Below are 103,786 nucleotides of genomic sequence, written 5' to 3'. Positions count from 1 at the left end.
GATGTGAAATTAAATTGAGACCTGAAAGAAGGAGCCATGTGAGAAGCCAGGGTGGAAGTGTTCCATGCAGAGGGAACAGTAACCGAAAACATCTATGGAGGGAACGGTCTCGATGGGCTTTACCGGTTCCAAGAATTGACACATGGCTGGCATGGCTGAAGACAAGGAAAAAAGGACACGAGATGTGGTTGAACCCAAGACTCTTGTAGACAGGGGCTACAAAGTATGGATTTTATTCTTGGTGCCATGAGAAGAATTCAAAGGTTTTGAGCAGGAGTGCAGCATAATCTGACTTAAGTTTTAATTAGGTTGTCCAGGTTGCTGAGTGAAGAATGGATGGAGAGACAAGCCAAATACTAGGGACACTATTTAGAATCCCCTCACTGTGTTTCAGGCAAAAGAGCATGGTGGCTAGGACTTAAATGGAACTGGGAAGATCAAAAGAAGTGAATGGATTCAAGGGATACTTTGAAATGAGAGCTTCTGGGAACTTCTGATGGATCAGATGTGAGGTGTCGGGGGGAAAAGGAGTTGAAGGATGATGCCTGATTCCTGGCTTGACTGAGTGGAAAGAGAACCAGGCTGGCTTGACTTGACCTTTCCCAGCCTCACTGGTCCCTCTACCCCCTTCCTTGGAGCCCCTGTAGCAAATCTTCAGAAGCTCAGAGCTTGAGAAGCAAGAGCCATTCGAAAACCACTGGGTTGACGAATCTTTATGGTTCCTTCCAGTTTGGATTTCTTTAAATTCTAAACTGAAAACCCTATCTGGATGAGGGAATTATTTCTATTTCTTTCGACTTCTCCTGTAGTTACATTGCTAAAGCTCTGTACCCAGGGAGCATTCAGTAAGTGCTAGTTGACTGTTCATTGTAGCACAGACCTTCTATAATTGAATTTTAGATTAAATTCTTTTTTTAAAAAATAGGATTCTAACATAGAGTAAACTTCCAGTTGAAATCAATTCACCTTGATAAAGGAGAGCCATGGCAAGAATAATCTAAAATTATAAAATCCAAAGTAATTTCTACTTGAGTTGAGGCAGAGGAAAAAAATGTGTTTTTGCTAACCTAATAATCTACATTTAGGTATATGTTATTTTAGGGCAAATGTCAACAGGTTGTGGATCAATTCCATTCAGAATAGGACCAAAAAAACCCCATTGAAAATAATTCATAACAGTATATAATCTCCATTTGCTAATACATTCTTTGTTGAAAATGACTATCGGCCCTCTAAAACTTATTTGGAAGCGAGGACTTCAAGGTATTTTTAGACCTAGTTAAAGATGCACGAGACAACTGTGCTGCCAGTCCAAGGCAAAAATCAGAGGAACGCTAGGACTCAAAGTTGCCATTTCCTCTCTGCTCTTTCCCACAGCTGCTTCTTTGCCTGGTGCTCCACTCCTCAGACATCATGTTTGCCAGCCATTTTTCTGGGTTAAAAACAAACTCAGAACTTCAATTGATCTGCAAGCACATGGGTCAAATCCTCAGATAACCACACCATTATAATCCTTTCGTGTTATTTTTTTTAAAGAGTATTTACTTATTTATTTGACAGACAGAAATCACAAGTAGGCAGAGAGGCAGGCAGAGGGAGGAGGAAGCAGGCTCCCTGCTGAGCCGAGAGCCCGATGTGGGGCTCGATCCCAGGACCCTGGGATCATGACCTGAGCCGAAGGCAGAGGCTTTAACCCACTGAGCCACCCAGGTGCCCCTCCTTTCGTGTTATTAAAGAAGGAAGTAAAGTATCCTAATGCCTTCGAATGCCAAGCCCTTATGAACAAACATCACGTCATTTGATGCCACTTATTACCCTACGATGGATGCCCCCACGTCGCAGATAAGGTGGGAGAACTGGTCGCCGGCATCTGCTCTGCGAGCCCTCTGCTGTGGATAACATCAGGAAGAAGGAGTGCTAAACATTTCACCATGGGTACTGTAGCAGCATGGCGGTCAGGGCCCAGGATGTTGACCAAGACAGGTCAACTGGGTGCTGCTGCCTGCGTTTGGGGTTTGCAGCACGAGGCACAAAGATGGAAGAAGTTTAGACATCTTTTGCCTCGGTAGCAGTGGAAGCCACGTGTCCGGCGGTGGCACTCTGTGGCAATGTCCAGCCATGGGACCTCCCGGCCACGGTGTCCTGCTGAAGAAGGCTGGTCTTCCTCCGTGAACCTCTGATTTTCAGCCAGATTTCAGAATCTGATTCTTGAGGTTCTGTCAGTTCTGGAGGCCAGAGGTATTTCTTTAGTAAATTCCGGTTTGGGTTGAGAGAGCTAGAAGCTGGTGTGGTTCTCGCGACCAGAGAGCCTGACCCATCTGTGAGGAAACAGACTCCAAGTCTTGTTCATGGACCCCAGCTAGCAAGTGGCCATGTTCTGGCTGAGAAGCTTGTGCAGTTTCTTTGATTTCCTGCTTCCCAAAGAATTTGAACGAATTCGAGAAAAGGAAGGAGCATGGTGTACAGATGAAGGCAGGGCTTGGAGACTAGCAGCTCTATGAACACTTACCCCTAAACCCACATTCAGTAACACACCTTAAATAAGCGGGTTCTCCTCTGTGCCAGGGACTCTGCTAAGTTCAAATATCATCTCAGTTGACCCACGCAACAATATGATAGGGTGGACATTATTTTCTCCATTGTTCAGGTGGGAAAACTGAGGCTCGCAGAGGTTTTGTCCAAGTTTATATTATAATAAGTGTTCGTGTTGAACTTGGGTCTCCTGACAAAGAAGCTGGAATTCATTCATTAAGCCATAGCTACCTCGCTATGAAATTTAATCGATCGATAGTTCTCCACTGCCAATTTTCCATTAACCCCTTTGTGGCCTCCGCACCACCTACATGCTTGCTTGTTGGCATGCTTCCTTGCGTATGGTTTTACAATTGTGTCCCAGAGAATGTCACCTGTCTCTGTTCTTTTAGACTGAGAACCTCCAGAGCACAGGACCAGGCCTCCCCAGTGAGAATATTCCTTCCTGCATACACATCTCTGATGTCCCTGCAAGGCTCCACCATGGCAGGCCTGGGGCTGAGGTTCATTGCCTGGCCAACTGAGAGAGAGGAGAGGACCGTATCTTGCTACAGTGCTTACAACTGGATGGGAGCCTGGACTCCTCTTCGGTTCAGCCCTGCCTGCCTCTACCTCCCCTACAGCTTCAAGGGAAATCACGCCTTTGCTTACTAGACTGTACAGTGGTGTCGAAGATCTTCATTAGCAGCATAAAGACCAGATGTCTTGCGGTCTTTTGAGACGGAGCCCTTGCCCAGACCTGGCTCACACTGGCCAATGAATACTTTGTCATTTGTGTTTTGGAATTAAGAAAACACAGTTCGGCACGTTTCCTACCACCACAGGAGCAGTGAATTGAATTGGTGCCATTGTAAGCTTGATTGTTGTTGCATAGATAAAACCCTCATTAAGTCCCTCAAGAGAAAAAAAGAATTTTATTTTGAAGGGTGGGGGCCTTCTTGCTTGTCGACAGTTACAACAACCAAACAGTAAATGGAGGAAATAATGAAGTAACCACACGTTCCCCCCCAAACCTTGCGAAGAGGCTGGGTGAGTTTTTAATTAGTGCTTCGTTTTCAATAAATCCGTATCTGTACGTGGCGCTGATGCTTTCCTGGATAAGGGAAAGATAATAATGAGAATCCTATTTTTCAGTCCCACACTAAAGGGATGCCTCGTATATTTAATCATGCTGTAGAAATCCTGGCAGCTTTCTCTGAGCCCAGCCTCTGCTCTAATTACATTTCTAGATTTTAGTAAATTGAAAGGGAAAATGTAGGAACAAAATAATTAAAACCGAAGAGGAAGTGCATATTAAAAAGGAGAAGCTGTTTAAAATTCTTCCACACAGTGTTTCCAAGGACATCTACAGGCATTTAATCAGATCCACACCAAATCAAAGCCCTTTGTACAGAGGCTGGTGGATCACATCTCGGGTGGGCGGGATGGTCCTCACAGCAGAACGGGAGCCTCATTGCACCAGGCTACAGATGGGGTAGGACTCATGTCCTTCCAGAGCTCTGGAGGTTCAGGGCAGGCGTGGACAAGCTGCTAGCACAGACTCACTAGCCCTGAGGAGTTCCTTCCCGGGTGCCAGGCAGAATCTGACTACACCAGATTGATTAGCCCCAAGTGTGAGGTGGCTAAACTATGCGGTTCCTGCCTCCAATTTCCTTTTTCTGCACCCCTTCCCCTTCTCTATGCTCCTCCCTCCAAGGGGTACCCTTTTTCTTTCTTCCTTGCCAACCTGTAAACTCTGAAGTGAAGAGAACAGGAAATGAACAGCCTCAGTGACACCAGGAGTCAATTACTTGAACTGGGTTACCTGGTTACCCACGGGGCACTCTGAAGATTTTCATAAGAACCAAAAACCTTGCTGGCTTCAGCTAAAGGAATGAATTGTTTACTGAGGATGAGGATGAGCAGAACCTCACTGGAAAGTTTCAAGCATCAGCCTACTAGGTGACAAAAGCTCTTTTTGTTTTAATCAAGGTAGGCCCAGCACTCACATCATGGTGGAAGTTAGGATCTCCATTTTTGATCATGTTGTCTGAAATACGGTTGGAGCAAGCTCTAGGAGCTTAGAGGGCTTTCCTAGGACATTCTAAATTGCGGGATTGTAGGGCATGCTCGTGTACTTGAAAGTGGAAGGCAGCCTGGCTCCATCAGGGGTTTCTTTCCAAACCCCTGTGGCGTTGCTCATGGGCGCTCAGCCTTCCCTAATGAACAGATTCACCGGCCACCTGGCGCCAGGACGCATGTGGCAGGAGACAAGTGAGCACAGTCTCCTGGAGACAGTCCCATGACAGCAAAGCTTCCGGAAGCTGTTCCCAAAGCAGGACCCAGCCTTCATCACCCCATGACCTGCAGGTTCACCTGGCTGCTCTTTTGGGTCCAATGCCTCTGACATTTGAGTGTGTGTATCTGTGTAATGATACTATCTCAGTGTGGAAAAGAGACAAAACCTGCTCTGGATTATTTGGCTTGACCCTGTAGGAACAATTTTTGAAAGTTTAAGCTAAAGGAAAGGATCATAGAAATAATAAATATCCCATCGGGGCCCCTGGGTGGCTCAGTGGGTTAAAGCCTCTGCCTTTGGCTCAGGTCATGATCCCAGGGTCCTGGGATAGAGCCCTGCATGGGGTTCTCTGCTCAGTGGGGAGCCTGCTCCCCCCCCCCCCTGCCTGCCTCTCTATTTGTGATCTCTTTCTGTCAAATAAATAAATAAAATCTTAAAAAAAAAAAAACAAAACAAATATCCCACCACTGACATTATCACTCTAACATGGGGATGACTTTTTTTTTTTCCCCCTCCAAGGGCCAAGATGCTGGAGGCTTTTTTTCTTTTACTCAACCCAGGAGTCACTGATGGCCTTTGGGAGCCGGGATGTGAGGCCAGCTGGGGACCTGGGTGTCCAAGACAACAAGTTGTCACTGAATAAAGTCCCTTTCAGTTAAGCCACCCACATGCCCGTCTTCCCCCAAGAGGATGATCCTTGGTTTTGTTTTCAAATGCCAAAATCTAGGTGACTTAAAAGTCTTTAGAATTATCATGAAGTCCAAAAAATAGTTTACTGACACAAAGCTTTCAGAAAAAGTGAGGGAATGCGACTTAAAAGTGCCGGTAATCCATACACTTCTTGCAAATATAAACTGCTATTGTTCAATGCCCTTATTGTTACGCTGCCCACCCCGACTCCCCTAACCCCCCACCCCCACCCTTGGTAGGCCTCTTTTGGTCCTCGCACCTCCGCATAGCCTGCCGCGCCGGGCGTGCAACCCCCTCCGTGTTCCCGCCTCTTTCTAGTCAAGCCCCTCCTTCCCCTCAAATCCCTCGGCCCAGTGGAGCCGGCGGGACGCACGCGCAGTAAGGGAGGTAGGCAGAGTCTTGAGAAAGAGGGAGGAGGGGCAGGAGAACTCAGGGAGGGGAGAAGAGGGGCGGAGGCCGCGCGGGGTGGGGCCCGGCGGGTACGCGCTCGACGCGTCTACGTGCTGACGCCATGACGCCCCGGCCAGTGTGTGTCGGTGTGTGTGTGTGTGTGTGAGTGTGCGCGCTCCGAGTGTGTGTGTATTTGTGTATCGGCGGTCCCGCAGGTCCCGGATGTTGCGGACAGTATGAAGCGAGCGCAGGGGGACGGGGACCAGCAGCTGTCGCCGCCGTTCTCAGGTGAGTGGGGGGAGGAGAGTCAAGGGAGAGGGTTGTCCTGTGGGAGTGTGGGGGGGCGCCTCCCTTAAGAGGTGACTGACCCCCAACTCCCCCCGCCCCCCCCCCCCCCCGCCACTCACATACTCTTCTCTGTTCCATATCCCACATCCTGGGTTACGTGGCCTGGGAATGTCAGAGCCTAATCAGCCGTTCCTTCCCCAATCCTAAGCATTCAGGAGACACAAATGCGCCCCCTGCCTTCAGCCCCCCCATCATTTTCCCAGCCCCATCCCCCTTGCCAAATAGTGAGCTGTCGCCTGCGGCGAGATGGGTGACTGCGCATGCGCGAGTGTGAAAGAACTAGGGGTGCTTGTTCGCTGCCCCCGGGGCGCATGCGCATCGCAGTGTTGCAGGGACCTGCGGGATAAAGAGCCCCTTGACCACGCGCCCGCCTTCTTCGCAGACAGTGGGCTGCCAGATAGTGCGCCTGTTGCTCCTATCCTAAAGGGAGCGTTTAAATTATTTGACGGACCTTCTGACAAAGCAGTATTTGCATCTGATGTTGCCCTAGAGACTCCCAGGCTACTAAATAAAGCCTTCCAGATCCAACGTACCCCACGCTGACCCTTCTTTTGAAACTGTCACTGCAACTTCTAGTTCCAGGATTACTTTTCTTTCCTCCCACAGTCATGGTGTACTTTTTTAATACAAGCATTCCTAAACTTAGGAGTAGGTGCCCCAACCCATTCAATTATTCTGGCAGGGGATTTTGGTGGCTTTTCTAAGGAGGACTAAGGGTCACAAAAAAGAAAGTAAGGACTACCTTTTAGTAAAATTCTTAACTGTCTTTGTAGAACTAGATATGGTAGAGATAGAGAACACAGTGTAAGGCTTAGAGCAGTAACTGTAAATCAAGACATCAGGGTTCTCTCCTCTCTAGCCCTCCTACTTTGTGTGACATATTTGCCTCTTGTTTTGTGAAAGATCTTCCTTTTAAAAAAACAAAACAAAACTTCCTTAGCACTTTCGTTTTAGCTGTACATTATTGATGCTCTGTGAATATCACACGAAAACAAAAGCAATCTGAAACTACTAGTGGGGGATAACTTACCCCGTGGAGTTTTTAACTTTAAGCAGTGGGAGTGATGTTTCTTGCCCATTTGCAAATAATGAAGATCAGTATAAAATAAGGAACTCTAAAGTACAGTATTATTTCAGTGATGCAGGACGTAGGTTTTCAGCTGGCAGATTTTTCATGGTCCTTAATTTGCTGCTATATGGCCACTCTTAGATACTTGGATGCTTCTTCCCTCTGACATCAGAACAGGGTGAGGAGATGATAAATTCTTACAGGCAGAAGGTTTACTGAATAGCAATGAAATGAATAACTGAATTGTTGGGGGCGGGGGCAGCTTTTTGTTTGTTTTTCAGTTATCTTTGACAAACCGGTTTCCTATCTGGATAAGTGGGGATGGGTGATATTTTATTTTCTATTTTCTTCCCTTTGTGTTCTTTCTTTGTCTAGCAAGGCTTTTTTGGGTGCCATTCTTTTTTTTTTTTTTTAAGATTTTATTTATTTATTTGACAGAGATCACAAGTAGGCAGAGAGGCAGGCAGAGAGAGAGGAGGAAGCAGGCTCCCTGCTGAGCTGAGAGCCCGATGCGGGGCTCGATCCCAGGACACTGAGATCATGACCTGAGCTGAAGGCAGAGGCTTTAACCCACTGAGCCATCCAGGCACCCCTTGGCTGCCATTCTTAACTGTAGGACCTTATGTTTTGGGGCCTTAAAGTATATATATATATATATATATATATATGTATTTTTTTCACTTCCCCTTTTAACCCTGGCCTTTGCATGTTTCAGCTGTCTTTTGTGCTGTTTTCTGTTGCCATGGTTACAGTGGGACCCAAGAGATGACACAGAAGCAGCACAGGAATTTGGGGGGGGCATAGATCATCCCGTTTCCTGGAAAGAGCTGGAGACTTATCTTGTTTTCCTTGTGTGAAGACTGAGGAGTATAAAGTTATTGGGACAGCTCCACACTTAGGGTGGGGATGGTTTGTTGGTGTCTGTTGGCGCTTTGGTGACTTCTGGTAGAGCTCTTCATAGTGGTTAGTGAACTGGAAGATGTTCAGTGTTGCCTGTGTCCAGACTTGCATCAGGTTCTGATAAAAATTTTGAAAGAAATAAGTAGCCATTTCTCAGGAGGTTTCTGTCATGTGTGGTGCTTTGTTTCTAGAAGTGTTTCATTTGGTTGAATTTACTGAAGCCTTATTCAAAAATTGTTATGGTGTGAACGCATGACTGCTTTTAGGATTAGGAGGAGTATCATTAATTTGTATTGGTGCAAAGCCATGTTTAAAAAGACTCTTTAAAATGGGTAACACATGGGGCACATGGGTGGTGCAGTTGGTTAAGCTTCCCACTCTAGGTTTTGGCTCAGGTCAGTTGTCTCAGGGTTCTGAGATCTCCCCCGTGGGGCCCCGCACTCAGCTCAGAGTCTGCTGAAGACTCTCTCCCTTTCTCTCTCTCCACCTTGCACTCACAGTCTCTCACTCTCTAAAATAAATAAATATTTTAAAAAATAAGATGGGTAACACACACGAAACAAAATTCAAAAGGTACACAGGAAGAGAAAAATCTCCTTCTCTGTCCTCTTTTTGTCCATCTAGTTAAACCCTCCTAAACCCTCTGCAAAGTAAACTGTTGTGACCCTTATATTGTTTACCCTTCCAGAGATAGTGCTTTTATAAGCATATACAACTTTTAAGTTTTTGTTTTTATTTACTGTTTTACACAAATGGTAAGATACTATAGCCATTATTCTGCACTTTGCTCTTGTCACTTAGTAACTCTTGGCTATCATTCCATACAGTTATAGAAAACCTCTTCCTTTTTGAAAGATGACAGATACTGCCTTGTACAGATGTACCATCATTCAGCCAGCTCTTATCATTGGATACTTAGGTTGTTTCCAGCGCTACAACTAATTCCTTGTATGCGCTTTTTAGGTACATGGGTATCTTTTGGGTAAATTCCTAGCAGAAGTGCGGGATCAGAGGATGTATGCATTTTTAATGTTGTTAGATACTGCTGAATTGCTTGTCATAGAGGTTGTATGCATTTATGTTCCTGCCAGAAGTTGTGTGAGTCTGCCTTTTTCCTCACCAGCACTGTATTATCAAAGTGTTTTTTTTTTCCTTTGTACAGTCTTTTATCTAAGATTTTAAGTTCATTATGTAGCTCATTAAGTTTCATTATACCCAAGAGTTGTGGATAAATACTGTCTGTCTGCAGATGGGAGTGGTGGTGGAAGGTAGTGTTCACTAAAGAATATGTCGTGAGAATAAAGTCACAGGTCTGAATAACACAGTAAATCCATGACACTTCTCAGAAGACATGTAAAACTTAAGCTTCCTTTAACTCCTAGATGCTATTTTCTCTGCAAAATTCTGTAAGCCCATAAGCGATGTTTTAGGATCTCCTTTTGATAGCTTTGACTCAAAGTTGTTTGTACAAGCAAACTGCCATTCTGTTGAGGAGCTGAAAAAGCTAACCCAGTTAGTTAGAGGTGCTTTACTGAGAGCTTTCATAAGGTATTGGTACTAGTGCTTTTTAAAAGTCTCCTAAATTGTAGACTGTTTCACTGTGAGTTGTGAGGAAATGGAAAATAACTTAAAAATGCCTGGGCCTGAAGGAGCTCACTGTCTTGTTAGAAAACCAAATCTACTGCATATGTGAAATAGTGAATACTTAGAATGGGAACGCAATACACTGTGTTTCATGTTGAGAGGACTTTGTAAGAGAGTGATAAGGTTTAGAGGAGAGTTCCTTTCGGAAGCCTTCCTGGAGGAAGTGCATTTTGATCCCTTCCCCACCCCGCCTTTTACAACTGTTTGTGTAAAAAATTTTAAACATACAGCAAAATTCAAAGAATAGAACAGTTATCACCTTTATACCAATTATCCCTTAGATTCCATAGTTTCCATTTTGCTGTATTTACTTTACATATATATGTGCACTTGTGTTTATATATATAATGTGTAAATTTTTATATTGTAGACATCGTGACATCTTAATACTTTCATACTTTAAATACTTTAGATGCATCTTTTTAAAGAGATTGTTTTGCTTAATTGTTCTTAGAATACATTGTCTTAGTTAAGGCAATTAACAGTAATTTCCTAAAACTATCTTATATCCAGATTAGATAATTATGTTCAGATTAATGTTCAGATTTTCTCCAGACATGTATCTTTAGTCTTTTTAAATTTAGAGCAGTTTATTTAGAAGCCACAAGAAATTGCCTTTATGAAAAGACCAAGCCAAGTGATACCAAGAGACCAAGTGATATATTCTAGAATTTTCTGATTGTCTCTTCACGGTTTCATTTAATTGGTTTCTTTATGCTTGTATTTCCTATAAACTGGCATTTAAGTCTATGATCTGATTAGATTCAGGTTAAATACTTTTGGTAAGATTTTGGTAAGAATTCTTCATAGGTATTGCTCTGTACCTCCCATTGGGTCACAATAAGAGAAATAATGTCATAATATCCCATTATTAATGATGTTTGTTTGTTTGATCATTTGTTTAAAATACCAAATCTCCAGTGTAGACATTTTTTTCCCTTTGTAGTTAGTAAGTAATCTGTAGAGTGGTGACACTTTGGAACTTTTTCATTCCACTTTTTCAGCAGTCTGTCACCTAATGATAGGGATCCTTGTCTGAACCAGTTTCTTTGGTCATTGCAAAGTGCTAATTTTCCAATTCTGCTGTCCCTTTTACATTGATTAGCCTTTAGTCTTTTGTAGAGATTTCCCTTATCAGTTAGGAATAATTATAATTTCTATCAAAAGTTAGATAAATTCTTAATTTTCCTTTTAACAATTTCCTGAGTAAGTGGATGGTATAATAATCACTTCTAATGGTGGCAAATGAATTGTTTCTTTTTCTCACTTTCTTTGTTTTAGTATCATTGTAGATTCAGGACCTTAATTTATTCTACATGTTACCAACAATTATAGACATTTTTTGAAGCCCAAAATATTTCATATTTGGCATGTGCAGAACTTTTTTTTTTTTTATATGTGCAGACCTTTTAAGCTTGATGTATGAGTGCTTCCTTGCCCTCTGGTACAAGCAGTTCCTGCCTCACTTTGTGTTTTTCCTGTTCTAGTTGTGGAACCATCTGTGTGTATGTGTGTGTGTGTGTGTGTGTGTGAGAGAGAGAGAGAGAGAGAGAGATACATACACGTCTGTGTGTATATACCCATATGTAGCATTTATATGTATATCACATCTTCCCTTTTATTATGTTGTTCATCACGGAACTTCTGGAGCCAACATTTAAAAACTGAAGGTGCCTTTATTCTAACACAATGCACCTAGTGTTTGACTCACCTCTGTGCCACTGACATTGTTGGATTCTGGATCTTAGACCTCACGGATTCCTTGTTTTGAATACTCTTTGTGAAAGACAGGTAGTACCTCTGAAGACAGCATTGCTTCCTCCCACCTCCCCAATGTAAGGTTAGCTGTAGAAGAGACTGGGAATTTCTTCTCTCATGAGCAGCCTGGCTTTTTTTCCAAGATGAAAGGTACACAAAATGGAATTTAGAGATGGAAATTGTGTTTATGAGCTTTCTTGGAGATGTGGGGTTTGAGTGTTCTGTAAAAGCATCTTAGTGTGTTCGTGCACAAGTGTGTGTTTCTTTCCTCCCTTTTCCTCGTTTCTACACAGTTCTCCACACAATTAGAGCGTTACGTAAAATTATGCTGTGATAGCATATTTTTTTCATTATCACTAGATTTTCATCGTAAAAAAAAGGAATGAGACAAATTGTTCTTAATTAGAGAAATTTTTCAGATAGGCCATGAACTCTGATATCTAGTTATCTTAACTCAGGGTCTGGAATAGTGCTGAATCCTGTGGATTTTTGTCATGTACTGTAGACTCAGGAGAAATGTTGGCACATCTACCGTGTTTTCTTAAAAATCCATCACACTAGTGAAGGTTAATACAAACAAAAGGTGCAGTAGAACTGCATTCTAAAGCTAGTTTTAGGGATTGGACTAATTCCTGTCTTAGTAGAAAATGTTTTATTAGACTCTCACTGTGTAGTGGTGTTTTGAGTAATCTTACTGATTTGAAGTTACTTGAGGCCTGATAATAACAGTATTGTAATATGTATCTGAAATTCTGTTTATTTTTATTTTTTTACTATCTTGTCATATTTACTTCCAGGCTTGAGGAGGTTATTCTCAACCTGGTTTCAGGACAATACTGGCTCCATATTAAATTCTGGTTGTGTATTCAGGGTGGTTTTTGCGTGTTTGTTTGCAGGCCTGGTGAATCACTCTGAAAGGCTATGCTGACACATTTGCCACTAAGATCCAATAGCTTCTTTTGTTTTTGACAAGCTCCCATTATAGGATAAAAGATTCCGAAGTTTAATCTCTCCGGGAAATGCCTGGGCCTTCATTCTTACAACTGTAGTCACGTTTTAATAGAATTGGCAGGAGTTGCCTAGCTGCTCTGTGTGGCAAAGCTGGTCATGCCGCTTGGGGAGAGCTGGAAGCAGACCTCAGAGTGGGAGTTAAACATTCAGACAGTAACCCTTACTTGACTGTGAAGACCTTTCTTCTTAACTGTTTGTTTCTAAGAAGCTCTTGGCACAAATTTTCCTACTGAGGCACTAACTACATTAGAGAAGGGCTTGCAGTAGTTCTCTGAAAAGCCTCTAATTCTCTTCTCTAGTATATCTGTCTGTAAGAAAAATGTATGTAATCATTCAGCTCCTTAATTTAAGGTTTACACATTTGTTGGTATGTAGAAACAGGTACTGTTTTCTGTTTTTCTCGTTTTGATTACTTTAGTTACTTAATATGAGTGGAGTCATGTGGTATTTGTCCTTTTGTATCTGGCTTATATCCCGTAGCATCCTGTGTTTGAGGTTCATCTGTGTTCTAGCACGTGTCAGAATTTCCTTCCTTTTTAAGACTGAATAATATTCCGCTGTGCGCATACACCCCATTTAGCTTGTTCATCTGTTCATCGGTGTTCACTTGCGTCGCTTCCACCTTTTGGCCACTGTGACTCCTGCCGCTCTGAGCATGGGTTCTCGGCTAGCTTTTTGAGATCCTGCTTTCAGTTCTTCTGGATCTATACCCAGAAGTGGAATTGCTGAATCATATGGTATTTCTATTTTTAATTTCGTTGAGGAACTGCCTTACCATTGGATGTAATGGCTGCATCATTTTACATTTGTACCAGCAGTGCACGGGGGCTCCAGCTGCTCTACATCCTTACCGACTCTTATTATTTTCTGGAGGTTTTTTTGATAGTAGCCAGCCTAAGAGTGTATTTAAAATTTTTTTTAACTCTATCTTTTTTTTTTTTTAAGATTTTATTTATTTGACGGAGAGAAATCACAAGTAGGCAGAGAGGCAGGCAGAGAGAGAGGGAGAAGCAGGCTTCCCGCCGTGCAGGGCTCTATCCCAGGACCCTGAGATCATGACCTGAGCTGAAGACAGAGGCTTAACGCAATGGGCCACCCAGGCGCCCCTGACTTTATCTTTTATTGACACTAAGTTTTAAACTTTAACAGAGTCAGATTTATTACATTTTTCCATTATCATGTGTGTTTTTGTGTCTTAATGAAGAAATCCTCCCCTATACTGAGGTAACAGTTACGTCTTATGTTCCCCAGCATCATGTACCTAACGGTCATGTCTGCCCCTTACGACTTTATAATGCCATTTACATGTTTCTGTGCTTCCTGTTCTGTAATGTTGGTCTGTTTGCCTATCTCCTACTGGTACGACACTGCCTTAATTATCTTAGCTTTGTAATTGTTCATATGTAGTAGGGCAAGTCTCTACTTTGTTCTTTTTCTGTTCATCAGCCTCCGTGAAAAACTGTGTCAGGCTAGTATATTTTAATGAAGCCATTTGCTGTCTAAAGTGTATTGACATGATATATAATGGCCTTCTCTAGAACAAAACGAAACAAAAAACAACAAACCAAGCCTCCTTTAATCTAACAGCTGACCATTAAGCTTGTCTCTTGTTCTGAATAAGGCTCTAATTTCCATTCAGATTTTAGTTTTGTTGGAGTGATTTTCATTTTAAGTGGGGATATGATCTTCAAATGGAGGAGAACTTCTGTTATAATACGGTGTCTCAGATAAGGACATGGAATAAAACACTCATGGTAACAGTATTGAAGTTCTGTGGTGTTAAGGCTTTCTTGATCATAAGGAAAAGAAACCTATTTAAAGTAACATATGAAAGATTTTCCCAAAAGAAATAGTTGTAGTAGAATCCAAGGAGAAGCTGAACAACAAGACCTTAGAAAGGGCTGGAATCAAAACAGTTCCAAGAACGTCAGCAGTAAGACTTCATGGACTCTAGTGTTCTGCCATAAATAGCCCTCAGTATCCATGAGGCTTAATTCAGATTCCCAAATGATATCTGATTTGGCCAGTCTAAGGCATGATTTTCCCTGGATCAGATGTCTGCCCTAGGTTCAACTCTGGTTGAGGATGGGGAAAGGAAGATTTGCTACAAACAGCAATCTTGGCAGTGGCTGGAATTAGAGACAGATTCTCTTAGAGCAGTGATTCTCAAACTTTCTCGTCTCATGGCTCTATACTTTTAAAAATTATTGAGGACCATAAGAGCTTTTGTTTATGTGGTTTATATATATTGATATTTACCACACTAGAAATTAAAGTAAAAAACAGTTTAAGGGGCGCCTGGGTGGCTCAGTGGGTTAAAGCCCCTGCCTTTGGCTCAGGTCATGATCCCAGGGTCCTGGGATTGAGCCCTGCATTGGGCTCTCTGCTCAGTGGGGAGCCTGCTTCCCCCTCTCTGCCTGCCTCTCTGCCTACTTGTGATTTCTGTCTGTCAAATAAATAAAAAAATCTTAAAAAAAAAAAAACGGTTTCAAAAAGTTAATTACCTAGGGGTGCCTTGGTGGCTAAGTTGGTTAAGCACGCAACTCTTGGTTTCGGCTCAGGTCATGATCTCAGGTCATGGGTTGGAGCTTCCCTTCGAGCTCTGCACTCAATGGGGAGTCTGCTTGAGATTCTCTCCCTCGGCTTCCGCCCACTTGCGAGCATGCGCTCTTTCACTCTCTCGGTCTCTCCAAAATAAATAAATAATTACCTAAAAAACCTTTCACGTGTTAACATAAATATCTTTATGAAAAATAACTTTTCAAAAACTTAGAGGAATATGGCTATTTTTTTTACACTTTTGCAAATTTCCTAAATATCTGGCTTAAGAGAAGATGGATTTTCAGATCTACTTGTGGATTCAGTCTGATGTGATTGATAGTTTTGCTTGAAGTATTTGAAGAAAATATAACCACAAGGTATATGTAGTTGGAAAAGGGAGGAGTATTTTCAGACAGTTGTGCGTATTCTCTGATACTACACCAAAACTTGACAAAAGTTAAGTTGCAGTGTGGGAACTGAAATCATTGATGTTACTGTTATATTAAAATCCATTCGTCTGTCTTGCACTTTGAATGGGTTTTTTACCCATTCGTGATTTGATAGCATGTATTTGGTGTTTGGGAAATATTGGTTCATTGAGTTAAGCAAATTTTGCAAATGGCACATTTCATAATGCAATATAAAAAAACCACGTTAGGGGCTTCCAGGTGGCTCAGTCAGTTAAGACTGACTCTTGATGTCAGCTCAACTTTTGATCTCGGGGTCATGATTCAAGCCCTGAATTGGACTCCATACTGGACATGGAGAATGCTTTAAAAACAAAACAAAACAAAACAAAAAACCGCAAAAAACCACATTAGTTAATATCATCACTCATCTCATCAGAAAAGTCTGTGAGTATTGGGAATCTGTCAGGCAGCTACAAGATTTTCAGAATTCTAATTTTTTATTAAAAGCTTCAATTTTATCAAGAAAATTTATTGCTTTATCAAAAACATTCTTAAGTGAAACTGACTTAAAAAAATCACCAGGATATGATAGTGAAGGACACTGGACTCTAGTACAGTTTGATGTCATTACCTTGATTTATGCTAAAGCACCAGTAGTTTTACCCATTGTTGATTTTGTACCACTAGTGCAAATGTCAATGTAGTGAAAAAGGCAGAAGATTTCTTAGTATTATGAAAATAGTTTCAACTTTATGGACTCCTTGAGACGGACCTCCAGGGATCTGTGGAATACATTTTGGGAACCACAGCCTTATGAGAGGGTGTGGGTAGGGAAACAAAGGCCTATTACTTGAAATACAAGTGTTTTGTGGTAGGATTTTATAGCATTGCTACTACTCTTCGTCACCATCTTTTTTTTTTTTAAAGATTTTATTTATTTATTTGACAGAGAGAAATCACAAGTAGGCAGAGAGGCAGGCAGAGAGAGAGGAGGAAGCAGGCTCCCTGCTGAGCAGAAAGCCCGACATGGGGCTCGAACCCAGGACCTGGGATCATGACCTGAGCTAAAGGCAGCGGCCTAACCCACTGAGCCACCCAGGCGCCCCTCGTCACCATCTTTTAACATGATGTGGAAATGAATGGAATACTTTAAAAGTTTCAGATTTCTTGTTGAACAGAAACGTTTTCCTAGTCATGATCATTTTCAAACAGCAGAGTTTAAGGTATCCAGATTTTTCAGTCAGATACTCTTTCAAGTATGTAATAATCTTAAGATAACCCATTTTAATATATTTTATGGGATTTCTGTCCTGGTGGTAGCATGTGCAGCTTAACATATTTTTTCAAGCAGTTGAATACATTAAAAAATTTGAGATCCAAAAATTTGGGAAGATCTTTTCTCTCCAGAAAAGCCAGAGAAGGGGAGGTTAAGGCTGGGAATCTGCTGTTCCAGCCTTAATATCTTTTGGTTATTAAAGGTCTTGCTAGGGGCGCCTGGGTGGCTCAGTGGGTTAAGCCGCTGCCTTCGGCTCAGGTCATGATCCCAGGTCCTGGGTTCAAGCCCCACATCGGGCTTTCTGCTCAGCAGGGAGCCTGCTTCCTCCTCTCTCTCTGCCTGCCTCTCTGCCTACTTGTGATTTCTCTCTGTCAAATAAATAAATAAAATCTTAAAAAAAAAAATAAAGGTCTTGCTAAAGAGAACCGCTATACCCCCACCTCCTATCCCCATTTAAATATGCTTTATGATAGAGATAGGAGTAGTGATATTAACTGACTTCACTTCAAGAAATACCCACTAACTACAAACGAAAGGTTTTGTGAAAGGTGAGGAAGGGGTATGTGGTGAAATGAGTGGAGAATTAAACCACTATTACATATTTTGGTGTTTATAAGAGGAAGGGGATCATTTAGTTGGGGAAGTTGGGGTGGGAGTCAGGACTGTCTTTGTGAAGGTTACCTTTGAGCTGGGGTTTGAAGGGTAGGTATTTTGAAGGCTGGAATTTTGATTGGCAGAGATGGGAAAGGGATTCAGGCAGAAGGAATGTCATGAGCAAAAATGCGGAGGTGGAGAAATACGGTGTTTGTTAGTATAGGGTGTGTCCTGGAAATAATGAACAGTGCAGTGTAGCTGAAGCAAAAGATGCCTGAGAGAATAGGAGATAAGATAGGAGAGAAATCGGCCCTGATCATGGAAGGTCTTCTATCAACACCAGACTGCTAGGCTTTAACGTGGTAAGTGATGGAGAGACTTTGAAAGATTTTGATTGGAAAAGTAACACGATCAACGTGTGCTTTCAGAAAATGTATTCAACCTCATTCATTAATTCATTTGTTGACTGTTTTTTGAAAATAGTTACTCTGTGCCACTTAAGCACGAAAAAGTGTCTAATAGCTAAACAAATAGAAAATCCCTATTTTTATGGAATTTCCAGTCTAGGAAAGGAGCATCAACAAATAGACACAAATGTAATGACAAATTATTAATGAAGGAAAGGAATAAATTCCTATTGGGGAATAATGGGATACTTCAGTTTAGTTGGAGGAATCTGGGAAGGCCTTGCTGGGGAATTTAAATACTGAGCGCCTCCCTTGGGCCAGATGCTGTTTTAGGTACTGGGGATATATAAAGGAACAAAAGAGACAAAAATCCCAGCTCTCATGAAGTGCATATTCAGGCAGTAAATAAGATAAATAAATTATATGATATGTTTGAAGTCGGTATGTCCCAAGGAGGAAAATAAAGCCCAAGAAACAGATAGGGTATGTTGGGGTGGATGTGGATTCCACAGTTTTAAGTGGAATAGCCGTGGAAAGTCTTCCTAAAGCACTATAAAGGTGGTATTTGAGTAAATATCTATAGAACCTAAGGAGTGAACCAGAGCAAAGGCAAATGCCATGAGTGATGTTCAAGGACAAGGAGGGAGGCCAGCATGGCTGGAGTTGAGGGAGCAAGGGGGAAAGTAGCTAAAGTGGGTTCAGAGAAGCTAGTGGTCCAGAACCTGCAGAGCGGTGGTTCTCGCCCAGAGCTGCATGTTTGCATTACCCGAGGAGCTTTTACAAATCCCAGTGCCTGGGCTGCCCCTCATGCCACTGGAATTAAGAATCTTTGCAGGTGGGACTCAGTGGCAGAGGCAGTGGAGAAAAGGAGATGGATTTGAGAAGTATGTTAAAGAAAGAATCCATTTAATTATAGATTGCATGTGGGGGTTGAGGAAGAAGAGTGTCAAGGCTGACTCCCGGCTTTCTGGCTCAAGCAGTTGGATGTGGAGAGGTGCCGCTTACGGAGATGGGAGTGGGAGATAAGAATGGGAGGGGGAGGTGTGGGATTTGGAGGGAAGATCAGAAATCAGGAGTTCAATTTTAGACATGTTAAATTTGAGATGCGAACATGGCTAAGTATAAATACGTTAAGTAGGCAGATCTCTGAGTGGGGCTTGAAGTGAAGTCAGAACTTGAGGTAATACATTTGTATATCATGTGCTTATGATGATCTTCAAAGCATCTAAATGACATCACATAGGATAGATTTGATGGAAAGAGCTGGAGGTGTGGAAACTGGTTCGCCTGTTCCAGCAAACTGCACAGGGATTGGTGCTAGTGTGAACTGGGATCGTGGCGGTGGGACTAGAGAAGAGAAACGAGAGTAAGTTGGAGACTTGAGGCCCCGGGGAGCCTGTAAGGAGTGGGGGGCGGACAGTAGGCCAGGAACGCAAGACAGCTTTGAGATAGCAAGCCCGGTGAATGAATGATCAGTCTGTTAGCAGATATGAAATAGGAGGAGCTGCTTTGGAAAAAAAGATAGTGTTTGGCTTTGCATGTATTGATTTTAGGAGAGGCTGCCTGGCAGGCAGGCAGTTGAATCTATTGCACTGGGTTTTCGAAGAGCAGATGAGGTTTGAAAGATAGATCTAGGTATCATTTATATAAAATTGATTCACCGTGGGAGCGGCAAACTTTATGAAAATAAACATCCAAAGTCTCTATCATAACCTGTTAGGTCCTCTGTGATGTGGTTCCTGCCTGTTTTGTGTACGGTATTTTCCTTTGTTTACCATGATCAAGCTGCCCTGGCTTTCTTTTTAGTTTTCCAATATATCCAGCTAAGTCCTCCTTCAGAGCTTTTGCACTTTTTCATCTTGACTCTTCTTTTCCCCTTGGAAGAGGGAATAGGAGTTCAGAGAAACAACTTCAGAAGTTGATATCTGGGGAGTAAAGAATATTCCAAGAGATCCTTGCTTTGGTAGAGAGCATGGATGAGAATCTGAAGTAGAATGGTGCCGGGAGCCACAGACTGTTGCAGTTCTGTCCACACAAAGACACCGAGCACCATGTTGGTCTTAGTGCTCCCCAGGACTCAAATCTGTTGACCAGAGAGGCTCAGTTAGGGATAGTCCCCCTCCAAGTTGGTGCTCTGATGATGGTGGTAGAAGTGATGGTCAACCTTTGGAATATAACTCAACTTGGTGATAACCTGACTCATAGCCCTCCTGTCACCACTTAGGGAAATGTCCTCTGCGTAGGTGAGAAGCTTCCTTTTTGAAAGCTGCTGGTAAATTATTTCAGAAACTTTTGGCTTGAAGAAACAACATGGAAACAGCAGGGAAATGAACTGCATGTTGACCCTGGTGGCTTGTTAGGGACTACTTCTCTTCACAAGCTGGTGCATCACTCCTTAAGTGGTGGTGACAGCAGTAAATGTGAGTAACGCACTATGTAGTCCTTAAAACGAGAGGTGTGTGATTGCAAAATCTATGCTGTATTTTTATTCAGAATGAAAAGATTTCCTTTTTCTGATTTTAAAAATAATAGAAAAACAGAAAAAAAAGAAAAACTTAAAACATCACATGCCACTAAAAATAATCTTTTAAAATAACTACATAAAATTCCTCTACAGAGTTTTGTTATATGAATGCATCATTATTGGTCAATTCCCTACAAATGAACTTGCTTTTTCTCCAGTTTTTGCTTGTAAATTATGCTCTGATGAGCATCCTAATACATAAATATTTATACACTGATCAGATTGATTCGTTAGGATGGATTCTCGAAATGGAAATGGGATTTCTGTGTTAAAGGGTCTGCAGTGTTCCATTTTTTGCTAATTATTCTTCAGATATTTTTATAGTTGCAAAGATATTTAAGCAGCATTAAAGAACATTTTAATGAAGGAAAGAATCTATTATTCTGTCAGCCATTTCCCCCTTTCCATCTGATATGTTGTTTTGTTTCTTAAGTACCTATCCTTAGGTCTCACTAAACCTACCTAAAGAGAATTTGGGGGTAGGGAGAGACATACACAGAATTACAGTGCTGGGCATCCTACATTAATGATCAGGTAAGGGATTCTAAGTAACCTTTGTTAACTGCCAAGAAAGTAACAATGAGTATGATAGGAATTCAGAGGGATCTGGGGTGATCAGGAAAGTGTTCAAGGCAAGGTAGAACTTTGACCTGGATCCAGAAGGGTAATATTCAAATAAGAGGTAGGAGAATATTCCTGGCTTTCAGAATCGTATGACCAGATTTGAGGAAGGCACATGACTGTGCGTATGAGCTGACACACAGGCTTACAGCCTAACCGACAGACTAATTGGCGAGAAGGCTTCGTGTGGTGGTATAGTGGAGAGGCTTGTATGGGAATTCAGTTATATTCCAGAGGACTGATTTTATTCTTAGCACATCTGAAGTTGTTCAGTATAGAACTGGAAGAGAGAGCAGATACATAGATGTGGCCCAGTTTAAACTGAATGCATTAAAGTCTCTTTTTTACAAGAAGTGTAGGAGAATGTTATTTATTTATGTAAGTGTATTATTTAAATAATGAACTTTCTATGGATCTTTAAAGTTCTCATCCCAAGGAAAAAAATCTTTGTAACATGTGTCATCATTCACATTAACTAACATTGTGGTGATCATTTTGTTGTATTACACATATATTAAATCATTATGCACCTAAAGCTAATACAATGTTATATGTCAATTATAGCATAAATAAATAAAGAGGTGAACTTCCTAGTACTTAAATATTTATTATGTGGTTTCACAGATGTGTTGTAACTTCTGTGGATCTCCTTTTCTTCTGTAGACTCAAAGAGTTTAGATAGGGTGGTTGTTGAAATACTTTCTGGTGCTGAGGTTGATATGGAACCTTTCAAGAAAACCTGGGTTTTACAACAGATTGGCCTGCAGTTAGGCTCATAGCTGCTTTTAGCTCCTCAGGCACAGTAATGCACCCCCACATCTGTGAGAGCAAAAATCTTCAGTTGGATGATTGTCTCCTGGCTCCCCAGTTCTAGAATGATTCACCTGTGGGAACTCAGTTGTTCTCACCTTTTATTTCTAAATGACATTTAGAGATTTTCATTTGGAAGAATTTTATGGCTAAGATTGAGCCTTAAGAGGATGCTGTGAGGTTGAGAGGAATTATTATATAATAATAGTCAGTTTTAAATGATCTTCCTGTTATTATCCATAGGAATTTATTTCATGCTGGCCTCCTCCTTCTATTTTGAATTCATTCCCATGATGACTTTAATGTATGGCCATGCTGTGTAAATATATTTTATTATTAGGTTAGCCCAGATACAATTTTAGATATCAATCTATAGGAAAATTACATAATACATTCCAAAGTAAAATATTAAAGATTTGTTTTTTACTCTCTGTTTTGAATTACTTGTGCCACTTTTTACCCCCTTTTGTATGGATAATTGAGAACTGACTAGTACTTTTTGTAACTCAGACTCTATTTAAAGTGCACAATTATCACAGAGTGTTGTGTGGAAGTGTTGAATCACTATGTTGTACACTTGAAACTAATATAACAGTGTGGGCTAAATTCAGTGGGATTAAAATAAAAACTTCATAAAGTGCACAGTCAGGTTCACAGCTAATCAGTGGCATACTTTAAAGTGTCTCTCACCTAGCATCATATTCTTTTCACTGAACTGTACTGCCTTTGACCAAAATGTTGTGTTTTAGAGAGAACCAAGGTAAGATGTCATAAGGTGACCAACTAGCTCTTCTGACAAGCCCTCTCAGGATGCTTTGGTTGGGGTGGGGCCTTCAGGGTTCAGGGTACATTCTAAAGTTTTGCAAGTGAACTGTTTCTTCAGTGTCACGAGAGTTGATTGGCCTCAGGGAAAAGTACTACACAAACTCACAATGGGCCGACAGATAAACCAGCACACCATTTTATCTATCTATTATCTATCTATCTATATCTATTTATTCATTCATTCATTCATTCATTCATTTATTTATTTATGGGGGTGGTGAAGTGCAGAGGGAGAAAGAGAATCTTAAGCAGACTCTATTCCCAGCGCAGAGCCCAACATGGGGCTGGATCTCAGGGCCTTGAGATCATGACCTGAGCCAAAATCAAGAGTCCCATAACGCTGAACTGACTGAGCTCCTCAGGAACTCAGTTCCCCAAGAATGCCATTTGACTAATTTTCACTGAAGGGTGGTCTAACGTACATAGAAAATGTATGTCTGCTCAGTCCATTCCCCTTCTAGTGTCAGGATATTATTAGCAAAAGCTAACAATAGCTAATGTTTACCGAGGACTTACTGTGTTCCAGGCCCTGCTCTAAGCATTTTACATGTATGTAAGTCATTTGATCTTCGTAGTAACCTTATGAGGGAAGTATTCTTAACTGTATTTTACAGGTGAGGAGTCTGAGGCACAGAGGTTTTTTTTTTTTTTTTTAATAATTTGCCCGAGATCATGCAGCTTGTAACTACTGTTTTGTATTAAGCAGAAGATCACTTGTTAAGCGTAGAATCTTAGCAAAGTAAAAATCCTTGAGGCCATTTTATCTGGATCATGATACAGTCACTCATTCCTTTTTCACTTATTAAGCACCTTCCTTTTTCACTTATTAAGCACCTACTATTTGCTGGGCACTGCCTAGACACCAGGCTTGCCAAGGTGAATATCACAGTTGAGTGCTGCCCTCTTGGGACTCAGAGTCTAGTGAGAAAGGCAGGTAATTACAGCAGCAAGAGATTTACACATTGAAAATGGGGAGGAGGAAGCATTTAAATTCAACTTGGAGAGATTAGTCGTTTACAAAGGGGAAAGAAAGGCATCCTGGATAGAGGAAATACTTTGTGCAACTATGTTGTGCCAAGCACTAGCTTACTCTGCAGGAATGAAGCAAGAAAGTGTTGTACTAGTTAAGGTAATACTGCAGTCTAATAATGTCCTGAATGAATTAAGCTGTTGGTTGTGGGGATCAAGAGAAACAGATGGGTTTGAAATATATTTCTGAGGTAAAATTGACAAGACTAATTTAGGGGTCAGGAAGTGGAGGGGCAGTGATAGTGAGTGGGGAGTTACGGCTAACTCCAGCATATCTGGTTTGAGCACTTGGGTGATTGGTAGGATCACACAAGACAATCAGGTTTTGGGGGGGGAGGATAGGATTCCATTTTGGATCTGCTGAGTTTAAGATGCCTGTGAGATAGGTGCTTGATGCCTAGTAGCAGGAAGCTGGTTTGCAGTTGAGAAGAGATAGGCACGTACATGGTGACTGAAGCTGTGGGAATTAATGAAACTGGGACAATTGTAGTGATTTGGGATTGGCTAGAAGGCAAGAGCAAAAGTGGACAGGGGCCAGTATTCCTCTGTTTTCAGTAAATCCTTGTTGAAATTTTTAGGTCCTGTTTTGTCTGCTTTTGACTTGGTAGAAATCTTGTCTTTTGAAGTAAGTGCTTTAAGTAATTCTTTTATTTATGGTTGTCTTAAAATTTACATAAAAACTGTTTTGTATTTTGATTGCAGTGGTCTTACACATGAATTTTGTTAAAACTCACAAGAGTATACACAAAAAGGTTAATTTTATTGCATATAAAAACTGTAAAAAAAGAAGTACATCCAGAGGTTGGAACCCCGCCCCCTTTTTAAAGATTTTATTTATTTATTTGTCAGAGAGAGAGCACATGCAAAAACGGGGAGCAGCAGGCAGAGGGAGAATCAGCCTCCTCGCTGAGCAAGGAGCCTGATGCAGAACTTGATCCTGGGACCTTGGGATCATGACCTGAGCTAAAGGCAGATGCTTAACCAATTGAGCCACCCAGGTGTTTTGGTTTGGATCCTTTTAATAGGATCTGATTAAAGCTTTTTATAATGCCAAAACCTCATTTTAACAAATTTTTCTAAACTTAGTCTCCAGTTCCTTAACCAAGCTCACAAGTACTAAAATGGGTGGATTTAAATTTATCTCTTCTTCTCTTACTTATCACTACTTGAAGGCAGAGAGGCAAGAAAAGATCTGAAGAGTCTACAAACTGCATAGTGAGCACTGTGCTGACACCGGTCTCCCCCTACCCTCCCTCCCTACAAATTGTGAATGATTTCACTATAAATATCTATAGTACTTTTTAAAATAATTAAACAATTTTTTTCTTTTTGAATAATTTTTCATCTCCAAGTATTATAGAGATTGAAGTAGAGATCATAATTTCATTCTAGAATAAAGAATTAGGATAACAGTATCATGTTTATTGCCAACAAGGAAGATGTTTTGAATTAGCTAAATTAACATCACTTGTGAAAAGTCAGTTTATAGACATGAGATACTTACAGAAGTGATTGAGTTAATTGTAAATTATGTGGAAGTCTCAAGGACATTGGATGTCAGATTTTCGCAATTTACTACACAACAGTAGAAAACTACGATACCTCCCTTTCCCCATAGGACTGTGCCTTGGCTGCTGTGCCTTGTATAGAGGACATATTCATTCAAAACTGATACAATGGAAAAAAATTCAGACTACTTACTTTTGGAAGTTAATTGTATTTCGTGATCTGATTGGATAAACTTTTATGGCAAGGATGGGCAGTAACCAATAAATATGTACTTGGTTTCCCAGACTGTCTGTAGCCAATCATAAGCCATTGCTTTCTTTTAGGTCATAGTAGTCTGCCATTCAACATAGCAACTCAATCCAAATACTGCTTTAGTTCGTTCTTGACAGTATGTGCAAGCTCAGTATTAAATTGAATGTCTTTGGATTTGGTTTTTGGATTAGTTTCAAGTAGTCATTTGTTTTTCTGTCCTTGATTCATTGCCACTTAATACCAATCTCAAATCCAAGAAATAGATTCTTATGTGTCTTGGAAACAGTAGATTGCAGTGAAGGACGTAATTATTTTGTCCCATTCTGAGGTCTGCTTCTTTAATTATGTGAATAGAATATTTGTTTTTGTTTGGTTTATAATTTTTATTTGAAAACTCTAATCTAGAATTTTTACCTATTAAGCTGTGGACTTCAGTCTGGTAGCTGGGACATCGAACTCCATTAGGTAGAATTTGCCAGCTCTTAGAAGATTTTAATTTTTCTACAGCTGCGGTCTTAAAGGGCCTACCCAAATCATAAGCCTTACAGGTAAGGGCTTCGTCATTAGTGGCAGAATTTGTGGACGTCTCAAGTGACTTTTTGATAATATCATAGGACCCTTGCCAGACACTCTTTCTGTTTGACTTTGCCTCCCATTTAGTTCAACTCCCCCTTTCCCATTTGATGCCTCATTGGATACCCAGAACTATCTGCTCCGAGTCCAGTGTCTGGAGTTGGGCCCCATTGATCATTTGTGGTGTAGTCAGAGCAAGGGCTGAGAAAACCACCCTCTTTTTTTTCCCCCACTCTCATTTTGAAAGAAATGCTTCTGTCTCTCAATGTAGGATGTGCTGGGCTTGGTTAGTTTTGTGTGTAGGTGTATGTAAGGTTGGCCTTGATTCTGAGGGCTTCCGATTGATGCTTAAGATTGTGAGGCTTTGTGTGTGTCTTTTTTAGTGATCCCCTGACAATATAAGAACCCGGGGGCAGTTTTCTGGAGAGATTTAGTGTTGGGTGTGGTTGGTTTACTTGGGTGAGGAGAGGAAAAATGTGTTGGGAATAATCTCATAGTAGGTGTTCCTAAATTGTATTTTCCCAGTGTTCTTACAAAATTAGAGGGAGCTCCTGCTGAAAACAAAACATACTGCATTAGATAAACTGCATTTCCGTGATACTAAAGTAAAAAAAGGCTGGTTTTTTGTTTTGTTTTGTTTTGTTTTACATATCAGTGTAACCCTAACATATTTTTTGCTTTTCCTCCAAAATGTGATAGCATACTGCCAGTGAAGATGTAATATTGATATTAAATTATAGGAAAGTAAAATAAGATCTTTTGAATATATTTATTTTGTTCTTAGAAACTCATGTGCTACCCCCATACACACACGTATATACACAAACACACTCTGAGAGTGACCTGATGTTTATATGGTCCTTTGTGAATACGTCCTATTAAACTAAGATAATTGTCAAAGTGGATAACACTTTAAAAATACATCAAGAGTTGCTTCCTATGTGCTTCATTAACAGTTTTATCACCTCTGGAATCATATACTATCCCATTTAATTTGGGGATAAATTGCTGAACTCTTCGGGATCCTTTGCCAGTGACAAAGATAAGGAACTAAATTGACTTCTGTGTTGATAAACCTCTCTGGGTGAAAATAGACAGGTTATATGTGAAGGAATTTAGCGATACATGTTATTAAATCCACATTCCGATCTAAAAACCATGTGTTCTTGGGATTCACGTAGACTCTGCAGTATAAGTTGCTTACCTTCGCTCCTTTTGCTTCCCACCTGAAATTTATTTTTCTGTCAATGTCTTTTTACACAAACATCTCAGGGGAGCAGCAGCACTTATATCTTATAAACAAGCAAGTACCACATAGTATGTTTGCTATATTTTTGGTTGAAGTTTGTCCACTTGGTTCATAAAAGATAATTCCGACTTTTTTTTTTTTTTTTTTTTTTTTGGTCTAAGTCTCACTGGTTCATTTTGTTTCTGTTTTTCTGTCTCTGGCCATCCTGGATGACTATCTGTCAAGTGGGTATATGCTCAAAGGTGCAAGGAATCTGACAGTCATTCAGGGAATATATATAAATATAACATTTGTAGGGCAATTTGGCATTATCTATCAAACAATGTCCAGGCTCTCTTGGACTTTTTTGCATGTATGTTCAGATACACCTGTTTGCTGGGCTCTTTGCCGTAGCAGACACCTGGAAACCACACATCAGGGTACATGGAATTCTTTACAACCTTTAGAAAGGATAGGTCTGTGTGTGCCTCTAGGGAATGAATGAATACACACACACACACACACACGTGTGTGTGTGTGTGTGTGTGTGTGTGTGTGTTTGCCGGTACATGCCCCTTTTTGTGTGCATTTTTGGGGTTTCTGAAGCTGCAAAACAGTGGTTGTCTTTAGGCTTTAGAAGAGGGATCTAGGTGTCTGGAAGAAAGCTTTTTACTTTTCATTTATAGCTTCCTATCACTTTTGAATTATTTGTACTGTATATATATTGCTTTTAGTTTTTAGAAAGCATATATGAAGAGCGGCAGATACATATTTTTTTTAAGATTTATTTATTTGAAAGAGGGAGAGTGAGTGTGTGTGAGTGGAGGGGGTGCAGAGGGAGAGAATCCTTAAACAGACTCTACTGAGGGCGGAGCCTGAAGTGGGCTTGATCCCTTGACCCGTGAGATCACGACCTGAGCCGAAACCAAGAGTCCAAGAGTCAGACACTCAACTGCCTGAACCACCCAGGCACCCCAAGGCAGATCTAATTTTAACATTATTTCCAGAGGGGCATAGACTTGTGCTCTGAAAGAGACCTTGGACAGTCATCCTCAATTGAAGGCTGAGAAAAGTCTGATTTAGGAAAGCATCTGCAAAGCCTGTGCTAGAATTTGGGTCCCAAGGACAGCAGAAGCTTATGAATATATTGACTTGTTCTATTCTTATTCTATTTATCTAACCGATGCCCATTTCTCATTGTGAAGAATTGATTTTGGAAGACCCAATAAAAGTTGACCTTTGTAAGATAGTTCTTAAAGGAACTACCTCTGGCAGTAAAGATAAAGGGATAGTGGTAACTTTTGCCCACGGTTTGTAACTTTGGAGGCCCAGTCCCTTAAAAGTGAATTTATTTATGAGTTCTGTAAGTTTTAATGTTTGAATGAATTTGTGTTCAGAGTCCAAAGCTTCCCTGTTTGATTTGAATACCTCGCTGACTCTTCTAGATTTCTGAAATTGATTTTACTGGGTTTTCTTTCCATTTGGTATCCAGGGGTTGAATAGTTGGAGAAATAATTTTTGTGACTTCAAAAGGGCTTGCTATTTAAAGGCAAAGTGTACTGTAAAAGATAGTAGGAAAATTTTTTAAAGGAAGAAAACTTACATATTGAGGAGAAGCTCTCAGTTCCTGAAAATAAGAGCAGTTCTTCTTTTAACTATAAGTTGAGTCTTTTCCTGGCTCTTCAGGCCAGAAACATTTTCTCTTTAGTCAAACCAACCAAGTAGGGGCGCCTGGATGGCTTAGTCAGTTAAACGTCCAACTCTTGATGTCAACTTGCAGCTCAGGGTCATGGGAATGAGCCCTGTGTAGGGTTCTGTGCTCAATGGGGAGTCTTTTAGAGATTCTCTCTTTCCCTCTCCCTCTGCCCCTCCAGCCTCCATTTGCACTTGCACTTTCTAAAATAAATAAGTCTTTTTAAAAAAAGCAAAAACAAGCAAAGAAATTGGTAGTGTTAAGGCTGATAGTTCAGCATGGGACTGGAGATATTCAATGAATATTTTGTATGGTTGATTGATTCTTTGGCTGCAGCAATATAAAAACATATTTATTAATGTTATGATTAGTTGTTGGGGGTTACCTGGGTGGCTCAGTCAGTTAAGGGTCTGCCTTCGGCTTAGGTCATACTCCTGGGTCTTGGGATCAAGCTCTGCATCAGGCCCCCTGCTAAGCGGGGTGTCAGCTTCTCTCTCTCCTGTTCCCCCATTCGTTCTCGCTTCCTCTCTCTCTCTCATGAGCACGCTCTCTCTCTCTCAAATAAATAAAATCTTTTTTTTTTTAAGATTTTATTTATTTATTTGACAGAGATCACAAATAGGCAGAGAGGCAGACAGAGAGAGAGGAAGGGAAGCAGGCTCCCCGCTGAGCAGAGAGCCCGATGCGGGACCAAATAAATAAAATCTTAAAAAAAAATAACATCTTGAGGATCAGAGTCAAATCATGTCTGTGCAGTTGTGATCAGTAAAGGTTTGGTTGAATTAAAAAGGAAAAAGGGTTCTTAGAGAGCCAAGAACAAAGAGTGGCACATTTATCTTTGTAACCCCACATCCTTAGGCAGGAATCCAGTCTGTATAGCCACTTTAGCTCTGTGACTGTGGACTGAGCAATGGAATTGGATAGTCTTGACAGTTGACTGAATTTGAACAGTCACGTTAGGTAACACTGGAAAGCTAGATTGGAGAATGCCAGTGGTAGGTGTGTTTCCTGGTTTGTTTCCAGTATCCTTTATAATAATAGAGATCAATTAGAAACCTGTTAAGGTGAGAGGAAACAGCATAGAAATGGATAAATGTGGAATGTGTTAGGAAGAAGAGTGCTGACCGGACTTGGTGATAGATGGGAACCCTAGGAAAAGAGGGTTTTTGGCTTGAGCAATTGGGTGGGGCATGGTGCTATTTAGTATTTCAGTCACGGTATATATATCTCAAATCAATATTAAGGAATGATAGAAATTGTGCTTTTTAATTCTGTGAGCTTATGGCAATAGAGAGAGAGATCTTGAGGGAAAGATGCTGGTTTCTTGGAAACTCAGGCTAGAAAATTGCTCTGGCATGTTAGAACACTAGACATTTTATTTTAAAAAATTTGATGATTAGGTGCTAAACTGTGGAAAGTCTTTCTTACAGTATTAGAACATATGATTTGTTCCCAGGGCCCAGCCTTGAAAGTAGGCATGAGCCTGTCAATGATTAACTCAGGTCCCCCTTGATAATGGTGCTCAGAATTGGTTAGAAAAAAGGTCATACTTTTCACCAGAGTTGCCACTTGAAAATGAAATGGGAATTGAAAGCTAGAGTATATAAATATATCTTCTATCAGATATTTTCCCATTTCCTACATATTGAATTGAATTGACCATGCCTGACCATACCTGATCCAAGAATCAGTCATAGGAATGATAAAGTTTTGGATTAGGAGAACTCAAAGAATTGGGTTCTGAATTTAGATCTGAATCATAGCCATGTGACCATGACCCTCGAGCTTCTCTTTCCTTATTTGTAAAATACTTGCTCCACATGCCTCACAGAGCTGTTATAAATCCCAAATAAGATCATGAATGTCAGAGCACTTTGGAGACTGAGGCAGTGACTGATGTTTGTGAGGAAATGGTTATATAGCTTAAAACATTTAACACAGGATGACCTCAGAAGTCCTTTTAACGAAGACCAGGAGGATGGGGGAGTAGTGCTTGGGTTGTACCTCTGTTGTCAATCTTGAGGCTGTGGTTTCACTAGGTTGTCATACCTAACTTTACGGACCTATTCTTAGTGGTCTTACAGTTCTTAACCGAAGTGTCTTGTGAAACAGACAGCCCCAGATACATTTCAGTCCTATAAAGATGATAAAATGTAAAAAAGGAAGTTTGGTTTTGCTGTCTTATTTGGTAGTTGTAACTGTATTCCTGGTCTTTATGCCAAAATGAAAGGCAGCAAAATATGGTTAGTATTTTTGACTTTAAGTTTTCTCCCCTTTAGTTGACCTCTGGGCTATGGCATGGGATTTTGTTTGGTTAAGAAGCGAAAAGTATAAATATGCCAGAGGCTTGCTAGCAGTTGAAAGCAGCCATTGGTCAGCAAGAGAGTGGAAGAGGAAAAAAAAAAGTTGGAGATGACAAAAAGCAAAGGAAGAGAGAAGAAAAAACATAATTGAAAGAGGAGAAAAAGCATAAATTATTTCAAAAAGTCTCAAGTTCTCTTATTAAAAAACCTGTCTTTGAGTTCAGACACTAAAAATTGAGGTGATTAAAGAAGGTGGGATTAGTCCTATGAGGGCAATGAATAAAATTACAGTAGGATGGAGGACAGGTCTTCAGAGGTTAGAAGATAGGATGGTGGAGAGGAAAGAGAAGGTCCTCTATGGAAACCTGGTTCCTTTATAAGGATTTACAGTCTCTGAAGATAGGCTGGATTACTGTGAGTATTATTTGTATGTAAAATGTGCTTTCTTGGGGGTGCCTGGGTGGCTCAGTCTGTTAGGCATCTGACTGTTGATTTTTGGCTCAGGTCATGATCTCAGGGTCATGAGACTGAGCCCCATGTGGGGCTCCATGCCTAGCACTTTCTCTCTCCCTTCTCCCTGTCTCTCTGCTCCTCTCCCCCCCAACCCCCCTTTTTAAAAAATGCTCCTCTGCCTCTCAAAATTAAATAAATAAAAATAATAAAATAAAATGTATTTTCTTGCTGAGGTATACGAAGTCAGCCTCTTCCTCCCTCTGCTTAAGTAAGCCCAGTGCTATGTGATTCCAGTCAACAGGGAAGAGTGTTTTACCAACAAGAACTAGTTTTTTCATTATTAAGAAGATATGGGTCTGAATTCATTGGCTTTATTTGGTTTGATTCAGACGATATTATTGTCTGTTTAAAATATGTCTCTGATGTTGATTTTACAAAATCATTTCTAATTTACTTTTCCTTCTGAATTCATTGTTTTTGAAACATTTTTTTTAAAAGGCAAACAAAAAGTGGAGAGATTGTGATAAACCTCTCTAGCTGAAGTCCCTCTTTACTTTCTCGGTTCTTTTTCCCACCCTCACTCCCCAGAGACCGCCTTTACCCTGAATTTAGTGTGCATCCTTGCAGTGCGGTGTGTGAGCACGTTTTTGTGAGAGAGAATGTGTGTGAATATGTAAATTCTGTAACAGTCATTTGAGGGTTTTTTTGCTTATTGTTTTTCAAGGTCTTTCCATCTGGATGCATATAAATCTAGGTCCCTCTTTTTAGCTGTTTAATTTTTATATCACTGTGAATATTTCAGTTTTTCCAAACCCTTTGATGGATCTTTAAATCGTTTCTGTTTATTTGCTGTTACAAGACAGAACTGCAGTGAACACCTCCACATGTGGATCCCTAACGCTTTCCCTGTCCTCCTTTTCCTCCTCATTACTGTTGACATTTGTTCTTGCTGCTTCCCTGGTTCGGTTTTTTTTTTTTTTTTCCCTAAGTATCTTACCTAAATTCTGCCACTTGGCCCATCACTTTGGTATTTACATCTTCATTTGGGGGATGAGGGAGGGATGAGGAAACCCTTTCATAACTCGGAATGCCAACTTCTTTTATTAGGGTCAGAGGTTCTAAAATTTTCTTTTCCTATGGATTCTTTTTGGAATCTGATAAATTTGGCAACTTTTGCATTTCAGCGTCCTGTATTTTTATTGTCTCATATCCAGTAGCTGTTTTTCATAAATGTCAGTGACTCCTCACCTCTTCCTTTTCTCCCCTCCTTTCTTACTACTTTTTAACTCCTAGGATGCTTCCCACCCACTAAGTGTAGGACTATCCACTGACCTCAGTCCAGTTCAGGGAATTCTTGTGTTACCTTCTAAATTCAGCATGACCCAGACATAGCTGATAGTTATGAGTTTCTTGGAGCATTCTTAACCCAATTAAAGCATTAAAAATGTAAACCTTCACCTTATATTAGAATTATTACTGATAAATTTTGTTCAGGGACCATATGTTTCAGTGGTCAGTAGTTTCATTTGTAATTTTTTTGTCTGGACTCTTTAATCCACTCTATTTTCTTCATTATTGCAAGGTTCAGTATATTTTTAATTTTTATGCTCCATGTCTTTTCCTCTTTAAACGTGGATGCTATTCAGAGCTTTGAGCACTTGGAATGCTGAAGTGTTACACATGAAAACTGTTACTCTTCTCTAATAATACACTCTGCCTGCTGCAAGTGTTTGAGGAGGACTTCCTTTCTTAACTAATTTGGGCCGCCACCTCCTGTACGAATATATATTCATGATATTTTCACCTCATGGGTATGTGAACTGACTTTAAGAATTTGATGAGAATTTATGTGTGAAGTGTTTTTTAAACAGTTGATAAGACCTTAATGTTGAAGCCCTAGTAATAAGTATAACTATGGAATATCAGATGCCTGTGTATTTTCTTGCAGATTTATTCACGTCTTAGGATATAGTTCAGGTCACAAGTACTGTGGCTGAAAAGTAACCTTTGGATCTAAGTTTACTCCAGTTTTAACTTGAGCAGAGTGTTCCATCAGAAGTATAAGCTCTGACTGTATGCTCGGACCGTCATGTCACTTGATAAGCAGCTTTGTTTAGTGAATTATTGCCCGTATGCCACTGTCCTCACTAAGTTTGAATGAAGTTCTTTACCTGCTCTTTATCACATCAGTCCCGCAACTTACGTTGGAGAGAAATGTTCCTACTTTAAATCTTTCTTTAGAATAAGTAAGGAGTTTTGTTTTCCCTTTCACTCTGGAAACTGCTATAACAATTTTTGGTACCTAATTCAGAAATCATTTTTTTTTTCTCTGTAGTCCCCTTCTTGGGCTATTTCATCGGGATACGTAAGAGAAGCCTTCTGCTTCTGTGGGAGTAAAAATATAAAGAACTTTCTTCTTGAAATTATCTTTTGTTTACATAAGTCTTTTTAAAGACACCTTTTTTTCCTTCTATTAAAATAAAACCTCATTTTAAAAAACAATGGACCTGGGGCATCTGGGTGGCCTAGTGGGTTAAGCCTCTGCCTTCAGCTCAGGTCATGATCTCAGGATCCTGGGATCAAGGCCCGCATGGGGCTCTCTGCTCAGCAGGGAGCCTGCTTCCCCTTCTCTCTCTGCCTGCCTCTTTGCCGAATAAAATCTTTAAAAAAAAAAAAATGGTCTTGATGAAGTCCCAAAAGTTCATTTTTGCTTTTGTTTCCTTTGCATTTGGAGACATGTCTTGAAAGAAGTTGCTATGGCTGATGTCGAAGAGGTTACTGCCTGTGTTCTCCTCTAGGATTTTGATAGATTCCTCCCTCACATTGAGGTCTTTTATCCATTTCGAGTTTATCTTTGTGTGTGGTGTAAGAGAATGGTCGAGTTTCATTCCTCTATACATAGCTGTCCAATTTTCCCAGCACCATTTACTGAAGAGACTTTTTCCCACTGTTTTTTTTTTCCCGCTTTGTCGAAGATTATTTGACCATAAGAGTTGAGGGTCCATATCTGTGCTCTCTACTCTGTTCCACTGGTCTGTGTGTTTCTGTGCCAGTACCATGCTGCCTTGGTGATCACATCTTTGTAGTAAAGCTTGAAATCAGGCAACGTGATGCCCCCAGTTTTGTTTTTCTTTTTCAACATTTCCTTAGCAATTCGGGGTCTCTTCTGGTTCCATACAAATTTTAGGATTGTTTGTTCCAGCTCTTTGAAAAATGCCGGTGGAATTTTGATTGGATGGCATTGGAAATATAGATTGCTCTAAGCAGTACAGACATTTTAACAATGTTTATTCTTCCGATCCATGAGCATGGAATGCTCTTCCATCTTTTTGTGTCTTCTTCAGTTTTTTTCATGAGTGTTCTGTAGTTCCTTGAGTACAAACCCTTTACCTCTTTGGTTAGGTTTATTCTCAGGTATTGGTGCTATAGCAAATGGAATCCATTCTCTAATTTCTCTTTCTATATTTTCATTATTAGCGTATAAACAAGCAACTGACTTCTGTACACTGATTTCGTATCCTGCTGCGTTTCTGAATTGCTGTATGAGTTCTAGTAGTTTGGGGGTGGAGTCATTTGGGTTTTCCATATAAAGTGTCATGACATCTGTGAAGAGAGAGAGAGTTTGACTTCTTTGCCAGCTTGAATACCTTTTATTTCTTTTTGTTGTCTGATTGCTGTTGCTAGGTTGAACAACAGTGGTGAGAGTGGACATCCTTGTTGTGTTCCTGATCTCAAAGGGAAGGCTGTCAGCTTGTCCCCATTGAGGATGATATTAGCTGTGGGTTTTTCATAGATAGATTTTATGAAGTTGAGGAATGTTCCCTCTGTTCCTGTACTTTGAATCATTTTAATCAGGAACAGATACTGTATCTTGTCAAATGCTTTTTCTGCATCAATTGAGAGGACCATGTAGTTCTTCTCTCTTCTCTTATTGATTTGTTCTGTCACATTGATTGATTTGTGAATGTTGAACCACTCTTGCATCCCATGTATAAATCCCACCTGGTCATGGTGGATAATCTTTTTAATGTACTGTTGGATCCTGTTAGCTAGGATCTTGTTGAGAATCTTGGCATCCATATTCATCAGGGATATTGGTCTGAAATTCTCCTTTTAAAAAAAAGAAAACTTAAAAAGCCTAAGTAAAGGAAGCAGTCAGTCTTCATGCTCCATCTTGTCAGAAAGCTCCCATAATGGGTAGACTAGTACACAGCTGCACCAGCGCACTGGAAGAGCGTTCTGGCCTCCCAGGAGTTTCCCAGGATTGTTATCACTAGCATAGGGACTGCACACTTGGTAGTGGGAAGATGCAGCTTAGTTTGCATCAGCTCTTTATAGCCTTACCTTATCCGTGACTTACTAATGCTAATAAACCTGAAACTTGTTAGTAAAACAAACTTTGTTAATAATTTTGACATAGAGGGGAAATTTTTTTTAAAAAAGATTTTATTTATTTATTTGAGAGACAGAGATCACAAGTAGGCAGAGAGGCTGGCAGAGAGAGGAGGGAGCAGGCTCCCTGCTGAGCAGGGAGCCCAATGCGGGGCTCGATCCCAGGACCTGGGATCATGACCTGGGCCGAAGGCAGAGGCTTTAACCCACTGAGCCACCCAGGTGCCCCACTTTTTTTTTTTTTTTAATGTATGGAATAACTGTCTAATCTTTCAAGAATGGAAATCCAAAAGAAAAAGAGATTAACTCAGCCATTTATTGAATAAATGTTTATTTCTGGCTTCCCTTGTGCCCAGCACAGTCTGGGGACAAGCAGACAGGCATCTGCCTTTCAGGTGTTCCAGACACGGTAGGGTAGATGATTTTATGTGCTAGAGAAAAAAATGAAATAATGAAAGAGGCATAGGATTGTGGCCTTGGGGGAGGGAGGGTGATATTTTTAAGGGTGTCAGGGAAGGCCTCACAGAGATGGTGACTATTACAGAAAGACCCAACAATGGTGAGGGAGTGTGCCAGGAGAGTATCTAGGGAAGAGTTACCCGGGTAGAGAAAAAGACAAGTACAAAGCCCTGAGGCAGGAATGGGTCTGTTCTGTATCAGGAACAACAGCAAAGACAGGCAGTTTGACTGGAACATAGTGAGCTCAGGAAAACGTAATTGGAGGTGAGGCCGGAGAGGTAATGAGGTCCTATTGTGCAGGCTTTTTTCAGCCATTACAAGGATTTTGGCTTTTACTCCAAGTGAGATGGGAAGTCACTGGAGGTTCTATGAGAGGCTGCGATTAAACTAAAAAAGGCAATACCAAAAAATACTGTATCTTGGCTTTGCTTTCAGAAGCTTTGGATTATTTTTTATAATAATTTGGGTTTTAACTGTTGGCTTCTGGTGAGTAGCCATTCGTAGATTTAAACATTTGTGTCAATATTGTAAATTTCCCTGAAATACAGATCTTGGGTATTTCATTTAAATTTAAAGAAAGAAGGTATAATAGGAAGGTCTGTCTGTAGGTGTTCATTCCTAGGTGGCCCTGCTTTATTACTGATTTCTCCTTATGAATTGCCTGGGGAAAAAAAAATAAACAAGGGAATATGCTTAGATGTAGGAGGATGGATACGTATATATGTATATGTGTGTGTATACATATGTAGCTACTCTATTTTAATGTATGTCTTGAATATTTTTATTATAAAATATAAACAGAAAAATACATAAAACATAACTGTATAGTTTAAAGATGAATTATAAAAAGCAAGTACTATATAACTACCAATTAGACCTAGAAATATATCATTCACAGCACCCAGAAGCTTGTTATATTGCGTATTTCTTCTAGATCATAACCCATACTCTTGTAGAGAATCTGACATTTATGATAATCATTTTCTGTATGATTTTACAACCTAGAATTCCTTACAAACCATTATAATTTAGTTTTGTCTGTTTTGGGGAATTTTATTTTTTTTTTTTTTTTTTTTTTTTTTTTTTTTTTTAAAGATTTTATTTATTTATTTGACAGAGATCACAAGTAGACAGAGAGGCAGGCAGAGAGAGAGAGGGAAGCAGGCTCCCTGCCGAGCAGAGAGCCCGATGTGGGACTCGATCCCAGGACCCTGAGATCATGACCTGAGCCGAAGGCAGCGGCCTAACCCACTGAGCCACCCAGGCGCCCTTGGGGAATTTTATATAAATAGAATAATACAATATGTGTTCTTCTGTGTTTTCTTTTAGAACCCAACAATATGTTTGTAACTTTCAACCGTGTTGTTATGAGGAACAGTGGTTTAATTTCACTGCCATCTAGCTTCCTATATGAGTGTGCCATAATTTATGTATCCATTCTACTGTTGATGTTTTTGGCTGTTAAGAACAATGCTGCTATGAACATTCTTATTTATGTGTGCTGATGGATGTGTAGGAATTTCTCTGGGCTGTTTTTGGGAGTGGAATTGCTGGATCTTTAGTTTTATTAGAAAATAAACTTTTTCAAAAGTAGTCATATTAATTTGCCCTCCTACCTGCAGAGTGAGAGGTGTCCCTGTTCCACTCAATCATCATCAGTATTGTCAGACTCCTTACATTTTGCCAATCCATTGGGTCTGAAAATGTTCACTGTAGCAAACTGAGAAACCAAAGCCTTAACACTTGAAAAAAAAAAGAGTGAGTGAGTAAGGAACTAAAGGTATTTGTTTTAAGATTCACCAACATTCAGCATTTATATTTCTTACGGTTGATTGGTATCTTCCACCTAGGAATTCTTACTGAGTCTTAAGAGGTAATCTGTCTGTCTACCCTCAGAGGGTCAGGAACTGTGTCTGTCTTCATCGTTGTCGTCTTCTTCTTAAACACTGTGTCTTGCACAGTTGGTGTTGAGTAAATATTTGTTAAATGAATTCACCCTGATTCTTGCTACTCTTAAGCCTTCTGATCAAGACTGGCCTGTTTTAGCATCAGTATTTGAGGACAGTTTTTGGTGAGGGCTCCTTCCATTATTGATAGTTCCTAGACTGGTTTATGAAAATAAGAGAAGCTTAGTTGTAGGTGTACCGGTAAAAGTTAGTGTTTAGATTTTCAAGAAGAGATTCTGTTTTTATGGAATCACCCAGTGTGTATACAGTACTTCGTTTTCCCACAAAAGGGAAGAGAGTGCTAGAATTTTCTGCTTATATTAGGCTTCCGGAAGCCTGGCAACCACTCTTATCCCTGTTTCTGTTTTGAGTAACTTTGTAGGCTATGGTAGATAATTAGGGTGGTGGTGATGTTTAGCCAAGACATCTCAGTCTTCACCAGGAACTTCTCTGTGGTAGCGGTTCGTTAAAATCATAGAATACATTGCTTTGCTTAAGTGTATCTTGCTTTAGTGTAACTGACCCACAGAGCATTTTTTATAAAGGACATTTTATATAAAAACAAAATAATTCTTTCAACAGTCTGTGAGGTAACTGGCAAATGTGATGATGACCCCCTCTTGTACGTGTTGATACGAAGCAATCCATTTGTTTCGTTTTTGCTGCATTCATAGGCCGGTTGATTAAAGGAATTAGCTTGGATTTTTTGGACTTTATCATATCTAAGTATAATCTTTTTGAGAGATGATTAAAAAAATAGAATATCCAGAACTAGTGATAAAATACAAGAATGATAATTTTGACTAGGAAATCCTAGCAAACGTATTACCTGCTTTTGTAAGGTTTTCCCTTTCGGAATAGCCAAAATGAGTAAAGACTTGTATGAGATTCAGAATCTGGGTAAGTCTGATTCATCGTCTCTATTTCCAACAGAGGTTTCCTGTTAGACCAGACAAATTAGAGTCTTCCTACTGACTTGACTTGGTGAGTTTTTACATAGTTTTATTTTAAACATAGTTTAAGATCATGAGGAAAAAAGCAGAATGAAATGCTCAGAAATATTTACCATGACTTTAAAAAATGCACATCTTGAGTTTCATTTCAGTGCAAATGGTGTGTAAAGTTGGAAGTCATGGAAGGTAAACATGTAAGGTTTGGGGTTTTTTTAATAATGGGCATTACAAATGATGTTAAACATTTTTCATATGTGACTTCAAAAGAAGTTTTATTCTAAATATTCTTTCCTGGAGTTAACCATAGCTGTTCGTTCAGATCTGTGGTGACTGCAGCGTATAATATAAGGCTTTACACTAATGGTGGAAGGGAGAAAAGTTGGGATTTACATTTGCAATCAGTGGTTGCTAATGCCTGATATGGAGACCTTAGAGTAAGGTGATTTTTCTCCCTAGAAAAAAGATCGTCAGGGAAATGAGGAATTACAGTTTATAAAAGGAAATAAAGTAAGTCATGGGCTTCATTTTACTCTGTTCAAGGCATTTGATTCTGAGCAGATTGCGTTTGTGTATGAATGTAGAGCTCATCTCTTTATGGGTAACTTAAAAAAAATGTTTCTGCCATTCAGGCCAGCATCTTAAAAATGTTACTTTATCCTATGAGATTCATGCCTCAAATGTTTATGTATGTTTTTATAGAGTTTTATCGGGTAAAATAGGTATTACTGCATTTTAGTTTTTTTTAAATCTGACACAAATTGTTGGGAGCCAGGAATTTCTGTTAAGACAGACATTCTGTCTAACTTTCCCCTGTTTTGTCTGCCTGTGTGGTTTTACTTTTTCCTTGTGTCATGAATTTTGGAATGAACATTTAAAAACAGAACTTCCTGCCTGCCCTTTGTTCCATTTAGCTTAGTTAGAACCTTAACATTAACATCAAAATTGGCTTATTTTTAATAACTTTAGAAGAAGAGGGAATTTATTTTCTGCAGATGGTTTCAAAGTAAGGAGCATGGACATGGCTCATGTGAACAGTCATCAGATTTTTTTCTGGTAAGACTACAGTTAAAGGAGATTAAAGCAAAAATACACTTCGATCTCTTTCATAGTTGAAGGGAGGCCCAAGTGTCTCTTATAAAGAACAGTATCTCTAGAGAATACCAAATTCTGTAATGCTAGACAGTCGTAGTTAATACTGAAGTGAATTGGTTGCCTTTGTAGTATACCAAATTTTCTGGAGTAAATGGGTCTTTTCAGCTTTGAAGTTAATGAACTTAGTCCACGTAGTTTACCCTAAGACCAGTTTAGATGATCTTCTTTGCTGTGTATTCCTTGAGCTCTTTCTGTAGCCAAATTGTGTTAATAAATATTTTTAAATGGTTCGACTAAAGTATAGATGGCCGGAGAGAATGGCATTGTTGAATTTGGCTTCTAGAAAGGCCAGAGGACCTAGTGGGGTTATGCAACCTCTGTTTGTTTCATGAAATGAGTCTTCTGTTTTTGAATTCCTTGCAGATTGGACACACTTAAATTGTATTAGGGCCAAGCCTTTCATGTGTTTACTATTCGAGTTTTATAAGGTTCTTCGTAGTTTGTAGTTGAGGGAAGAGGGTGAAAAACTGTAACCTCCCAAATCTTGAAACAGCTTTGAGAATGTAATTATATAATAAACATATCTTCTTAGCCATAAGGTTTTTCCCCCTCTTCCTCCTCCTCCTCCTTCTTTTTTTAAATTCTGTTCTAGCTCTTGTTTTAGAATGAATTTTCTCAACCTAGAGGAGAAATCTTTGATAACACGTGGGATGTGTTAAAATCTTCATCTTTCCTAAGTTTGCTCTTTGTGGCCCTAGAGATTTTTGTCCAAGTCATCAGTGGAATCAACACATTATTATAATTTGTGAAAAGAGAGAAGTTGCTGATTATTTGGTTCTGCCTATTTAACTTCATTTCTAAAGGTGTTTTGCTTTGGAACAAGATCCACTTTGAAGTGAAATAGCCCCTTTATAATAAGATTTGTTTACTGATTTGGATTCCTGTCTTTCCATTCTAGACATCTCCCAGATGATGAATTTTGAAAGTGATGTGTAGAGAAGCTTAATCTAATGAGCCCTGCCTTTTTTTTTTTTTTTTAAGCAGATGGAGGAGTTTTTTTGTTTTGTTTTGTTTTCTAGCAGGGGTTCAGTAATGAACAACAGCAACACATCACCTGATTGTATTGATTGTATTAGCCCAGAGTTTGTGAAACCTATGCTTGTTGTAGCCATGATTGGTTGTGCTGGATCCCTCATCCAGGTGGAGACAAGATGTGGATACATAGATGCATTTAACTCAGTCATTTTTACCTAAATTAAAAAGCAAAACAATTCAAAAAGTCTTTCTTTAAGGTCTGAAAAGATGCTATCCTGCAGGACTGTTGAGTGGCATCTGCCCATTTTCAGGACAGACCTTTGCTTTTGGAACAGAGAGAGCATGCATTGCATTCTCCCTGGATATATTTTTGGGGTAATGAACTATGCTAATATGTCTGTGTAACAACTTTTATAGAATTGATAGTTTTTAGGGAGAGGGAAATGATTCCCCAGCCTCTAACTTAAATTGGTGATAATTTTTTTTTTTTTGCTCTTTCATTTTTCTGGTAACTGGAAGAGTTTCATCCAAAGTGAGAATTATTCCATATTTTAACCTTTGAGCTGGCTGCAAAGGTCTCCTTGGGGACAAGGACACTTTGCAGTTATTTATAACCCGTGGAGAAGGGCAGTAAGGCTGGAAACAGCCAGTACACACTAAGGTTTGGGAGCCAGTGTTGTTTTGGTTATCCTACTGCTTTCCGTGACTTGAGATTCTTTCCTGTACCTTCTTGTTCATCTTCATCTTGGCTTTGAATGGGCCTTACTAGCCAGGCTGTTTCTGTAAATCTCCATCTTATAACACTTAGATTGAGGAGAAGAAGGCCAAGTAGCCTTTTTATGTAATGAAAGTATATCTAATCCTGACGATCATTTCAGTGTCTATGCTTGCCTAAGATAGTTGTCAGCTGGGGAATCTTAAAGGTACTGACCTGCATACATATTAGTATACCTGTTTCTGAGTTTTCCTTAAATAACAATAGTTGCAAGAATAATTCAACTCTTAACTAGATAAATATTTGGCTATGGCAGAAAATATGTTCTACATGTTAGCCTGGTATAGAAAAAACTTAGTTATGTGTCTAGGCATGTTTCAGGGATATGTCTGTCTCTCTGTATTAAACATGGACATGTTTACATGTGTATATATTTAATGTTAAATATGTTTTCTCTACATGTCAGTTTTAAGGGAATCAAACCATGTCAGATACGAAAATTTAAGGTCAAATCTAAGTAAAGATGCAAAGGATCTGCCTCAGTTTTATCAATATATTGGAATTTTATTAGATAAGCTTCAACTTGAAAGAACTCGGAAGGTCTAGCCTGAATTCCTGACAGCTATTGTGGTGGTACTTCCTATGACCAGGATTGCCCTATTCTGGAAAACGTGCTCTCTTCGCTGTTGTCTTATGGATTTAGAACTCCCCATTTAGCTGTATAGGCATATCATATCTCCCAAGTTTTCTTGGAATTTTTTTTTTAATCGAAGGAGAGTATAGTTTTGGAACATACTGAATGAGTTATTTAAAATTGGAGTGAGATGAACTGATACTTTTCTTTTTGAAAACGTTCTATTGTTTTAAAAGTGTGCCTGGATTTCTGTAGCTGTTATTCACTCAGCAACTCCTAAACTTTAACCTTCTAACTGGAGCTCATTAAGGAAAAATATGAACCCCAAAGACAATAGTCTAGTTATTCAACAATAATTTCATTGAACAAATATTTACTGAGTACCTGTTACAATACCATGTTAGGTATGGGGGATGCTGTTCTCTGATTGAGCTTAATTTCTGGGGGGGGGGGGGAAGACATTAGACAAGTAAGAAACTTGAAACAGGATCATTTCAGGTAGTGATAATGAAGAAAATAAAATAGGATAATGTAATGAGAGGGGCAACCTGGAAGTGGGGAGTCAGGGAAGGCCTCTCTGAAGATACTATACTTGATAGAACACTTAAATGACAAGGAGCCAGCTATGAAAAGATCTGAAGGCAGAAAGAGCTTTCCAGGCTCAGTAAAGAGCCTGGTGTGCTCTCTAAGTAGAATTAAAGGCCTGAGTGACTAAAGCATAGGGACTGTGAAGGGTAAGTGTTAGATGAGGTCAGGGACATAGACCAAGGTTTTGGCAGTCATGACAGAGGTAGATTTTACTCAGATAGCAATGGAAACCGATGGAGAATTCCTATCTTGTCTTCCATAAGGCTCTGGTTTATAAGCCATCACATCAGTTAGAAAAATTAATTGTAAAGCCTGCTAATGGCTTTAAATTTTTTTTTTTAATTTTATTTGAAAAAATTTATATATTTACATAGTACAAAAGGGAAATACAATGGAAAGTTCCTTCCTACCCAAGCACCCTGGTTTCCTTCCTTGGAAGTAACCAGTGTCCCTGGGGTCTTATATAACTTTACAGAGAATATTATGTATATGTTAAAATAAATAATATTTTTTCCTCTTTAAATAGAAAGAATCTCCCCATTTTTAACAGATTTGTATTATATTGTCTATTTGTATCATAATTCATTTACTCAAACCCTTGTTGGACTTTCAGGTTTTTTCCATTCTTTTGTGATTACAAATAATACCACAGTGAAAAAACCTTTTATATTTGTCATATTAAATATATCAGTAAGGTAAATTTCTAGAAGTGAAATTGCTAGATCAAAGGGTATGTGCATTTCTTATTCATTCTGATATACATTTCCCTTCATGCAGAATGTAACAATTTATACTCTAATCAGAAATGTTCTCCTTACCCTGAGCAAGTGTTATCAAACATTTTGATCTTTGCCAATTCACTGGGTGAATCAGTGTGTGATTTAATTTGCATTTATCTTATTATGAATGAGAGTTGAACATGTTTTCATATATTTCAGAGCCACAGGTATTTACATTTCTGCAAATCATGGCTGTTCTTTGCCCATTTTTCCATTAGGCTGTTGACTTTTTCTTCTTGATCTTTAGATTCCCTTAATACGAAATCCTTTTGTTAAAGAATTAAAAAAACAGAAACAAATACAGTGTTGTATGTCAGTTATATCTCAATAAAGACAAAAGCAGTCATCTTCAAGTTGTAAATTCTATAAAGCATGAATCTGATAAGAGATATAAAAGAAACCCCAGTCTTTCCTTTGTTTATTAAGGTCTCTCTTGATTGCCCCTAGTTTCATTTTAAAAGAAGTGTCTGTGAATTAAAAAGAAAAAAAAAGGTATACATTTAGTATTTTGTTAGACTAGATTGAATTGCAGTAAGTTTACCTATGACAATTTTCAAAAGTCATTCAAACCTTGCAACAGAGGAAGTCAGTATGACCTGTAATAATCTATCCTTAGGGTAATGAGAAGTTATTACCTCACAGGCTGTATATTATTGAGGACACTAAGAGGAGAAATACAAACATTACTTTGAGGTCACATTAGTTTCTCAAAAATGAATATATGCAACTCTTCCCATAGTTCTGTGATTTATTTATTTATATTTATTTATTTTTGGTCAGCAATCATTTTGGCATCTTCTGTTTGGGAAAATGCAAGAACTCTCAGGTTTAAAATAGTATGACATTGGGGGGCGCCTGGGTGGCTCAGTGGGTTAAGCCGCTGCCTTTGGCTCAGGTCATGATCTCAGAGTCCTGGGATCGAGCCCCCCCCCCCAAAATCGGGCTCTCCGCTCAGCAGGGAGCCTGCTTCCTCCTCTCTCTCTGCCTGCTTGTGATCTCTCTGTCAAATAAATAAAAAAATCTTAAAAAAATAAATAAATAAATAAAATAAAATAAAATAGTATGACATTGGGATTTTTCCTTACTTGGAAACTGCACAAGGCTTTAAACCAAAAGAAAAAAAAAATAATAGGCTTTTAAAAAGTCCCTAATAAACCATTCTTTTAAGAAGCTCTGTTCCCAGCCGTCTAGCTTGTGCATGTTTGTGTATTATGTTGAACCACATGAAATTGCCAAAGTTTGACTAGTTTTGGCTGACAAAACAATTTCATGGTTCAATCTCATATTCTCTCCTTCCTGTAATTATTATTATTATTTTTTATTCCTGTACTTTTAAGACTGATGGACCTGTATGGCTAACTTACAGATACCATGTATGTGATATGCCTGTGTTTATTGCTGATACTCTTCTTTTTTTCCCCCTCTCTGGTTGACTGGATTAGATTGAAGATGGAGGAATGCTTATGGGGAATAAAAGAAAGATAAAAAAGAACTGTAGAAGCTGTCTTTCTAACACTTTTCAGAGAGTGTTCTAGCCTAGCTGTGCATATATTGCAGGTTAAACTATTGGGACTTTTCTCTCCATTGTAAAGGGAATTCATCTTCTGTCCTCAAAGGATCCTGATTACGTAAGAGTTTAGTTCAAATTACTGATTCATGTTTTCAAAATGAAAGAAATTTTATCCGTTCTCTTTCCCCTTGTAGAACGAAGATACAGTTGGTACTGGATGAGAACCTTAGTTTTAGCAAGGCTGGTAATTGAGAGTGCCAGGCTAGGAGTTTTTGGCTTTCTGTGTAACTCATCCAAAAGAACAAATTAATGATTCTCATTACATTGCAAATCTAATATACTCAGCACTGTTCAAAGGGCTCTTTTAGAGATATGTGAGAGAAACAAGCAGAAAAGTTAATGAACTAGAATGCAACTGGGTAAGTGTTTCAGTCATCAAAGTGTTTTTGCTGAATGCCTTGTTTAGGCAAGCTGTGCTAGGTGATAAGGGGACACAAAGAAGAGTTGCAGGTTCCTTTTAAAGAGCTTCAAGTCTACTGAAGGCAACAGAAGTGTTGATAGGTATAAAAGAAGGCAGAAAAGAAGTACACTGTATAGGTTTGATTGAAAGTATCATGCATATGCATCATGACAGCATTAAAATATTTTCTTTTTTATTTTTGTCTACTCTCCAAAGTTTAATGTTCTAGTTAGAAATCATACTATATTGTTTGACTGGAGTCTCTTGGCAAAAATAATTAGCAACTTTAGGAACTCCTAGTACCTGCTAAGATAGTGATTGCTATTGGTTGCTAACTTGATACTACCTTCATTAGAATTTGACCAGTTTTACAGTTGACAGATATTTTAAAGTATATTTTTTTGTTGTGGCTCAGAAGAGGTATCACTGCATGGGTCAGGATTTAGTAAACAGGAAAATAAATGATGATATATAACAGACATGTTCAGCCTCAGAGTTGTCAGCATACTGGGAAGTTTGCTAAGCTTTGGAAAAGAAATTTCTCACTAGACAACTTGGTCTTGTCCTAACTTGTTTAAAAGCCAGGGATACTATATTTTGGTCCTAGTTATCTCAGGAAGGCTCTCAAGCTATGACCCTCAAATAGACCTCCCCTTTTCTGAAATTGTTTTTCTGCTGGGCACCTGAGCAGTTGGCATGAAGAGCTAGAGAGTTCATGTAACACTAGGCTACTTTGCTGATGAACACTTTGCCCATGGTGCCAGCTATGAGTGAAATTAATTAGACTTGTGCTATCCTAGTCAATTTCCCTCTCAGCAGGTTGTGTGGTTAGAGCTCCTCAGAGTCTAAGGCGCATCTTCCAGGGCTACTAGCTGCTGGTTAGAAATTCTTTAAAATTGGAATAAAAGTGATATTATTAAAAAAGAAAAGAAAAACCAAAAAGACTTGGCTACAAAATAAATGAGAAGCAAAAAAGATAGAAAAAATTGACCAAGACCAAAGTAGTATTTTTTTTTTCTGGTTTTTCTGTTTTTTTTTTTTTTTTAATTGTTTATTTGACAGAGAGAGATCACAAGTAGATGGAGAGGAAGGCAGAGAGAGAGAGAGGGAAGCAGGCTTCCTGCTGAGCAGAGAACCCGATGTGGGACTCGATCCCAGGACCCTGAGATCATGACCTGAGCCGAAGGCAGCGGCTTAACCCACTGAGCCACCCAGGCACCCCTGGTTTTTCTGGTTTTAATAATGGACCATGGTTCAGTAACAACAATTAAGCCATTAAAATAAAAGTTTTTAAACTTGTCTTTTTTTAGGCTTAGAGAATCCTTAAATTAATTGTTAGATAAATTTGAAGTATTTTTTTAAAACTTCAAATAAACTTAAGTTAGCATTTTATGATCCCTCAGTGTAGAGCTGTACCACACACCTCCAGAGCCAAATTTTATGCTCTTAACTAATGTGTAAAATTCACATCTTCATTGTCAATCTGCCCAAAAGATAGTTTTAAGTGGGAATTTTGAAATTTCATTCTGGCTCCTACTGGCAGTAATGGTAAGTGGGATTTGTAAAACTGCCTAAGGTGCATTTACTCATTACTAGACAAACAGTTCTTGAGAATGTGTTTTCCATCAAATGGAAGCATACCTTCATCACAGGTGATCAAGTGTAGCATTTCGTTTCTTGAGTATATCATGGAATCATGAATTGCACAAACCAAGGAGCCCCAAATGCCACTCTGTTGCTTAGTTTGCTAGCTTAAGTGAAATAGCATGTCATGTGTATAAAACTGTTAACTCCCATCTGTGATTACATGGGATGCTTTAGTTGTAAATGTCTGTAGGATAGTGTTTAAAACCAGTGGGGACTCCGGTAATACCAATGGTATTACTCTGTGGGGATACAGCTGAATCCTGTTAATCCCCTTTCATGCCTATTACTTAAGTGGCCAGCGAGTGTGTGTTAGTTGAGTGATTTTTGTTGTTGTTCATTTATACCTCTTTCTACAAAGGATTTGAGGCAGTTTCCAGAAGTATGTATCATATAAAAGAGTAAACAGTTGAGTGAATAACACTTTGCTATATATATATATGTATATATATATCAAAGTGAATATATAATTATATAGCAAAGTGAATAACTGAGCACCTGGATGGCTCAGTCGATTAAGCATCCAACTTTTTTTTTTTTAAGATTTTATTTATTCGACAGACAGAGATCACAAGTAGGCAGAGAGGCAGGCAGAGAAAGAGGGGAAACAGGCTCCCTGCTGAGCAGAGAGCCCGATGTGGGGCTCGATCCCAGGACCCTGAGATCATGACCTGAGCTGAAGGCAGAGGCTTAACCCACTGAGTCACCCAGGCGCCCCAAGCATCCAACTCTTGATTTTGACTCAGATCATAATCTCAGGGTTGTGGGATCGAGCCCTGCATCCAGCTCCGCCCTTAGCAGGGAGTCTGCTTATCCCTCTCCTGGTCCTCCCCCTGCTCGCTCTCTCTAAAATAAATGAATAAATAAAAGTAGAAAAAAGAAAAGAATAAAGCTATTGTAGAATGAGCATGTGATCCTAGAGTTTCAAGAGATGGCTTACATATACGGCTCATGGCTTCCTAGTAGCCAGGCAAAGGACCACATGATCCGTTTTATCCATATTGTCTATGCACAGCTGAAAACAAACCAGGTGTTCAAGAAAGAAATTTCTCCCTTGGATATTATAAATCGGTGTTTGATGTAATGGAATATGTCCTTCCACTATTCTTACAATACATTTTTTTTAAATAAAGCAGAACAATAGGAAAAATGGCATATTCTCAAGAGGCTATCATCCTAAACTAACAGACATATAGGTATTTCCATACTTGCTTCAGATCATCCTCATTTTCTTTGAAAAAGAAACAGGAGAGAGCAACTTTGGATGTCTTATATCCTTATCCTGGCCTCATTCTTCTCCCCGGCTCTCCCATTGTGGATCTGATTCATAGCTTGTCAGTGTGTTTTGTTACTTCTATTGAATGCATATATTATATCTGTAAATAATATATAAATCTTAAATTTGCATAAGTAACGTACTGCACATGACATTACAAAATTTGCTTTTTTTCACTAGCATTGTGTTTGATCTCATCTCCATGGTGCTGCTGATCTAGTTCATTAATTTTAAATCCTGAAATATAGTTTTCCATTATAATGGAAATAACCCAATTTAGTTTTCTGTTTTCCTCTTAATGGATTTTTGGTTTGTTTCTAGTTTTTCACTGTAACAAGCGGTGCCACACTGAGCAGCCTTCTCAGTGTCTTCTTTTGCCCACGTGCTGGGTTTCTCTAGGGCAGTGGTTCTTAAAATGTGGTGCCAGGGCCTGAACATCAAGATCACTTGGGAACTTGTTAGAAGTGCAAATTTGTGGACCTAGCTCAAATCTCTGAATCAGAAATTTGGGGGGTGGTGGCCAGCAGGTGATTCAGATGCACACTGATGTTTGAGAAACCCCTACACTAGTGCATGGACAGTAAAAGCAGAATTACCAAGTCTTGGGGGGTGTGTGGACACACTGCGTATAGGAAGTTCCTGCCCAAAATACACATCCTAGTTTACAGTCTCGCCAGCAGTGTCGGAGAGTCCCATGTCCCCACACATGGTGTGGTTGATTTTTTTTCTTGCTGGTCTGAGAGGTGTAAGACTTTAAGAGCTGTTTTATTTCCTTTTGTGTGAACAATATTTTTACAGGGTAGTTGGCCTTTTTCTTATGAATTTCGTAGAAAACTTACATATCAATTCATAAATTATCCCTTCGTCATGCATTGCAAGCTCTTTTTTTTTCCCTCCAGATTATTTTTTGGCTTTGTTTATGGTACTTAAAAAAATTGTAACCAGATTTACCAATGTTTTGAATGGCTTTGTGTTTTGAAAGGCCTTGGAGGGGAGAAGTTGGACTTGGATTTGATATACTGCTGGGACCCCTCTTGAGATGTACAGCAGTTATTTAAAAGTGGCCTGAGGCTTATGAGACAGGTCACAGAGAGATTTGGGAGTCATTTGTATAAGAGCAAAACTCTGACACTGGGGGTGGATAAAATGAGAGAATGTAGATCGAGAAAATGATGGAAAATTAAACCATGGAAGCAACACTGGAGAAGGAGACTCCAGTAAGAGAGACGGAGGAATGATCAGAAAACAGAGCAAGAAAAAAAAAAAAAAAAAGAAAACAGAGCAAGGAGAGGAATCTGGAAAATTGGGTAGTGACAGAGTATGTAAGCAAGGAGATCTCTAATGCCGTAGAGAAAGGAACACATCTAAGAAAGGGGGGAATGCTGCCCTTCAGGAGATCAGCCAGCACTGAGTTGAAGAATGGAAGACTGCTCTTAAGAAGTTTGCACTGCAGTGTAGGAGATGAGACAGTAGTTAGAGAGGTAACAAGGTCATTTCCTTTTAGGAGTGGACTGTTTGTACCCTCAGAGAAAGGAGCCAGTGGCAGAGCTGTATGTGGTGCTCACTGTGCTGTCTCCTCTTTGACAGCCTTTTCATGGATGTGCTTTATCTGCCCTTTGAGGAGATTGATTTGGTAAGAAAATATTAGGAATTGGGGGCGCCTGGGTGGCTCAGTCGTTAAGCACCTGCCTTCGGCTTGGGTCGTGATCCTTAGGGTCCTGGGATCGAGCCCCACATCAGGCTCACTGCTCAGAGGGAAGGTTGCTTCTCCCTATCTCATTCCCCCTGCTTGTGTTCCCACTCACACTGTCTCTCTCTGTCAAATAAATAAATAAAATCTTGAAGAAAAAAAAAGGAATTGAGCAGAGGATGGAAACAGGGTGATAGAATTGTGAGCAGGAGGCTGCTTCCAATTAGGTGGTCTTCTCAAGGTTAACACTGAACGCTAGAGCCATTTGAGTGATATGGTAGAGCATTCCAGGCAGGAGACACAGTTTCCAATCTGCAAGGTCAAATGGAAATAGGATAGTATACCATTAATCTAATAAAATCCTCATGCTTCTTGGGTCAACCAGGGTGAAGAGAGAACAGAAATCTTTGTGCCCTGACTTTGGAGATCTTGTTTAACCTTCAAACTGGCGATGTCAAGGGTTCCAAGTCCTCCACCTCCGGCAGAAATGTCGAGTGGCCCTGTAGCTGAGAGCTGGTGCTACACACAGGTAAGTTCATGTTATCACCCTGTAAATCATGTATCTTGGGAGGATTTGGGTGAATGAAGGGAATAAGATTTCTTTTCTTCATTAGGTTTCCTGCTTTCTCTAGGACATAACTGTCAAAGAGCGAATAGATAAAGTACTTGTCAGCTTTCCATTCCTTGGTTTTCCACATGACATCTGAATGTACTAGGCCAGTGGTTTTTCACTGGAGGTTGAAAGCAGGGGGAGTCTTTGAAACGAGATCCACTCACAGCCACCTTGATGGAAATATGTTCCTCTTTGGGCAACTCACAGGAAACCAGGTTTGAGGTTTGCAGCCCCAAGCAGTGTCATCAGCAATTGTCAAACACTGCTCTGAGCAGAGGCTTGTTTTAGGTACAGCTTTATTATCTGCTTGCCCACCCCTGTCCATGCTTTTCTCACTTGCCACCCAGTGTTTCTCAGAAGTGGAGAAATGTTATGAAAGCAGTTGGTCACTGTGAGATTTCTTAAAATGTGGGTGAGGGACAGAAAAAGCTGAGCCACCATGCCGGCCAGACAGAGCTATCTTCCTATGGGACTCATGCAGATGGAGGGAGGAAGGGAAATGATTATTTGATCTGCAGCCTGTTTTCCAGGTTGCCCACTTCCTATTTAATTTCTTGGTTTTCTGTCAACAGATCAAGGTAGTGAAATTCTCCTACATGTGGACCATCAATAACTTTAGCTTTTGCCGGGAGGAAATGGGTGAAGTCATTAAAAGTTCAACCTTTTCATCAGGAGCCAATGATAAACTGAAATGGTGAGGAAGACTATCTCTAGCTGTTAAAGTTTTTCTAAAAGTTACCTGTTTTGACTAGAACGTAAGATCCTCGAAGGCAGAGACATTGTTATGTTCTTCACGTATTCTTTAGTGCCTAGAACAGTGCCTGGAACATGATAGGTGTTCATTGTAAAAATGTATTTTTAAAGACTTATTTATTTAAAAGAAAACATGAACGGAGGGAGGGGGAGAATCCTCAGGCAGATGCCTCACTGAGCACAGAGCCTGACCCGGGTCTCGATCCCTGGACCCTGAGATCATGACCTGAGCCGAAATCAAGAGTCGGCCACTTAACCAACTGAGCCACCCAGGCGCCCTCACTATATATTTGTTGAATTAATTCAGTGAGTAATGTCAGGGATCAGCAAACTCAGATGGCTGTAGGGCAATATAAATGAGTAAAGAGGGCCAGTGTTGTAAATGATGTTCATATGTAGTGTGAGTGTTGAGTGACCTTCTAAAAGGGGTGGTGGCTGCTCAGCTCCAGCTCTCTGTGGCTGGGTGTGGATAAAGGCTGACCATTGTCATATTTGCTGACTTTTTAAGAAAAGCAAGAAATTTAGATTTTAGCATGAAAATCTCAACTTTAAATTGCCTGCTCTTAAAACATGAAGGAGATTTATTTGCTTATGGAACCGGAATGCCCAGGGTGTAGGGTGGTTTTGAAGGTAGTTTGATCCAGTAGCCCATTGGTGAGATTTAGGACCCCATCTCTCTGTTCTCCACACTGTTGGACATCTCAAGTCAGTTTCCCTTGTGGTTAAGGATGACTGGCAATAGCAATGGGTATAACCTACTACCATCCAACAGAACTCTTTGAACTTTCTCTGAATTAACTCTGTGGCCAGGAATATGTCCTACATGTACTGACTGGCTTAGGTTTGGGTTCCCTCCATTAATCTCTAGAGCAAGGGGAATATGATCTGAGAGTCGGGGTCGGTCCCTTCCAAACCATGCATCCCCTTGAAGAGGTGCTGGCAGTTAAGGATACAGCCATCGGTTTGCTGCCAGGACCACAACACGTGTGTCAGCCACCCAGTTTGGATCTCTGTTAACCTACTGAAGAGTTAAACCACTCTCTTTAGTATTTGTTGGCTGTGTGCATTAAGCAGTATATTACTAGGTGCCGAGAGAATGCTTTATTTTTAGGCGCTGTATGTATGTATGTATTTAAGAGAGAGGAGAGCATGAGCAAGCATGGGGTAGGGGCAGAAGGAGTGGGGGAGAGAGAATCATAAGCAGGCTCCGTGCCCAGCACAGAGTCCAGTGTGGGGCTCGGTCTCATGACCCTGAGATCATGACCTGAGTTGAAATCAAGAGTCAGGGGACGCCTGGGTGGCTCAGTTGGTTAAGCAGCTGCCTTCGGCTCAGGTCATGATCCCAGCGTCCTGGGATCGAGTCCCACATCGGGCTCCTTGCTTGGCGGGGAGCCTGCTTCTCCCTCTGCCTCTGCCTGCCATTCTGTCTGCCTGTGCTCGCTCGCTCTCCTCTCTCTCTGACAAATAAATAAAATCTTTAAAAAAAAAAAAAGAAATCAAGAGTCGGACTCTTAAACTGACTGAGCCACCCAGGCACCCTACTTGGGCATTGTATTTAAATTCACATCTTGAGCACAGTGTACACGGCATATGCACTGCCTGGAGGGGCACTGGGTTGGGCCACCTGTTTGAGAGAGGTGCTGTAACACTGGCAAAGCGTAAGGATACATATGGCCTGTGTATTATATGTGGTAGAAGTAGTGTGAACCACATGCAGTTCAACTAATGACATTTGCAACTTAACTCAATTGAACCTATTAAATCTGTCTGAAATTTGTCTTGATTCATTGGCAACAGATTGTCATCTCTGACTCCATTTGGAAGCCTAGCTTGGAACTCTACCCTGTGTAATGGGAGTTTACTTTTGTCTGTGCTTCCTCCATACTGCCTTCTTTATTTCAATCTTAGGATATTATTGCCAGATTGATAAAATACCTCTAAAAGATGATTTACTATTTACGTATTTCTCTGGAATTTTTTTTCTCTCTCAAGGTGATAATAGAGAGCTCAATGACACTTTTTTTAGGGCAGGGTGACGGGAGGCAGAGGGAGAGGGAGAATCTTAAGCAAGCTCCACGCCCAGCGCCTGATGCAAGGCTCGATCTCACAACCCTGAGATCATGACCTGAGCTGAAATCAAGAGTCGGGCACTTAAACAACTGAGCCACACATGTGCCCCCAACATTGTGTTTTGCATAGTTTCATTATAGTCCTGACAAAAGAAGGGGGGCTGCCTTTCCTGAGATTGAGGATTAGAACACAGTGGAAGTAGGCTCAATTTTAAAATATTTTAGGGAGAGGGTGCCTGGGTGGCTCAGTGGGTTGGGCCGCTGCCTTCAGCTCAGGTCATGATCTCAGGGTCCTGGGATCGAGCCCCGCATCGGGCTCTCTGCTCGGCAGGGAGCCTGCTTCCCTCTCTCTCTCTCTCTGCCTGCCTCTCTGCCTACTTGTGATCTCTGTCTGTCAAATAAATAAATAAAATCTTTAAAAAAATATATTTTAGGGAGAGAAAAAGGTGATTTACGAGATTATGAGGAAGGAGGCAGAGATGTAAAGGATGTGTTGTCAGATTCTAGAATGCCCCTTTACTTTTGTTGTTTACTCTTTAAAAGGTGACTCCGGTTGCTCTCAAAAAGTGGTTCCTGAGTAGTCATTCTGCTGAATCTGAATCTCCTGCTGTGGGGCCTGGACTGGTTTTCTTAACATCTTCCTTTCTTGAGAAATAGATGTTCTGTTTTTCCTGTCACTTCAGAAAGCCTACAAACGTGGATGCTTCCAACATCTTTTTTAAATTTTCCCTCTTTTGGGCAGGTGTTTGCGAGTAAACCCAAAAGGGCTAGATGAAGAAAGCAAAGATTATCTGTCACTTTACCTGTTACTGGTCAGCTGTCCAAAGAGTGAAGTTCGGGCAAAATTCAAATTCTCCATCCTGAATGCCAAGGGAGAGGAAACCAAAGCTATGGGTAAATGTTCTTGTCTTCATTCGACTCTTTATTTGTACATCAAACAACTTCATGCGCAGACAAGTGATGGATTTGATCTGGTGTGGGGTTTTTTTTGTTTTGTTTTTTGTTTTGAGTAAATCTAAATATGACTTTTATTTTTTTTTCCCCACTCCAGAGAGTCAACGGGCATATAGGTTTGTGCAAGGCAAAGACTGGGGATTCAAAAAATTCATCCGTAGAGATTTTCTCTTGGATGAGGCTAACGGGCTTCTCCCTGATGACAAGCTTACCCTCTTCTGTGAGGTGAGTCCTTTACCCCACGCTGAGAGTCACAGTTCCCAGACCTGATCTGTATCCGTAGACTTCATGACGTTGTGTCTGGGATGGAGAGGGAGAAAACTCCCTGAGTGGAGTGGTGCTCCACGAATGTGGTTTCTGTGACTGAAACTGCGTCACGATTTCAGGCTTGTTGGGCACGCCACCTTTCTGCTTGTTGTTACTGTGCTTAAAAACAAAGATTGTACACTATCTTGGTATGAGCGATTCTGGACTTGCTTGGGTCAGGATTCCGGCTTCTCATTGGGGGTGTTTTCAGGTAGCCTGTGGACAGACTGGCGCTGAAAGCTGAGGAGAATGCCGGCAGCTTGGTGTGTGGGTTTGTCCCTTAAACTTCCTGACTTCTGAAGTGTGAGGTCCACTTGGGTCTGACCTCAGATCACTTTCCTGTTGTGCTCCACTAGATGACGCGTCTCAGGAGTTGGGTATATCCGGTTTGTCTTGCTGGAGTAGTTGTGAAATGATGGCAAGAACCGTTTTTTCTGGAGTGAAGGGTAGATAAAGCTCTCTAACTTGTGGTTAGCTAGCAGGGTTATCTGTCGTCAGCCAGGAGAGTTTCTCTCTCTCCAGTGACCTAAAAGTCTGTCTGGGTTTAACAGGAGAAGCCTTGAAGTATTCCCAAAGTCACAGTGAGTTGGAAAGTGGTTTCTTTAATGGGCTTGCATGTACTAATCAGTCACTTCATGCTGTTATCAGTATATTTACAAATACTCATAAGCTTACAGCATAATAAATGAATAAAGCCTCCAGTCTGATGGGATCTTTGTGTTCCCTATACTTTGTGTGGTCGAGAACCACTTCCTGAGCCGCACCACTTGCAAGTGGCCACTGTGTGTTCATGGGCAGGGTGGGAGCAAGTTCCCTAACTACCGGTGTGTTCTGCCAAATAATGGGCTCAAGCTGTGAGTTAATGACACTTCCAAAGGCTTATGCCACCTGTGCAGCAGAGAACGGTGTCCCTTAGGGATCTTGCCCTTTCTCAGAAAAGGCCTGGCCAGCAGTAGTCGACTTCTCTCCCCAGTCACAGCTCATTGAGTATTTCTTTTGCAGAATAGTTGCTGGGGGTTAGACAAGTCTGGATGCAGAGTTTATTAAAGTACTACACTGAATATATAAAACAGTTGCATAATAGCTACGTCTTCTTTTTTGTTGTGAAGTAAAAGAAGGAAATACTAGACTGATGGCATCTCTATAAATACATTAAAGTGTTGCAGTTGTTTTTGTCTGTGAACTTGAGTTTGGAATTCCATATAAGTCCTACTAGATCAAACCCAGCTGCCCAAGTGAAGAAATGAGAACAATTAGGTGGTTTCGTGTGAGGTTCGATGGAAACTTCAGACCATCAATTTAATCTTCACCTACTTTAGAGACTGGTATTTCAGAAAGATTTAGAAATAGTGGAAAATTCTGATTTCTGCTGGAAATGGAAGCCAGTCTTTGAACTGTTCTCAAGAAAGAGAACTCTCCTTTAAATATTGCCTCTGGTGTTTTAGGCAAAGTGTTCCCCTGTATTGCCACATTTTCCAGGCCACAGTGGATCCAGCCTTTTCTCCCATGATCCCCCTTCCACCCCGCAGATCCATTCCAGCTGCTCCAACCGGTGCACTGACATTCTTGATTTGGAAACCGATTGGCCTGCCCTCACTTGGCAGTCTCTCATCCTGTGGTTAAGTCCAAGGCTCCGCTTCCCCATACGAAATTCTCTCCCTTCGCTTCCCCATATGAAATTCTCTGAGGAGAAATCCTGTGGTTAAGTTTAGATTCGTCTTACTGACTTAGAAGGGAAGTGAGATGACACTTTGGAAATGAGGAGATGTTGAACAGGGAAGCGTCTGCTGAGTTCTGCTGATGCCATCGGTTTCTTACCATCGAACCAGGTGTGCCATCTGTTCCTCTCACACTTCTCTGTTGGCCACAGGTGCTGAGTGTTGCTTCTCATACTTGGGCTTGTGCCTAGTGAGACTCGTTTCTGTTCCAAGGCTCTCTGTGGACTTAGTAGCATTCAGCATTGCAAGACGGTTGCGTGGGGGGGTGTGTTGGATGTGTGGGTTTTAAAAATGTCTGCAGCTCATCTAAGTTCTTAGTGCTTTCCAAAGCTAGATCATTCTTTTCTGCACATTCTGTCCTTTTGACCTGTTGCTGCCTTCTGCCAGTGGATTATTTATAAACAAGTATTTTAGTTCATATTTTATTTTATGTATTACTGGTTGAGCTAGTATTTTTTTTTTTATTATTATTCAGAGGCTTTTATGAAGCCAACGTCCACATACAAATTTAGGTTATGAGCCCTCCACTGCTCCGTTCCTCACTCAGCCTTTGGCCTGGGCATTTCCATCCTATCTGTCGACGGATTATTTATAAATAAGTTTACTGCATCGCGATAAAAAAAAAAAAAAAAAAACAGTTCTATGGATTCTTTTGGCTGTTCCTAGAGACCACAGGAAGGAATCCTAAGGTGAAAGACTAAAAATCACATGTCTGTGTTTGGGCTTTATTTCAGTGGTATTACTGTTAATGAACATTTAAATGAAATTCGATCACATACTGTCCAAATGCTGAATGGGTGGTCTTGTTCACCTGGGTTCACCTTCAGTTCTCAGTGATGTTTTTGTCCATTAGGAAATGTGTCCATTCTTCCAAGGTGATATGGCTTAGTTAACACATTTGGAAGCATTTTCAAAGTATTCCCTGAATTGTCTCATCACAATCCTTTGAGCTGGATTAGTTCTGTTATCTTCATTTCATGTTGCTGGGAGAGAAGCAGTGCCTAGGGAGGTCAGGTAATTTTTCCTAACATTGTACCGCAAATTAGTGTCAGGCCATGTCAGCTCTGCATTTTCCACCTCTGGACGGTCGCGCAGCGCTGCGTGGCGCCGCATGCCATTCCCCCAAGGAAACGTGGGCTCTACCAAGTTTTCCTAACAGAGAGTGTTTACTTTGGTAATGAAAGAATCAGGAAGGCTTTACACTTTAAATTTTCTCTTTAATAGTTCGTCTCACAGAACATCTGCGTGAAATGTTTCAGCTTCTGTTGGCCCTTCCCTGTTTGTTTATACTGAAAACAAATAGCTACTAACAAGAAAGGGACAGATATTCCCCCTTCACTGTACGTACCTTTGACAGGTGGAAGATTCCAGTGTCCCTTTGTGATGTTGCAGTTAAAGTTGAAACATGAAATATCCTATGAAGTTTGAAATACCAAATATGGACCACGCAGACACTAGTTGACTCTTAAAATATCCCTTTTCTTCTCAAACATAGAATGTCCTTTCATAGCCTGGGAATGTGTATGTTTACCAAATTTGAAATATGTGAGTCTCTTCTTTTTTGGGGGGTTTTTTGGATATATTGATTGAACTATATGACAAGGCTAATATTTGATTAGTCTTGACCTATGAAAATGGTGATTTCAATATGTAACATTATTTAGGTTATAAACATACTGTAATAAACCCAGCACCCAACCCAGCAGCATCACCAATAACTTGGAACTAACCTGTATATATTTCTTCACTCTCCCTTAGACCTGTTGTCCCCCTACTCAGGGAATGATGATAAGTAGCTGTCCGAAATTGTATGCAATCATTCTCTTGTTCACTATGTGTGTGCCTGAACAATGTATTAGTTTAGATTTGCTTGTATTTTTTGCGCTTTATAAAAATGGTTTCAGAATGTATTTATAATGATGGGTGTAACTTTAGTGCTTTCATTTTTAGTGCTATGTGATAGTGTGTTGTGTGAATGTAAAACAGTTGATTCATTCTTTTGTTGGACATTTAGATTGTGGCCAGTCTTTTGATTAAAAGTAATGCTGCTGACATAAGCCATCTCTATGCAGAGTCTATTTTTTCCTTGATTGTTTTAATTATAAGGAAGTTAAAAAATGTATTTCCATTGGTCTTAGTTTGACTTTTCATGTTTAGATAAAATGTATAAGAATTGGCACACTCTTTAGTCTTTTATGGAAATTTTCTTTTTTAAGACAAGGAATTGACTTTAAAAGTGAGGCCCGTTTACGACTTGAAATGTAGAGGGCTATACAGCCTTCCTGAGACATTTCCATGTAGTCATTTATAAGACGACATAAATGTCACAGTCACGTCATCTTCACAGCTGCAATTCTGAATGAGTCTCCATAGTCAACTTTATAGGCATTAAAAAAATCTTTAGTTTTTCTCAAAATGGTCTCATTTTAGCATCATCATTTGCAGAGGAAAACAATCCCTTCCTAAGTTAAAAGTTTGGGCTCTGAAGACTCATTTGTGAATGCCATTTAAAATTTATTTTTAATTAAGCGTATTTAATGTTGGTAAGAGGTGCCAGACATTCCGCGCTCTGGAGACTCCAGGCATCCATATATCTACAGAACAAGTCTGGCTCAGACAGTAAAGGTACATTCTCCTTCCTGCTGTGTTCCTGTCTGTGTCTGGAGAGAGGAATTGCCCCAGTGAGACGGCTCACAGTCTTTGGGCTCCACTCATTACCAAGCGTGCATCTAACCAGCAGAGGGTCCACTGGTAACCATAGCTTGACATTCGGCTTAGTTCCTGCCAGTTCATTTTACCCCATCCAGTAAATTGCCTCAAGTGTTAATGACTCTGGGTTCCTGTCAACCTGGTTTAGTATAAGCTTAGGAACCCAGTGCCAGAAGCATCCTCCATTCCCTCCACTGGCCATCCCAAGAGATTCCTGCCTTTTCCTGTGAGGAAGTGGATTTAATTGGTCTTTTCCTTTTCCTCCCCCTCCCCCTTTTTAAAAAAAATCAGTATTTTGAGGCTATAACTGGAGACTGGAAACTTCTACTTCTGGTGTTAGTATGAGAAAGTGGCTGGACCAAATTAGAGATCTTAACATAAGGACAAGAGGAAATCTCTGTGGGGTAGTTTGTGCTGGGTCCTGAGCTATTAAAATAATGTTATAATCTGGCTCTGATAAATGTGCTACTGATGTTACATACATTCATAATTGATTAACTTGGCGGCTTCACTGCACAGGATCATAATGGTTAGTTTGAAACAAATGAATACATTTCTCGACCTGATAGTAAATCTCTCACTCCTTCAGAAAAGAGACTACGGGTCATTTGGATGCCAGGGCATTCGTTTTGCCTCTGGGTTTATGACTGCATTTAAGGGATGACTTGCATCTTGAAGGTTGAGAGAAATTTGGGTCATTTAGGATATTCCTAAGCTGTCTTTCTCATCTAACTTGTAGCAGTAGAGCAAGAGTGAGGAGCTGATTCTCCAGGTTTGTGAATTCTGCTTTGGTATTACCAATTTTAACCTCATGTGATGGACAAGGTAAAGCATAGCAGTGGTTGTTAGGCAGAAGACTGATCTGCTAGGCCTTGGCTTCAGTTTGGTAGTTTCCATTTATTTTAGAATGCTACGTTATTTATAAATCCTTGTGTTTGGCATCTAACAAGTTTATCTGAGTTTCACTGACCCATCTTGGTTTTTATCTGGCTGAATAGTTAATTGAACTAGTTAAAGTGTGTTGCTGTTGAAGTCATGGGGGCAAGTTGGTTCCCTCCGTAAATTTGTGGCTGTCACTTTGTTCCAGGGCTAGAAGTGCCCATGGGGCTGGAGCCAGGTCTCTTGTAGGTCACTGTCACAAGGGACTGAGGAAGGGTGTCAGTGGTGTGGGATACCCACCGAGTTGTCACTGCTGGGGAAGATCTTCCAGAAGATCTGAAGATCTTCTTCCAGAAGAATTGTTTGTTTTAAAGATTTTATTTATTTGAGAGAAAGTGACAGAGAGATCACAAGCAGGGGGGAAGAGTAGAGGGAGAAGCAGACTCCCCACTGAGCAGGGATCCTGATGCGGGACTCGATCCCAGAACCCTGGGATCATGACCTTAGCCAAAGGTAGCCACTTAATTGACTGACCCACCCAGGTGCCCGTCCATAGGAATTCTTTGTATTTAACCTTTTGCTTAAGGCAGGATAAGGTAAACACTTGAGGTTTAATGTGTGCTTAGGTCAGTGTGCCTATCTCCCCCTACCACCACAACCCCCGTTTTGCCCAGGTTTTCAAGGCAGGGGAGGCAGAGTTTACTAGCATTTGGAGGAGAAGGAGATTTGTGGGGCTTTTGCCTCTCATCCTAGGATGGTGTAGAATAAGTATGATTGTGGCAGATTGGAAATTACTTGATCCACAGGATAAAGCCTTGATTTGTGGAGGTGGTTTCAAGAGAACATGACTAACGTTTGTATCTGAATGTACTACAGCACTGAGGTAAAAGTCATCTCTTCTCCTGCTGGGAAGAAAACTCTTGGTAACAAAACCTTTGGGCTGTGTTTCCTTGTCTTTCACAGGTGAGTGTGGTGCAAGATTCCGTCAACATTTCCGGCCAGAACACCATGAATATGGTGAAAGTCCCTGAGTGCCGGCTGGCAGATGAGCTGGGAGGACTGTGGGAGAACTCCCGGTTCACGGACTGCTGTCTGTGCGTTGCTGGCCAGGAGTTCCAGGCTCACAAAGCTATCTTGGCAGGTTGGTCTTTATGCATGAGAAGCTTTAGTTTTGGTGAAACAAGGAAAAATGGTGGCTGCATAATCACCTTTTGAATAACATCAACTCTTCGAACTGGTGCACTTAAAAATAAAGCTAAATATATATATTTTTATGGTGAGGACATTAGCTGTCATAACCAAAAAGCCTACTCTTCATAGAAGTGGAGTTTCTGTTTTTCCTCTCTCTAGGGGACTTAGGCCACCATTGTCAAGCAGTAGATGATGTATATTGAATGCCTTTGCACCTAGGGGGTAGATGTCAAAACACTGGTTAAGAGGAGGTGTTAGCCCTTAGACAGGGGCTTAAGATGTAGTGGAGAAGATTCTGGACTTGGGACTAAACCAGCCCTGGAGTGTTAGCCTTCAGTACTGGAGCATTAGCCTTCCCCAGCCCTGGAGCGTTAGCCTTCAGTACAGACATACCAGAAGAATGAGAATTTGCTAGTGACGTGGAGGATTAGGTCTTGCTCAAGGCCATTGTCCTTAAGACCAGAAAGACTGACAAAGAGTGGGAGCTGATAAGGCAGGACTGACTTTACTTCCCACGAAGGCATAGCAGTCAGCCACAGACTTCTGTTCAGACCATAAGACATAAGAGGAAATTGCATGAACTTTCAGGCAACAATTTTTTTTTACCAAGACTCTCAGCTCTATCATTCTAAAATACACACCTGGCAAAACCTCAGTCTGGCTCAATCTAACTGTCTTCCTGTTCCTGCTCTCAACTAGGTGTTACTGTCTATTGCCAAAGGAAGTCATCTACTCTTAGGTTAGTGTCTCCACAAGCAGCTAGGCTCTTGGCACTGCCAAGAACTCTTCTACAGATACATAGTTGGCTCTCTTTATTTTTCCTTAACAATAGATACTTCAGACTGTTTACCAGTCTCCTTTAATGTCTGGACTCCTGAAAGAGTTGCTTGCTACTACTCCTGAGAGAAAAGTGAGGCCCTTCTCCCTCGGCTCTTGCCTGTCGCCTTGCGTGCATTTTCCCTGCATTCTCTGTGGAGGTGGTGTTTTCCTCGTGTCCAGAGCGGGCTGTCTCTTCGGCTTCTGTTTCATATCGCATGCCGCCTTCCCAGAGTCCTTACTCTGCCGGTTATACCCTTGTTGCCTGGTATCTCCACCATCTCTCTTTCTCCGATTGTCTGTTTACCCTTAGCCTGGAAACTGGCTCAGCCGTCTCCCTCTAGTTATTCATTCATTCATATTCATTTTCTCTGTCTCTCCCTCTCTCCCTCTCTCTCCATTTCTCTTTAAATAGAGCTGAGTTTCTTGAGTTAGCACATTTACTGTCTCTGCTTCGGAATTTCCTCCCACTTATCCTCAGTTCACCTCCATGCCACGAAAGCGGTTTTCCAAAGTTCTCCGACCTGCTAATTCCTAAATTTGAGGGCTTCCTTAGTTCGTATATTATTTGACTTCTTTCTTCTGGTTCTCTCCTGATGCTCTGGCTACTTCTGATGTGTGGCCTCCCTCTTCCGCACACGTCCCTGTCCACACTGGTGTCCCTCAGGGCCTGCCTCAGTTCCCTTTTCCTCTGCTTATTTACCCTGGCTGGTTTTCTTTATTCTCCGGGCAGCATTTTGAGTGTAGCCACTGAAGATCTTCTAAGCATACCGCTGCTTTGGACCCTTCCCTTTTTAAAAAAAGCCACCAGCCCTTTTACTCCTTGGCTTTTGTGATATACTTATTTTAGTACCCTATAGCTGATGAGCCTTCTGAACTAAAAGCGGTGAGAATTAATGTCCCTTTGGAATATTTTAAAAAATTGAGTCTCAGAGGGGTAAGTGATTTGCCCAAGATGATGTGGTTAGAAAATGACAGATCCAGAATTAATCCTTTCTGACATAAACTGTAGGCCCAACTTCAGGTGACCTGGTGGCTCAGAGTCCTGCTACATTTTCCATCTGGTGCTCCTCTCTCAGGTGGAAATTTGGTAGTCTCCGCCTTCCTCAAAACTTCTGATTTATTCGACAACATGATAAAGTTTGAGGGTTTTAGGCCTTTTATTACTTTCATGGTTGAAATTAAGTTGACTTATTTTTCTGTGTTCATTAGACCACAGTGGGCTTAGAACACCATTTCTCGACCTTTTTTCATTATCCCCACTCCCCCAAGGAAAAAAAATCAAATTATTCCTAATGGGAGATATTAAATACTAAGGATTAAGTTTTTGTCAGGAAGAGTGGAACTTTGAAGCACCACAGATGGTTGTCATACCTTAGTTTTTGTTTTGTTTTGTTTTGTTTTGTTTTTGCCTCTTTGGGGTGTTATCCTCTCTATTGTGAATGTGTGGCCTGAAGGAACAGAGCACCTGCTGTAAACAAGCATGCTCTTCCTCTGGTTAATGGTGCACTGAGCCCTGTTCTTGGCCTTCTTGCCGTGTGGTCCCTAGAACTGGAGAATTTAGTATCATTGTTCTAGGCAAAAATTGGGGTATTAGGATGCCTTGCTTAGACCATGAAGGATCTTCCGTTTGAACCCCCAAACCTGCCCAGAGGAGGTCATTGTCCTCCAGTCTGAGTAATTTCGTTCCAATATGAATGGTTGGAATGGAGCTCCTGAGAAATTATTTTGAAAGTACTATTTCTTTTTTCCCCTCTGTCATGTTATTCACTTCTTGGTGTAATGTAAGAAGAGAGGGATTTTATTATTCCAGTGTAATTTGAGGCTAAGACCCTTTCACGTAGCAAAAGGACAAGAAAGAAGGTGATCTCTTCATAACAGAAGAACCAAGAGGTTTCAGTGTGATAACCTTATCTATCTCTGTTTCCCTTTCACTTTGTAGCTCGTTCTCCAGTTTTTAGTGCCATGTTTGAACATGAAATGGAGGAGAGCAAAAAGGTATGTGACAGAATGAAGATATGTCTTTTTAGCTAGGTGACTAGGTGCAGATGATTTCCCAATTTCACACCACATGTATTTTTCCAGTCATGTTATTAAACTGGAATACTGTTCTCGGAACACTTTCTGAGAGCAGGGAGAGGTGGTCCAGAAGCATTCTAGGTTAAACAGACTCACTCCATCCCAGGTAGATCATCGAGTTTTGTGTGAGGTTCTTAGACGTGTGTTTCTACTCAGGCGAAGAAACACCAAAAAATCAAAGAAACAGTTGTCTTGCTCTTGTATTTGAGAAGATAAAGGTGGTGCATATGATGGGAGCAAAGGCTGTTCTAATGAAATAGGGCAAAGAGAGAATTCTCATCCATGTTAGGTTTTAGATGATAACAAGCCTTTCTCTCACCCGAGCTTGAAATCATGAAAATTGTTTAGGGATTTTGTTCTGTTGGAATGTTTCTCATTTTCAGTTTTTCTGGCATAGAATCGGGTTGAAATCAATGATGTGGAGCCTGAAGTTTTTAAGGAAATGATGTGCTTCATTTACACGGGGAAGGCTCCGAACCTCGACAAAATGGCTGATGATTTGTTGGCAGCTGCTGACAAGGTGAGATAAGACTAGAAAAGGAATCACAAGAGGAGGAGTGTTTGTGACCTTGTGAGTTTCATGACTGGGCCTCTGTGTTACACAGTAGGTAAGACGAGCGTGTATCTCAGTGTGCCCAGGGCAGTCCTGGGTTGCAGTAATTGATAGCACCACCGTTTTTATTTTCCAAAGTGTCCTGCTGTCAAAGTAACTTCTGTAGTCACCCTAATTACAGAAAAGAAGGGTAAGTTTGCTGTTCACCTCCCTTCTCTTCCCCATCCCACATGTAAGCACAGGGGATATTAAAGATTCAGATAATACTGAATCTTTATAATGTACAAAGTGTTCTTGAGTTTATTAACTTTTTCTTTCTAAATAGTGAGAGATTTTATTTTTTTAAACTTTTTCTTCTAATTCTAGTTAACCTACAGTGTTGTAGTAGTTTCATAAATATAATATGGTGATTAAACAATCCCATACATCCTGTGGCTCCTGATGGGACAAGTGCACTCCTTGATCTCCATCACCTATTTCACCCTTCCTCTCACCAGCCTCCCCTTGAGTGCATAAGCTTTTATTTTAAACTTTGTCAGTAAGAGAATAGTCTTTTACCCAGTGTTGTGGTTAGCATTTTCAACTTTTACCTAAGGAGCTATTGAAATATACCACAGTCAGAATTACAAGATGACCGGTAGCTCTTGGAACGAAGAAATAGTACTGTAGTAAATGCGTGCATTGATCATTTCATTTCAATTTGAGAAACATCGAAGTGTGAAAATTAAAGTATGGACCTTAGGATCAAGGAAACAGGGGAAGGACCAAAACCAGTAGGCCAATGATTCCCAAAAGAAGTTTGGAGGGAAATTGTTGATGAAACACTGAGCTTAAACAAGTCAAATTGGGGCTCCTGTGTGTTGGCTGTCTTAACTGCAAGATTTCTCAGAATCTTTTTAGTATGTTAATGTACACTGTGAGTTTTCTAAAAAAAAATATGATAGACCGCATTTCTCTAGCTTAGTCAACCCTGAAATCCTTTTCCTCAAGAATCACCTCTGGGAATTAGTGTCCCCAAAAACACACTTGGGGAAACTGACTTTCTTTATGCAGATAGGTCAGAAAGAGCTCGGTAACCTGTCCTCCAAGGCCCTGTAGTCTGAGGAAGCACAAGCTCTTTTTCCTCTGGAAGTTTCTTAAAAGGGTTTATACCTGGCCAGCAGCAGACCCCATGAAAAGGACCAATCCCCGCTGGAAGTGTTGCTCCTCTTCCTACCGTATGATGCTCCGGCACCCATCTGGGGGCAGAGCTGGCTCAGACCTGAGGCCACTAGAGCCTTCCCAGGATTTCCCCGTGGGAAGAGTCTCCTTCCACCTTTCTCTGCACCTCGAGGACAGAAGAAGTACGTGCTTTGACAGTGGAGTTTTGTATTTATTGATCAGCTTTTTGGAGTGTTTGTAGAGGACGAGGCACGTAAATCCTCATTGATTGGGTTTGAAAGGATTGAGTAGTAGCTGTATCCTTTCAAGATTTTATGAATCCAGTTAGGCAGTGCGAACATTCCCTGTGCTCCCGGTCTGGGTCCGTGCTGACCACAGGAGTCTTGCTTTCAGTGGGGGCAGTAAGGAACTATCTGCCGTGAGCTCTGGAGAACTAGAAGACACAGCTTTTTGTAAACACGCGTTTATAATGATCCTGCCTCATCTGCCTTCTGATTTTCAGTGAAGTGTATACATGCCAGGTACTTAGCCCACTGTAGTGGGCTAAGGGAGGAGTAGTGTCAGAAAGCCCACTTTTCAGACAGAAATACTGAGGCTGAGCGGTATATATTCTCAGAGCCAGGGTTTGACATCTGTGTCATTCCTGGGTTTTCATTCCTGCTCCTCAGCCAGAGAACATACCGGGCAGCCCCCGTCAGTACGCAGAGCATGGGGATCGGCCTGAATTGGCATTCTGTGGCTGTGTCTTCAGTATAGTGTGCTAACTTACAGTTTTAAAAGATGAAGTAGTCGAATCGCAGCAGTGCTTTAAATTTATGAATGAGAAGTAAGTGAAGGGTGCATTTTCAAATTCCATTCAGAATTTCCTATCAGACAGTCTTTGCTCCAAGCTTACTTGAAAACATTTTTACCTTTACACCTCATTGTGAGCTTCAGGAAAACAGAATAAGAAATCTTTCATGGAAGGATCTAAACATCTAAAATTTACCCAAGAGGCTGAAACAGCTTCTTCTGGGCTTTTCCAGTCTCCTGGGGACACGTGTAATTAGACCAAAAACAAAACAAAACACGTCGGCCAGGCCTGGGAGACACAATTTCAATCTCCTGAGTAAGTACAGCCATTAGGCAGGTTTTTCAGAAGCATAATTAAGAAAAAAAACTTTGTCTCCCAAGGGACAAGAATGGCTACTTTTGTCTAATTATGCAGTAGGGATCAGAACTATTCACAGTAAAAAGTCCTTTTAAAAGAATGTATCAAGAAAGGATAAGAGGAATGTTCTGTGCAGCACTGTATAAAGACCGAACATTTATTCAACCTTTTCCAGGCTTTTAAAACAAAAACGGCAACCTAATTTCTTGCTTGTCTAGTGTCATTCCTGTTTTCCATGGAAACTGTTTTCTAGTTACTCAAATGTAAAAAATTAAAGCTGCACCAAAACCAATAAAACTCTCTTTTTGCTGCAGGAGATCACAGTGCCCACAGACATGCCTCCTCACCCAGAATTCATAAAAATAAAATTGTCTTGGTTTGATTGCCATGATTCAGCCTGAAGTAGTCATTGTGTCATCGAGTTCTGAGGTCCCGGAGGTGGGACCAGTACGGAGACTGTGGATACCCTTAAAGCAGACGGTTCTCCTATGAACTGATTAATACTGTTTTATTTTGTGACTCCTTTTGTACCTTCCTCCTCCTCCTTGCTCCTGAAGTTCCTTAGTAAGTTCATAATCTCATATTTGAGAGCACATACTACAGTGGCATCAAAACGAATCCGCTAGATCAGATGTGCCCAGTGTTAACCCAGACCTTCATTTCTAGAACATTTATACCCTTTACTTGGAAAATAGGAAGTTTTTAGATCAAAACTGGATCCAGGGTCTCTGCTGCTTTGTTCCTACCCTGAGAATCTTAACCTCAACCTCAGGAAAGAGGACTCCATTTATCCCTTTCTCTTGAAAAGGAGACCTTTGGTTGACCCTCATTCAGGACCAGCTAGTGGCAGAGATGCTGGTGAAAGTCACCCCGGGGCTCCTTTTCACAGCCCGATGGGCCAGTTGGCATACCTGCCGGGCTGGTGACATTGCTTAAGTAGAAAGGACTGTGCTTCACCCTCGTTTGGCTCTGACTCAAAGGATGGCAGGAATGTAAAAGGTCATGTCCCATTGGCTTGAAGCAGGGTTATGCCTCATCGTAAGGGAGGGTAGGTGGTGGTGGTCCAGGAAACACTCGAGTCCCTCTTGGGGCAGGGTGACCTTGACGATGTGGGTGTACTCCCTAATGGCCATTTTCCCAGCAAGTGGATTTTAGAGCTTGTGTGGCAGCCATGCACATTATTTTAGTGGTCTTCTTTTCAGCCTTGGGGCGTGCTTGTGCCTTATCACTGCGGTAGCTCGGTGGCCTTGTCACGCGCTGTGCAGTTCTGCTCTGGAGTCCCGTTCCGCGGCCGTCCCGCTGAGGAGCACAGCTGCAGCGGCCGCAGCCCAGAGGCACCCCCGCCCTGACCACAGCAGTGCTTGTGTCTTCCAGTACGCCCTGGAGCGCTTGAAGGTCATGTGCGAGGACGCCCTCTGCAGTAACCTCTCCGTGGAGAACGCCGCAGAGATTCTCATCCTGGCTGACCTCCACAGCGCCGATCAGTTGAAAACTCAGGCAGTGGATTTCATCAACTAGTGAGTCGGCACCTTCAAAGCTGTCCTTTCAGGAGAGCGGGGCTAGCAAGAGAAAGGAGAGGGACTTTGAATTAGGGAGTAAAACAGGCACGTGGCTTCGTTAGCCCCTTGTAGTAAGTAGAGGGTTTTCATCTTTCCCTTCAGCTTGACTGGACCGGAGATGGTTTCGGGAGATGGTTTTGCTCTGTCTTGTGGGGCTAACCTGGTTGGTAAGCGAGGTGCTTTCCTTCCTGGCGGTGATGGGAAGCAGTGAAATGATGAGCAGCTGGCCAGGAAAGGCGGGGTACCCCGAATGGCAGCACCTTCACTTCCCACTCCTGGGCTTAGTAGAGGACATGTAGGTCTCCGGGAGAACAGAGGTGGGTTTTGTATGAGTTAGTAAAACGTGTCTGACAGCTGATTGTGGAATAGGGAAAAGAGAAGGGATAACCAGTTGTCGAGGCTGTTAAATACTGCTTGGAAAGGAAGTGTTCATTCCAGCAGATCTGTCCTGTCATCCTAAATGACAGATGACCTGGCCATACTGCTCTCTGCAGTAATTCTCAGTGGGGCATGTTCTGCTCCCTTGCCTGTTGGAGAACAGAAGTTGGGAAAAACCCAAAGGGGAGAAGCAGGCCTTAAAAAGCCCTCACAGGGGCGCCTGGGTGGCTCAGTGGGCTAAGAGCCTCTGCCTTCGGCTCAGGTCATGATCCCGGGGCCTGTGATCGAGCCCCGCATCGGGCTCTCTGCTCAGTGGGGAGCCTGCTCCTCTCTCTCTCTGCCTGCCTCTCTGCCTACTTGTGTTCTCTGTCTGTCAAATAAATAAATAAAATCTTAAAAAAAAAGCCCTCAGAGCAGCAGTTCTGGGCTGAGGCCGGCTTAAAAGGTTGCTGAGTAGATGAGTGGACATTGTTTAACACAGAAAATGCCCCCAAAGAGGAATCAGCTTCCTCGATGTAAGGTTGTTTCGAAGGAGTTTACCAATTGCGGCAAAAGTAGGTGGGAAGAGACCCCAGATGTTCCTTCTAGTGACGGCTTGCTCCGTGCTAGACACTCGCGTGGTGCTCTTTAGATGTTAACATTTGGTAGGGCGTGGTATGGTCCCCTCCGGCTGATCGAATAGAGCCACGGCCATGATCTGGTCTGTTGTCGGGGACCAGCATGATGGCAGAGCCAGATGGAAGCTCAGAGCTGCCGGACAAGAGAGCCCTTGCTCTCTCTGTGTCGTAGCCTCACCAGTGAATGTGAAGAGCATCGGTGATGGAGAGAGGGGCCTGAGGAGCATTTCGCCTTTTGTATTTGATGGGGAGGGGGGGCTCCAAATCCAGGCTTTCCGAGCTGCAGCAGCCCCAGCCTGGGCAGCTGTCTGCACGGTGTGTGACGGGCTCTGTCTACGAAGGGTTCCGCCCGAGTGTTTGGCCCCCTTTACAGCGAACTCTGGGAGGTTAGACTGCCCTGGGGGCGGTGGACCCCAGCCCTCTCTTGTGCCTTTGGTAATCCATCTCTCCACATTTCTCCTAGTCATGCTTCGGATGTCTTGGAGACCTCCGGGTGGAAGTCAATGGTGGTGTCGCATCCCCACTTGGTGGCTGAGGCCTACCGCTCTCTGGCTTCAGCACAGTGCCCTTTTCTGGGACCCCCACGCAAGCGCCTGAAGCAGTCCTAAGATCCTGCCTGTCGTAAGACTCCGTGTGTTTTCCTGAAGCAGCAGCCACCGTTGCTGCCACTGACCACCAGGTAGACAGCGCAATCTGTGGAGCTTTTACTCTGTCGTGGGGGCAGAAGACTGCATCGTGGCCCCCAGACTTTCAAAACAGCACTAAATAAACTTGGGGGAAGCGGGGGGTGGGAAGGGCCCGGGACCTGGGGCTGCTCAACCTAATGAAAACCCTGTTGCTGCGTCGCTGTGTTCCCTTTGGCCTGGCCGACTTTGGTACTGTGGGGATTCAGTTTAGGCGCCGGCCTGGAGGACGTCCCAGCGGTGGTACTTCGGAGAAACCTGTCTGCATCTGACTGAGCAGAACAGATCGTCAGGTGCCTGGAGCAAAAAGGAAAAAAAAAAAAAAAAAAAAAAAAAAAAAGGACATTTAGTTATAAGAGAAGGGAAAAGGAAAGGAAAGAAGAAAGGATTTTTGCAGAATTTCTCAAAAATCAATTTGTGGATTCCAGTAGTATTTATGTTGAGAGAAATTTTAGTCCATCCAGCTGTGCTAAAACTTGGATATTTGTGACAACTCCTCACCACCATACAAGTATCAGAAGAGCTCTCTTGTTGTTAGCACTTATTGTTTGCAAGAACAGAATACATCCTTTTATCCTTTTATGAAAATTGACAAGTGGAGGCGAGAGGGGAAGGAGGTTATTTGAGCTGGAAGATGCGTGTTCTGATGTGGTGGCTTTTGCAAAAAATCTTTATCGGTGTTGAAAACTGGAAAAAAATAATTCATCCAGAATTCATACAGTCTTGACAAGAACTCTGGTTCTCTGTTTTTAGATATTGTGGAAAATGTTTTTTGGCATTTTTCTCTGATTTTATTTCTCCTCCCTCCCCCCCTTTTCTAAGAAAATAAAATGCAAAACAAAAACAGAACAAAAAAGAAGAGAAAAGAAAAGGAAATTTTATTATTAATGCTGTGTGACAAAAATCCCAGCCCAGATTGCTCAGCTGTTCGTACCTGACTTGCCACCTGCGTAGGAGCCAGTCCTGTTCCTTCCAACTCACCCCTTTCCTACAGGGGAGAACTTCCAAATGTTAATTGTTTTCTTTTTGAAAATATAAATAATTACTATTTTGTACTGTGTGGTATCTCTGGTCTTTTGTTTCACTCACCTCGCTGGCTTTTTGGGTCTGAGTTCCTCAAGGGATTTCAGAGACCTGGTTTGAGCCTTCAGCTTGCAGAGATTCTATGAGAAATGTCTACCCATGGGGATTTACTGGGTCTCCCTCACCCCGGGCTGCCTCTTGGAGCTCCCAGCATCTACCAGTGTCTTGTCCTCCTGGAGTATCTCACAGGCCACATTCTAATGAGGGATCAGGCTCCTGCCTCTGCCAAGGCAAGTAATGGGGGTGGGCTTTTCTACCCCCTACATGTTCTAACACCTAACTCCCAACCGCCCTTCTCCTAGCTAACTATAAATAGATCAAGGGGACATGAATGTGGAGATTAAATAAAGGGAAATCATTATCTCTGACTGGTTCTGTCACTGACTTGATGTGTTTCCAGAAAAGTTAATGTCTGAATACCCGGTGGGCTCACAAGGACACTCCAGGGCTCCTCTGCCTTTCTCACGACAGTGCTGGACAGTACAGGACGGTGGGACACACCGGAAAATGCAGTGGCCATGTGGCCAAGGTGTGTACATTTGACCTTAGATGGAGACTCAACGTATTCCATCTCCCATTTCTCTCCAATGACTTTGGCCTTGGCAGATTTTCCAGTTTTCATTCATCTTGCCCAAGGTCCTAGAATGACCAGCTGTGGTTGAGCATTGACACGGGCACACAGAGGATGCGCTTATTAGAAACCATCCCATTGCACTTGTCAGTTTCCTCCCACGGCTAACGTCTGGGAGGAAGTATCCGGTGTTCCACATCGTGGCTGCCGTCCTGTGCCACCTCGTCCTCGCTCTCCAGGTCAGCACACTGGTCCAGGGCTCCAGCATGCACAGAGTCTCCCCCGCCCATGTGGCCTCCTGGGCCACTGCATTGCCTCATTCGCTCAGCTCTTCTTGGTTTTCACCGAACCTTCATAAACAGTATTTCATTTAAACTTCCCAACAACCGAGTGACAGACAGCACCTTCCCATTCTATAGTGAAGAGAAGTGGAAACACAGAGCAGTCAAGTGACATGTGTCAGATCCCACAACTGTCGAGTGACAGTTCTCCTGATATACAGTACCCTGAGAAGATTACGTAAGTAGAGGAAGGAGGTTCCATTTCTGAAAAGTTTTGGTCCAAAATCAGAGGTAAAGTTTCCTTCCTATGGGAGAAGCAAGAGCAAAGCTCTAGAGAGATCCATCTGCTGTCCTGTTCTTCCAGGGGGCCAGGAGGATCAGTCTGCCTTCAGGTTTGCTTTCCTCCTCATTCATAGAAAGCTGTGGGTTGGGGGCGGGTGGTTTCAGGGCCTATGCCCTCGGGAGGGGAGCAGTCCTGGTACCAAGCTTCATCAGGAGGAAGGTCTCTTTGGGGATTTTCCAATATTTTTGGACTCTCCAATGTGGGTACAAAGCTGTTAGGATTTCAGGTACAGGTGAAACTGCTCGATGCTTCTCCTGTCATTATTACATTATTTCTGGATGTGTTTGTTTTTGTTTAAATGATACAGTTGAAGCCATCTGGTTATGACAACATCAGAGCCCCGGCATACTGTTCATAAACCTCCCACTGCCACCACCCCCTCCCTCAGCTCCCCCCACATCTGAAATTTAATTCAAGTTAACTCCACAATCTGGGGCATGTGCTGTCACTGTAGAGATGTCCGCGCCAGTGGAACAGTTGGAGATTTCAATTCCACAAGGATAGAGCTTATTTATCAAAACAATATTTCAGGCGAGTAGTTTCACAGAACCTTTGGAGTTAACGGTTTGAGGTCCAAACAGAGTGTCTGGCTTTGGTCCCTACCGCACCCCCCACCCCGTTGTTGGCCCCCGTATATGGTCATCCGTGGAAAATTTTCCCATTGCTCGTGTGGAGATGAGCCCTTTCTGTGTTGCCATTAGGCATCTCCTACCCCTTTATGGGATTTAACAGTTCAGGTAAGAGCGGCCTCTCACTGGCTACTCTGCTGGGCTTGGCGGATCTTTAGAAGAGAATCTTCTTCTTCTTCTTTTTTTTTTTTTTTTTTTTTTTTTAGTTCTAGCCAGGAACGTCAAGATCCTTTCTTAAGCCAGAAGATCTCTGGCTTCCCCATTCTGCGCATCCATTTATAAATCTGGTTTAAACCTATTGTGGGTTCTCTGTATTGTGTGAGCCTGTGTAGATGAAAGGAAACAGCTTGTATGTTTATGAGCCAAACAACAAACAGAAGGGGCGTGGCGCTGCACTTTGAAACTGACTGTTGCTTTGTTCTGGCTCCTCAACTCCTAGAAAAGAACAGCAGCTGAATCCCCCAACCTGACTGCATTGGATCCTTCCGTTTATCTTCGTCAAAGACAAACTCTTGGCTGGAGCCCAACCTTATTTTCCACAACCAATTATCTTTTTAATCAGCCTGGGCCCCGTGTGTTTCCTTTATCTCATGACTTTTCACTGAACTCTGCCCTACATCATTTAGATTCATTTCTAATGGCTTGCTGACTAATCTAACATTCAGGTGAGGAACGTCGGGCTGCTCTTTACGTACGTGCATGCACAAGGTGGCTGTGTTTTCCCCCTTTTAATTTCGGAGGTGACCGTACCACGTTGGGGCCTTTGACCCAATAGGTGGACGCCTCACGGAGGCAGCGAGCAAGAAAGCAAATGTAGGACGATCAGTATCTGGGATAATGAGCTGGGAGAACCAGAAGCTTTGACCTCCAGATGAGAGCAGAAACTTGAATGTTGTTGACTGATGGGATCTTGATGCTGCTAAGCCATTAGCAAGATGATCGCTCCCCTCTCTGTAAATCCCGTAATGCTGGAGTGGAAAGTGGCATCTGGAATACTGTTTGGTTCTGATTCCTGCAGCTCTAGGAAAAAAAAGAATTTTAGACTTGAGGGAATTCAGCACAAGCAACAGAAATGATTAAGGAGTTGAAGGGGATCAACTCCAGGGGGGAAATATTATGAAGATAAAATACGCGTAACTCAAGTAAGGAATGTAGCATCAGGACCCGCGGTTTACAGATCTCACAGGAGTTCTGAACACTTGCCAGCTTGTCTTGCACGGTTCCCATTCATCCCAATCGTACAGCTTGGGAAGGTGATAATGTAACTTCCTCAAGGTCACTCAACCTGGCTCTGAGCTCAGAAGCAACAGAAGGCAAAGGAGTAGCTTTGGGGCTTAGGCCCAAGGCCCAAAGAGAAAATGAAAATCCAAGAGTTTGCCTGGCAGTGGAGTGGACACACACCTGCTCATAAGGCTCCGCTGAAATGGGGAGAGTTGCAGCTTTCTCAAGACCCTTTAAGATGAGCTCTTGACGAGCCAAAGGGAAAGAAGGGCACCCCATACAGTTCACCTTCTTTTGATACCTGAGCAAACAGACATCCAGCCGAGGGAGAGGACATGTTCAAGGTCACACGGATTAAACTTGGGCCAGTGATTCAGCAAACAATGGCAGAGCATCCAGAAGGTACCAAACATCATGGTGGGGTAGGGTTGGGGTAGAGGGTGGGATTTCTGCCTTACAAATTCAGTCTAATGGAGGAGGCAGGGGTGTGGCCCTCAGAAACAAAGCAGAGAGGTCATGACATTGAGAACAGAAGAGAAGAACAGAAATTTTGCAGTAAGGAGGTCAGTGGTTACCTGAGGTCAGTGGTTACCTGAGAGCAGTTTCTGTCAAATGATGGAGGCAGAAGCCAAGACTGATGATAAGGTAAGCAAATACAGGATGAGTAGAAGCTACGCTTTCCAGAAGTTTGGCAGGGAGAGAGAAAAGGAATCTCTCCCGCCCACTCTTAAGGACTTATGCCTCAATTTAGTCAACACGTTTATTTTTGTCTAGCAGTCATGGTGTACAGGTTGTTCCATAAAATTACACTTTAGTAACTGATATTTGTAATAAAATGGATGTAGAATAATTACAGTTTTAAGCTGAAGAAGAAAACAATCACCTTCAGCCCTTAACACAATTTTGAGAATGATTTCCTAAATTTAGACAGACATATGTTTCTGTACTTCTTCAACCTATCCATCTTCCAAGTAAAAGTTTGCCTCACATTTACTAGAGACCTTTAAAATGTTTTAAGGAGCCAGTGGTTTGGCTCAGCATTGAGCTACCAAAAAATAACATTCAGTACCCCAAAATGTACGCCGTGATTGGTAGCTTTGCCAGTTTCCGTGGTGTAAATACTCCCACCAGGCCCAGTTCAGACTTCAAAGGTGACGTCACAGGGGCGCAGAGTCGGAAAGCACGCAGCTCTCCGCTGCCTAGCATTTCCGCCATGCTGGCCTGCCATACATAGGCAATGGTAGAATGAGAAAGAATTCGGGAGAGATGAATTTGGAGCATTTATTACCTTTGCTGTTCATTGTATGTTAATATAATTCAATTTTTAATTGTTTAACAACCAGCTCTCAAAATTTCTAAAAATGTAACAGTTTGACTTTAGAGAGCCAGCGTGAACCACTGGTGTGGTTTCAAATCTGTCCTCCCAACATCTGTGCACCTCCTTATTTCCTGTTCTCCCACAGCACTTGCAAATGCCTTAAACTCCTTCGTTTAATGGTAAAAGGAAGTTACAGCTGACCCTTGAACAACAAGTCAGGGGTACCCCCAACCCCCACTGTGGAGTCAAGAATTTGCATATAACTTTTGACTCGCCCAAAGCTTAATGATGAATAGCCTACCGTTGACTAGAAGCCTTACCAAGAACATAAGCAGTTGATGGACATATTGGGTGTGTGTATTACATGCTGTATTCGTACAATAAAGTAAGCTCGAGAAAAGACTATGATTAGGAAAATCATAAGGAAGAGAAAATGCATTTATAGTACCGCACCGTATCAAAAAAGATGCACACGTGAGTGGACCCATGCAGTTCAAACTCGTGTTGTTAAGAAATCTATAGTTAGACTGACACTGATATGTGAGCCAATAGTCTTATTACGCATTTTAATCTCTCTGGGTAAAGAAACATTTTCTATCTCTTATCAGGGCTAGAAGTATTTTATTGAACCACTAAGGAAAAACAGGCATATCCCCTGACCACAGGATCCAGTGGCATCTCCAGCCATTCCAGGGATGTGATCACCGAGGGTCCTCCCTGCCCCCACGACCTCTGAATCTGGAGAAAAGCGAAGGAGCGCAAGTGTTTGGTCTGCATACCACTGGGCGATCCCCAGGGCCTTCCACTCCCACCTAAGTCTAAGAACATGGCCTCGGTGTGGCCTTGCAAGAATGAATTCTCTTCGGTGTTCTCTGCTAATTATTCATTTACACATTCAATATACAATGTGTCAGGGACTGCACTAGCTTTTAGTGGTAACAGGGAGTTCCGCTAACTGTTCCCTGCCCCCATGGAGCCTCGAGTATGATGAGAGAATGTCCCTGATGATCTCACAAATACGGGATGTCAGACCATGCTGAGTGCTCTGGAAGAAATGTATGGGGAGCTGGGAGGGACTGTGAGTAGGGAATTAATCTGGGGGATCCAGAAGGCTTCCCTAAGAAAGCAACTTTTGAGGTGAGAGCTGAAGGGTGAAGGGCTATGAGCCTGGGGAGGTGGGGGAGGCACGTTCTGCCCAGAAGAAATGGTGTGAATTCCTGAGCTCGGAGCACTTAAGGAACCCGGAAGGCTGGCAGGCTGGCCTGCAGACTAGCGACGTAGACGCCGGAGCTGGGAGGGCCTCCCTAGGTCACATGCAGGATTTAGGCACTTAATTGAGAACAGTGGGAAATTATTGGAGAGATGTAGGCAGAAGAGGGTGACAAGATTTCATTTTAATAAGCTCTCTGGCTAGAGTTTAGAAAACTTAATGTTGGCAGTGGGGATGATGGAAGGCCAGAGATCACAGAACTTGCTTCAGAACTTGTAGCAGAGCTGAAAAGAAGATCCATTTGAGAGAGCTTTAGGGGGAAGATTTGGCAGAAGTTGATGGGTTGGAAGAGTAGGGACAGAGAGGCCACCAGGAAGGAGACCCCCAAAAAGAGACGGATGGGAAGATAAACAGGCTGGAGGGAAATTCAATCACTGATTTCATCTGACTTGCTGATCATGAGATGACGTGAGAAATCCAAGGGAGGCATCACGTGGACTCTTGAATGTATGAGCCTAGCACTCAGAGGGAAGGTGGGAACTGAAGAGAAGGTTCTGGAGATACTGGTCTATAGGTGGAACTGACGCTCTGGGTGTGTTGGATCCAAGGAAGCATACAGAGTGAGGAGAGAAGGGGGCCCGGGTCTAAACTGTAAGGAACCCTTAGCTCTGAAGGCTGTTGCAGGAAGATAAGTCATGAAGGAGAAGTGGCCAGAGATAGGAGGAAAATCATATTCAAGATGACCAATACAAAAGAGTTAAAAGTGTCCAGTGCCGTCAAATAAGAGCAAGGATTTAAAATGCCCATTGGAGCTAGCAACATGGAAGTCATTGGTGACCTTAGCCAGGGTCATTCAGGGAAGGGTCCGGGGCGGGGGGAGGTGAGGAGTGGGGAGGAGGTGAGGGATAGGCACGGGCTTCAGGTGTGGCTGTGAAGGGGAGAAACTCGAGCAGTGCCTGCAGGAGGGAAATGAGAGGGAGGTGGGCTTTCCCAGAGGATAAAATCTATTTGGTTAAAACTGATGGGAAGGCTCCAATAGAGAGGGGATGGTCCATGGCCTGAGGTTCTGAGCACGTAGGGGGCTGGGGAGCTTAAGGAGGAAGAGGAGGGACACCCTCTCTGGGTGTGAGGAGAGTCCTGCAGACACAGGCGGGTTTGTGTGAGGATGGGAAGTTGAGCAAGGTTGCACCTGGGGACTTGGATGTGTTCCGGTGTTAAGTAGGGAATAAGGCCAATGGCTGAGAATTGCTGGGAGCTCTGCACTCCCGGCACCACTTGTGGTTCCGGCCAAAGTACTTGCCTGCGTAGGCCTTAATTTTCTCATCTGTAAAATGGGCATCCTGCATAGAGTTCTCTTGGGAAATTAATGAGAAAACACATGTCAAGTCCTTAATCCAGTGACTGCCATTGAACAAGAAAGGTAAACTGCTAATGTTATCACCACATAATTCACATTGGTTCCAGCCAATATAATAGCCTTATAATATAATAGCTTTCGGAGTCCGTTCCCTTTTAGGATTTCTTGGAATGGAATATAAATCTTCGATGAGACGCTGAAATGGGCACCTTTGGGAGCATGGGGGAATCTTCTGGAGCAGACTAACCTGTGGGAGAGGACCTGTGTCGAGAGGCTAGCCTGGTGTCCTGTGAGTGAGCTCTGGGCTCTTAGGGGGCTGGCGTGTGTGGAGGAGGAGGAGTCCACAGAAGCCTCAGGAAGCAGTCCGCCTGTGCCAGATCCTTCAGTCACCTGGGATAGTGCTGTGTAGGATCACCCCTGTCACCACTGTCACAGTCTCCGAGAGCGAGTAGCTTTGACATTAGGCATTCCAGAGAGGAAGGTAGGAGGCAGGGCAGAAGCCCCGGGGCTCGCGGATGTGAGAAGAGAGCCTGGGGACCGAGGAGGGGGCGGCAGTAACTTTGGGACCCCCGAGCCCCGTTTCTCTGGCTGTTGCTGCCTTCTGAGTTGCCGTGGAAAGAGGCATGATGTCAAGACCATCTTCTCCACGCCATTTTTCGTCTTGGGCTCCTCTTCCTTTTACCTTCCTTCTCTAATCCCTGTCCTTCCCTCCTCCTGGAGCATGGAAGCCTCCATTTCTTTCTCCCTTGTTTTCCTAGACATTTCTCTCCCCCGTCTCCAGTCCGGCTCACTGGAGTGACATCTTGAGCTTGATCCTGCCGCCTTAAAAAAATAAAAAAGCCTGCCTACACCGAGCCCTCCAGTGCTGATCTCTGCTGAGCTGAGGCAGATGGCCGAGCCTGAGTAAGCAGCCCCTCCTGGCCCAGGCCTGGTGCTGCCAAGACTGGTAAATGGGGCATTTGTATACCCTTCCCTGCTCCTGGATCCCGCACCCAGGCCCTGTTTCCCCAACCAGCCCAGTTCTTGTCTTGTGCAAATGCTGCCCATTGACCTGCATCTCTCCTCTTCTCGTCCCTACCCCTATGAGAGACTCCCACGATAGCAGTAAAGTTCCGGGGTCGTCTGTGAATCAAGATCCACCGGCTAGGTTGTGTGTGTACCCCACGCCCTTGGCCCTTCTCAAAGTGTGGAAGAAATAGGTCACACAAGGCCCAGTCCTCCGGGGGACTCAACCTCAGTGGTAGCGTCCGAGATGGGCGTGCTTCCTACACCCAGTTCTCAGGGGTACCGACGAAGGGACCACAGGCCCTCTAGGCTGATGAGAAAACCGATCCCTAGGGTGGAGGTGACAGATGGAGGGGACGGGTGGAGGTGACGAAGACAGGCAAGGTAGGGGGGAGGGCGAGGTAAGGCAGGAGGGGCCCTGGGCAGGCTGCCTTGGTACGCTTGACTAGCTGCTCTATGATTCTGTGCTTCTAAATAAAGACCCTGTGGCCACCTGCATTCTCTGAGCCTGTTGTTACGTTTATAAGTAGAGGTCCCAGGCGGGGCGGGGGGCGGGGGAGACACAGAGGAACCTCAGTGCTCCGCCAGGCTTCTGGAGCGCAGACGCGGGCTTCTGGGCCCAAGGAGCAGTAGTAATGCCACCAAGGGCCCCGTTTCTTAGCCAGAATCGAGGAAAACAAAAGTAGCTTCCTTTGTTTGCATCTTCTTTTGTAGACACGACAGACTTCTGACCTCCCCTGTGGGGTTTTCTCCTGCACATTCTTCCTGCAGAGAAGAATGCGTGTGTCCATGACTATTCCCCCTTGCTCCCTCCCTCCCAGGCTTGGCCCAAAAGGGGGGCGGGTGGCCGTAGAGTGGGTCTCCTCAGAGCAACTCACCTGATGGCTGCTTCAGCACCAAACACAGTTCCAATGGCTACACACGTTCCAGTTCACAATGGCCCTCTGACAGGTAAAGATTATCCCCATTTTACAGATGGGGACATCGAGACACAAAGATGTTCAGTAACTTGCAAGGTCTACAGTTAGGAAGTGGCAGCCTGGCTTCAGGATCTGTGCTCACAACCACTGCCCTACACAGCCTACCTCAAAAAGAAAGAAACCAGCTTTCTGCCCCTTCCTGTGAGGCTCTGGGAAACCCCTGGGCCCTGGCAGGCGGGCAGAGGGCCAGGCGGTGCTACATGCCTGTGGGCCTCCCCCGACATGGCGCCGCCGTTCACACAGTCAGTTTGTCCCTTACGGTAACCGCGTGAGCAGGTGGGGAAGAACTGTGGCCCAGAGAAGGCTGGTGAGACCAGGTCATGATCACATGCAACTAAGAGGTCAACCCACCTCTCTTCAGACACATCGTTGCTGGGACATGGCCTTGCTTTGACCTCAAGGTAGGGGAGCCCTGGCTCTCTGGGCCTCACCCTAAGCCGCAAAGGGGATCTGGGGTGAGGAGGCCTGTTTTAATGGAAAGAGTGGGTACTAGGTCAGGATACAGAGAGCCCTGGCTTTTCCCATGACTCTCAGGGACTCAGCTCGAGACCCTGCCCCTCACTGTGCCCTCGGAGCTAACCTGGGACCCTAAAGACCCTTCTAGAGAAGACAACATATAATCCTGGGGACAAGTGGGTGGAGGGGTGGGGCTCTCTCCTAGCCAGGCAGTCAGGCATGGCAGGTGGGGACAGTGACTTGCCCTCCTGTCATCACTTCCCCTCCCCAGCTGTGGTTATCCCAGGGTGGGGAAGGTTCGGTATGCAGGACATCGGGGTGCAGGGAGTTCATTAGCTGGGCCTCGGAGGAGGGGCCTCTGGCTCTGGGGAGCTCCAGGCCAGCGGGCCAGTGGCACGGAACCGCCACCCTCACAGAGTCTCCATTCCAAGGGAGCAACAGCTCCCATGCCCAGTCTCTCATTAATCTAGAGGGGAAATCCACATGTCCTATGGTTACAGTCCCCAAGTTGTCAGGGACATAGCACTGCAGGCACAGCCTGTCAGATATAGGAGCAGGATCTTCAGAGAGAGCTGTGGGGGTCAGGGGCAGCAGAGGACACGGGACGGAGCACGGGGCAAGGCTGAGTGCAAGAAGAGGGGAGAGGGATGGGACAGGTGGAAGCAGAAAGGCCTAGGTCCTGGAGAGTGTGTCCAACAGAGCAAAGTACAGAGTGTCTCCAGCTTGGCTTTGGAAGGAGAACATTTGGGGTGTGGAGTGGCAGGTCCTGGTGACTCTGAATCTTTCCCCTTGCATTTCTCCTTCACCTTGGGGTTTCTTGCTCCTATTCCGACCACCGACATCATGCTGACCTCAATAAATCGTTTCCTTGAAGGCCGTAGCTGAAGTGTGGACGGAAACCTCTTCTGGATCTCCTGGCACCGTGGAGACCCGCTGGAACTTTCAGAGGCTTTATTAAACAGTATTTGTTGAATGAATGAGCACTAAGGGAGAGAACAGATGGGTATTAGTGTATGATGTCCACAAGGCTTAAGACTAGCCCGGCTCACAGAGCCTGGGTTTCAGCATCTGCCCCTGCCAAGGCGTGGTGGGCTCTGGCCAGGGCCCCTTCCTTCTGTCCTAGGGAGGAGCCAGCTGAGGCCCAGCACCGTGGAGGACCTTATCGGTGCCCAAGTTCCTTTGGCGGATGTGGAGGTACCCCTGTTTCTGAAGCCAGGCCAGTGCAGGAGGCATCAGAAGCATGCCTGCTCTTACCCAGAGTGCCCTGGGCAGGGCCGGGGTCTCAGGCAGCTCAGACCTGAGCTTCTGCACCCTATGGCCATCCTGGCGCCAGCCCCAAACCAACCCTGACAGCATCGGTTTCTAGAGCCTGCCACTCCGCTCCCTGGGGCCTGCTTGGCCCGGCTCCCCGGCTTGGCTGCAGACCAAGCCAGAGGCAGGGGCTGCACCGTCTGTTCCCTGCAGTTTGTGTCCACTGGGTGAAGAACCGTCCCGAAAGCCTGCGTTTATGGAGTGATGGAAGGGCAGGCATTCCTCTGCCCCGCCCTCTCCCCTCCCAACACAGGGCCCCTCCTGCCCCGGACTTCCAAAGCTGTGTTGTTGCAGGTAATTAAAGGGTTTTAATTAAATTAGGATCCCATCTGGCTGGGATCAGCCAGGCCCTTAACGAGGATTGCGTGTCACCAACATCAGAATGTGGATGGGGACTCAGACGTGTGGGGGTTGAATTTGGGGACTGGAGGCCTTTCAGACGGGGTGGAGGATCCTTCGGAACCCTCAGGGCCTCCGGGCCATGCTACAGCAACTCATTCCCCTTCCGAAAATGGAGGCTGCGTGCCCCGGTGCCAGGGAGCTGGGGGGAGGACCAGAGCTTTCCCAAGTTCGTTCTTGCCTACCGGCCCAGGAAAACCTCTCTGATGTGTGGCAAGATACGGGAGCATCCTCTCATCTCTCCAGATGAGGAAACAGGTCCGCAGTAGGGCAGCGCTCAAACCCATCCCCAGGTTGATGGCGAGGTGGTGGGTGGGTAGGGAAGGGGGACAGGTGGCAATAGATGTAACTGTAGGAAATGGAGACCCAAAGCACGGCAGCTTACATAAGACAGACATTTGATTTGTCTCTCATGGTAAAGTCTGAGGGGGGAGGCAAGTTAGGGCTGGCAAGGTGTTTCTCTCCACACCATTTTCTATTTCATGAGGCTTTCGGGAACCAAGACGTCCCCCAGCTCATTGCTCTGCCACTCCCAGGATGTGACTCTCATGCCCCTGGTCTAAGATGGCAGCGAGAACTGTCTTTCAAACTGTCTTACCAACTGTCTTTCTAGAAGTTGCCAAATAGCCCTTTGGCTTACGTGTCACTGGCCAGATCTCAGTCACATGACCACATCTAGGCACAAGTGAGGCAGAGAGATGTAGTATCTATCTCAGGCAGCCAGAAGCCCAGCTTAATCCTGAGGATCCCATTCCTGCGGAAGAAAGGGAAATAGATAACATGGAACAATTCCCTGCCTCCTGCGTTACAGGGCAGAACCAGGCAGGGAAGCCGGGTCTCCTCCCTCCTCCTCCCTCCAGTCCCCAGCTACACCAGGAGCAAGGCTGAAGCGGACATAACCCACGTCCAAAAACAGACGAGGAAGAGGTAACATTTGTCGAGAAGGTCGTTTTATTTCCCCCAAAGTGCTCCAGTGTAAGTAGATCCCTAGGTTTCCACCTGAGGAGGTCTGGCAGATGACGTCCTATGCCCAAAGCCACCCAGCCAGTCGGGACGCAGACACCACGTGTTGTCCATTTGGGGGCAGCCTCCGTGGTTTGGGAGATGGGCCCGAGATGATGGACTGGAGAGCTTTGAAGCAGGCATCTGTCGCTTGGGTTATCCAGTCAGCTTTTGAGCTTGGCAGGCCGATGGCAAAGAGGGGTCCCATGGAACCAGAGCCCAGCCCCCTACTCCTGAGTGCGGGGTCTCCTCTGGCGTTCGTCGCCTTCAGGATGGCAACAGCTGCCACTCCGGGACTTTAGTGTAACTGGCAGGGCCCCCCCTGCATTCAAGCTTGCCTCCTCCTGGTAGGGCTGTTGGGGCCTCTCTTTGCCTGTCGCCCCAGCCCCCGATTCTCCTTGTGGCACCACGGGACTCAGAGTCTCCGGAAGTAACACTTCTCTCTCCCACTCCCAGCCATGGTATTGAGTCAGTTCCCAGCCCAGAGTGACTGGTTCACTGTGTCTCCCACACCCCCCCAAACCTACCCAACTTGACATTCCAGGTCCCCGGTCACCCTCTGACCTTCAGCTGCCTCCACCTCCATGCACACCCCCTTCCCCCCCCCTTCCCTACCCACCCACCACCTCGTGCAGCTCTGAGCAACGGGCCTCGCCTCAGGAGACTGCCACACGCAAGGTCACCGGCATCCCTGCCAAGGATGGCGAAGGGGGTGACTCAGTTCCCGCTTGCTCATCCCAGGGAGGAAAAATGAGGGGGAAGGAGGAGAGAGGAGGGACCTAGACACCTCTTGCTTTTGCCTCACGCTTCATTCAGAGGAAGACTCAGCTTTGTCGCCCGTTGACCCGCCATGGATTCCCTCGTTAGCTTCGCAGGCTGCTGGGAAGATTCACCCCATCACAGGTGGGGACACGGAGGCCTAGACAGTACCTGTGCCCAAGGCCGAAGGGCAGAGGCAGCCTCCAGGGGTTCTGAAAGCCAGCTCTCCCACCTGTGCCCTTATTGCCATTCTCGCCTCGGGAGACAGTCTGACGAGGGAGGCACAGACTGGCCTCATGGGGTTACAGACCCTGGTTCCTCAGTCTCTTAGGGCGATGTGGGCCATGACCGTTGCTCCCCTCGGATGAAGGAGAAGAGGACTCTGTCCTGGGGCGGCTCCCTAGCGGGGTTGAGCCGATGGAGGAGCTGGACCACCGGACCAAAAGCCTTGTCACAGCAGGGCAGTGGTTGGGGAGGCCAAAGGGCAGGGGTGGGAGTAGGACCTAGAGCTGCTTCCTGCGAGAAGAGACAGGTTCATTCCAGAGGAGTCTGCTCCCCTGTGTTTGAATGGCAAGATCAGACGATCAGAGAGCGCCTAGTAGTGACTGGGGGTCCATCTCCCCTGGGAAGATGTCATGGACGTCGCTCACCAAGGGGAGCAGAGATTGTGCCTTCGTGATGAGAGATAGTTGGATAAACAGACCCCTTACCTTCATGAGGACCATGGGGGCATAGGAAATATCTGGGGGTGGCCAGAGTATCAGGGCCCAGAGGTCTACTCGAAAAGAATTACAGCTCAGGAGAAAAACCTATTAGCAAGATCCTAGCAGAGAGGAGCAGCCAGGTTAGCGGAGAAGATGGGAAAGGAGGGAGGAGGCCGCGGACTGTGCGCGAGGCTGAAATGAAGTTATTGAAATGAACCCACCCCCTGCCCAAGCAGACCTTGTGCCAGGAGGGCCAGCCCTCCAGCTGTCCGCAGCATCTGGCTCTCCACAAAAGAGGAGCCGGAGGGGGTGGGGCAGAGAGTCCCTTGCTTCCTGCTGCTAGTTCCACCGGACCAGGTGAGGAGGGCTCAGGACCGCTGGCCTGCTTCTCTTCCTCCAGCGCCCACACAGCAGTGGGAGGAGGTGAGTCTGGAGGGCATCCGCAGGTGATAGAGTCCACCAGATCCCAGCACACCCCCCACCCCAGCCCCAGGACAGAGCCTGAGCCCCTGGGCCTGTCTGAATTCTGAGCACCTATCCCCACGGCCCAGTGTGTGTGTGTGTGTGGGGGGGTGTCTCAAACCTCCGCTCGGGAGAGGTGACCCCAGGAGTCATGGTGAAGGGGAACGCTGGAACCGGAGTGTGAGCTTGAGTCGTGTGCCCTTTCTGGGTCACTTCTTACAGCAAGATAGCTGCTAAGGCCTCGTCCAGCTCTGCTCTGCAGTGAGAGGAGCCCCGAGCCATGCTGAGCACCGGTGGGCAGGGGAGGCAGGCTGGGGGTGGCGGGACCACCTTCCCCACATGCTAGGATGCTCCTTGCTCTGGCCGCATGGCTGGAAGGGACCCAGGGGACCTGAGTGCTGCCCTCCCAAGCCAGCAGACCTAGGATGGCCTCATAGGGGGTAGTGCGATTTTGGTATTTGGGGCTCAGACTTCTGCTCACTGAGCCCCAAAGGGCCCAGCTGACTCCCAGGCAAGATGCCACCGGCAGACATCCATCCTGAGGCCCTCCTCTTGGTGGGGGCAGGGCAATGACTGCTTTCAAGCCTCCTTCTGTCCCCATTTTCCCCCAACCCGGCCTGTTCCTGCACCAGCACGTTATCAGACTGAACCCCTGACACCCCGAGTCTCTGGAAGGGCCCTTCCAGGAGATTTCCCCAGGAGAAGAAGCTGGAAGTCACAGTTGAGAGAGAGCCTCAGAGGGGTCTGTTCATGTTAGGGGGCCAGAGCCAGAGAGGACAGGAGAGGCCATACGAGTGGTCCTCAGAGTGTGGTCCCTGGGCCAGGAGCATCGGTGTCTCCCTGGGTTGTCATCAGAAAGGCACATCCTTACACCCCAGCCCAGACCTAGTGGATTAGAAACTCCAGAGCCCAGAAATGCATGTGTTACCCACCACTCTCAGTGATCCGGATGTCCCCTCCCATGGGAGAAGCTCTGGGTTGGGCAAGCATCTCATTTCACAGAGAAGGAATAAGAGATCCAGAGAGGAGCAAGGAGTTATCCAAGGCCACGGTGCAAAATACTGACAGAGCAAGAGCAGGGGCCCCCCACCCAGAGCCCACCCTAATGGCCACCTAGGGAGGCGACAAGGAACACAAGGGGCCACGCGGCCTACTAGCTTTTCTTCCGCAAGTGGCCTTGCAGCTGCCACCCCCGCCCCCCAGGAGCACCAGGGGGTGTTGGCCCAGCCTTCCCGACAGCTCCAGAAAGGGGGCTAGAGAGGGAAGCTCTGAGCCCTCAGGGAGTGACAGTTCCAGCAGAGCCCCCCAGCTCTGGTCTCCAGGACTCATCCCGCCGCCCTCTGAGCGAGGCTGGCTGGTTGGTGGGACACCCGGGGACCTTTCCCTCCCTGGACAATTCAGAATTCAATGCCTTGGGAAAGCTTTATTCCTGGCTCCAGAACAAGACTCGGCACACAGAAATTGACAATCAGGTGATTCCACACCCCGTCCGCCCCTCCCCAACCCACAGACAGACACCATGGAACAGGTCCAGCACGCCCTTGACAGTCTGGCGCCCCCCAGACCCACGGGCTGAGAGGGGGAGGTGCCGACCCGATCCAGGGGAGCCCCAGGCCGGCGGGCTGGACAAGGACACTCCCAGAGGAGCCGGCAGGGGGTGGGGTGGCAGAGGGACACAGGGCAAGGGCGGGCTTCCATCTGTGGCCTTGGTGTTGGGAGAACCATGATCACCCTCTGTCTCAGCTTAAGGATGGGTGTCCCGTCAGCACAAGGCGCGGCGGGAGTGAGGGAGGACACGGCTGTGGCAGGAGAGGGAATTTGGGAAAGGGATGGCCTGGCTGGGAACAGAGGGTCTACTTGTCAAGACATCAGAAAGACTTCAAGGGTCACCACTTGAGCCTCAAGCCAAGTTCAGTCCATAGTCCAGGACATGGGTTTACCGGGCTGGGGGGTCCCCTCCGTGGGGCACGAGAGTTCCTCCTGCCTCCCCACCCCTCTCCCCTCCCAGAGCTGGCTCGCAGGCTGCCCCATCTCTTCCGTCCTTTGTGGCCTACTTGTGTCCACGCTGATGAAATGCCCCCTCCTTGTTGCTGTTCTTCCTCAGGACAGCGAGGAGGGAGCCCAGGCTTTGGGCTCCTCTCCAGCCCTATACTGGGGCCACACTGGTCTGCCTTCCCCAGAAGCCTCCCGGACCCAGCATTTTCTTGCTGTGCAGTGGGGAAGCCCCGCGGGGCTGCCCAGAGAACCCGCTCCTCCTCCAGTGCTCCCATGTCCCAGTCGCTCCACAACCACAAGCTGCGCCAGTGCTTGGGACCCCTTCCCCGCCACCACTGGAGACTTGGCCCTGGCCCCACTCGGTATCTCTTCCTCTCCACCCCCCGCCCCTGCCTGAGGTCCCTTCCCTTCCCTGCCCAGTATCCAGCCAGATGGCCTCCTCCATGGGCAGGCCTGTCCTTCCAGCCCCGGCCTGGCCTTTGCGGCCTGCTCAGGGTCACCCCGAGGGGTAATAGGGAGTATCGCTGTGGTAGTTGTAATCCGGGCACACCTTCTGGACCAGCCTGTAGTCTGTGCTATAGAAGGCGATGTAGACACAGACGACTTTGAAGGGCTGGGAACAGCTCCAGGTGGCGGAGCTCTGAGCGTGGTCTCGGGAGCAGGTCTTGGCTGGGTCGTGGGTGCAGAGCGAGGTCCGGCGGCCCCGTTCCACCTTCTCCCACTCCATTCGGCAGTTGAAGATTTTGGAGGCCTTGGCTTCGATGAAGATCTGTTGCTCCTGGTGAAATTCTACAGCTTTACTGGGGGGCACGAGGCTAATGGAGATGTTGCCTTGGCCGGTGGCATTGTGTCGGAAGTGGACGCTGAAGGTCCCGTTGCCGTGGTCCACGATCTTCCCCGTGACGAGCAGGTTCAGGGCCACGGTCTTGATGTTGGAGTAGAAGTCACCCCAGCCGAAGATTTTCTTCACCTTGGCCGAAGGAGGGGGGCTGTGGTTTGGGCGGTTGGGGGGCTGCCCAAGGACGCCCCATGCCTCCCCAGGTGGAGCCAGCAGCCCTAGCAGAGTGGAGTTGGCCATGGGACGGGACTTAGGTGAGATGTGGCCCCGCTTCCGAGGCATCCGAGGCCGGGGCTGGCTCTCATGGTCATCGCGCTCAGGGTCCTCTGAGCCAGGAGGGCCATCATCCAGGCCACAGATGACCTGTGGAGGGAGTTGGGAGGAGAGTGAAACCCCCGTCCCCAGAAGACCCAGGAGTTCTGGTCTCTGTCCCCCACCAACATCCTGTCCCTTCCACTGACCTGACGTTGAGGGACCCCTGCATATCACCCACTTTCGCTAGGGGTTGAGTGTACACTCTGCCTTGTGTCACGGCCCCAGCTCCCCTGCTGACATTCAGGTCACCCCCACCCCATCCCTCCCACCATCCTGCCTTTGGCCACTACTCTAAGTCTGGAAGGATGATCAAGAATTCCCTCCAGCGGACAAGAGGACACAGTCCCTGCCCCTAGGGAGTTTCCAGTCTGATGGGGGAGGCCCAGCTCCTGATCCTGGGAGAGTCCTCACCTGTCAGAGGCATAGCCTTGTGCTGCTGGAGCCTCCGGTCTTACAGGAGAGGTTGGTTATAAGGTCACAATTTCACAGAGGAAATTCCCTGCCTCTGAGAAATTCACAAGGTGATGGGAAGGCATAGCCACTGCCCTGAAGGAGCCCCGAGTTGAATAGGAAAGCTCCACCCCTACTCTGGGAAAGACCCCGGGGTTGGCAGGAGAGGTGCAGGCCCTGCTTTTTGGCATGTCCTTTTCTGTCGGATGAGACATCGCCACCCTGAAACCCTAGGATATTTTGTCCTCGGAGGCTAAGAGACCCAACAGACAACAGAATAAGAAAGCAGTGACGTTTCTGGTCATGTACAAATGCAGTTTAAGTTTGGACAGGAGGACTAGGAGGAGCCCTAGAGTGAACTCCACCACCAGGAAGGCCAAGATAGGGAAGGTCAAAAACTCAGGGGATCACCCATGAGGACGTGCCGGGACCCTATTGCTCCCCGAGGAGCCCATTCTACAGATGAGGACACCAGGATTCAAAGGTGACATCCCTACGAGGCTGGATCACACAGGGTCAGCCCTTTCATTCCACGGCTCCCTCCTGGCCTCAGGAACCAGATAGGGTCGTTTATGGAGGTTCTACCCAAGCCCAGGCCCACTGGGACTCTTGTGCCGAACTGCTAAGCCTTGGCCGGCCAATGCCGGATCGGCTACGGCAACAGGCAGCACCTGGGAAGGCCTCCTGAAGGGGCTGTGGGGCAGGCCAGCCAGACAGTGTGACCCAGCTCGGACACCCAGTGGCTCAGGAGGGCATCAGGGAGTAGACGAGGTCTCCTAAGGGCAGCGGCAGGAGTGTGCTTACTCAGCTTCTAGAGTACTCGCCCTGCGTGTCTGTCTTTCCAGCGCTAGGGGCTCCAGCTCACAGCTGGGCAGTGTTTGGGTTTCCGGGTGGCCCCTGGGGTGAGGATGAGGGAGGCCGGAGGGCTGGTCTCTGGAGGGCTCCAAAGGGACCCCTGGGTCTACATGCTTCCCCTCCCTCCACCCCTCCCCCCGTTCTGGCCTCAGCTATGCCCGCAGAGGCATATGACCCTACCCGCTAGGCCCCAGGGGTAGGGCAGAGGGACAGCCAGGAGGGCCCCAGGCTGCAGCCCCCTGTTACTTGGCCCCAGGGATCGCCGCTCAGTGGCTGGAGGGTGGGGAGAAGGGCCGCAGGTGCGGATAGAAGGAAAGGGTGCTTCCACACTGTGGCAAAGGGGAGGTGGCACGGGGGGGAGTGTTATTGTTTTGAGGAAACGGGCAGGTCCAGATGAGGGGCCGAGGCTTCCCTAAGGCAGGACTGGGGGCGGGGGGCCGGGGTGGGACTCCCGGGCGTCCCGGGCGGCAGGGACGCGGCGAGCGAGCGCTCGGGGAGCGGGCTCTGGGGCGCTCGGCTCAGCCGCCGCGGGCGCCCGGGGCGGGAGCCGCCTGCCCAGGTCCTGTGGGGCTCGGGCTGCGCGCAGCCGGGAAAGGAGAGGAAAACAACAGGCGGGGAGGGAGGGAGCGGGAGGGAAGGCGAGAGCGGGCGCCGCTGGGGGCCGCCCCCTGCCTGGACAGGCTCTGCGCGCCGGGGGACCCAGGTCCCGGGCCCTCGGGGTCTCCGAGGTCAGAGAATAGCCCAGGGCCCCAGACCCGGCAGGTGGTCAGCTCTGCCGCCCACCTCCATTCCCCTTCCGCGCGTCCCGGGGCGCCGGGACGGGGTCGAGGAACCCTTGGCGCCCCGCTGCTGGCCTTTTCCCTCGTGCTGGTCGCACCTCCCGCCGCCGGCGGCCGAGTGGGTGGGCCAGCCGCGCACCCTCTCCCCGCCCCTATTAACCCTTGCGGGCCAGTCTCGGTCCTCGGACCCGCCCTCTCCCCCGGCCTCCGGGCTTCCCCCTCCATCCTGGGGATGTCGTGGGGAAGGGAGAAAGTTTCCGGGCTCTCCCCCGTCCTCCGGGCCCCCGCCCCTCCGCGCAGCTCCCCGCGGGCCACTCACCAGATAGAGGCTTCCCTGCACTAGGAACACGAAGCAGCAGCGAGTCAGTTGCATTTTCCTCCTTTGCTCTCGGGCCCCTCGCTCTCCTCTTTTGCTGCCGGGCTCCCAGGCCCCTGTCTCGCCCCTGCTCCTTCAGGAGCGCCGTCCCATGCTCCAGTCCCCAGAGGCTCGCGGCCCTCTCCTCTGCCGGGCGCCCGGGACCGACCCCGCCCCCTCCGGTCCAGCTGTGCGGCCGCCGCTCCCCTCCCCCGGCCCAGCTGTGCGCGGCGCGGCCCCTTCTCGAGGTCCCAGATGTGCTCCCCGAACGCCTCGAAGGGCCCCAGCCGCGCGGTGCCTCTGCCGCTCCAGATCTGCGCTAGGCGCCCCCCTCGGTCCAGCGGCGCCGCTCTCGCCCAGATGTGCTGGGGACCCGCGCGCGCGCCCGTCCCTGGCGCTAATTCCCCAGACCAGACGGCCCCTCCCGCCCCGTCGCGGCGCGCCCCCTGGCGGAAGCCCCTAGCGGCGCGGAGCCCCGCCGCCCGCTCCCCGCGCAGCACCCTGCCAGACTGGAGCGCTCCTGGCGCCCAGGCGGCTCCCGCGTCCTCGTCCCTCCCACCCGCCGCGGCGGCGGCGGCGGCGGCGGCGGCGGCGGCAGGTACGGTGAGCCCAACCGGTACCTCCGGAATTAACTCCTCCCCTGCCGGCCCGCAGCCCGGGGACCTAGGACTAAGGGGGCAGGACGCGGGGGCGGAGGAACTCTCGGCCAGGAGAGGAGAGGGTGGCGGCCCTGGGATGGGGACCCTGCCCTTTCCATCCCTCTGGCAAGGCGCCCGTTCCTCTGCAGCGGGCAGTGGGAATCCGCTGTTCTCCCCGAGCCCCAGGAGACCTGGACTTGGGAAAGGTTATTTTTCCCAAACCCATTCCTACAGCCAATAAAGAACGTCAATAACGAGGAGCCTATCCCCATAGCTGAAAGTCACTTTGTTTCTGCAGGACTTGTTTCTGTGCTGAGGAAGTTCTTCTAGATGTCTAGCTTCTACTCCCTTGTTACAATGTCAGTTTTTTCCTCTTCTGCTTTACTCAGAGGGGCTCGGATAACCACCCCCCACCCCCACACACCCTGTCCAGTCATTGTGACAGGAAACTTTCCTCCAGAGTCCTGGGCTGAAAAGGTCACTAGGGGCCAGGCGGATTTCTGGGACTGGGGTTAGAGGTAAGCCTCCCAAGAAGCTGAGGACAGGCAGGCAAGGTCTCCCTGGGAGCTGTGTCGTCAATCTTCACTACTTCCCCTCCCTGTAACTCAGGGGGTGACCAGGCTGGGACATGGTGCTCCTATCCGAACGGGGTCCTTCATCCTCTCTGACCTCTCTGCCAACCTCCAGGGCAAGGAGGAAGAGAAGGACCCTAATCTGAAATCCCCAAAGGTGCGTCCCATCCTCCATCATCCCACTCATAACCCATATTTCCTTGCTGGAATTCCAGGACCCCTTTAAAGTCCTTAGGAAAAGCAAAGGTCAAGTCCTAGCACCCCTTAGAGGCTGGGAGGGTGAGGAGGTACCCCAGCAGCTGGAGTGGGCCCCAGCTTGGGCCGGGGCCCAGGGAGCACGCTGGGTGGGCACTGTGCTCTGTGGCCCTCCAGGCCCAGCTTGGTCTCTGGCTGCAGCCCCCAGCACGCACCCAGCCTCCTCCCCCACCATCTGCCAGGCGGGTGCGCGGGGAATGCAGATGAATCTTAATATCAGCCTGGGCCAAGTGCGATGAGGGAGACAGATTCTGCAGAACCCAGACAGCGTCACAGAGCCCCCTGCGTTCCCCCAGGCACCCTGGGCAGTACCAGGATGCAGCAGCCCTTCCCTGATGGAGTCTGTGTGTTTGTGTGTGTGTGCATGTCCATTAACGACCCCCAAAGTCAGGGGAAGAAGGAGCAGATAAATCTTGGTCTGGCCTCTGAGCCTCCGGTCCGGCTGGGAGGGAGAAGCTGTCGGCCTGAGCGTGGGCAGCTAGTTCCGGTGTTCAGCCAGGCAGAGGCATCGCGGGGCCCACTCCCTGTCCATCCCCAGAAGGTCCTAACCCCAGGAGAGCAGTGTGGCTCAGGGGAACGAGCACAGGTTTTCAGGCCAGACAATTCCTGGATTCCTCTCCCGGCTCGGCTGTGTGACCTTGGGCAGGTTGCTTTGGTTCTCTGATGCCAGTTTCCTGATCTGTTGTTGCAAGAACTAAAAGAGACAAAATGTGCAAACAAAGCTCAGGCACAGTGGCTGGTGGGCAGTCGTGGGAAGGCAATAAAGGGAAACTCTTGCTTTTCTACTTCCCACACATTTGCTCTGGCTGTGCCTCCTGCCAGGCTTGCCCTCCCTGCCCTCTTGGCCGTTTCCGGCTCTCACTTCCTCCGAGTTCCCCCCTCTGCATTCATCTCTCGAGCACTAGCTGAGCCTGTCCTCAGTGCCAGGTTCGAGGCCAGGGTCTGGGATACACAGGCAGATGGGACACCCACCCTCCCTGCCCTCAAGGATCTCACTGGCTGCTGTGCATCTGAGACATGGAAATCAATGATTATAATTCAGTGTGGCGAGTCGAACAGCAGGATCCCTGTAACAGGCATTATGGATGCACCAGGTACAGTGCGGGCAGGGTCCGGGAGAATCAAGGATGGCCTCCTGGAGGAGGTGATGCTGAGGATGTGAGGAAGAGTCAGCCCAGCAAGGCCCCTTCCTGGCAGAGGGCACTGACTGGTCAGAGGTAGGAGGCTGGAAGCAGAAGCCGTGTGCTCTCCCTGGAGCACAGAGGGGAGTGAGGCTGGGAGAAGAGGCTGGAGTGGGAGGCTCTCATGTGTTGGGTCATGGGCTGGGACCTTTGAAGGGTTTTCGGGGGGCTGGTGATTCTAGTCAGATTGCATTTTGGAAAGCCTTTGGGGAACACTGGAAAGAGGAGAGACTAGAGGGAGGGAAGGGGCAGGAACCAGTTAGGGGATGGAGGCAAGGGTCTGGGGAAAGAGGGGGGACACCAAGAACATCTTTAGGAGGTGAAATAATTAGGAGGTGATCGTTGCTGGGATGAGAGAGGAAGGGAGGAGAGGAGTTGAGTATGATCCCCAAGTTTCTGGTGTGGGCAACAAGGCGGGACGCTTGCTGAGGTGAGCACCAAAGGCGGGGTGGGGGGAGGGAAGAAGGCGGGTTCTGGGGAAAGGATGATGGGGTCAGCTTTGGTCAGGTCAAATCTGGATACTGCTGGACATCCAAGGGCGGAATAAAGTCTAGCCTGGGGTGCAGGAGGGGTGAATATACAAAGGGAGCGAGGGGCTTGGATGGGGGAGCCCTGGGCACCCTGGCATTAAAGGGATGGGCAGAGGAAGAGCAGCCCCCAAAGGACCCCAGCGAGGAACTGGACGCCAGGGCAAGGAGGGCAGGCAGGCTGGTCCTGGAAGCCAGGGCTGCGGTGGGGCTCTCACAACTGAGTGTGCCAGGCAGAGTGGGGTCCTTACAACACATGCAGATTCCAGCATCCCAGCCCAGGGAGCTTTTCAGGAGACCGGAACCCAATACCATAAGTCACTGCACCCCGACCCCCGCCCATCCCAGGTGACATCAATGGAGGTTGCCTCTGAACGTCACTCTGATAAACCCTGGTGTGTGGGGAATGTCAGGAAAGAGGGGAGGCCGAGCAGCCCGGCCTCAGACAGACAGAAAAGTGACCGCCGGGTTGGGCTGAGATCCCTCTGGTAGCTAGCTGTACCCCACCTTGGTCCCTCTAGCTGCTCCCAGGGGAGGGTGGCCAGCATGGCTAACCTCTCCATGTCCCCATGGCTCCTCCCCTACCATGCCCGCGGGGGGCAGAGAGCAGCTGCTCAGTGAAGGGGCAGAACTCAGTGCATGAGCCCCGCCCCCCTGGCCCCCAGCCTCCTTGGTGCCTCCGTGGGCACACCGGGTGCCATTGGCATTGACTTAGCTCCTCCGTTTGCACCTGCTTCTGCCTCTCCCAGGGCAGGATCATGTCTGCCTCCCTTTCCTCCTCCTGCCCACCCCCCGTTGCTGCCAGAAAGCAAACAGCACAGGCTGTCCCTGATCAGTGCATATCGAATGGATGGGAAATGGGGTTCCTGATGCTTTGAAAGGCAGAGAATGGATGCCCTTGAGCAAGCTGGAGCCAAGAGGTCTGGGGGCAGGGTGGGGAGATAGCCGCAGATCATGACCAGCAACAATCGCTCATATTTACCTGGCCATTTGCAAGGTGACAGTGTTGTCATGGAGTGCTATGTACAGGGGACTCAGGGAGCCCAGAGGGAAATCCTAATTCAAATGAGGGGGCCAGGGACTCCTGGCCGAGAAATTGGTCCTATGATATGAGGATTGGCCCAGGTGGGAGGGGAAGGAAGGAACCTTTCCGGAAGAGGAAGCAACTGCAAAGGCCAGACATGAGAGCAATGGGAGTGGGGTTCTGAGAGGCCGAGATGAAAGGATGATTTGTTCCACAAATAGGCATTGGGCCTCGACTTTTATGTCGGGCCCTGGGCTGGGTGTGGGGGTACAGCTGTGATCGGCGGTCCTTATGGGCACGCAGAATTTGGGCTCTGACAGAGGCAGAGACGAACCAGCCGAGCACACAGAAGCACGAGCTCTAAGCGGTGGCAAGCGGTGTGAGGGCAGGACAGCAGGTTCTGAGCAAGTGGGAAGCTCAAGAGGACCCGGGGGTGGGGTGGGGGGCTGTGAGAGCTGCCGGTGTAGCTGGGACCCAATGGCCAGGAGGCCTGGGCTGCCACACAGTGGGAGAGGGGGCTTCCAGGCAGAAGGAACAGGATGTGCTGGGACCCCTGGGAGGAGGAAGAGTCCAGCACCTCAAAGTGTAGCTCAGGAGGGGAGAGGGAAGAAGAGAGCCAGCCGGGCCGATGGGGCTGGATGGCCCAGGGCTTTAGGGGTCCAGTTAAAGAAAGGTCTTGGGTTTCATCCTGTGATTCAGGTGGTTTGGGTTGATAACGAGTTTTAAACAGGGGTCAGATCTACACTCGGAACAGTCGCTAGAAAGATCACTCTGACAGCAGTGTGGAGGGTGGATTTAGGAGGAGGTAAACTGGAGGCTGGGAGGTGAGGGTGGGCTGATTTAGGGCAGGGGTATGGGATGGATGGGATGGCCTTGAAAGATGTTTAAGGGGTGCAATGGAGAGGAGTCTGACTTCAGGACATGGGGTCGAGGAGGCAAAGATGACCCCCGGTTTTCCGGTCTGAAGGACGAGACTAAGATCAGGTTCACTGGAGGAGAGGCAGTCCCATCCTCGACAGGGGGAGTATCCCGTGCTATGGGGTGCTCAGGGACAGGGACTAGCTGGGGGAAGAGGGCAGAACCCCCTAGAGGGACCAGACTGGGAGGTGTCGGAGCCCAGAGCATCATCAGAGGTGAGACTGGGAGGAGCTTGCACAGAACAGAGCATAGCAAGGGTCCAAAATGTGGCTGCCAGGGGCCGGCTGGTCATGGAGGAGGGAGTGGGGGGATGTGGGGGGCCCGGGGACGGGCGGGCAAAGGAGCCAGAGAAGCAGGTAGGAGACCCCCTGGCCTGAGAGCTCTGAGGGAAGGTGCCCACTCACATCTCAAGCCTGCATGCTTCAAGCTTTGAGCCGTCATTTCGTCTATGCCCCTGCCTCTCGCAGGATGTCACCAGCCAAGAGGGACCTTCTCCTTGCTGTCAAGGCTCCCACATGTGCTCTCCGAGAGGGGCGAGGGTGAACACATGGAATCCAGCAGGCCTGGATCAGGGCGCATCTCTCGAGATTGGCTGTTGGGGTGATCTTGGGTGAATCTCTCCACTTCTTTGGGCCTCAGCCTCCCTGTTAAGGGGATCCTAGAGATCCTGTATCTTGTGGGGTGGAGACTGCTGAGTGTAAAAGCATCTGGCTCTCTACTGGGCTTATAGTACCGCCGCCCTGGTCTTTGGTCAGAACTGAGCTAGTGGAGAGGCTTTGTAAACAGAGAAGCACCAAAAAAAAAAAAAAAAAAAAAAGGCATCTGGCTATGTTCCTTGCTGTTACATCTCAGTATCTTCAAAGGTGAGGAGCAAGGGGGAGAAAACAAGGCCAGAGCTGGGCCGCTAAACTGCAGGACACCTGGCAGGGAGCCGACACCTGGCACCAGGTCACCTGTCCGCCACCTGTCGGCCAGACCCGGGTCGCTGTGGTCAACACCAGCTCCCGCAGGGGGCGATAGAGAGATTGCGCGGGCGTGGCGTGGCGCGGCGGAGACGCGTGGGATCAGCGCGCCACCTGGTGGGCACTTGGAGCTCCCGGGGAAAGCGAGGACCTCCGCCCGCAGCACGCCCTGCCCGACCCCTCCCACCCCGCCCCTGCTGGTGCTCACACTTCCCCGCCCGCTGGGGCCCAGCTAAAGACCCCTTAAAACAATCCACGGCGAGTGCTACTCAGAGGCGTTGCTTTGCGCCGCGGTTTGCGGCCAGATGGCGGGGGTCCCAGCCCTGGGACCGCTCGGGCTTGGGCAAACGACTTCACCAGTCTGTGCTTCAGTTGCCTCGTGGGGACAGTAACACTATCCACGTAAGAGGTTGTTGAGGACAACGTCTGGCGCATAGTAAGTGCTCAATAAATGCTGGCTGGTACCTGCGCGCTCAGTTATTCGTTCAACCACGGATTTTCAAACACCGGGAGCTGGGGCGCAGGGCAGGGGGTGGGGGCAGTTGCGTGGGGGAGGTCGCCTCAGCTGCCAGGGGGAGAGGGGCTTCGTATGACTTGGTGCCCGGAAATGTGCCTTGGGTTTTGAATTTATGAAACGGGTCAATATAACACCTGCAGTGAGAAGTTCCCGCTTCCTTTTCACGGAAGAGGCGCGGGGTGGACGAAGAGACAGGGCACCCCAGGACCCGCACGTTCTCCCGCAGCTCTAGTCGGGATTTGCCTCCTGAGTCCTGGCCACACGGGCTGCAATACAGGGGTGCGCGCCCTTCTGGACACCCCCACAGACAATGGGGCCAGAGCGCCAAGTGGCAGTCACTTCCGGAGGTCGGGGAGCTTCCCGCCTCCCCACTTTCCACCCGAAACGGCTGTTGGGGCTCTTCTGCCCCTCACCGGCCAGTTGTCGTCAGGGCGTCCGGACACGCCGGGCTGCTCCTTCCATTTCCAGGCCTGTGGTGACGCCTGGCGGCAGAGGGAGGGACAACCGCGACCTCTGCCCTGCAAGGAGTCCCCGCTGAGAAGCTCTTGGGTGGGAGCTGGAGGACTGGGGTTGGGGGTGCAGGCACTGTCAGAGGATCCAGAATGTAGAAGAGCTTCCTGGGGGCAGCATAGGCCTGGGTTTCTGTTAGAGAGATAGAATCTGGGGTCTTCCATGTAAACTAAATCAGAGATGGGGTGGGGGGTTGGGGTAGGAGCCTGACCTGACACCAGAGAGTTCAGAGGAAGGCTTCCCTAGTTTTCTCCCTCCACATCATTTGGGGTCATCACGATTCCCCTCTGGCGCCCCCAGATTTCAGTGGGAGTGGTGTGGGGACAGTGCATGGGGCTGGGGTGGGGACAGAGCCTAGGAATGGCCACAACCTGAAAGGGGTCTCGGTCTGCAGCCGTGGAGGCCTAAGGACCAGCAGCAGACTTGGAGAAGCAGCAGGAAGGATGTCCCCTGGAGATGTTTTTCGGACCCCTGTTCTGCCAGGGGAGTGTAGCTGCCCACACCCACTTCCTGCCAACTCAGCACCAGCCTGCTCTTGGCCCTTACAGGCCAGGAGGGCCTGACCTCCACCCAAAGGCATAATAGCCTCCTCAGTCTTGAATGCCAGGCCTGAAGTCAGCCACCTCCAGGGTTTCACAGACTATGCCAACTCAGGGAGTGCAAAACCACACCCCCAAGTGCTGACCGGCAGATGTGGGGCCTCTGGTGTTCCCCACTCCACGAAGGGCTCCAGCCTCCAACTCATCAGACATGCCACCCTTACCTTGAGCCTCTCTCTTCCCAGGATCCAATAGAATTTTCTCCACTGCGCTGCAGGTTTCATGGGTCCCCCGTGGCTCACCAGGGCCAGGGCAGCCCTGGAATGGTCTATCCCCACCAACCCTTCCCTACCCAGAGGGAGACTGATTTTCCAGATGCTAACGAGCTGGTGTGCCTCTCCTGTTTTAAATCCTTGGAAGTTTGGCTGTAGCCCCAAACTAGCCAAGCCAGACCAAGAACCCTCCCTAAACATGATCCAAATTCTCGCATTGAACCACACAACCCAAAGAAGTAGTTTCTCTTACTGCCATATTTTGCAGAAGAGAAAACAGGCTTCGAGAGACAAAGTAACTTTCCCAAGGATCCACGGCAAAAACTCTTGAGAGCTGGGATTTGAACCCAGGCGGTCTGTCTTCCAGAGCATCCTGAAGTGAGTTGTTTGTTGTGTTGGTTAGGAGATGCCTTTTTATAATAGCACAGATGAACAATTCTGATTTTTGATAGAAGTTTTTTTTTTTTTTTAAGATTTTATTTGTTTGACAGAGGGAAAGACAGTGAGAGAGGGAACACAAGCAGGGGGAGTGGGAGAGGGAGAAGCAGGTTTCCCGCAGAGCAGGGGGCCCGACACGGGGCTCAATGCCAGGACCCTGGGATCATGATCTTAGCCGAAGGCAGACGCTTAATGACTGAGCCACCCAGGCGCCCCAGAAGTGTTTCTTTTTACAGCTTTTCTTCTATTTTCCTTTACTGATAGCAAGGGATACTGTTTTCCCATTTATGGGAGTCATACAAAATGCCCCTAGAAAATGTATTTAATTTTAGGGAAAAGAAGTAGCTAACTTAAAGACAAACATGAAGTATATGCTAGCACAGGTGGAACGTGGACATGGAAAAGGTGTCGGGGGTAATTTAACGCATTGCGCAGAGAAGGGCGGTCTATTCAGTACGCTTACCCGGCCAGCTGCTCTCTCCCTTTCCTTCCCCACCCTCACCCTCTTGCTGGGGCCTTGGAGCCACCTGCAGCTCCCCAGACACGCTAGGCTTTGTCTGGCCTGGTGCCTTTATGCGCACCGCTCACTCCGCCTGACCTCCGGTTCTCGGATGCCCGGCAGACACCTGCTCCCTGTGGCGGTTTCCCCAGCTCAGGCAGCATTTCCTTCTTGAAGCTTTCCTGAAATGGAGCTGCCGTGTCTCCCACCGCTGTTCCCCCGCAAGACACCTGCCCCCCCCCACTGCGCTGTTGCACTTTGCTATTTCCCCTTCCCTCCCCAGAAGACAGGGACAGCTTTCTCTGATCCCTTTGCAACCCGCAACCCGGTCCTGCTGACCTTGGCTTTCTGGTGACCTTAGAATAACATTCAAACCCCTCACAGTGGCCTCGAGCGCCCTCAAGTGGGGATCCACTGGTAATGTACTCCTCAGGGAGCCCTTCTTCCCACAGAACACACCTCCAGCAGAGGCTTGGTGCCTGTCCCGGAAGCCATCACCTCCAGGCATCACGACGCTATTGCCCCCAGAAAGTTCATCGCCATTTGGAAGATTCTCACTCCCTCTCTATTGCCTCCCCTCCCCCACTGGAATGTAAAGCCCCGAGAGGGCAGTGGACATCCTGATCACTCTCTGATTTGCCCTAGGAGGCCAGGTTTCTCACAGGGCAGGCAGTGTACTGTGGTGGGTCTCACTGCTTCCTACTTGTTGAGCAAATGGCCTTAGAGAAACAAAGACAACACTCTTTCAACCATGTTGGTGACCTCAGAGGTGTGGGGCTGGAAAGGGAGAGAGGAGATTATCAAAGTTTTCTCTAGATCCCTCTGGTTTATTTAAGCTGTTACAAAGAACATGTAGTACTGTGGCTTCTAATTAAAAAGAAAATCCAATAAAGTTAATAGAAAAAAAGAAAGGAAATAAATTAAAGCTTTCATTTCCTGGAGAAACATAAGAAAAAAGTTGAAGGCTTCACGTGGGAAATTGGTGTGTCGGAGGCGGAGGCACAGGGAGACTCCTGAGGCTGGAGATTGGGGTGAACTGAAGAGGATGGAGGGTACGGTGGCAGAAGAGGGATTGGGGGAGACATGGAAATTTCTAGAATTGTTATAGGGAGGGTCTGGGTGGAAGGGGTGGGAGGCAGAGGAAGAACTGGGAGGCGTGACTAGAGTCAGCTGGAGGTGAGTTGATTTGGGATGGTTGGTGGGGAGCATGGCTGGTGGGGGTGACTTGGGAATCTGGGCCCATCCCTCAGCACTACCCCCTGGGACACAGCTGGTCCCAGAGTCCAGTCCCTGGCCCAAGCCCCTGTGGGGGCTAGTCATCTCCCCTCTCTTGGCTTCAGTTTTTTCAACAATAACATAGGGATTGACACAGGAGTCACCAGGGTTCTCCCAGCTTGGATGGCCTCATCAATGGCACTGACTCCTGGGACTCAGAGAACTGGCGTCGTGGGGCCCAGCCCGCATTAGCCCTGATCCCCTCACCCAAGACAAAGCTCGGAACGGGCAGCTTCCGCCTTCGGCCAACAGAGGGCGCTGCGGCGCCGCCGCACCTAGCTGGCTCCGCGCGACCCAGAGCCGCTCCCCACAGGCTGAGGTCCTGGGTGTGCCCCGGCGTCTACAGCCTCCCCATCCAGGGATCCTTGTCTCTGTTCCCCTGATCACGCCAGTGTCCACAGGACTCGGGTTCCGGTTCTCTGGGCCTGGGCCGCAGAGGGCAGGCTGGATCTGGAGGCTGAAGGACTCAAGAAGTTATTCCTTCCATGCCCCTGCATCTAATAATCCCTGCGTCTCCTCTCCCTTCCTGGAGGTCTCCCCGCCACACATCCTCCAATCCAGAACTGGCTAGGGCCCAGCCCCGACATCTGTGGGCAGGATCAGCTCTGAGCTGCAGGCCTCTCACTGCCGTGTCTCGCTTCATCTCGTCCCAGGAAAGTTCCTCCTTCCCTATTTAATGCTTCATTGGCTCTGCCAACCCAGACCCAACGGGCTTCTTGGACGTGGGTTGTCCCAGGATCAGAGGAAGTGGTGCGGCCTCTCAGATGCCTCATTTGTCCCTCCTGGGATTCTGGCCATCCTCGCTACTCTCCCTGGAGCTGAGCTGGCACATAGGTAGACCAGGTCCCCAGCAGAACATGGGGGACTCCCGCTGCCTGTGAGCTAAGGAAAGGGGGCTCCCACTGATTCCGGGGGCTGAGCAGGCCCAGACTTGATGTGTGATGTAGAGAAATCACTCTCTGGCTTGGCTGTTGCCCAGCTGCCAAAAGGGAAACCCACATGACCCTGCCTCCCTGGCCCTCTGTGGTCCCCAGGGTCACTCCCCGGCAGGACAGGGACCCCCATTAAGCTGTGGGTCCAGGGTCTGTCGTGGTCCAGTGGTGTGAGTGAAGCCTGGCTGGTGGGGCTTCAGGAAAACACATTCCAGGGCAAACTTCCCGGGAGGAGCCCCAGCCATATGACACGTGGAGTGGAGAGTGTCTCTCCCGCCAGGCGCTCGGGACTGGGAGGCCAGATGAATGTGTGGGGAGGAGCTGACCCATCAGCACCCTGGGCCAGTGTGGACAAAGACCCCACACCCCAAGGCCCTCTCCTGTGTCCCCCTCTCCACGTGGAGTTCTCAGGATGCGGCTGAACTTCAGCTGGCTCTGGGAATCAGACCAAGGGGCAGCTCCTGTCCTACACTGTCCTTGGTCCCTGAGCCCAGATGGAGCTCCTCCTGCCCATGTGCCTTAGAGACACAGTGAAGGATGTGGCGTGAGTGGAGAAGCTGTATCGGCAAGTCCTGGGCTGGGCGCTCCATCAGTTTGCCCGGAACTGTCATGGCGATGGGGCGACAGGAGGGCACCTTGGTGAAGACTCTGTCCGATGATCCAGCCTCAAGTCTGGGCAAGGACAGCCTTACGCACTTGGCCTCACTTTCCCCACCTGTAAAGTCGGGGTAACAGTATCTTCAGTCACACAAGGTAGAGTAGGTAGTGATAATCATCAGAGCAGAGAGTGAGTAGTACCCATGTAAACTCATCGGACCCTCACTGTAAGGGCACTAAGCTGGTCCTGGTATTATCCTCATTTCTGAAGACAGAGACAGAACCTTTGCTCGGAAGGAACTTCCAGTCCAGTGGGGAGACAGAGAAGTAAGCAGAGATCCTTAGAGCCAGGGGCGCCTGGGTGACTCAGTCAGTTAAGTGTCTGACCTTGGCTCCCGTCATGATCTCGGGGGTCCTGGGATC

At 45.6% G+C, this 103,786-nt stretch overlaps 2 protein-coding genes across 5 annotated transcripts; one reads left to right on the top strand and one right to left on the bottom strand.

Moving 5' to 3' along the window:
• Positions 1-6,007: 6,007 nt before the first annotated feature.
• Positions 6,008-72,084, top strand: SPOP (speckle type BTB/POZ protein). 3 transcript variants are annotated; one of them, XM_047707406.1, is made up of 11 exons: positions 6,008-6,178; positions 39,399-39,449; positions 51,227-51,370; positions 52,027-52,148; positions 55,019-55,170; positions 55,328-55,455; positions 61,806-61,983; positions 64,792-64,847; positions 65,326-65,448; positions 69,167-69,309; positions 70,810-72,084. In XM_047707406.1, exons 3-11 carry the CDS (start codon positions 51,293-51,295, stop codon positions 70,952-70,954), a joined length of 1,125 nt encoding a protein of 374 aa, XP_047563362.1. In that variant the 5' UTR covers positions 6,008-6,178; positions 39,399-39,449; positions 51,227-51,292; the 3' UTR covers positions 70,955-72,084. The 3 variants fall into 3 exon arrangements, with proteins under 3 accessions (XP_047563362.1, XP_047563364.1, XP_047563365.1); XM_047707408.1 differs by lacking the exon at positions 39,399-39,449; XM_047707409.1 differs by lacking the exons at positions 6,008-6,178; positions 39,399-39,449; positions 52,027-52,148.
• A 15,453-nt stretch (positions 72,085-87,537) lies between these two features.
• Positions 87,538-92,211, bottom strand: NXPH3 (neurexophilin 3). 2 transcript variants are annotated; one of them, XM_047708902.1, is made up of 2 exons: positions 91,672-92,211; positions 87,538-89,316 (listed from the first exon to the last, which is right to left on the bottom strand). In XM_047708902.1, the coding sequence occupies exons 1-2, from the start codon at positions 91,723-91,725 to the stop codon at positions 88,612-88,614; spliced, it is 759 nt and encodes a 252-aa protein (XP_047564858.1). In that variant the 5' UTR covers positions 91,726-92,211; the 3' UTR covers positions 87,538-88,611. The 2 variants fall into 2 exon arrangements, with proteins under 2 accessions (XP_047564858.1, XP_047564859.1); XM_047708903.1 differs by lacking the exon at positions 91,672-92,211 and adding an exon at positions 89,680-90,889.
• Between the last annotated feature and the right edge of the window lie 11,575 nt (positions 92,212-103,786).

This window comes from Lutra lutra, chromosome 16 (genome assembly GCF_902655055.1).
Source record: "Lutra lutra chromosome 16, mLutLut1.2, whole genome shotgun sequence".
In the NCBI taxonomy this organism is placed as follows: domain Eukaryota; kingdom Metazoa; phylum Chordata; class Mammalia; order Carnivora; family Mustelidae; genus Lutra; species Lutra lutra.
This window is presented reverse-complemented; position numbering and strand designations above follow the sequence as displayed.

Coding starts and splice junctions, on each gene's coding strand:
- SPOP (XM_047707408.1), top strand. CDS start 51,293: ATGTCAAGGGTTCCAAGTCCTCCACCTCCGGCAGAAATGTCGAGTGGC. Junction 51,371..52,026: donor AGAGCTGGTGCTACACACAG/GTAAGTTCATGT, acceptor TTCTGTCAACAG/ATCAAGGTAGTGAAATTCTC. Junction 55,456..61,805: donor AGCTTACCCTCTTCTGTGAG/GTGAGTCCTTTA, acceptor TGTCTTTCACAG/GTGAGTGTGGTGCAAGATTC.
- NXPH3 (XM_047708902.1), bottom strand. CDS start 91,725: ATGCAACTGACTCGCTGCTGCTTCGTGTTCCTAGTGCAGGGAAGCCTC. Junction 89,317..91,671: donor TGCAGGGAAGCCTCTATCTG/GTGAGTGGCCCG, acceptor CTCCCTCCACAG/GTCATCTGTGGCCTGGATGA.